At 41.5% G+C, this 144,179-nt stretch overlaps 5 protein-coding genes across 10 annotated transcripts; 3 read left to right on the top strand and 2 right to left on the bottom strand.

The window, feature by feature from the left end:
* Nucleotides 1-23,963: 23,963 nt before the first annotated feature.
* On the bottom strand, nt 23,964-43,338 carry aspn (asporin (LRR class 1)). Of its 2 annotated transcripts, none has more exons than XM_038272022.1 (8): nt 43,084-43,338; nt 33,189-33,467; nt 30,525-30,637; nt 29,122-29,335; nt 26,938-27,048; nt 26,720-26,813; nt 26,388-26,526; nt 23,964-24,952 (listed from the first exon to the last, which is right to left on the bottom strand). In XM_038272022.1, exons 2-8 carry the CDS (start codon nt 33,415-33,417, stop codon nt 24,752-24,754), a joined length of 1,101 nt encoding a protein of 366 aa, XP_038127950.1. In that variant the 5' UTR covers nt 33,418-33,467; nt 43,084-43,338; the 3' UTR covers nt 23,964-24,751. The 2 variants fall into 2 exon arrangements, with proteins under 2 accessions (XP_038127950.1, XP_038127951.1); XM_038272023.1 differs by lacking the exon at nt 43,084-43,338 and adding an exon at nt 42,227-42,374.
* Nucleotides 43,339-58,009: 14,671 nt separating this feature from the next.
* Nucleotides 58,010-86,374, bottom strand: ecm2 (extracellular matrix protein 2, female organ and adipocyte specific). Of its 4 annotated transcripts, none has more exons than XM_038272016.1 (12): nt 86,107-86,374; nt 76,478-76,612; nt 76,172-76,333; nt 68,982-69,170; nt 64,992-65,762; nt 63,484-63,599; nt 62,438-62,573; nt 62,135-62,292; nt 61,229-61,368; nt 61,017-61,129; nt 60,023-60,236; nt 58,010-58,544 (listed from the first exon to the last, which is right to left on the bottom strand). In XM_038272016.1, exons 2-12 carry the CDS (start codon nt 76,608-76,610, stop codon nt 58,376-58,378), a joined length of 2,301 nt encoding a protein of 766 aa, XP_038127944.1. In that variant the 5' UTR covers nt 76,611-76,612; nt 86,107-86,374; the 3' UTR covers nt 58,010-58,375. The 4 variants fall into 4 exon arrangements, with proteins under 4 accessions (XP_038127944.1, XP_038127946.1, XP_038127945.1 ...); XM_038272018.1 differs by having other exon boundaries at nt 64,992-65,723; nt 86,107-86,373; XM_038272017.1 differs by lacking the exon at nt 86,107-86,374 and adding an exon at nt 76,724-76,872.
* A 312-nt stretch (nt 86,375-86,686) lies between these two features.
* LOC119774496 (centromere protein P-like) lies at nt 86,687-90,643 on the top strand. Its single transcript, XM_038272025.1, has 4 exons — nt 86,687-86,746; nt 87,086-87,165; nt 87,250-87,341; nt 90,351-90,643. The coding sequence occupies exons 1-4, from the start codon at nt 86,702-86,704 to the stop codon at nt 90,494-90,496; spliced, it is 363 nt and encodes a 120-aa protein (XP_038127953.1). The 5' UTR covers nt 86,687-86,701; the 3' UTR covers nt 90,497-90,643.
* A 1,399-nt stretch (nt 90,644-92,042) lies between these two features.
* LOC119774499 (nuclear factor 7, brain-like) lies at nt 92,043-114,167 on the top strand. Of its 2 annotated transcripts, XM_038272028.1 has the most exons (3): nt 92,043-92,148; nt 112,552-112,613; nt 112,710-114,167. In XM_038272028.1, the coding sequence occupies exon 3, from the start codon at nt 112,727-112,729 to the stop codon at nt 114,119-114,121; it is 1,395 nt and encodes a 464-aa protein (XP_038127956.1). In that variant the 5' UTR covers nt 92,043-92,148; nt 112,552-112,613; nt 112,710-112,726; the 3' UTR covers nt 114,122-114,167. The 2 variants fall into 2 exon arrangements, with proteins under 2 accessions (XP_038127956.1, XP_038127955.1); XM_038272027.1 differs by lacking the exon at nt 92,043-92,148 and having other exon boundaries at nt 112,458-112,613; nt 112,710-114,162.
* A 14,574-nt stretch (nt 114,168-128,741) lies between these two features.
* LOC119774500 (nuclear factor 7, brain-like) lies at nt 128,742-130,753 on the top strand. Its single transcript, XM_038272029.1, has 3 exons — nt 128,742-128,932; nt 129,029-130,573; nt 130,612-130,753. Exon 2 carries the CDS (start codon nt 129,046-129,048, stop codon nt 130,420-130,422), a length of 1,377 nt encoding a protein of 458 aa, XP_038127957.1. The 5' UTR covers nt 128,742-128,932; nt 129,029-129,045; the 3' UTR covers nt 130,423-130,573; nt 130,612-130,753.
* Nucleotides 130,754-144,179: the final 13,426 nt, after the last annotated feature.

The following is a 144,179-nucleotide window of genomic DNA, read 5'->3' as shown; positions in this document are numbered from 1 at the left end:
ATCATATTTTAATAGCAGGAGTTAAAATAAAATGCTGACAAAGTTTTCTTTATGAAGGGGTGTTATTTGTGATTTCATGTAGACCTTGTAGAGAGATAGTTAACTGATACCTGCTAAGTTCAGGCAGTTTCTCAAAGGTTCAAAAGGAAAAGTACAATAGTATATCATCAGCATACAGATGATGCAGCACGTTTTTCAGCATCTTAAAATATCCCATAAAAGATTTAAATATATTCAAAAGAGAATTGCACCCAAAGCTGAACCTGAAGTACTCTGAGAGACAGTGGTGCTCTATCACAGTAAACCTGATGTATGGAAACAGTAAAAGATGACATGCCAAAAAAGTGTCTCAGTGGGTTGATGAGAACAGTGTGATCCCTGGTATCAAAAGCAGATGTTAAATCTAATAAAACCAGCACGGTACAGCTTCCAATGTTCCATGAAATATTTCATAAAGTGGTCTCTGGTAAGGGGGCAGCAGAAGGAGAAGTTTATCATTTTTACATCATTGAGTCTAATTCAATCAAATGCATCCACGAAATAAAATACAGGTTACGCAGTAATGCTGAAATGTCTTGATTTGACAACGTTACAGACGACTGTGTGCCATGAGAGGAGAAACATGATGGGATGGTGTAGGAGGGATGCAGGTCTAACCACGATTTTATGATGTCAACATCAACAAAAAGGGATTCTGCAACAATAGGAATAGTAGTTAAAATTCACATGACAAAGATCAGGCGTTGTTGGATCCTTGTAACTCCATTATAGAGCTGAGAAATGGCTGCTTCTCAGTTTTAAAGGAAACGTCCGGTCAGCAAGGAATAATCAGTGGATCATTATCTATAACTAAAACTAATACGTTCGCAGTGATTTAAGGATTTTAGAGTCAATCAGAAAAAAAATAAAAACAATAATTTTCGTTACGATCACTAAGTCCGGGAGCGGCCAGTTTTGCCCAAATATAGTAACCCCTCCCTCCTGCCATCATCCGGCAGTGACGTCACGGTGCAGTAAGCCTAGCGCCATTCTCCCCTCTTTACAAGCAAAATCAATACTACTAGTCACATCTAGCCTCGTGAGACCATCCTGATCTTGTGAGCTTTCAAGGTTTCACTCGCTAATCAGTCTGGAGACTCTCCGATAAAGAAAATTTGGAGCCGTTCACCAAACGAACGTCCAATCAGCGTTGGCTTTGAGGGCGGGTTGAGGTGTGACGCAGAAGCGCGACAGTTCAGTCTAAAGATCATGAAGGCTTCAGCCGATGAAACTAGCGTTAGCGTGGCTATCGAGCAAGTTTTATCGGAATTACAGAGTATTTCTTCACCAACATAGGCCAATCAGCTAACCAGTATTTTCGCCCCCTCCCAAAATTACTTCAACGGAAGGTTTCCAGATGATATGCGGAGCAAATCCATCTGGCGGAGTCAGGATAAGTCACATCTGCAATCAACAACAATTATTGAAGATTTCCAGAGGACTTCACCATTGAAATTCACCAGAGCTATAGTGAAACTGACAATGCCCACGTGCATGGTAGTTGGATGTTGGAATAACATCCAACATCCAAAAAATCCTGTTCCTCCACGGACGGGTTCGTCATTGGATTGCCAACTTGAAGAACCTTACTTCTGGCATGAGAAAAAACATATAATTCGTCCGTTACTCTCTGCTTCGAATAGAGCACTGGTCATCCCCATCATGGATAATGGCGCGTTGTGACAAACACCAGATACAGCACTGGGACTTGATCAACTGCCTATACGGCACCGTGACGTCACAAAATGGTAGGTTGTGCCCTTTGACAAACATGGATGCCTCCACTAAAGCAAATAAAATTGCTCTTAATTAAAAGACTTATCATTTATTGAAAACTATGTAATAATTTCATATTTAAAGTACTTTCAGAAGTTTGTATTCTGAATGTGACCAGAGTTTTCCTTTAAAAAAAGAATAACACAAAGAAGCAAACTGCGAATATCAGTAGAGCTTTGAGCATTGGTGCTGTTTTAAGAAAGCAATGTCTTTCAATAGCATTTGCAGACCTTGCAATCGGCCGACAATTAGTGCTACTTAGTGTCTATCACCTTTAAAAAAAAACTGGTCAACTTAAGAAAAAGCTTATGAACCTCGAACTTGGTGCTTTTCCACTGTCAGTCTCCTCATGTCAAATATTTCCTTTTTTGTCCAGGTATTGTTTGTGTACTTGCCGGTACTCTGGTGCATTTCTGTCCAAAATATTATTGAAATATAATAAACAAAGTCATCCAAATTCAGCTTGTTGAAATTTGAAGAGGAAGTTTTCAAATGAGAGGAGAAAGCTTCAGCCTTTGGATCAGTCTTTGGGTGAGCAAGATTAAGATTTAAACACAGTTTAAAGATGCATACAGCTGCGATCACTTATAGCCATACCCTCCACAGAAGCATATTTCATTATAAGGAGAATTCAAATTATAGTTCAAATTATAAATCATTTCATAATTTCCGAAGTTCAGATCAAACTGACGGGCTTTAAGGTTTGTGGAGCGAATGTTTGTCTTTGATGCTGAGCTTTCTCTGATCCCAACATGCTGGTTCTGACTGTAAAATGTTATCCCAGCTCATTTCTTCTGACAGCTGTGGTCAGGGAAACTGAGCTGGTTTTACCGAGGCAGGTGGAAGAGAGCGGTAAGTAATGACACTCTGACAGCTCCTCGGACTGAAGACCATACATCACTGAAGTTTCTTCTCACACAGACCACACCTCACTGCAGAACAGACACCCTGGACCACCTGGCCAGGAATCAGACAGCCGGCCTGGCCCAAAACAGACATGATGTATTAACATGGCAATGGAAGGTGTGTGTTTTTGTTGTGACAGAGCCATCTCCTTTGCTCTGTGTTTCTGCCAGCAGCTGCAAACCCAACACTGATGGTTTTTATTTCAGCTCAGAGACATGTTATTCAGCGATCGGGATTTAAATGTTAACACAACGCAGCTACTGCAATTTCCACAGCTTCTAAGGAAACCAAAGAAGAGTTCCCACTCTGCATCCTGCAGAGGCTGCTAGCAATAGCTTTATAACTGCGTTTCCAGTTTGCGGTTTTCTAATTCACATTTTGAAGTATAGCATCTAGAAAACCCTAATGGAATTAATTAATTTCCTAATTAGAAAATCTGCAACAAAATGTTTTTTATGCTCGCTTGAGGTGATTTTAAGCCTTTGTGAAAAATAATTAATAAGCAAAAACGGGAGATTGAAATACTGTATTCTAATCAGCTCTGACGCAGTGATTCTAACCTTGCATCCCAAAAAAGTTAAAAAACAATCCACTGGACTTGGTTTCCATGTTTAAAGACGTTTCGCTTCCCATCCAGGGAAGCTACGCTTTTGAAACCATGCCGAGCTCAGTCCGAGCATAGTAACCGAGATAACTGTTGAGTGTAAATGGCACGCAAAACTGAACTCCGTAATCATGAAACTTTAGGCAAGGCAAGGCAAGGCAGCTTTATTTGTATAGCACATTTCAGCAACAGGGCAATTCAAAGTGCTTTACATAAAATCAGTTAAAAAAATAAATAAAACACAGAAGAAACAGTTAAAAATAAAAACAGAATAAAACACAAGAATAAGAATTACAGTGCAGTATAAGAGATTAAACAGTAAAGAAATGAGCGTCATTTAGAGAAAGGCAACATCAAAAAGAAAGGTCTTCAGCATTGATTTAAAAGAACTGAGAGTAGCAGCAGACCTGCAGGTTTCTGGGAGTTTATTCCAGATGTGAGGACCATAGTAACTGAAAGCTGCTTCCCCCTGTTTAGTTCTGACCCTAGGAACAGAAAGTAGACATGTCCCAGATGATCTTAGAGGTCTGGGGGGGGGGGGGGGGGGGGGTCATAGTGTACTAGCAGGTCAGAAATGTATTCTTTAGTGATTTATAAACTAGCAAAAGTACTTTGAAATCAATTCTTTGAGATGCAGGAAGCCAGTGTAAGGACTTCAGAACTGGAGTGATGTGATCCAGTCTATTGGTCTTAGTGAGGACTCGAGCAGCAGCGTTCTGAATAAGCTGCAGCTGTATGATTGATTTTTTTAGGGAGACCTGTAAAGTCCCCGTTACAGTAGTCAAGTCTACTGAAGATGAAAGCATGGACAAGTTTTTCCAAGTCCTGTTGACACATAAGTCCTTTAACCCTTGATATATTCTTAAGGTGATAATAGGCTGATTTGTAATTGTCTTAATGTGGCTGTTAAAATTCAGGTCAGAGTCCACGACTACACCAAGATTTCTGGCTTCGTCTGTTGTTTTTAACATTGTTGTTTGAACATTCATAAAAATCCGATTACCAGTGATGATTCTGCTTAGCAGTGTGATGAACTTCAACGTCTGTGTCTGTAAGCCCTGATTAGACCATCGTTTGTCGTATCCACTTCTCAAAAGCAGACCCCATAGATTGTCACTAGGAGGCGAGGAAGCGTGCTAGCGTGGTGTGTAAATGGTCGTAAGGAACCGCGCACGGCACGGATCGGTTTTCAGATTGTGTATGGCTTTAGATCTTGGCAATTTGTACTAAAAGTCATTTCTTGATTCTGCAACTCTTGCAGTAATCAGGCCTGTGTTTGGTCTCTTAGATGAAAGGGGGGAATATATTGTACTATGATTAATGCCAATAGCAATCAAATGATGCCAGTACAGGATTTACTGCAGGTGTAACGCCTTAGCATCTCCGTTCTTTACTAAAGTAGTTCTGTAAGTAAATCCCTCCAATGGCATGAAAAGTTCTGACTCATTTCAGTTTCTTCGTGTTTTTATTTTAAACAACCAGACGTTGCTATAATCCTTCAAAGTGACCCTCGTCTCCAGGTCTTCTTAAGGTATTTCAAAGTTTTGGGGGGAATTTACTGATTTCCACTTATGATGACTCAGTAGTGGGACATTTAACACACAACTTATAGAAGAGACCAATTTCAGGTAAGCTCTCCTGATTTAACTTGGATGCATCTACCAGCTCCCTGTCAGGTTTTTACTGGATTTGTTTCGTGCTTCGTAGATTCAGCTTGCAGATACTACTCTTCAGTTGGAGAAGTTTTTTTAATTTACCTTATTTTTTTCCCCCAAAAGAGCTCAGATTCTTCATCTTTCTGCTGAACACTATGTAGAGATGTTCCAGAATACAGCATAAATCTAGTCCAGAAAACAGTCCAGCAACTGATCAGTTCCCATCTGGTTGTGTTACGTGATGAAGAAAGAAAAACCTCTGAAGTTTCCAAACAATTGTCTTGATCCAACATTCAACGTGGGAGTTTTTTTTTTAAGTTTGCCATAGAATCTGTTAAATGCGGTTTTTAAATGTTCACTCATCAAATGCACCACAAGGAACATGCAAAAATGTTTACAACAGATTCTTTTGTTTTCCCTTTCTGCTGTTTTACAGTTTTAAATTAAATTAGTTCTTTGAGTTGACTCTCTGTGAGTGCTTTTTGTTATTCCCGGTATATTTAGGAATTTGAAGTCCCTGGGCTAGTCGAGGTATTTTGTCCGCCAGTTTACCGCAGAAGTGAGTTCTTTTCCTTCTGCTGAGTCTTGGTTCAAATCCTGGCAATCAGCCTTGGAATTTCGGTCCCAGAGGAAAAGCTTGATGGTTTAAACAGAACAACTGCAGCTTCCAGAAGGAGACCACCACTTTAGTTTTACAAACAACAGGTTGGGTTTTCATTTATTCGCCATTTTTGTCTTTTTCTGGGATTTCTCACTATAAATAGGAGAATTGTTCTGTTTTAATGGTTTTTCCACTGCATCTGTTTTTACGTGGGTCTAAAAGCAAGAAGTAATGAACTTGACTTCTTTGTAGGTCATTACTTTGACAGATTGTGTGCTTGATTTGCACCATATTGCCATGAAGCCTCGATTTCATGTAGAGATGCTGTTTTAGACCTCAGGTTCCCTGCTGTCACGGCCAGATGCAAAGCAGATGTTTGGGATGTATGAGGAGGAAGGCTGGAATTTAAAGTTTGCTGTTGGACATACAACTTTATCATGGTTCACATGCTACTCTGTGTGAGAAGAAGGTTGCTGAAAAGATGAAACCGCCAATAAAAGTGCTTGGACTGATTCCTTCAGTAAAATGATAGCGAGCCAAAGTGTGGACCTAATTTTAGCTGTATTTTCTGGGTCTATGTATTTAGCCTTTTGTTCTGATTCCATCAGATTTGACCAAACTCAGCTCTGTCTCTTTGGTTTGGTTTAACCAGGAAACTTAGTTTGTGTTGTGGATTTATCAGGATCTGCTGCATCTGTTTTAATGTTACCTGTAAATAGCTTTTCATACTTTTCAGAGGCTGGAAGCTCTTATCTCAGCATGAGGTTTAGCGTCAGTCCTCTCCGAAACACACTTTGGCACCCCACATGTGAGGGTGATCAAACCGTGAGAATTCCTCTCCATGTTATTGCTGCTATTTACAGTTGAACACTTAAACCTGGATGTTTAAGATATACTAACAATAGGATTCATGAGAAAAAAAATTTAATATTGTTTTGTGTCCCCATGTAAAGGATGCAATAAGTATGATTCCTGTATTGATTAGGGGTCGAGCTTTATGCTACTCTTGGATCCACCTTTCCAGGACTCGGTGTCAGTGACTCCCCAAGGGGCTACATAGAGTTTAGGTTGTTAAAAGGTTCCCAATCTGTCTTTTAGAGTTGATGACTCCTTAATATTCATTTTGGGGAGCCTTGTGTACAGAGGTAATAACATTTAAGACTTTATTTGTACTTAAACAAGAGTAAAGCTCTACTTCCCCCTGTATTCCCTTTTATTGACACTTACAATACCACACTATACCAAAAATACATCACCATATCTACCATACACTATACATAACCTATTGTATGTTATAGCATCATACCATATATGCAAATCCGTAGATACCCTACCTACCACACCTTCTGTACCTATATATAAACTAACTGATTGCATCAAGTCATTATCCTCTTGTATAAGCATGTGTCCTGTGTCATTGAAGAAATCAGAAATCCCTCACACCTAGCATGCTTGCATTCACATTGGAAACTTCCCTTTAGCAGAAGACCTACAGCAGAACCACACCGACAGGGGGTACAAGAAGACAAAAGCAGACAGTAAAGAAATATAGAAACACTGATCCATAAATGTTTTCTATGCTAGAAAAGTCAAATGGTACACTAGTTGCAGAGATGTCTCTGTCTTTGAAAGAAACAGGTAGATGAGCTCTGATCTGTGTTTTTATCTAAAAAAAAAAATGAAATATAGCACATACAGTTAGTCACAGTAAAAGCTCAGCCAACAGCCATGTCTCGAGAAAAACAGGACTAAACAATGAAAAAAGGCCTAACTCTTTAATCTCTAATAGAGGTCGTTGACAGCAGAAGCCCAGCTGAAGATGGCCCATGATAGTGTCACAGCTAAATAGATCTCCAGGCCTGGTAAAGTTACTAAGAAAAGAAGAAAAAGCAGAGAGAAACTAGAAGTTGAGCTAAAAAACTATGCATAAAGTGGTCCCCATACATGTATCCTCCGGTAGCCTAAGTCTATAGCAGCATAATTATAGGCTCAGGATAACCTAATCCACTAGACCAGGGGTGAGAAAAAAGTTTTGAATCGTGGGCCACAATTGGTTGCAAAAAAATTTGAGAGAGGGGCTGAGTTCAGAGCAGGTGGATGAAGGGTTTTTTGTAAACTACTAAAATTGACGCTTAAAGCCGTAATGTAAATGTGTTTGCCTTTCATTTGTAGTAAAGCTTTAATATGCAAGGTTTATTTTACAAGTAATTCCAGTTGTTTTCTTTTTTAATTTTTTTTTGTCCCAAACCATTTTTTTAGAGAATATGTAGCAGAATTATCCTTTTAGATTCCTTAGTAATTTCAACTATTATTGCGAGAGAGGCTGTCTGGTGATTAGGGCAAAGTGCTTGGAATCCTGAGGTTCTGAGTTCGAGCCCCACACTGCTCCCTGGGCGCCCCACAATGGAAGCTCACTGCTCCCCAGGGGGATTGGTTGGATGTAAAGGTCAATTTCTCCAATTTGAGATCAATAAAGTTCAATTATTATTATTATTATTATTTTTTCACATTTTAATGGGGCTCTATTTGTAAGGCTAATTTGGGAAATTGAACAAAATATTTATTTCAAATTTGTCTGGAATATCCCTACAGAATTTAGTTGAGTATTTAGACAATCAAAGAGGAAATTAGTCACATCGACATTTGGTGCACAAGCACACTCAGGTTAGCTTTTCTCTACCATACTAAAAAAATAAAATAAAAATTGAACTTTATTGATCTCACATTGGAGAAATTCACCTCTTCATTTAACCCATCCCCTTGGGGGGAAGTGAGCTGCCATCGTGGGGCACCCGGGAACCAATCGGGGGTTAAGGGACCAGCTCAGAGACCCAGAGTGGCAGTCTGTGGGAGTGGGGCTCAAACTCAGGACCTCAGGATTTCAAGCCCTGCCCTAAACACTGGTCTGCAACTCCCCCCAATAAAAAAAAACTGTTCCTGGTGAGTGTTTAGATGTGCTATTGGATTGTCAATCGGCACAAACCATCATTCTCTGTTGGATTACAATTGCTCTGATGTGACTGAATCCAGTTAGAATATCCTGACAAGCACGTTTACATGGCACATTTTTTCGATTGCTTTTATCCATGCAAACGTAGCCACTGTTCAGGATTTCAGACGGATGTCGGCCTCTCTTGGTGCCTCATCGCTGGAGTTTGAAGTCTCTACTTTCACCACCCAACCCCAGACAAAATACACTGTGTTAAATGCAGAGTTAAATTTAAAACCACCCCTTCAAAGCAAGCAGTACTGTGGTTTAGTTTATGAAATGCTGCCAACATACCCTACTGACTAGTGAATTGTTAGTTTTTATTTAACTGTTGTAGATTCATTGTTCTGCCAGAGTTGAACAGCTTCAGCTGCATTAGAGGGTTTTACTTTCATAGGTCTAGACTACATAAGAAAGCCTTTTTTACTCTTTTACTCTTTTTTTGACTCTTTTTATTGTTATAGTAGCGACTCTTCTGGTACAGCAGGATGAGGATCTTAAAACCCCTCCATTTTTAAGTAGAATGGATCAGTACCAAAGACATTTAAGAACTAGTTGTAAAGAAGACATATCTGCTCTGACTTGTCTTTTTTTCTCTCCATTGTTCCAGTCTTGGTCCTGTTTGTTAGCAGCCTTTGTGTCTCAGAGATTTTCTTTGAATACTGGACAACAGACCTGCTCCAATTATCTGTCAACTGGGACATGATGGTTTGGACCAAACCAGGAGAAACATGTGGAGAGTATTACAGACTGACTGGGCTCCAGTTTGACTTGATATTGGATTGATGTTCCCAGTCCTCTGATGACTACTGGACCTGTTATCCCGGCATTCCGGACATTTTCTTTTTCCCAGACAGCAGCTTAAGACCAAGTGCTCATGATCCTTTCCTTCAATTAAATTAATTCCCACCAACCTTTAGTTTATCTCTGGATTTTTTTTAATGTTTCAGGATTTAAAATGGTTCAGTATAGTTTTGTCTCCCTCTTAAGATAATCTTAAAGTTTAGATCTGTAAGAAACAGACCTGGACTTTTATTTAAAAGGTGCTTTAGAACTATGAAGCTAGATTGGTCTCAATTATAAGAACAAATGCACATATGTGATTCATACATGCACAGGACAAGATTGATCAAAATATTTCTGGTCCATAAACAATTAATTAATTAAATTACAGAGCACCAGTGGTCATCCGACATGGAGTAGTTTCTTGTGATTGGATTATACAAGGGAGCTTTGTGATTAGTGGCAAACCATCCTGTTTAAAAAATGCATTTGTTTATCCAGGTACGTCAGGAGAGTCTCAAAATTCATTGTAAGACCACTGGGACTTTGTAATTTAATTTATTATTATTTATGGACCAGAAATACTTTGGTGAATCTTGTGCTGTGCATGTTTCGATCTTGTATGCTTTCGTGAATTGTGTTGTATGTGTGTGGATCTTGTCCTGTGCATGTATGCATTACATATTTTTGTTTGTGAAAATTAAAGTTATTTCAAATTAAACTAAATACTTCACAATAATACCGTTACAGGTCCTTGGTTTATGGTTTTTTTCTTTTGCCTTTCCTTGTTGAGCTGAAGGTTTAGACTGGTTTGGTTTTTGCCTTGTAGACTCTTGGCTTTCTTTATGAGCTCCATGAGGTTTGTCATAAAAATTATTCTCTAAAATTCTAGAAAAGTTCCTAGAGGTCATTAGAGGGGATTGTCTATTCAGCCAGTCCGACAATCCCCTTTAAGACCGACCTTTCAGACACTTAGATGGCTATAGGGTATTGCAGTCCAACAAAAGAGGCCAAACAACCCACATTCCAAATGGGTGGACTCCTTCATCTGTTACAATTTGCATGTTTTCAAAACAAAAACAAGGAACTGTTGGGCTACTGTATTAAGCCTCGAACTCAACACTATTCCTGACATTTGAATTGAAAAAGCTTCATTAATGGGAAGCGAAACGTCTTCAAACTTGGAAACCAAGTCCAGTGGATTGTTTTTCATTTATTTCGGAATCTCCTCATTAAAGTTTGTTTCTGCCAGGGGATCACCTTTCATTGGAACAGGAAAACTAGACCTTGAGGAGCTTCTTAGCTAGGTGACTGGACCTTTTCAGTGATCCTCTCATTGAGGAGAGGCAAAGCGTCTCTTCCAACCTCCTCAGCCTTACACCTTCACAAGAAAGCTTATTCCAGCTGCTTTTCTCCACTATCTTGATCGTCATGATCCCTGGTGGGTGTCCTTCTCCATTCTGCTGGTTCTTTATCTTTACTAACAGGTGGTTTTTCAGTAGAGTCCAACCTGCAACAGACCCAAGGGGAAGATTTAGACTCTGTCTCTAGCTTTAGAGGGACCAGATCCTCTGAAACAGTGATTGGGCCTTATAATCCTTTAATTTTCTCCATCACACCTAGATAACACAATTCATAATAATTGAGCTTTATTGATCTCACAATGGAGAAATTCACTTCTACATTTTAACCCATCCCCTTGGAGAGCAGTGGTCTGTCACTGTGCGGCTCCTGGGGAGCAATCAGGGGCTAAGGCTCTTGCTCAGGGATGCAGAGTGCAGGCTATGGGATCGAACCGGGTACTTGTGACCTTCTTAGAGTACAAGCACACTGCTCTAACCACTAGAGCACAATCACACATCCAGACATTCTCTGTCAAAGGCTCCCAGTCCGGGCCCTTTGTCTCTGAAGACTCTGGGCAGTTAAGATAATACAGTAAATCCTGCATATTGATCTCAGCTCAACTGATGTAACTCTTATCTACGGAAGCCCATTGATTTTGATATTATGTAAAAACCCATGCTGATAAAAGTTTCCTGAGAATTCTGAGTTTTTGTTTACTATTAGGTTACAGATGTACATGTGGAAAATCCTCACACTGTTGTTAAATGGAAAGCTTTGTCGTTTTATAAAAATAATTACCGAGATGGACTGAAATAAATCTTTGGACTGTCGAATGGCGATCTGAACTAAAACCTTGGCCGGGCCGACTCTCCAGAACCTGCAGTTATTTGGAACATTTGTTTATGCAGCCTATATAATTATAATCCGATCAATCACAGCAGTGTCAGGTGGTACAGTAGCCTGCTCTGTTTGTTATGCCCTCCTCCTGCAGCTCCAGCTCAGCTGGGATGTTGTTTCATGTGGTTAAAATCAACTCTTTGGAGGCTGGAGGATTCTGGGAAGCTCCCATGTTAATGTAATTATGTCTGTTTAAAAGGACATTGCGGTCTCTAGTGTTTCCTTTAGTGCTAATTGTGATGAGGAGAACACAGCAGTCCTCTCAGCAGTCGGCTCCATCTGGATAAAATCTCTTTTTATTGGACGCCTCTTCAAAAGCTCTGGCTTCAATAACAGCGAGTCTGAGATTCTGGCTCTGACCCACTGTCTCCATATTCAGTCTGTTTCTCTCATTTCAGCTATATTCACTGGCCTTGAAAGTTATACACTGCAAACTGATTTAAGACCGAGATATTTAAATCAGGAGTGAAATTAGCTAAATACTGGTTAATCTGAAAAGGATCTAAAATCTTTAACCTCGTCCATTTGAAGTTTAGGACATTATTTTCTGGGTTTCTTTGGTCGAAAGAAAGGCTTTGTGTATTTTTGCATGACTGTGTGAGAACAAATTAAACTGTTAAGCAGGTTACGGTCCATGCACAACTTGAACTTTAAATAAAAGCTACATTTATTAGAAGTGATGGCTGGCGTGGGAGATAATGCATCTATGGAGCTCCACGTTTTGATTCTCCCATGTGCCTCCTGTTCACAGCAGATCCAGCAAGGAAAAAGAGAAGTACAAGTTAGAGTCAGCTCTCACAGTTATTTTAATAAAAACTAAATAACTCATTTCTGTACAAAGGTTTTAACCCTGGAAAACAAAAACAAAACAAAAAGACATGATGTGGAAGAATGCTTGATTCTTTTCTAATGAAGAAAAAAAAAAGTCAAATAGGCTGATTTTTCTAAATTATTGTAATGTCTCCCTGTGAAGTCCTATTTTTTTAAAGAAATGATGCATTAAAAAGGTGTAAGAAATGAAAAAAATTGAGTACACACATTGATAGAAATGTATAATTAAGTAAAAAGTAAGAAGTAGAGGTGTGTTGTGGCCATTTATGCTAAAGTTTTGTAATCTGTTATTTCTACCAATTTAGTTCTTTGCTTTTGGTATATAAAATATATTTACAGGTAAGTTAATTTAGAACCATAATGTTATTTATTTTTATTTATTTTTTACATTTGGAATTGTTTGGAGTAAGTTCTTAATTGTTAGACCCTCCCATTAATTTCAGTGCTTAAGAGCACACCAGGTGTTTAGTTTGGACGGGAGGTTTTAAAAAATGATTTTGTTTGGGAGCTTAAAACATTAAATTTCGTTTCTACCAAGTTCCAAGACATTTGAAGTAATTCTTTTTTTTAGATTTTTTATTTTTGCTTGTTAAGTCAAGCTGTAAGTGCGTACAAAAACAAAATCACCTGTTACCACCCACGGCCTTCGTTGGATTTTTTTGGTATTTAATTTTTGTTGGAACAGAAGGCTGCGACAAGGTGAAACAATTAATTATCCTGATAATCAGTTTTTCAAAATAATCATCAATCAATTTAGTAATCAATTAATTAACTGGAGTACAGAGACTAAAAAACAATTAGAAATTAGTAATTATATCAAAATTGCTTAAATAATGTATAAACATTTTGCATTAAAGATTAAAAAACGTTTTCGTCTTTCAATGTGCTCTATCCAGAACTCCTCAAAAGGTAAAGTTTTAGTTTCACCTGTTTTGATTTTGTGAATAATTTCTTTACTGAATCTTTAGCTATCTGATTATTAATCAGTTCATCAAAAAAGAAATTGATTTGCAAAATAATTATTAGTTGCAGCCCTAGTACGATGTATTACCTATATTGTTTTTTTTATACAAAAATTATGAACTTAAAAGAACTTTTCCTGGTTTTTAAGCATCCACTAACGATGCAGTTTTGATGTACCAATCCTATTTCTAGGTAACAGAAATACATGTCATGCATTTAGTATTAGCAGTGCAATTTGTTTTCTTTAACTGCATTTCATGGAAAAAAAACCCAGCATGCTTAAAGGTACACTATGCAACCGGTGTTGATTTCCCAGCGAGGCTCCCCCCAGAGGGCGAAAGTAAAAGTGCACTGTCGTAAATATGCACAGCTGTTCTCCTGGTTTTTCCATCAAGCCAGGCAGCGGTTGTTTTGAGCTTAGACAGGCGAACGCAACGAAGCATCTGACGCGCGTGACGCGCCGCAAACGCGCTGCTGCTCGAGATGGAAAGATTTAATTTTTGCTGCTCGACGCGCCGCGTCAACCAATCAGAGAAGCTGATCTGGAAGCTGGCAGGGAGACAGACACAGCGCTGATGATCAGAGCGCTATGATCACTCCTCTGAAACAGTTTATTAACGCCTAAATTAACTTAAAATGCAGAAATCTGCCGGCAGAATATGTTTTCGCTTTTATTATCCTGCTGCCTGCAGTTTGGATTATTTAGATGAAAAACACCTACCAGCTGCCGCGGTGAACCGCGAGGAGGCGACCCGGCCAGAGGCTGCTGATGAAGGGATTCCTACTGTCGGCGCACCGCTGGTATGTGGGGGTCTGAGCGGCTCCGACAGAAAAAATATTGTAGGGCAGGATTGTAATCTGAATGAACTGACTGCACTGATTACCTTTTCAGGTGTATTTTCTCACTTAAAAACATATTAAAACTACTTTATTCCCACTGATCACAGCAAATATAGCTGCACAGCAGAGAAAGGATAGAGTAGCTCCGCCCAACGCGCGTCAGACACACTTTTGCACCGCGCAGCCAGAGCAGCAAAGCTGCTTCAGCCACGCATCAGAACTAACTTGTACAAGCAGTAAAAATGAAGCAGCAGACACGATTTTGCTGCTTTTGCTGCGTCCGGTTTGAAAGCAGCACTGCACAAAGATCGCCACTGTGCTAGCAACGAGCATGCTTTTAACTGGGGGCGTGTAGCAGTTCTCGCCGTAAAGCAAGACCGACTCTCGCGAGACTTCTGAGCCTGTGGGTGCGGGTTGGTGCTCCTGCAATTGCAAGTGCGGTATTTCCCCCACAGACCACCAGGGCGGCCGAGAATACCTTTGTTCAACCTGAAATGACTCATTTAATCATCCAAAACGTTATGGAACACATTAATTAACTGAAAAATTTTGCATAGTGTGCCTTTAACTTATCTTTGAGCATTAATGTTTACCAAAGTTTGATCATGATTATTACAAGATAAAGCTCACGTTTGGTTAGTTTTTAGAAAAAAAATTATATAAAAGTATATTCAAACTTTTTTGGAATTCATTTAAGTGAAACTTTTTCAGGGTTAGCATTAGGGGTGGGTATTGCCAAAGAAGTCACGATTCGATTCCAATCACATGCCACGATGTGATTGTATCACAATGCATCACGATACTTGAATTATTGCGATGCATTGCAATATTTTCACTGAACACTGTTAGAAAAAAATACAGCCATTACCAGTGGCTGACTGGCTGAGTGTGATCTGGGTAGTGTCTTCTAGGGCTGGGCGATAATTCAATAACGATATATATCGATCGATAGACGTGTGGCGCAATAGAAAAAAAGAGAGTCGATAAAAGTTCGATAAAAAAGAAACGCAGTTTTCCTTCCTTCTCATTGTAGCCTACCATGTAGGTTTATGCTAGTCACTGCTTCCTTCCAACCAATCACACTCGCGGACCCAGGCACGCCGTCACCAAGCGCCGCCCTCTCAAACCACAACACAGAGCACATGAAGATGTCGCAGCAAGGAGAGGCGGAGGAAATTGTTTCAAAGAAGGGTTTTTGTATTTCGGCAGTTTGGCAGTATTTCGGTCATGGCAAGTCGAACAAAAAACAAACCACAATCATCTGTAAAATGTGTCGGGAACCAGTGAAAACCAAGTCTGATAACACAACCAACTTTTTTTTTTTTTTATCATCTCAGCCGCTCACACCCGCAGGAGTACGAGCTGGGGCTAGCTTGCAATTGAAAGTTGTTTGTTTAAGCACATTTTGCGGCGCTGGCGGCTCTTGATTTTCTGGATGGCGCCTCTGCATGTGTGTTTTTAGGTTCGTTGTGTTCCCACAGTATTTAATTCTGGTGTAGCAGTGTTTGCAAATTGCGTGCGTCAAATCAACTTCATTTTAACCTTTGTTTTTAAAACCAAAATGCTTCCAAACATCGGATTTAAAATGTGATGGAGCCGGACGACGTTTCTCAAACTCCTCCATGTTTTGTTTTTGAATGACACAGTATCCCGCGGGCCGGAAATGCTTGTGACCCAGGGCAGCGTGCGTCAACACATCCACAGCGACATCTACTGGACTGGAAGTTGTATTACACTTGTTTTTGGCTGATGTTCGCCAACCATTCTTGCAATTATATTTATAAATTTTTTAAAATTAATAATCGATACTTGGCTTCAAGAATCGATGCAGTAGATCACGAAAATTAGAATCGTCATGACGATTATTTTGCAAACCCCTAGTAAGCATTCCTCACCCAGCGAACTGAAGCACTTTTCATTGGTTTGGTGTTCACTTGTTAGGGCCTGCCGTCCCAGAATGCAATGTGTGGCAGCCATGTTTTTTAAACTCTCGATGTGTTTATCTCTTTCTGTCAAGATGTGGTACCCTGGAGGGGTCATCTGTTCATCATTGAGATAAACGGATCCAACAAATATGGAAACACTCATCCATTAGGGAAATTTTAGATCAACCAGTCTTGTTTTTATGACTGTGAGAAGAAGTAGGAGTACCTAAAGAATAATCCATGATTACACTACGCCCAGATTACAGTTTCTGCTCATCTTTGCCTTTTCTATTCACATCTCCATTAATCGTTCTGTTTAATAATCCTTGAATGAAGCCGACTTTATCGAGGTCCACAAAAACTCTGTTTCCTTTCCTTCATCAAAAAGTTCAGCCCCAGACGTGAAAAGAGTTCATCTTTGTTTGCATAACTTTGGTGCAAAAAGAATTTGATGAAAGCAGAAAAAACTGTGGAAAAAAAGTGACAAATTTGGGAAAAAATCTGGCAACCTAAAAATGATAAATGTGGAAATTTTTCTTGGTTCAAGGAGACGGATTGAGGCGTATTTTACAGTATTATCTTCTGTATTTATACCCCCGTCCCTCCCGCAGCCTTGTTTCAGTTTCAGCACATTCTCACAAACTTCTCTCCCACACGGCCATCATAAGCCCGCTTTTTCCACTCCAGCTAGACAGCAGTTGGCTTGTCCTCATTGTTGCTCATTTTTCATGTCAATCTTTTTCCCTGTAGAAAACATCAGCCAGAGCTGGGATTGTCTCACATGAACAAACAGGCCTCTCAATCCTCGCCCGTAAACATTTAAATTTCTCTGGCCTCATTAAGCCTTGGCTCAGTTCTTGGTGAGGTGGTGGTCTATTTTCTTTTGGACAGTAACTGTGTGCTGACTGAGCTTTCAAAGCCTTAAATGTCCAATTTTCTCCAACTTTCGAGAGTTCCTTGCTATGATTTGGCATCATTTCTGTGAAAGCATCTGCAGCAGTCTGCACAGACTCTGCGCTCATTAGGTGTTTAGATTTGTTGGCTGTAGGAACCTTAAAGAGTAGATGTACAGATGGCTGTTTTTTTCTGTTTGACTCGGAGGAGAAAAACTGCTCAGAGTCCAAAAAGAAGAATTTGTTTAAATCTATTTCATTCTTGGAGACCTTTGAGTATTCTACTTCTACTATTGCCACTTTTTGACCGTTATTTTGGCTGACAGTTCGACTGAAGGCCCTCAAAGCATTTGTGTTTTGTTTGCATGCCCTTTGAACCAATATCTTTTAGTTTTATCACCAAAAAAGCACGTTAGAACCAAATCCAGCTCTTGCTTCTGAGCATTACGCTTAACAGATTCTTGAGACAGTACCATTTGTACCTTATAAACCAAACCTGACAGATATACAACAAGTCAAATAATGCTGGTTTTTAATGTCTGACTCTGCTGTGAAAGACAGTGTTCCCAGGGGTCCTTAAAAAGTCTTTGAATTCTTCAAAATAAAACTAAGGCCTTAATTGGTATTAAAATGTCTTAAATCATCTCTACAAAGCAAAAGCAATAGATTCTGGTTGTTTACCTGTGCAATGGAGGCTGCGCTTTATGAAAAGGACACGTAAAGATGTTTCCCAGTCACTTTACGGACTAAATCAAGACTCGATCCATCAGCAAGGTAGGCAGGCCCTGCTTACGTGATGGTTGTTAGTGTTTGCATTACTTTCTGCCATTTAGGACATTTTTTGTGTTCATGTGTGGAAGGGTAGACCAATGAAGTAGGGCCGGGACTTTACAGTGTTAACTTTGACTCATTAATTATTAATTTTTTATGCATGATAAACTCTCGAGCAGGAAACTCTTTAGTTCCTGTTTCTTGTAGACCTGTAAATATGATGCACAAGCAGCATCACAAGCATTTGTCCATGGGGGTATTCAAGCTTAGAAACAACCTCAGTACAACTTTAGAGGTACAAATTCTCCAGCCAGCGCACATCAGACCAGGTGATGAGTTTCAGAGCCAACATGTTAGGTCAACCTCTGGAAAACTAAACCACTCCCTAGTTGACTTAAGGAGAAAACACAGCCTCAGTGGTATATGTGTTTAAAATGCACTAAATGTTGCATGTTGATTAGCAAATGTTTAGCTCTGAAAGGCCATACTTGATGCACAGCTCTGTTGTCATAGATCTGTTTTTAGAATGGGAACTTAAGCTTCTGTTTAGAGCAAATGCTAGACTATAAAATGCTTCATATTTCTTATTTATTTATTGATTGATTTCTAAACAAAGCTAAATGATTATAACATTCAACCAATCGAGCGTCTAAAAACACTAATAATGGATAAAAGCAAATGTTTGTGTTGCTGTGCTCACCTGAATTAATATTCAATAATAAAGTAGCATAAATGGTTTTTAATCTAAAATGTGTTTTTTTTTTGTTTTTTGATATGGGTTTTCAATTAAAATGAATTAAAATTGATTAGTCACAGACCCTTCAATTAACTTACTTAAAAACTTTAATCCAGTCACATAACTATTTACTACAGGCTAGTATTCGGTGGAAGTATGAGTGGAGGGGAACAGCTGCTAATAGTGGCTAGAACGGGGGAGCAGCTGAGAGAGGGGTGCAGGGGAATGAACTTCCAAAAAAGTAAAACCAGGAAGCGTTTTGAATTAAAAATGTCAGAAATAGCGTTGAGTTCAAGGCTTTATAGTGGACTAAAAACCAAGCCTTGCTTTGGCTCATGCTGCTTTCACACCGGACGCAGCAGGAGCAGCAAAATTGCATCTGCTGCTTCCTTTTTGCTGCTTGTACCAGTTTAGTTCTGACGTGCGGCTGAAGCAGCTTTGCTGCTCTGGCTTTGCGGTGAAAAAGTGTGTCTGACACGCATTGGGCGGAGCTTCATTATCCTTTATTTGCCTTGCAGCTATATTTGCTGTGATCAGTGGGAATAAAGTAGTATTGTTATGTTTTTAAGTGGGAAAATCCACCTGAAAACATAATCAGTGCAGTCAGTTCATCCAGATTACCATCCTGCCTTCCAATATTATTTCTGTCAGAGCAGCTCAGACCCCCACATACCAGCGGTGCGCTGTCAGTAGGAATCCCATTCAGCAGCCTCTGGCCCGGTCGCCGCCTCGCGGTGCAGCAGGGTGGCTGGGAGGCGGTTTTCATGTACATAATCCACACTGTAGGCACCAGGATAATAAAACCGAATACGCTTTATCGGCAGATTTCAGCATTTTAAGTTAATTTAGGCGTTAATAAACTGTTTCAGAGGAGTGATCACAGCGCTCTGTGTCATCAGCGATGTGTTTGTCTCTCTGCCAGCTCCCAGATCACCATCTCTGATGGGTTGATGCGGCGCGTCGAGCAGCAAAAGTTCAATTTTTCCATCTCGTGAAACAACGTTTGCGGCGCATCCTGCTGTTCAAAATGCGCTGCCGGACCTTTTGTTGCGCCTTGACGCTCGTCAACCATTGACTTTGCATGTAAACTCGCTGCTTCTGCTGCGCCTGCTGCGGCCGGTGTGAACGCAGTGTTAGGTTTATTCAACGATGATTATAAAGTTAATGTGTGTGCATATGAAACATTGAAGCAATAAGATGCTACATTCTGTCCTGTGATTCAATCAGGAGGGTCATTCTAGACTTGCCTTCAGCCAGAAGGCATTTACAGGGTCTTCTATCCTAAAACCGACCAATTTTGCTCATGTTCTGTTAATAAAAGACTCTGCTGTTCTGTTGGGGGGCAGAAAGGTGCTGGAATGTGAGCAGCAGCCTTTCTCATCCTGCAGGAAGCTCTGAATGAAAATCCCTTTGTGTGTCAGATTCATTTTTGTCCTATATGAAACATGAACTCACAATATTTGAACCCAACACGCAGCATTAGAAAACATGCAAATTAGCTAATCTGTGATGGAGAAAGGTCAGGGAGGCTTGGCTATGAACCAGTAATGATGAATGATTGGTGGACATGTGTTTTAATAGGTTAACTCAAAAATCGCCGATCCAACTCTGAAAAAGCCCAAACTAACTCCACACGCCCAAAGCTATGTTTACCCTCAAAATGAAAACCGCCCAATCTGGCAACACCGTCGATGGAGGGGAGGCATGGTGCAGCACTAAGGAAGGGAGGGGCAGTGGAGCAGAAATGGCAAACAGCGGATGTTTTTTTACCTGTTTGTAGCAAAAAAATAGACTATTTTATACCGGCCACAATTTGGCCAACCTTGATTAATGAGACCGACAGTAAATTTGGGCCGATATATTTACCCGAACGATTTATCGATCGGGATCCAATAAGGCCTTTTCCGCAACATATGAGCATTTTTTTGATTTAATTTAATTTATCTTTATGGTTTATTTCTTAACATCCTTTTAACCATGCATTATTATTTATATTATTATTTATATATTGTTATTATAAATTTGTCGTTATACGACAATCCCCTATTCTTGTTCTATTTTCTTTATATTCATCTATTTGTGAATCTGCATTACATCTGAATTTAATGCACTATAAAGGTAAATTTTATTCTGTTCTGTTTTAAAATGTCACTGATTAAAATTTATCATTAAACGTGAAATACAAAGGGGTTAGTGACCCCTACTGGCAAAGTGTCAGATTGTAACAAACTGAAAATGGTGCATCTAAACAAAAACAGTGTTGATCTTTAGATAATGAGGTTAGAGCGCTGGAGCCAGGGCATTCAGGAGGTCTGCAGCTGGTAGACCTGCCATGATGGAGGACAGAGAAAGATGGAAGTGGTGTTAAACGTAAGAGAAGACATGAAGAGAAGTGAGCTGAGTGTGAGGAGAGGTAGAAAGCCTGAGGCTAAGACTGGTCGATGTGTGTGAGAGTGAGAGTGTGGCTGTGAGACGTGGCAGAACGAAGCCTGGCCAGCCGGCAGATCTTTTCCATATGTTTCCTGGAGACAGAAAGAGTGGGGCTGCTCCCCTCGACCCCCCTGCCCCAGCACAAGGAGTCTGCATTTAAACAGACAAAAACACAGTGAAGCAGCTCATTTCAGGCAGGTGCTGGCTCTCTGGGAGCCGGCCACTGTTTGCACTCCCAGTTCATCTTGATTTCATCCTGGTGTCATCACATTCAACATTCCTAAGACTGTTTCACTCTGGATAGTTTGTGTTAACAGAAGGAATAAAACGGATGGACGTTATCAGTGACCTTTGTCACAGATTAAATCCTCTATACATTTCCTGAGCAGCTCTAACTGATCAGAAAATGTGTTGATTTTCTCGTAGTTTCACTAGAGATAAATGCACAGCTGAATGAGTCAAACTTTCAGAATAACTAAACACTGAAACTCTCTAACAATCATGTGAACCGCTGTTTGTCCCCAACCTAACAAGGAAAGAACCAAAGCAGTGCTTCTCAGCTCTTTTCTACAGCTTTCCTCTGCCGTCCCCTAGTGACCATGTACTGCAACGTAAGATCTGTTTAAACTCCTGTCCCTGTTAGATAATACTTTCGTTTAAAGTAGGATTGTCAAAAATGCTCTCAAGCTCTACCTGGATACAATACTAATTTGGCATGGTATGTGTCATTTGCACATTTTTGCTATTGCAAATTTTAGATTTGGATTATTTAGACAATTTTTTTGGTCATGACAAATTTTGTCAAATTGTTTTATATTAGGGTTATTATATTTATATCATTCATTTACATACTTATTTAACTGTTCTTCTGTTATTCTAATAGGAAATAATGTTGCATGTTGAAGTTTAAAAAGCTGAGTATCCAAGTAAGTAGCAAATATTTCCCTTGTATTGATTAGGCACATAAACATCTAATCAACGGTTTATCAGGTTAAAATGTGTTCCAGTTCAATTAAATGATGAAGTCAGCTTAAGAGGAATGATTTTCAGTGTAGTAATGTTGCCTACTAGAGGGCGCCAGTGATCGTGGCTTCGGTCTGGGATTATTTACTCTATTTAATGGTTGATTAAATAGATATATATCTATATCTATAATACAGTTCTGCCTAGGAATATTGTAATTGTGACTAGGTAGAATGCTTTAGTGCTATCTATAATATAAATGTGACTAGTCAGCCTGCCTATTTTATGCTAAAACAGAACCTCATTATGGTTTGAAAGTATCTAAAACTGCCTTTTGGATAGGCATTATTAATATTCTAATTCGAATAGTCTTGAAATTAGAAGTTGATATCTGTAATGGCATTTCTACTAGCAAAAATGTATTTTTGATGCCATGAATTGGATTTCTGGATATCTGTAATTCCAAAAATGTAAAAAAAGAAACACTGGATATCTGTAATGTTCATTTTTGATGTCTGAAACTGTCATTATGACTAGCAATAGCTATATTATAGAGATCTGAGATAGAGTTCATTGGCATCAAAAGTTATTTTTTGACATCCAAACTGTTTATTTTAGATAGGATGAATGTTATTTTAGCTATCTGAAATGTTAATTATGACTATAGATAAATAAATTTGAGACATCTGGATTGCATATTCATTCAAGCTAATAAATGTCACAATGGCCTGCCATAGCCTTACTGCCTGAATGATCCACTATACTCCATATTGAGATGAAGTTAAACGGTGCACCTGGTGGAGCTGCTCTAAATGAGTAGAGTGGCTGTGATTAACCGGCGTGAACGCATTATAGGAATGTAATTTTCACCAAGAATATATCTATTTTAGTGATCTACAAATGAAAGAACAGAGAGGGCTTTTAATAAATGTTAAAACAACCTGCCGTAGAGACTCCATACAACATTTTCGCATTAATCAAGAAGAAATCTCCTACCATCTCCCTCTGCTTTGCAGCTGTCGCTCTGTCTTTTAAAAAAATATTCTCCATTTTTTTTTATTTCTGCATTAAAATCTCTTCTTCCAGTGGAGTGAAATAGGCACTTCTTGTTGCCCATCGTCACGAGTTATTATGCGCTCAACTCTGAAGTAAACATATCAATTGATTGATTAAACTAACTCAGAGTTTCCAACCTTAGGTTAGATCTATTCAGAGTTGAGGATTTGAGTCTGAGTTTCTTAAACCTGTTTTGTTAAACGGCCCAAAGCCTCTGTTTATGGGTCGAGCGCTCAACCCCTGCATCACCGCCATGCCCTGCAAAGAGGAAGCCAAAAATAGCATCTTTTGGCTTCTTTCTAAGCAGGCGGTCACATAAAACTATTTATGTGACTTTTGCTGTATTTTAAAAATATCCTGCAGTTGGCTTTTAACGTATTGTCTATAGCTTTATCCCTTAAATCAGGGGTCTTCAACGTTTTCCAGGCCAAGGACCCCCAAACTGATGGTGAGATGGAGCGGGGACCCCCTAATTATATATATTGTATGAAACTGTGTTCTATCAAACTGGTCCTATAGTCACTCTATTAAAGATGGAGTTATGTAATGAAAGTAATTTCTCCCTGGGATTATTAAAGTATTTCTGATTCCTGGTTGATGGGACAGGTGTTGTGAATGAAATGGTGACCAGCTTGAAAGAGCTCCTATGTGTCACTGAATGTGTGCATTGATGACTGAAAGACATCTTCTCCCTCCATTTATCTGTTTACTACAGTGTGTTGAATTCATGTTAATGTGGATTTAAAGACATTTCAATTAGTGGAAAAAATTGCAGGGAAGAATATTAAAAAAAGTCTAATCGACTAAAACTTTCGTGACGCCTTTGCAGTACCTCTGTAGAACCCCTAGGGGTCGCGGACCCCCCTGTTGAAGACCTCCACTCTTAATGGTTATGTTAAATTAAAAAGTCCTGCTCTTCTAAATTAGCCTTCAATGAGCAAAAATAGGTCAACAACATGAATGTTTGAGGTGTTTGAGGTTTATTAAAGACATCCTCAATAAATATAGCACCATTTCAGAGGAGACATGTTTAGAGAGAAGATGCTCCGACGTTGGCGGCGCTGAAACGACCCGGATGATCCAAACTTTGAGTTCTGTAGGATCAGTTCGTCCTCAGCCCTGCAGAGGACCCCAGCTTCTGACCCAACCTGACCTCAGCCTCTAAATACAGACAACACAAGCATGCAGAGAGATTACATACATCCGCTCAGACGCCTCCTAAGCCACAAACTGCTGTAAAACTTTACCCACTTTTAACTCCAGAGTTTTTCAGGAGAGGTAAGCATTCTAAACAATTACTTTGTTACAGTTTTAGTCTTTTCTGGAAAGTATAATGTCTAATGTTTTAATAAAGCAACAAAAACAAGTTGGACTATCGGCTCCATCTCAGCCAAGCTAGAATGAAAAGAACAAAAAGCATCTTTATTTAAAGCAAAGAAAAAACAGAGTGGTTTTATAATAAAAAGAGAAATATGGTTAGAACCCCCCCCCCCCCCCCCAAGCATTGATTTTTATTATATTTATTATTTCCCATTGTTACAGTAAGAACCTTCTACTGTTATTCATGACTGAAGAGTCAACATTCATAACAGAATAAACGGGCGTCGGCAGCATCTCCCTCCGTTTCTAACATACTGCAGAATAATGAGAAATTAGTGTAATTTGATGGTTTTCTGCCTCCACGCGCTGATTTCATCACCTTCCCTTTTATAGGACGCTGGGTCTGTTCTGAGCCACCGCCTTGTTGCTCTACTTCCTCCTGAAGTTCCCGAACTGGATGCCCCGTCGGCTGGCCACGCAGCGGAAGGCGGCCGGCTGTATGCTCCAGTATTTCACCGGGTTAGCGTACAGGCTGATGGCGTTGTACAGGTTCTTCTTCTCGTAGGAAGATTTTGGACAGAAGTCGTTGAATCCCACATTGCCGATTTTGTTGGCATGAAGGAAAATCACCTGTGCAGATGATGAGACAGAGTTTAATTACCGTTCTTTTTCCTTAATTGGCTTTTATTCAGTCTATATTAAGGTTAAACCTTTTATCTGGGCTTCATATCATAGTTCTGTGTCTTGTGGAATTTGAAAGCTTTAAAGTCCTTAGTTTTATGTATATTTCGGTTCTGATGTTCACCTTTTCACTGGCTGAAATATTTGAGTCTTTATATCTGATGATGGAAGGTAAAGTGGGGATTGTTTGCCAAGCCAAACATCCAATTCAAGTCCCATTAAGCCACAACTGAGGCACTGGGCTCAAGTTTCTGTACGCAGGCAAAAGAAGGTTCAATTTTCAAAATTGTTGATTGTTCTGGATGATTTATTTTCCTATTTCAGCCAATAATTAGAGAGTTCAAACTTTCCTTTCTGCTACCTTTATAGGCCCCAAACCCAAAATGCCTGCTGGTCCCTTCCCAGGCCCCTACACTTACAGGAAGTGGACTGATCTACATTGCTTCCGGTCTTAACGCAGAAAAAAATAAAAAAAATAAATGGAAAATAATAAAACAAAGGTAAATAGAATCAACAATTATTAACCTGCAAATAAACTATGTAAATAATAAAAAAAAAACATATATAGATTTAGCAATAAATGAACACAATTCAATTTAATAAAGAAATAAATAAATGAAAAATAATAAAACAAAGGTAAATAGAATCAATAATTATTAACCTGCAAATAAACCCTAAAAAAAACATATAATTAACACAATTCAAATGGATAAAGAAATAAAGAATAAATTGCTCCATCAGATGGAATATGGTTTTATGCAGAAACCCCGGTGTTACAGCAGGAGGGGTTTCCTTATTCCAGGAAAGTTCCACCAGGGGGCGCCACTTGATTTTCATAAAACCATTTGCAAGTCACAGAAGTTTAAGAAAGTTTAAATTAGAACCACATTGTTAAAACCAAAGATATGTCTTTATTTAATCAAAACTGTCAGGCATAGTCTGAGTCATTTCATAGATAAAAAGAAACCAACTAAATTTTCTATGATATAAAGATATAATATATAATGATTTAAAGTGATATTTTCGTCCTTTTAATATAAAAATTGGTTACCTAAGAAGGAGAATAATAATTGTTTTGTTTTTTTGTTTTTTATTAAGGTTCTGGATCTGGTAAACGTTTTTGTTACAGAAACTGCTTAGAGCATGCATCCCCAAACTCGGTCCTCAAGGCCCCTGTCCTGCAGGTTTTAGAAGTTTCTCTGCTTCAGCACAGCTGGTTATAATGATTGCAGTAGACCAAAAGCCTGTTAATCAGCTTTCAATTAAAATCAGCTGTGCTGGAGCAAGGAAACCTCTAAAACCTGCAGGACAGGGGGCCCCGACGACCGATTTTGGGGATGCCTGGCTTAGAGTTAAGATCGCCAGTATTATTGCTGCCTCTCACCTGTAGGTAGCGCAGTGAGCCCAGGCCCGGTGGGACCTTTTTTAAACGGTTATGGTCCAGATGGATCTCCCGGACATTTGGGATGCTGACCAGGCTGCCGTTTTCCACAGACCGGATCTGGTTGAAGGCCAGTCCTAACCTGCAGGGACAGTTGGACCAGTGTTAATGCCTGCAGGTGATACTAAGAGCTAAAACAAGCCTTTATTCTTATAGTTGAGATAAATTGTGATGTTTGAACCATGACTTGTCAAATAATTTTTAACCTGGACCATTTTCTATCTTCTGTTAACATTAAAGAGTCTATTGTTAAATAAAACGTGGATGATGGCCACCTCTGCAGGTTTTTATATCTCTTGAAGTCCTCCACCTCCACCTTGGAGATCTTGTTGTAGTCCAGACTAAGCTCTGTGATTGAAGATGGGAAGTCTAGAGGAAGAACACAGAACATGATCACCAACCTTTCAGCTTGAAGTTTCAGATGATTTAATAATTAAGAAGCATTTGGAGAAAGTTATGAGGGTCATTCTAGCTTCAGTACATCCTGTCTGACCTTTAGGGACACTTGTTAGTTTGGCCTCTGCTATCCCGATGTAGAGAGTGGACAGACCGTCGAAGGCTCCCGGCTGGATCCCACTGTTGGCCAGGGGGTTGGCTCCCAGCTCTGTTGGGAGAAGCACCGAACATCTGGTTTTGTTACGGCTCATTTATCATTATGATGCAAAACATGGAAGGTTGATTACAAGAGATTTATGGAGATGGAAATCTCATTAGTTGCTAAGAGATATCCGCACAAATTTGTTGAAAAGAGCCATAAATATAATAAATCAAACGTAAGGAATCGGTCATCATTTGAGGAAATTATCAAAGGTCCAATCCATCCGCTGATGGAAGGTTAACATTTGAAGAGAAGAAAAACATAATAAACATAATAAAAAAGACAAAGCTTCAGTTGGAGTTTGGTTATTTTTACCTTAAAATTATGTCATTATTAGCAGAGGCTCGTTCATTCAAATCAAACCGAGAAACATTGGCTGAAGTCAGTACCTGACAGATTTATCTGACTGTTACTAGGATCTGTTGAGCTTTCTGTTTTCCTTTAGGAGAAGCCCTGAATTTTGGAAGAAGCATCAGCAGGATGCAGCAGATCCTCCTAACAACTGAACCTTTCACCGCTGCATCTGTCTGAAATATGCACCGAACTTTTAAACACATTGTGTCTCGGATTAAGTCACCAGTTACACACTGCTGCTGATATCGTCCTGTTGTTTGGTTCCATCCAGCAGATATTTCTGCTGTTGCCTTACTTTTATTTGCTGGGCTTATAATGTTTATTGACTGTAGGCAGTGTTGTTTTCATCAACGATGACGAAATTATCTCGTTGATGCTCCTTTTTTTCATGACGGTAACGAGAACTGAAGAGATAAAGATGGATCTTTGATGATGAAAAGATGACGACTCATGGGTGTGAGTTTTCGTCAACGAGACTGGATAAAAATGTTAGCAGGTGCTCTGTCAGGAGCTTAAAATGCATCATTGTGCTTTAATCTGTTAGACAAGCTAAGCAGTATCAGTGGTGTACATTCTGCATGACCACGGATGGATCATGGCTGCAGCGGCGGAGGAGAAAGTAATTCAAAATGGTCCGGTACTTCGTGCTCAACTCTGAAAATACTCTCCTCTTTCAGCTGTACTTGTGCAGAAATTCACAGGAAGTCTGCGCTCCTTGCTCCACACCGATGGTTCGCTCTCAGCAGTATGGCTCTTCCTGCCCTCGCTACTTTATAAACTATATGTGGCTGATCATCCTCTGCTGAGTGTAAAAAAATAATTTTTTCTTCAAGCTCACAAGAGGTGATACTAAACCTTTAATTTCTACCAAAATCCCTAAATTATATCCAAAGAAAATATTTCATCTTGTTCTTTTTATTTTTGGATAAAGAGCCAGATGCACTTAGGGTTAATGAAGATTTTATGGATCAGTGTATAATGCGTAATTCATAGTAGATGAAGTATTTGCTTTTGGATGGTTACCTTATGTGTCTAAAACCATTCCTTTATTGTACTTTTTTTTTGTTAGCTTATCTATCTGCTATATTAACCAATATGATGTGTTGAACTAGATCTGCTAGATCACTACTTTTGTGAGACACGTTTTTTATAATGTAGGTCATTAATTCATCAAAAAGTTTGAGTTTTAGAAATCAGTTTTCTGCCTAACAGCAATGATGAACTGCAAGACAGCATTGTGTCTCCAGCATTTGTAGTATCTAGGCTAGAACTGTCAGTATGGTAAAGAATCTGGTTGTTATTCGAAATTGTAAAGGTTAACTTTTTTATGAAGTCAAACATAAATCTGATTAAATCTAGACTTAAACTAATAATAGTTTTCGTCCTGAAGATTAAAACTAAGACTAAAAATAAGATGGCTGTCAAAAGCAAAACTGTCTGGAGGCTCTAAGTCCTCATTCATAAGTTCAAAGAATCATTTCTTTAGACTTTAAATCCTGCTTTTAAATCAGTAAATAGTTCCTGACTGAAGCTCTGATCTGGTTGTGTCCCTTCAGATTTAACAGCTTATGGTGTTTCCCTGTTCTCTGCCTCTGGAAGGTACTGTAGATCTCTACAACACCAGAATAAGTCTTAGTTTTTCCTGTTGTAATCACTCTGAGAGCCGCAGCCACGTTTGGATTGAATCAAAAGCAGATCGCTGAGGTGTTGGGATGCAGCTCTTACCCAAAACATGCAGCTTCCTCAGGCCTTTAAATGCCTCCTTCTGGATCCTGTTGATGTTGTTCTCATGGAAACGCAGCTCGATGACGTTGGGAGGCAGATTGGCTGGAATCTCAGTCAGCCGGTTGTAAGACAGATAAAGCAGCCTGAGATGATCCATGTTTCTAAAGGCCTTAGGATGAATCTTGGAGATCTTGTTGTTGATCAGAAATAGACCCTGTCGGTGGAAGAAAATCGTACTCGGTTGTTAAAAATTTTATATTTTTCCAAAACATATGCATCTTTAGTTGTATTAGACATAAATATAAACAACTATAGACTACCATTCAAAAGTTTGGGGTCACATTGAAATGTCACTGTACTTTTTGAAGATAACTTTAAACTAGTCTTAACTTTAAAGAAATACACTATATACATTGCTAATGTGGTAAATGACTATTCTAGCTGCAAATGTCTGGTTTTTGGTGCAATATCTACATAGGTGTATAGAGGCCCATTTCCAGCAACTATCACTGCAATGTTCTAATGTTATCATGTGTTTGCTCATTGGCTCAGAAGGCTAATTGATGATTAGAAAACCCTTGTGAAATCATGTTCACACATCTGAAAATAGTTTAGGTCGTTACAGAAGTCGTTACAAACAGGCTCTAACCAGAGTAGAAAAAGTGGGAGGCCGCGTTGCACAACTGAGCAAGAAGATAAGTGCATTAGAGTCTCTAGTTTGAGAAACTGACACCTCACAGGTCCCCAACTGGCATCTTCATTAAATAGTACCCACAGTAACTTGTTTGTGCTGTCCTCTGAAGGGAGTAGTACACACCGTTGTAGGAAATCTTCAATTTCTTAGCAACTTCTCTCATGGAATAGCCTTCATTTCTAAGAACAAGAATAGATTTTCGAGTTTCAGATGAAAGTTCTCTTTTTCTGGCCATTTGGAGCGTTTAATTGACCCCACAAATGTGATGCTCCAGAAACTCAATCTGCTCAAAGGAAGGTCAGTTTTGTAGCTTCTGTAACGATCTAAACTGTTTTCAGATGTGTGAACATGATTGCACAAGGGTTTTCTAATCATCAATTAGCCTTCTGAGCCATTGAGCAAACACATTGTACCATTAGAACACTGGAGTGATAGTTGCTGGAAATGGGCCTCTATACACCTATGTAGATATTGCACCAAAAACCAGACATTTGCAGCTAGAATAGACATTTACGACATTAGCAATGTATAGAGTGTATTTCTTCAAAGTTAAGACTAGTTTAAAGTTATCTTCATTGAAAAGTACAGTGCTTTTCCTTCAAAAAATGAGGACATTTCAATGTGACCCGAAACCTTTGAACGGTAGTGTATACCAGGACAAAAAGCCTGCCCTGTGGTGATTTAAAATAACACTGAAGGTCAGTCTTACATAAAGCCTGTTGAGGCCTTTAAAGTCGTCCTCCTTGATTTCAGTGATGTCGTTGTTCTGCAGGTCAATCATCACCGTGTCTTCAGGAATCTTCTTAGGGACAGAAATTAAATCTGTTGACACAAATAAGACCTCTGGGTTAAAGAGAAGAATCTGAGAGGAGGAAGGTGCCTCGGTGAGGGGAGTAATTAAGACTGTCAGTGATGATTTAAACACACAGCGGGGCTTATTGTTGGTTAAAGGGTGAATTTTAACAGAGTTCAGTTTGTGCAACCTAATGAACCAGAGTCGAGGTTGAAATGATCCAGATTTGTCTCTGGATGCATCTGTACCAGAAAGGCCTGATATTAATGACTGGAGCTTTGCACACTGAGCAATGGTCTGCTGTGGAACTTTAAATGACACCAGAACTGGCAGTTCTCGCTGCAGCCTGGTTTTTAAAGGTTTCTTCATCAGCTACAGAGACGATTGACACAGAAGAACGGTATTTTTTTAATTTAATTTCTCAGCCTGAAAAACAAACTCAATAAGCTGACATTCCTGCCCTTTATTGCATTTGTTTTGCTAACATGTTTTTATCCTGAGTCACAGTTATTACATGTTTTTTCAGTTCAAAGAATTAGCATGTAATAACTTCTCGGGTTCTGACTAGTACATTTCATTTTTGTTAATCCTCCATGTTTTTTCTGCTGTAAGAAAACCTTTGTTCCCCTACTTGCTGCTGCTACAAATGAGCGTTCCTGCTTTGAGACGATGAAGGATTTTTCTCACAAATTGGAGCTGAATGTAACCATTACTGATGTTGCAAGAAAATGATCTTAGGTCCAATTCCTGCTGCCTGAGGCCTTCAACCAGCCTAGCCTTCAAAAGCATGTTGGCAAACTTTGCTAATGAAGATTCTGAGTCATCCAGGTAAAAGTCATTCCAAAAAAGTTAAAAAAAAAAAAAAAAACAATCCAATGGACTTTGTTTCGAAGTTTGAGGACATTTTGTTTCCCATCCAGGAAGCTCTTTCATTTCAAAATGTCAGAAATTGCGTTGAGTTCGAGGCTTTATAGGGCGGATCAAAGAAAAAAATGGTTGAATTTGCATGTTTTCTAAGCCAAACAAGGCTTTGTTTTTGGTCCAATGGATGGGAAGGGAAATGTCTTTAAACTTGGAAACAAAGTTCAGTGGATTTTTGACTTTTTTGGAGTGGTTGGCAAAATTCCCTCTGGGGACACAGAAGATCTATAAAAGTTGACGGTGCATTCAGGGAAAACAGATGATCTCGAGCCTTAATCATTCAAAATAACTCCAAGGTGATGGAAACATTCATCCTACCCAAAAATATCACCCAGAACCATTTTATGTGATGTTATTTATGATATTTTATGGAAAAATCAGCTGGAAAAATAAGCTACACCTGATTATCCTCAATTATAGCAACAAATCAAACCTAATATCCAGTCAGTTCTTTACCACTATTTGAACTTCTAAAACTTTGTCTAACTAAATTGGGAAAGAAAATCTCAAGCTCTGAATATGGTAAAGTAAAATAGAAATTGCGTAACTAAAAACAAAAAACAGACATACATCTAAACTGGGATTTTTACATCAGGACCCCCCCTCAGATGCTTCAAACATTAATCTTGTAGGATTTCTGAATTCTGTTCAGTTGGGTTACATACAGTAATAGCCATTCAAAGTGTCCCCACTTTCCTTAATGGGCCCTTGGCTGGTCCTTTTTTTAAGCATCAATGTTTTTACTAAAATACTCTTTTTGTCATTATTTATGGACATGAAGATCTAAACAGAAGCGTCATCTCTTGGTTAGACCCTGAAATGGTGGCGTTAAAGAAAAAAAAATATGCAAGAAGGGGTCACTCTAGAGGCAGGAAGTCATTCGGCTGGCGTTTGACTGGGAAGGGCCATTTTGAACGGCTGCAACTGTAAATTCATAAAGCTAGATAAAGATCAGTTAAGCACCCAAAATAGATGGACCAGTTTGGATGGATAGCAGGACACAGGAACACGCTGCTGTCCCACTGGTCTGATTTGTACCAGTAAGGCTTCCCATGGCCACATACCAGAAGTTGATTTTGAGGTGACACACCAAAGCTACTGTGCTGCCCTCTGGTGGCCGGACTATTCCTGCTTCTATACAGTGGTGTGTTTTAAGTCTCATCTTAAAACCTACTATTACTCTTTGGCTTTTAACACCTCATAATTGTGTGGTGCTTTTTGTCCTTTTTATTTACTTAATTTAAATTTTTACTGAGTTTTGTGTGTGTGTTGGGTTTTTGTTTGTTTTTACATCTACAGCACAGAGGAAACAATTGTTAAATGTGCTATATAAATAAAGTGGACTGGTTTGGTTACAGCCAATGACTGAATCAGACGGTTTTCTCTCTTGAGTCATTATTGGAGGGTCAGATGCAGATTTATTGATCAGAACTGAATTATGAGGAACAATTCTTTCAGCTCATCAGTCTGTCTGGGTTCTGGGCCTCAGGTATGGTAATTAAAATACAGAAGACACAGACGTATGATGCCTGTGTGAGAAATAGCTGAAATGATGATAAATCTAAAAGTCAAAAAGTTTTAGCTCAAACTGAGATGCTGTCAGTTTCTGCCGGGTTAAAGAAACTGAACAGAAATACAAACTTTAAAGTGTACTCTAACCCTGATCGGAGCACTGCACCACCTCCGATGAACAGCGGCAGTGAGCCGGGCAGTCCTCATCATCATAATCATCATCGTCGTCATCATCATTGTCATCGTCGTCGTCATCATCATCCCAATCTGCCACCATGATGTTGTTGTTTTTCATGAGGTCCATGACGTCCACAGGCTTGTAGGGTTTAGTGTGGCCAAGCGTCAGAAGGCAAAGCAGGAGGAGGAGGATCTTCATGGTTCAATCTGAGCGTTGGTTGGTTCAACAGCGGCCGCCAACAGGGGGAGCTGTAGGGGAGAGATGGCACATTAGGTTGGGTCACACTCTCCGGTTCTTTGTGTTGATAGAAGAAAGAATTATAATCCAAAAGAAAGTAATTTGTCATGAATATTTTATATTTAGGATTGTTGTAAGTACCTGATAGTTATCAACATTTCTGTTTATATAAATGTACTTGTCTTCCGCTTTATGTGGGACCGGGTCACAGGGCAACAGTCTCAGCAGAGACTCTCAGACTTCTCTCTCTCCAGACTCTTCCTCCAGGTCTGCTGGGGGAAGCTCAAGGCACCCCAAGGCAAGCTGAGACACAGTCCTTCCAGCGTGTCCTGGGTCAACTACCTCCCGGTGGGACGTGTCTGGATCACCCCCAAAGGGGGGGTGCCAGGGGGCATCTGAAAGAGATTTCCAAGCCACCTTAGCTGACTGCTCTCTATGCGGAGGAGAAGCGGATCTACTCCGAGCTTCTCCTGAAGGACCGGGCTCCTCAACCTAACCTATAAGGCAGAGCCCAGCCACCTTACGGAGAAAGCTCATTTTAGAGGCTTGTATTCCAGATGTATCTGTCATGATCCAGATGTCATGACCATGGGTTGAGGGTAGGAATGAAGGCCGACTGGTAAATCGAGGGCTTTGCCTTTTCACTCAGCCGTCTCTTCTCCCTGACAGACCGGCACAGCGTCTGCATTATAGCGTTTGCCGCATCGATCCATCTATCAATCTCACGCTTAATTCTCTCCTCACTCGTGAAAAGGACCTCAAGATACTTAAATCATCCAACCTGAAGGCAACAAGCCACCTTTTTCTGGTTGAACCATGGCCTCAGACTTGGAGGAACTGGTTCTCGCCGCTTCACACTATTCTTCAAACCACCCCAGTGCATGCTGCAGGTCTCTGCAGGTGGAAGCCAGCACAACCACGTCATCTGCAAACAGCAGGGACGGGATCCGCTGGTCACCAGACCCCCTCCCTCCCTTATGACTGGTGAACATGACTGGTGACCGAGGGCAGTGCTGAAGGAGTCCAACATGCACTGAGAACAAGTCTCAATTAATGCTGGCAATGCGGACCAAACTTCTGCAAACTTGTGCAAAGACAGGATAGGACCTAGTAAAAGGCCCCTGACTCCATACTGCTGAAGCGTCCCCCACAGGGGACCACAAGGGACACGGTCGAATGCCTTCTCCATGTTTACAAAATGTGGACCCACTGGCAAACTCCCAAAAATCCTCAAAAACCATGCAGAGAGAGTAGAGCTACTGTTGCACTGAGCCGAGGTTCGACAGTCAGCTGGTCTCTCCTCTCCAGCCCCGTGGCATAGGCCTTCCTGGGGAGACTAAAATGCGTGATCCCTCCCTTATATAAATGTGTTAATTTAGTAAACATTAATAGATGATAAAAAAATGTATTTGACCCAAAACACTGTTAGCACCCAACAACCCCCCCACCGCAACCCCCACTTTGTTGATAAAGTTGGCGGATTCAATTCAGCTCAGTCTATTTCTATAGCACCAATTCACGTCACATCTCAAGTTACTTTACGGTTCACCAGATCATCCAGTCAGATTGATTCAAAGTTTTTTAACTAAGGAAAACCAGTTGATTGCATCAACTCATTGACTGGAAAGCAATCCCTCACACTAAGCACAGATAAAATAATCATGACATCTTAAATAGTTACCAGAGTAATTAAGTACTGACATGGATGTTTTAGCTTTTAACATACTGTAGAATTCAAATTATAGTAATTTCTACCTTTGATTGTATGTTTCATAAATCAGGAAAACATTTAAATGATTTTAAATAATGTACCTCAGACATTCCCAGTTTTTTTTTGGACTTTTTACAGCACTATTGGCTCTTTTTTTTTTTTTTTAAAGAAAAGCAACTATGAGAGGGGGGGAGAGGCATGCGGCAAAGGATCACAGGTCGGAATCAAACCCGGGTCGGCCGCGTCGAGGACTAAGGCCCCCGTACTTGGGTGCTGCGCGCTACACCCTGCACCACCAAAGCACATTTCAAAACTAATCTTATCCTCATCTTTAAAACTGCATTTCGTAATATCGGCCCACTCCCCTTATGGATCTGATCGATGTTAAAAGTCAATATTCTGTGAATCCTTTGTCTTTATGTCTCTGACAGAGCTTTACCTTTATTTAAAAACTTTACCTAATAATCTTTGTTTTGGTTTGCAGTTTTTGGGTCCCAATTATCAAAAACCGCGATCAGGTTGAACCAAGAAGTTCCTCCTTGGTTCTTTATCCGGGTCTGGTTTCGCTCTCAGAGTTCCTCAGACTTTGACAGACTCGGACAAATTGAAATTTCGATGCACACAGCTTACCGACAGTGACTGAGCAGCGGCTTAGCAGAGAAATGAACTTTTCCATTTATAAAGTGCAGCAGTGATCAAAATGGAAACAGTATAGGAGAAACATGCTGCAAAAGGCATTGATGTAGAAGTTTCAGAGCAGTGCAAAATTAAATAGATAGATATGGTGCAAAATGCAGTAAAAACACTGAGTTCAGTTCTATTTATAGGGATTTGAAGATTCGCCATATAGTGCAAGTATGATATTTACAGTGTGATGCAGATTCACAATTTGCGACTTGATTAGAGTTAAGACTACAGATTACAACCTGTGCTTTTTCAGGTTATCCATTAAAGCATAATCAGTTCCCAGAACAAGAGAGAAATATTTCTTCCTTTCTAATCCTTTATAACCGGGCCAAATCAGAAGCCAGCTTCAGTATCATAAACTTTTATAGTCTGCAGAGCTGATAAGGAAACCCAACTGGGTAAATGTCTGTTACTCAACTGTCCAGGATCTCATAAAAGCTGTTAAAATGGTTTACATTTTGAAAAAGTAAATATGTAAAAACCTTTTGAGTCCGAGAGACCTCAGAGAGAACAGAGATAAACACAGTGGTTGGCTGAATAAGCCATGCTTTATAAACAGAGGAGGTAAAGGCTGAATGAAACGGTTTCAGAGGATTGATTGGCTGAATGCTGCTGTTACAGTTCCAGCTCTACATCACTAAACAGCAGCAGCAACAACCTAAGTTCTCACTGGTGCTTTGACTGGTGATCTGGTTTATGCTCAACTGAAGCACACTGCAAAAAACAATCTAGAAATTAGCAAAAATGTCCAAAATTAAGTGTATTTACCATTAATATGAGTTGGTAAATAAGATGATTTGCCAATGGAATGATTATTTTTACTCTTAAAATAAGATAATTAGATAATATGCACTTGAAATAAGACAAGGAAATTGTTTATTCTTAATTGTAAATATAAATTGTCTCGTTCCTTTGGCAAAGTGACTCTGACTCAATTACCTCCTCGATTCAAGAACAAAATGCACTATTGTAAGAAAAAAATGACACTTTTTTTACAGTGCATACGGCTGATATTGGCTTAATTAACAAGCCAGTGGATATAACAGCTGTTCTTCCAGCTCAGGGAAGGGTGAACATGTCCTGACCGGGTCTCCTAGAGGCACCTGATGTGTTTATGGTTCAGTTGGATTCTACAGCGATGGTTCCTTAACCTTGCATCAAAGCCGACAATTTGTTTTTTGTTTATTCAAGAACAGACCAGAATCCATATTTTCCCGCTTTGGCTTCAACCATTAGAGAACCAGAAAGTGTTCAGCCTATCACGTTGCTGTATTCTGGTTTTAGGCGGGACTTACAGTTGTGAAGAAAGCAAGAGCTGCCGAGCCCGCAGCCGAACCCAAATAAACATGTCAGCGCAGGAGGATGCAGTAGGAGCTGCTGTTTGTCCAAATCCGTGATTTCATGTTTGAAAGAGGAACAGAAAGAAGCACTTTGTGCATTTCTGGAAAGCAAACATGTTTGTTTGTACCTCCTGACCTGGTTGGGAGACACTAGGTGTCTGTTTGCACAATCAGCTTGGGAAGTTCTGCTGAGCTTCCCTTCTTACCATTGTGAGCAGGATGGCTCCCAACCTGCCAGCTTTTAAAGACCCAAAGAAAAGAAAGGAATGGGATAGAATATGTCTTTATTTATATCCAGGTGCTCAGCAGCATCTATACACCAAAAACAAGTAATCATAAAGATAAAAGAGAGACTGTGCAATAAGCTAAAAGAAAATTTGAGAAATAAGAGGCATAAAAGGAGAAAAATCAGATGCATTATCATCGAAATATGCATAATTAAGATAATCTGAATTTATTAAAATGAGAAAATAAACACCAGATCATCAAATGACCTAAACCTAAGCCTATCTTTGGATTCCGGACAGTTGGCCTTCAGAAGATGCTTTCCTTTTAGAAAATAATGACTTTTAAGAAATAACCTGGTTGTTTTGAAAAATAATTTAATGTTTTTTAATTTTAAGACTCCCACTTAACTTGATCCTTTCTCTACAATGAGGCGATTCCGGATCATGAATTGGACCCTGTCTCTGTGGAAAAAAAGAGCCAACTTCCTGGAACAGCTGGAGTCTGAAGGAAGTCTGACTGAGAGCTACAGTAACCTTTGATTCACAGACTAAACATGAGTTTTCCTCCCCGACTCCACAAAAACACAAACCTTTCTCTGGTGTCTGCTGGAGTGAACAAAGGTCCCACAACCTGCTTTATTCCACAGGAATGAAGTAGTGCCTGCAAACACCTCCAATCCAACCCCCTGATGCTTTAGTCTCTGTACCTTACAAGCACTTTAGATTCATAAAAGTAACTTTTTCAGAAACCTTCACAATTTAGGATTTAAGGCTTTTTCTTAGCTGTTATGAACAAAAACATCTGCTAATAAAATCCTTTAAATGTGAATCGTAAAGTTTTATTAGTTAGATCAGTGTTTAATCGTGTATTTGAAAAATACTAATGTATACAGAGTTTTTCCCTTGTTCATTTTTAAATTACATAAGTGAAACCCTGAGGCATTGTGGCTCCAGCGTGGGGTGTTTGGGTCATAAACTGTATCGGTTAGATCGGTCCATCAGGGCCCATTCAGTCCAATTCAGTCAATAATCTTTGCTCAACATGAGCTCCTGACTAAAATTCAAAAAAAAAAAAAATATATATATATATATATATATATTTTTTTTTTTTTAACAAACTTTATTTACAAATAAAGAATATACAATTGCAGACAGTACTATGCTCGAGGTACTGGGGTAACAGAACTACAGGATTCCATCAAACAAAAACAAAAAAATAGAGTTTCCTAGCTTTAGAGTTAATGCATATTTTTAAGGAGTTCAAAAAACAACTTACATAAGCTCTAAAAACAGTGAGGTTCGGTTTGGATTTAGCAAATTTACAAACATGTATATGGAACTTGGCTAATAAAATAAGAAAATTTATAAAATATTCTTTCCCGGACGTACTGCCCTTGGAAATACCAAACAGAACATGTTTAAGTATATTGCATTTCCCATTAACAAAATTATTGAAGTCACACCAAAAAACTTTGCTAAAAGAGCATTCCCAAAAAAGGTGGGTTAAAATTTCTTGTTCGATGTGACAGAAGGAACAAAGTGGATCAATATTTGGAATATATTTGTTCAGTACTGAATTAACAGGATAACACCTGTGTAAAATTTTAAGGGACACTTCCTGTATTTTATTAGAAACAAAAAAATTTCTTGGCAATAACCATATTTGTTCCCAATTGATATGGGTATGACTCACATCATCATGAAACACATCATCTTGTTTGTGTTCCACTCAGGCAGAACCAGGTGTTCCTTTGATCTGGGTCCTGCTCCAGAGGGACCAGGTCAAGGAGGGAAACCCAAACATTGCCTAAAATCTCCTAAAAGCTCAAATGTTCAGTGAAACTCTGTATTAAAGGTATAGTGGAAGATTTTATTTTTCCGGGATGGATCATCTAAATAAGTGGTCCTCCTAATTGTCAATCATTCAGGTGATACATTCAAAATTTCCCAACTTTCCTTTATTGGTCCTTGGCTGGTCCCTTACAATTCCTTTTTAAACATTAATATTTATACTAAATTGTTTTTTCTGTCATGATTTGTGAAGATTAAGATCTAAATAGAAGTCTAATCTCCTGGTTAGACACTGTAATTCAGAGACTGGGTGGAGTCAGAGTAAGAAAATATGCATCCCCATGAGAAGAGTCGCAGCCATTCGGCTGGCGTTTGACAGAGAAGGGCCATTTTGAATGGCTGCTACTGCATGTTTACATGCCGTCCTACATGCTCCTTGCCAGTTAGCTACCTTTGTCTGCACATGCGCACTTTCAGGCGTATATCTGTGGTGGTTTCAGTTGAGGTTTCAGTTTTTTTTTAGGAGATTCTTTCACGCGATGGCGTACACTGAAAGCTCAGGTTGGGCTTCCCACTGATGTTGCAAAGTTTCTACTCGACAGGTACAGTTAATTTCACATCACTGCTACTAAAACAAGGAGAATTGAGCTTGTGGACGCTCTCACACATGTTTAATAGGCGCTCCTTCTTGGGATCAGGTGCAGGGTTGTGCATGTGCATTTTTTTTTTTAAGTGGAGTGGGCTGGTTCCCCTTAAATTCATTAAAATCCTCCACTATACCTTTCAAGCTTGAAATATTAATGTTCAGTGAAGCTCTGTCTGAAGCTGTTTCCCAAAGAATGATACAATCTTTCCAATTATTTAGTCTATTTTATTAATCATTATTTAAAATTGAGCATTTCATTTTTTACAACTAATGTCAAATACAGATTAAATTTTTTTCATAATATGAAGTTTATCCAAATTTTAGAACTTTGATCAGTGAGATAAACTGAATATTTACACTGCTTAGTAAATACTAGGGGTGGAACGGTTAACAAAATCCACGGTTCGGTTCGGTTCACGGTTTCGTGGTCACGGTTTTCGTTTCGGTTCGGTATATGTTGATTGTTAGGAAAATCTACTATGTCTTGTATAGTACAACACGTGTAACACGTGTTGCACAATGCTCTTTTTTTTTATTAAGTCAACAAACATTTACATGAAAAAATACTCTCAGAGAGGATAGCAAAGGTGAACATGAACAGATAAAGATCAATTACAATAAAAGAAAAACAAAGAAGTAAAACAACTAACGGGATTTATCTCAGCAAACATTTAAAACAAACATAGACAGAGCCATAGAAATAATAAAAACAAAAAGGTGAATGCACTTAAAATAGCAGATGTTTGGAGAAATCAAGTCTCAATTTTTTGTCATATTTGTCATTTTTTATCTTCTTAAGAGAAGAAAAATAGATTTCATAAACTTTCATAAACCAATGAAAGCAAAGTTTAGCATTTCTCCATTTAGCACAGTGGATATGATATTTACCCAACTGCAGGAGGACATTAATAGTATAAGAAACAGGCTGGGGGAGATGGTCCATATAAAAAATGACATCATTTAGTGCAAAAGGGGTGTTGCACAATGCTTGCACACTGTTGCACTTTTAATCACAACTTTCTTTCCGCCGTCATCGTAGGTCACTCTAAATGCAAAGTGGTCCCATACAGCAGACCTATAAAGTGCTGCTGGCGCGTCTTCCAACTCCTGTTCTTTCCCACTCGCCATACCCACACAATTCTCCACAACAACTGATTTTTTTCTGCTACACCCGGCTACGCTGCTTCGCTTCTTCTTCTTTTTGTTTACTACTGGTGGTTGGCTTTGGTCGCAGTACCGCCACCTTCTGCTCTGGAGTGTAAACGCTTCGCCTCTGGAAAAAAAAGGAGGAGCACACGAACTGAACGCAACACACGCGAACTGAACCGAGACAGTCGAACCGAACGGTTCGGACGGTTTTCATAAACCGTTCCATCCCTAGTAACTACTGACTTCTCGTGCAGTAACTGAGTTACTGAGTGAATGTAACAGGAAAGTATAACCAGGTAATATTTTAAGACATGTTCCTTACATTGCAGTGCAGCATTTGCTAGCTGCTCCTATGTAATCTGTTTGATTTCATGTCGGTTTGAGTTTAATTCTGTTTTTGAGATCAGCCTGCTATTCAGACTGGTTTGGAAGCTGCTCGTCTCTGGTTTCCCTCTGTGGTTGCAGGATTTTCCAACAAACCGCATACAGAGGCTCAGGGTGGCCCCCACACCTCCTTCGCCACAAGAGTTAGCTTTGGCTCCACTGGGATGTGTGCTTGGCCCTCTGCTCTTCAGCTTTACACACACAAGCAAACCAGCGCCATCCATGAAATTGACACATTTAACTCCTGTGGTGGGATTTATCTCCAGTAGGGATGAATCCACATGCAGGGATGAAGTGAAGCTGTAGGGATGAAATCATTTGCTTCCGAACACAGCAAAGACCAAGATGCTAAATATAACCAACCAACCAGTAAACCTTAGGGAAACTATAGACGAGGGAATTGGACTTGTCCTTTAGTGGTTTTAGCTGATTGTTTTCTACTTTTTTTAAGAAAAATAAAACCAATTCTGTTTTAGCAAATAAGGTAGTTCTTTGGTAAAATGATAAAATCCAGCTAAAGTAGGAAGGAAGGTGAATTTTTTCTAAGAGGTCAAAGTTCAAAGGTTGTTTCCATGTAAAACTAACATCAACCTTCAATAAGGTTAGTGATAAACTATCCATGTTCCAGATATAAGCAGGCAGGTTCTTCTCAGACCAGCAGATCTGAGCTCAGATGTTTTTCCCAGGTTGTTTAAGGACTAAACCAAAAGGTGAATAAAGGCCATGCAGAGGTTCTGAAGGATCATTTTCTCTTCAGTTTCATCCGTAAAGGCTTTAGGAACGATATATGGAAACGAGCTGCTTCAGCCAATGTAAATATTAGTGGAGCTCTCACCTTTTCAGCGTCACCATGAAGTGATTTATTCGCCTTCCTCTGTCAGACGCTCAAATCCAGCAGACAGAGGCTCCCCGGCCTCTGCCAGCCCTGATGGATTCAGAGCCCCCACAAAAACGTTCGGCCCGGCCCACAAATATGTGTGGTGGTCGGGGGTTCTGCTTCGACAGCAAATCCAGCCCAAACGAGACCCCTCTCCTCCCCCACCCCCCCCTCCCTCCCCCCCAGGGCTCAGTTATCACACAGGATGGTTTTTCTTCATGAAGCTTTTACAACTTGGCACAAAGAAATAAACTCAGGCTGCTTGTTTTCTTTGCACTGCATTCAAAACACAAGTTTAATTTTCCTCCAGTCAGACCAGCTGAGGTTAATGATGTCTTTATTATTTTAGTGGACGTCCAGAACAGAAGCTAGATACTTTCCTCAATCCTCTTTTAGCTCTGCTGGAGTCTGTAAATCTGCATCTTCAGTTAAAATGAATCCTAATCTTTTAACTAAACCTGGTGAACAGGATGTTTGCTGCCCCAAAAAATCCAAATCATCCCAGCTGCAGATGGTTGGCATGGTGGAGAATATTTAAAACCCCTTGAATGGCTCAGATAATAAGTCTGATAATTTAATGTTAGTCCTGCTAGCAATTAGTGGAAATTTCCAGACTAATCACTCAGTAACGACTGTTTGCAAAACAAAACAAGAACAAATTGTCCAGACCTGACTGATTTAGAAATAAGAGCGTGATGCCATTATTAAGATGTTCAGAAATGCCTCCTTCCCCTCCAGCACAAAGCTCAGCGCAGAGTCTCATCCTTCTACAAACACAGCAGGTCTTTCTTTGCTGAATGCAGGGTGTGTCGTACCTCAGGTGTGTCCAGGTTTAAACTCCCGGCTGTGAAACAGCAGCAGAGGGCTGAGAGATGGATCCTTGCTCGGTACGTTCCCAGAGAATGAAGAACAGCATCAGCCTCTTTCCTCTGCAGAAGAAAAAAAAAAAAAAAACGTCCCCCAGAAACACCCCCACCAGCGGAAAACCTCAGCTGTTTCAGTAAAGAGCTCCTTCCTCTGTGTCTGAATGTTGGGGACTGGGGTGGGGGGGGTGAAAGAAGGCGTTGTAGGGACTTCAGTCATGCGCTTTTCATCAGCAGCTTTGAGGCGATGCCAGGAGACTCCTGCAGGCTCAGGTTTTATAAAGACTATGGTGGGAGGTTGGTCCCCTCCCTACACAGCTGTCTGACATGTTAGATGTTTCACTTTTACATGAATGGAGCCGATTCCAAGGCCCAATGGCACTCTGCTGATCGAGGATGCTCTGGAGGAGAAGCACGCCATTCTGTCGCCTCCAAAGTCACCAAACTCTCCCGGGAGTTCTTTATTATCCTGAATCACATCTGGACAGTCACTCCTCTGTCTGTCATTGTGTTTTAGCTTTGGTTTCATGTTTTACATCAAACTGCACTGAGTTCACAGATACAAAAACAAATAAATCCACAAAAACATTCAGTAACGTCTGACGTTACATCATGATTCCCTTCAACCAGCAAACAAAAGCATTTATTATCATTAGGAGAGAATATTTGTTTTACATATACAGGGTTCCCACTGGTCCTTAAAAAGTCTTAAAAGGCATTGAATTTTTCAAAATAAAACTAAGGCCTTAATTGGTATTAAAATGTCTTAAATTAGTCTTTTGTAGGTCTTAATTTTTAAAACATCATAAATAGGATGATTTCAATTATGATTTATTTTTGTAATCTAAATAAAACATTAAAATTTACCTTTTTTTTATTTATTTAAAAAAATAACGGCGCGCCATTATTGGTTCCGTCCCGATAGCGTAACCAATAAAAGCGTTGTTGCGGCCGGGACATTTGGGAGATGCGCCATTAACTTTTTGTCTGGAAAATATGAGCAAGTGTAAATGTTACGAAAATTGGCTCCAGCCAAGAGTTTTCTCCATGGCTAAAACCAGGGAACATACATGAGGCTCAGTGGATTTATGCAAGAAGTCATTCAAGCTCAGAACGATGGGAATTAAGGCAGTGGAGTCGCACATGCGAAGCACGAAACACAAAGCGTCCAAATGGAGTAACAGAGAAACAGCCGGTATTTCTCAGTTTAGTTCCACCCTTGTCTCTGCAACGCCTCCACTTATTACGAAATCAAACATGCTAAGAAAATGATACAAAGAAAAAAAGCTGCAAAGAAGACTTAGCACTGGTTATGTTGTGGCTTTAAAACTGATTTGTTTCGTTCCCTGCTAAAACAAAGTTTGTGAATTCAGTTAAATATTTGTTCAAATATATCTGTCATTTTTGTGTTTTTAGCTTTCTTCCTTTATGGGAAGCTTTTCAAAATCTGAAACATTAGTGCAGTGGTTTATGTTAAAATAAACCTTTGGGTTAAGTTGTCGCAAGCAGGTTTTTCTTGTGTTTCTTGTGAATTTGGTCTTAAATTTTTATTTCAAGTGACATTAAAAAGTCTTAAAAAGTCTTGAATTTAACTTGCCTTATGCTGTAGGAACCCTGATATAGATGGACGTCACTTCCCCGTAGACATTACTGTCTAAGGGCATCACTTCCCTACGGTGATCAGAATAACTGAGTTTTTCTTCTGTCCAACATGGTGCTTCTCGCTGATGCTCTCTTGCCTTCAGCTCATCCAACAGGCTGACAGCATCATTGACCCTCCACCGTATGTAGCAATAAGCTTAATCTTAGCACATATTTAAAGTTGGAGCAAAAATGTTTAAATTTGTGATAGTAGGACAGAACGGGTGGCTTCCAATGGATGTCATGGAGACTGGAGACCCACTTTTTAGCTCCTTAGTAGGTCTCAGTGTGATGTTTAGATGATTTTTGGTCCTCCGCTGGTCTTGTTTGTTATTCTAAAATATAAAAAATTTAAATTCAGCTGGCCACCTGTTGGAATCATTGATGCATTAAGACTAGCTAATGTCTTGCTTACTCTTTTAATTTATTGCAATGTTTCTGTTTATTTTTTTTAATGGATGATTAAGGAAGATGTCGGTGATATGAAACATTCATGTGGAAGTTTTCACATTCAACTTAACGCGATTAAATTACAGTGACACATTTTGTAAAAAGAAGATAGGTGGTTTTAGAGGGGCGTGAAGGAAGCCATCTTTCTTAAGAAAGGAAAACCAACTTTAAACAGAGAGGGTTGGACTCAGATTTCAGCTTTCAAAAACCTACAATTCAGCGATTGAGTTGATTCGTTCCCGCTATCATCGCAACCTCAACCCCCTGACAGGGGAACAGAGCACCTCGCCTGTTCAGCCAGGCAAACAACTCTCTTTAACGGCATTTTTTCAGAGACATAGACATCCATCGGGTCAGAGGCTAACAAAGAACCCAAATAACCTCCATTCTTACGGGGTAGACCCGTTCGTCCGGTTCAATTTTCATGTTTTCTAAGCCAAAACAAGGCTTTGTTTTTGGTCCACTCTATAAAGCCTGGAACTCAACGCCAATTCTGACATTTTGAATTGAAAAAGCTGCCTGGATGGGAAGCAAAATGTCTTCAAATTGGAAACAAAGTCCAGTGGATTGTTTTTTTTTTTACTGTTTTAAAATGATTAACTGACAGCAATAAAAAGGTGAATTAGATACATTAATTTTGGCTTTTTCTCACCTTCCCAGATATGATATGAAGACTCTAAACTGCTATCAGAGACTTTGCTTTTGTTCTTTTGAATTTCAAAGTGACTAAAATGTTAAAGAATTTGACCGAGTCTCTCCTACAATATCTGAATACTAATCTAAAAGGGGCGGAGCCCAATGAGGATAGGGACAGTTAATGGGACTAATAGTCATCAGCTAATTTCAGAGATGGGTAGTAATTTAAATTTACTGAGTTACATTTACTTGAGTAACTTTAACAAATAATTTGAGTAGTTTTTCTACATTTTACTTGAATATGAATAAGTATCACTACTGTAACTTGAGTAACATCTATGGGTTATTATACCCATTGTGAATATTTTCACTTATTTAAAACAAGCTTGGTTTTAAAGAAAAAAGCACCAGAGTCTCAAACACCTACTCTATTTCTGTGCTTAATGCTTTTTGGTTTAATGTTATTTCTCCTCTGTCATTTCAAGGTCAACTAAAAACAGTAAAAAACATAGTGTAAATTTAACTTATTTTTTGTTACTGTTTAGTTATTCTATGTTTTATTTTTTATTTTTTTGAAAAGCCAAAATTTGCATATAACATTATATTTAGTGTAACTTTCCGTCACTTTTAAAAATATTAAATAAGTTGTTATGATCCAGATTAATCGGTAGATCAGTTGCTCGGTACTATGCAAAAAAATATCAACATTTCACATTTTTTTTCTGTAAAAAAGGTAAATCAAAAACTCTTCAATGTCATACAGTGCAGAATAAGACTTTTATGCCAGACATAATCCAGCCTGATATAATCTGGCTCAGTCTGCTGGACTTCAACCCTCCTGTCATGTCTGCAGGAACATTACCACAGGTCCTCTTTGTCGTCTGCTCATGGAAAACATTCCTTCCATGTTTTTAATCATTGATGGAAGCAGCCGGCATCATCCCAACCATCAGGCCGTTTCCCAGACGGCTGACAGGCTGCCCCTAGCAGGGAAGTCACTGATTTAAGGTGGTATTAGAAAGATTTGGAAACTCTGAGACAAATGCAGTACAGAGTTAATCCATCAAAGACTCAGACTTTGTTCTCTGTTAAACAGGAAGCTTCTTTGCTTTGCGTTTGAGGCGGAGATGAAAATTACCGCTCTAAAATGGAAAAGCTAACAGGGGCTTGGTCCCTTGGGGTTCCTGTTTCCCCTCAGCACTGGTATTTTGTGCTGAGCTGAGCTGGAACTCCACAGCTCACTGCCGAGCCAGACCATTTAAATACCCGGGCCTCGTCTGGCAGTCTGACAAACAAGAGTGGGATCATATCTGGGTTCTGGTTTCTGAGCATCTTCAGAGGGAAATCATATTTTCCAAACCATTCCTGATCTGGTTAAGACATCATCTCATCAGCGAGGAGCCTGTAATTCAGCATCCTCTCATGTTCTCAGCTAACAGACTTTGATTAGATTTACTTCATTGTTTTCAGGCGCAGTTTCTGAAAACAAAAAAGAAACTAAGAAGATTCTTTCAAACCAAAACCGCTTAACAGAGGACCAATGATCAGTTCAAGGATTCTTGATGGAGGCTAGACATCCCTTCAAGAAGCTCCAAATAAAAGTATTTTTACATCCACATATTAACATAAGAAACTTTATGTTGTAGAAAAAGTGAGTTAAGTTTTGATTGCATTAATTTTCTTTGTATTTATTCAAATTAAAGTTCTAGTTTGGGGTTTCTGGGATTTGCCAAGGAAAATCCATATTCAGACTGAAATAAAACCCACAGTAAACTTGTTTATATCGATGGGTATCGTTCACATTTAAACTGATATGCCACAGATGTCTGGGAATCAGTGTCAGTATTCAATTGGTTCCAATTTAGGTACCATGCAAACAACAGTCCTGTAAGCAACATTATCTGGGTGGGCCCCATATAAAGTACAGCACGTGATTAAGGTTCAGGATACAGCGACAGTTCCATAAACCGGCCAAGAAGAAATTATTTTTCAACTTTCAGTTGTATATGATCACACATCAGACACGGAAACATAGTGACTTCGCACCTTGAATGGAACCATTGGTGACAGCGCACCACCGCACATTACAGATAGGGCTGGGTGATACAAAAAAAAATCGATAAAAAAAATGCATATTGATCGATATCGATAATTATTGAAAAGATTTGAAACCATATTTTATGTGCAGCTCTGCCTGGACTTTTTATAATATTGCTAAATGATTTAATTTTAATAAAAAACACAAACACAGACTTCGAATTAAATCTTTATTTAACCAACTTTTTTAACCATAACAGAATTGTTTTAAAGAAAAATAACTTAAGAGACCTGAGTTATGTTATTAAATACTGACAAAGAATAAACTAAAGTGACCAGAAAAGTGACCAAAATAAATATAACAAATAAATAAATGCCCCCCCGCCGCCGCCGCCCCCGTTTCCTGCTTTAACCTGAGTTATTACTTTGAAGTTTCTGGCCCCTCAGCATTTTTATCTCAATTGTTAGAACTACGTGGGAAACTGCCCAGAACTGAAAATATATATATATTTTCCGAAGATTCCTCGGAGGAGAGCCGCGCCGGGGCCTACACAGCTCGTACTCCTGCGGGTGTGAGCGGCTGAGATGATAAAAAAAAAAAAAGTTGGTTGTGTTATCAGACTTCGTTTTCAGTGGTTCCCTACACATTTTCCAGATGACTGTGGTTTGTTTTTGGTCCGACTTGCCATGACCGAAATACTGCCAGACTGCCGAACTACAAAAACCCTTCTTTGAAACAATTTCCTCCGCCTCTCCTTGCTGCATCTTCATGTTCTCTGTGTTGTGGTTTGAGAGGGCGGCGCTTGGTGACGGCGTGCCTGGGTCCGCGATTGTGATTGGTTGGGAGGAAGCAGTGACTAGCATAAACCTACATGGTAGGCTACAATGAGAAGGAAGGAAAACTGCGTTTCTTTTTTATTGAACTTTTATCGACCCTCTTTTTTTCTATTGCGCCAGCGTCTATCGATCGATATATATTGTTATTGAATTATCGCCCATCCCTAATTACAGACATCACAAGTTTTAAAAGCTAATTTCAGGTGGGTGCTTATCGAACTCTGTTGAAACTGGTGTTCTCTTCAGCACTTCAGTTAAAAATCTTGCACTTAACCAGATGGTGGTACTTTGATACACAAATATTGCAGCAAGAGTAATCTTTGCATTCTGGAAAGTAGAGCCTTCCTTTCAGGATTCTTCTATTAGCCATGCTAGCTTTGTTTATTTTAGCAGCAACTTCTGACATCTTCACGCTTTTGTGCTGTGAATGCTGTGTTCATGTCTGATGAAACCACTCTTCCTCTCTCTGTTGTCAATTATGTGTTTACGGACCAAAAAATGGTATCATTGGATTTTACTTAAATAGGTACTTTGTATTACCAATGGAATACTGTAGGTACCAAAAAAAGTACTCAATTCGGTACTCAACCCTAATTATTGATGTCTGGATTTTTTTATTTCAGATTCTGCACGAACTATATTTACAGCAGGTAAAATAAGTATTGAACATAGCATAATTTTTCTCAGTAAATACATATTTATTGAGTAGCCATTGACATAAGATCTTCACCAGATGTCGGCAACAATCCGTGCAATCCACACGTACAAACAAATCAAACCATAGATGTCCAGAAATTAAATTATGTGTCTTGTTGAATTGTATTTAACATTTTGTACAAAAGCCTTTATTGGCAAGGACAGCTTCAAGACGCCTCCTGTAAGAAGACATTAGTCACATGCATTTCTCAGGTGTGATTTTGGCCCATTCTTCCACACAAACACTCTTCAAATCTTGAAGGATTCCTGGGCCTCTTCCATGAACTCTGATCTCTGGTTCTTTCCATAGATTTTCTATTGGATTCCAGTCAGGTGATTGGCTGGGCCATTCTAGCAGCTTTAATGTTTTTCTCTGAAACCAATGGAGTTTTCTAGGCTGTGTGTTTGGGGTCTTGCTGAAATGTCCACCCCCGTTTCATCTTCATCATCCTGGTAGATAGCAGCAGATTTTTAATCAAGAATGTGTCTGTAGATTTTTCCATTATCCTTCCTTTAATTATTTGAAGTTTGTCAGAACCGTATTCTGAAAAACAGCCCCACACCACGATGTTCCCACCTCCAAACTTCACTGTTGCTATGGTGTTTTTGGGGTGATGTGCAAAGCCATTTGACCTCCAAACATAATGTGTACTATGGCATCCAAAGAGTTCAGTTTTGTTCTCATCTGACCAGACTATATTCTCCCACTATTTCACAAGATTTTCAAAATGTTATGCAGCACTCAAACGAGCTTCAACATGCATTTCCTTCAGCAATGGAGTCTAGCGTGGTGAGCGTGCATTCAGGCCATGGTGGTTGACTGCATTACTTATTGTTTTCTTCGATACATGGAGAATCAATGGAGTGTGAATCGGGATGTGCATCCAGACGGAGATGTCACGTGCTGCTCATGCACTCTTGTTATCAGAGAACCGAGCCGAGCCCACCTCTGGAACTGGTCTGCAGTTAGCGCGGTTCGGTTCAGTTTGCTTTCCATTTACACACGATAAGTTACCTCAGTTGCTGAGCTCGGACCGGTCTCGGCACGGTTTTTCAAGGGTAGTATCAATGGGGTAAAAGCCTCTGATGTTGGGGACTGATTCTCTGTGGGATGATTTATGAGAGCATGAGGTGAACCTGGTTCTGGGCGTTATGACAACCTGCTGGATGATCAAATCTGATTGTCCATCAGAGATATTTTGGAGGAACCAGGTGGAAAGCAGTTCTTGTATATAAAAGGTAAACTCTAAACATCTGAGTCTATGTCTCAGTTAATGCTGATATGCCCCCGCCCCCTCCGCAGACACTCTGGTGCGCCTCTCCGAAATTGTAGGTGACCGCAGGCAGGAGGCCTTTAATTGGTCAAATCTACATCCGCCCTACACTGTGCGTATTTCCTGTTTGGTACCTTACCAGCTTGTTCTGTTTGAATGACCGCCATTGTGGAAAACGACTCGGGAAGTTGGACCAGCCAGAAGAGCAAGAATACTGGGACCCTTGATCCCCGCTATTTTTCGCCATCATGTCCCTCCATTGTCGCACCAACTTGCCCCTTGTGTTTTCCCACTTCCTCACCATCTCGGCTGTATCTAGACCCGCAGCTAGTTTGTGATTGTCCCTATTGCGCTGTGGTGTGAAGTAACAGCACAGGCTATGCTTCAATATTGGGCATAAATCAAAAATGTCCGCTTCATACCTGCGACAAGCTAACTGCGGCACACTGCTGGGGGAAAATAACCAGCTCTTAAGATGTTGGATAATTTTTTTATTGACTGCATGCTGAGTAATATTGGTTATTTCTAACTATAGCTGCAGATTGGTGTTTAGTCTCAGACATCTGAGAAGGTCTGATGGAACCACTAAAGTTCTTGTTATCTGGGATGTAAAACCTCACTGATGGTTCTTCCTGGTTTCCATACAGTCAGAACTGCCGCTCAGAGCCAGATCTGTTCCCCAAACATGGCTGGACTGTAATTACATCCTGATGTAAACATGCTTTGTGTCCCTCTCTAAGCACGCAGCCTTTGTTTGAGTGCCGTTAACCTCACTGCATATGTCCTGACCTGATGATGGCTTGGATGGAGAGGAGAAGAACTGCGCTTCAGGGTCTCTGTCTCTGCAATAATCGCAGCTCTGAGCGGATGATGAAAACCTCTGTTAGCTGAGTGCTGTGCCTCACAGTTATGAATTCTGTTAGTTTAAGGGTCTTCAGAGAGAAGCTGGTTTGTGGGAGAGGAGAAAAACTTGATGGCGTAATTGTTGAAATTACAGTTTTCATATTTCCACGTTCCTGAACGGTGATGGCCTGCGTTCCTGATGGGAGGCGGTCAGGATCTCTCCAAGGAACTCATAGTTTCCAGCCCTCTCAGACATCTGCGACTGGAGCTGGTTGTGTTCTTGTGCTCAGGAGAGTTTCCTCCGTCTGGGCCTTTTAAAAAATGGGAGTCACTGAGGCAACCGGCACCACGGCGCTGCCAAGAAGTTGCCTCAGCGCTGTTGTGGTTTCAGCGGAAACATTTGGAAAGAGGTGTGACCCCGAGGTTCTGCTGGCATCAGATCTTTCCAGCCCATCATGATGTCATCCTCCGCATCTCTACCTTTAGGCCGTAGCTGAACATCTGAGCTTTGTTCCTTTAACACTTTCCTGACCCTGGTAAAGACAATTTAGATTACGTTCTTGTTTATTTGTTATCAGTAGATCCATACATTCTCCTTAAATCCTGTCAGGTGTAACAAGAACCCTGTGCACAAAGAACCAGTAAAACTACTCCTTAGAGGAAAAAAAAGGTGTTTCTGACCCAGACGAACAGGTATCTAGATCCTTCAGAGAATTCCTAGACTGATCTGGTTCTTTACCTGGAGATATCCTGACCAGATAAATCCTGCAGCAGTTCTTCTCTGAACTTACTCAGATGATGAGGATTTAAGCTCTAAATTATTCATAACCATGCAGATTTGGATTCAAATTTGTATCCAACAAACAAGTTTATTTCTCACACAAAATAAAAATAACACTTCTCTAAAGATTATATTATTTTAATAATATTTCTATTACATATACATAGAGTGAGTAAGATGCTGTAGAGGGATATATTCTGCTCTGAGGTTGGGGGCCCTCTGTACCATCACCCTAATCTGCAGCTCACTTCATAGAGTGGAGGCCAAATGGAATAATTTTCCAAATTAAGCCAGTTTTCTTTTAATTTGACGTAATTTTATGTTGTAGACAATGGTGCATTTTGATGATACACGAGGTAAATGTTATGACCAAAGGCTATATCATAAGGTAAAGAAGTCCTGTAATGAAATCATCTGTTTTTATGTCACTAAATATCCTTTTATAAGTCCAAAAATGAATCTAGCTCTGATTTGGTACATTTGGATAAATTGTGCTGAACCTACAGCAATGCCAACTGAAACTGTTGTGAAGAAAATCTCCTTAAGCTGATAAATTTGTATGGATTAAGTCAAGATGCTGATTTTATAGAACTAAGGCCTCTCATGGTGCTTTCCACTTTTTATGTAGAAAAAAGGTAAAGCCAAAAAGGCATTTCTTTTAATCAAAATAAATCAAGCAGAAAAAAGCTGTATCGCATCATAGTGTTTTAACATAGGAGGAGCTTGTTTTGGTGATGAAGTTTTACATAGAGACAAATGAACATAAAGGTGACATAAATATAAGAATATACAATTCCGTAAAAAATTCAAAAAAATATCCACTGGACTTGGTTTCCAAGATTTGAAGACGTTTCACTACCTCTCCAGGAAGCTTTCTCAATTCAAATGAGAAAGCTTCCTGAAAAGAATTAAGCCTATCATGCTAATTTCTAGTTAATTGTCTTTTTTCCATCATGTTAGAATTTTTTTTTTTGTAATGCCCTTCACTTTTCTATCCTTCTGAGTACAGCTGGAAAATTACGCTGCTCTACAGCGCAGGGTGTCCCAATGGGCACTATTTAGGTGATGACTGAAGCATTTTGTTTAGTGTTTATACTTATTAACAAACCGCATAAAATCCATTCTGCATCCATTTCGCCATTAAACTGGATATAAACCTGTACTGGAAAGAAATCAGACATTGTAACAGTTAGGGGTGAGCATTGGCATGTGCATTGCGATACGATACATCTTACAATACTTGGGTCACAATACGATATCACCACAATATAGAAATATCACTATATATTGCGAGATTTTACCCAGCTAGCAAAATGAAATGGATACCAGGGGTTGACGTTAAGGATTTTTACCACTTGCCCAACGGCAAGTGACTTTCACATTTCATTTGCCCAGAAACAATTTTTACTTGCCCAGTATAATGTTTGATGAATATAGTTCCTAATATTCATTTTTGTATATATATATCAATGAAACATGTTTGTTTTTTAAACGTTTTTTGGAATTCAGTATTTTTAAAGTTTCCAGGTTCCTGGTGTGTATATGCATGTGTCAGATAATGAACTCAAGCCTACATTACCGTGTTAACATGCTTTTCAATCATTCCTGCAAATTTTTTTCAAACTAAACTTTGCTTTAAACTGTTGTGTGCTTGGAAAAATATAAATTGTAATGTTAAAAATAAAAAAAAAACCCTGTCAGGTTTGAAACTTAAGATAAACCACAAGACAGAAGTCAATGTCACAAATGAATAACTTTTATTTTGAAGTCACAGTTTGTTTATACAAGATAATACTATTAATATAATGTGACTTTTCTAGAGAATAATTATATATAGTTATTTTATACAGGGTTTCCACAGTCTTACATCATTTCAGAATTCTCTGACTTTTAACTGACTCAGGATTAGTTTCGAATGTCGGTGATTTTAAAGTAATTTTGAGTGACAAATAATTTTTTTTTGCGATCATTGCACTTGCCCGGCGGGCAAATCCAATGAAATTTGTACTCTCCCGACAATAAAAACTACTTGCACCGGGAGATCGGGCGATGGTTAATATTGAGCCCTGGATACATAAAAAAGCAGGTGCTATCCATGTTCATCAGAATCCATGCTGTTTCTAGTTTGAGTTAGTCCACATCTTCCACTGTGACTGACTCAACTACAGATATAGCGCTGCACCGCATAGCGAAAGGGCTTCACAGCATCTACCAGAGTGGTGGTGCAGAGGAAGTCCATTTTCCCTCAATGTTTAGGTAAAAATGTTTGAATTGATACCAGGAACTGAGACATCGATATTATATCAGCAGCCGAAAATCACAATATATGATCAAATCGATTTTTTCCCACACCCCTAGTAAGAGTTGCATAAGTAGTTTAAAATTTTCAATTTCATCTTAACTTTACAAAAGCTTGCATTTAGACACGCCATGACTGTGTAGCTTGTCTTGATTAAATGCAGTTGAGAAATTTCAGGTAAATGCAGCACTTAAATCCTTTGGGGCCTAACTGGTTTGATTCCTCTTTTTGTTAGTTTTATTTTCCAGAAGCAGCCTGGTCCAGATCTAACTGCTTGTATTGATTATTTACTTTAAAAGGTTCCAGTTTACAATATGGCTATCCCAAATAGATGGCTAATGCATAGTTTATAGATAAAATAACAAATACTTGAAGGGTTATTATATTAACCCGTTAAATAATTATACAGAGCAGTTAGGTATACAGTTACTAAATATAATAAATCTACGAAGGAGGAATTGTTGTTTTTTTTTTTACATAGAAATTGTTCCAAATGTATCCAGTTTTTAATTGTTCCTATCTGACCAAACAACAGCTGCTTGATGCTCAGTTCTTCTTGTTGCATGCTCTTTATCCTGCACACCGTCAATGAGGTCATAAAAGTGATTACTGTTGGGTTTCTTCAGGGCTTTGATATTTGAATCTAATGAGTGCAGCAGCTGGTTTCGTTGGCAGCCCAGCTGAGTTTTTTTCCTTAGGAAAAGCTTTAATCTCGTTGCTTCGGCTCATTTGAGAAAAGTTTTCCAGCTGAAACATGCCGTGATGATGACAGTCATATTGTCTAAGGCCTACCTCACATTCCAGATTCTTGTTTCTATCACTCCCCTACCTGTGGATGTATTTTCTCTGCAGTGGCTACTGAAGGTATCCAGGTTTAGTTTCCAGAAGCATGGGTTTGTTTATCACATTCGTAGTCGTCCTGTCAGATGCCTGCTACTGCAGGAGATGTTCCCAGACCTCAGGATTGCAGAGGAAAATGTTATGATTAGGTTGGCCTTCTCAGCCTCTACTGAATGTGTGTGGCATGCAGCTACAGAACCACAGCTTCTCCTGACTCAGTCAGGATCTGTCATCCTGGCTCCATGTTGTCTCCCAGGCCTGAGATGATCATCTCAAAGCAGGAATCTGTAAATGAATGATCTGCTCGGATCTCCTGGATGTCCAGGTAGTGCTGGAGATCAGGGAATCTGCTCTTGCTGGACCTGGTTCTGCTTTAATCACTCAGTTCAAAAGTGTGTACTAAGATCCGCTAGAAGAACAACAGGCCAGTTTAAACTGGTCTAAGATGTTCCATCCACCAGTCAGAGAAGGTACAACCTGGATCTAGAAGGAAACTTTTCTATGAACATCTAGTATCACCTTCACTGGCCTCTAGAAACTCTTTCAGCTACCTTTAAAAACTCGTTTAGTAACCCTTAAAACCGTCTTTAGCAGCCTGTCGAACCTCCTTTAGCAGACTGTAGAACCTCCTTTAGCAGACTGTAGAACCTCCTTTAGCAGACTGTAGAACCTGCTTTAGCAGACTCTAGAACCTCCTTTAGGCAACTATAGAACCTCCTTTAGCAGACTCTAGAACCTCCTTTAGCAGACTGTAGAACCTGCTTTAGCAGACTCTAGAACCTCCTTTAGGCGACTGTAGAAACTCCTTTAGCCGACTGTAGAACCTCCTTTAGCAGACTGTAGAACCTGCTTTAGCCGACTATAGAACCTCCTTTAGCCGACTATAGAACCTCCTTTAGCCGACTGTTGAACCTCCTTTAGCCGACTGTAGAACCTCCTTTAGCAGACTGTAGAACCTCCTTTAGCCGACTGTTGAACCTCCTTTAGCCGACTGTTGAACCTCCTTTAGCCGACTGTAGAACCTCCTTTAGCAGACTGTAGAACCTCCTTTAGCCGACTATAGAACCTCCTTTAGCAGACTCTAGAACCTCCTTTAGCAGACTGTAGAACCTGCTTTAGCAGACTCTAGAACCTCCTTTAGGCGACTGTAGAAACTCCTTTAGCAGCCTGTAGAACCTCCTTTAGCAGACTCTAGAACCTCCTTTAGCAGACTGTAGAACCTCCTTTAGCAGACTCTAGAACCTCCTTTAGCAGACTGTAGAACCTGCTTTAGCAGACTCTAGAACCTCCTTTAGGCAACTATAGAACCTCCTTTAGCAGACTCTAGAACCTCCTTTAGCAGACTGTAGAACCTGCTTTAGCAGACTCTAGAACCTCCTTTAGGCGACTGTAGAAACTCCTTTAGCAGCCTGTAGAACCTCCTTTAGCAGAATCTAGAACCTCCTTTAGCCGACTATAGAACCTCCTTTAGCCGACTGTTGAACCTCCTTTAGCCGACTGTAGAACCTCCTTTAGCAGACTGTAGAACCTCCTTTAGCCGACTGTTGAACCTCCTTTAGCCGACTGTTGAACCTCCTTTAGCCGACTGTAGAACCTCCTTTAGCAGACTGTAGAACCTCCTTTAGCCGACTATAGAACCTCCTTTAGCAAAATCTAGAACCTCCTTTAGCCGACTATGGAACCTACTTTAACAGACTCTAGAACCGTCTTTAGCAGCCTGTAGAACCTCCTTTAGCAGACTGTGGACCCCTTTTTATCTGCCTGTAGAACCTACGAGATTCTTTTGAGTATCATCAAGAGTAAGCTGAGATAAGGCAGACTGTTTCAAGGTCATGACCTTTAACTGTTAACTTTGACCTGTAGAGTCTGCGTTGAAGCTCCTTCCTTTCTGGACATTTCTGATCTCCATGCTCTAACCTTGGGCTGGATCTTCTCGGATCTCAATTCCTGAGAAAAATGGCTAAGATGTTATAATGTTTAAATGATATAATATTTAAATGTTATAATTCTTTTCTGTGTAGGATAATGGACTTTATCTTATTTGGAGATGACCTTATGACCCTTTCCTGGTTTTCGGGAATCAACAGTTGCTTCTCTAAATTCATTGCTGATGTCTTTTCCTCCTGGCATTGGTTAATGCTTATTATTTGCCATGGAGGCAAAGAAAACCCCTGCTTTTAGTGAGCCAATCACTGAAACCTTCTCCCATGACTGTATATTAGTTTTAAATCTCTTTTAAGCCCCCCAGAGGAACTCCCTGTCCCGTCTCTACCTTATTCACTGAGGAGAAACCAACCTGAGCTGACATGTCCTGACAGTTACTGTTACCTCGTCTGCTGAAGCCATTAACTCTCCTGCTGAACACGTTTTGACCTGCACCTTAAACATATTTAGATTCAGTAATTCATAGAGTCTAAGGAACACTTCCCACCCCCCTCACCTTGTTTTCGCTTTTATAGAAGAAACTCCTGGAAGAAAGAGCTCAGAACATGAAGCTGCTGAGGTCGTTAGGAAATAATGTGTTCTGGTCCCACTGCAGAGAAATTCTTTCCATTTCTTTATTACTATTTTACAGTCTCCAGGGAAGGAGTTCTTTCCACTTTACAGAGTTTAACATTTTACCTAAGGAGACAGATGTGTTTGGTTTGTGAAGCCTGGAAGTTCTCAGTCATAGTCTAACAGCCAAAGGTGGTCCATGTGACCCAGCAGAACAACTTACCAGACCCCAAGTGTCATGTAGGGGCAGAGCAGCCCAAAATCTTACAACATGAAGTCCAGACAGATCGGAAAAGATTCTCCAACCATGTTCCTGAACATCACAGATCTGAGGGAACGTTCTTAGTTCATTGATTCAAAACCAGAATCTTTCCAACAAATGTCTGTTAGTCTCTGGTTCTGAGGATCTTCTGCTCACATGGGTTTCTGAGGTTTCAGAACCGCACTGGAAGCAGAACGTAAACATGAGAAGGCTGCTGGTGACACCTTGTTGGGATCGATGTAGTTGTTGTCCATCCTTAATGCCACCAGATTAGTTTCCTCGTGGTTGTCCAGGTCGCAGATGCTTCCCTCAGGAATGCTTCTGGAATGTCCAAAATAAAGCTCAATTAGACCCAACTTACAACTTTTTTTTTACATTTTTTTATTATTATTATTAATTTACGTGAGAGTTTTTAATTCTGAGGATTTTCTTCACATCTGGGATTCCTTTACTATTCCACAATTCCCGCCTCCTGCTGCTCCGTCTGCAGTCTGTTTATTTTGCGATGATTTTTTTCTTCTTCTGATTTTCCAGGAAATGTTTCAAACATTAATATTTTTTTCCCCTATATTTTGTCCTTTAATTTCTTCTTTTTAAAGTTTTTCATCAAAAAATAATAATTTCTGTTTTTTGATTATCTCGAAATTAAATGGCATTCTCTTAGAACACCAACACATAAAGAAGGTTTTGTACGTCTATCATAACTTTGTATATAAAAAAAAAAACCTGCCTTTATTAGCTGCAAAAAGAAAAAGCTTGTTAATTACAACATTTATTGATGAGACATTTCAAGATCTGCTTTTATTTTAAGGTCTTTTGCTTGTATTCTTTTAATTTCTGCGTTTTTTTAAAGAACTTACTGGTTTTTCTAAGTGAAACACCATCAGAGAGCAACCCTTAGTCCCTTCTCCAAATATTAAAGATTCTCTACTCTGTGCAACGTTGCCAATAAATAAAAAAAAAAACCCTCAAGATCATGATACACAGCAAAATGAAATGAACAGAGCTTTGCTGCAGAACCTGATACTTTGCTCTGAATGCATGGCACAGGACGGGGTGAATAGATCAAAGAATATCCAGAGTTTGACAGATTTGCACCATTGATTCTTTATCCAAAGTACCTTTCACTTCGGGTTGAAAGCCGTCTACAGTAGCAGAAGGAGGAAGTTATCACTCCATTTAAAACTGCTGGAAACATCTAAACACACACAGCCGTTTTCTATGCTTCACTTGGGGCTTCAGAACTGCTCTACTAATCTTAATGTCTCACTCGGGACGGTCTAGTAAACTCAGTGCTGTAACGAAAGCTGGACTCAGTGAATTTAATTCCGTCCCTGCATGTTGCAGGAGCTCTAACTCCTCCTCACTGGAACAACACTGTAGCTACTGTGGAGGTTGTTGATGTTGGAGCACTGAGGATAAAGATCTCACAACTGGCATGTGGAAGAGTTTAGTAATTGTATCCACATGAAAAAAAGAAGAGGTTAAATATTTTAGTTTGGAAGAAAAATCTGCCTCCGTGTCGTTTTTTTTTTTTTTTTTTTTTCCCTTTACTCTGAGCTTTCGAATTTTCCTCAGCTTCTCTGGGTGATGAGGTGAGACACTAAGGTGGAAACTGGAATCGGCTTATTTTGTTTCTGGTTGTCAAGGCAACCTTTTAATGTTGTCTAGCTGGAGGTGATGAGTAAGTCAGACTGCTGTGTTGAAGGAAATTTACTGCTGATCTTGGTGGATTACAGAGGGAACGCGTGTGTCGGTACATATGGTGAATAAAACCTCTGTGGAAGTTGGTTCTCTACCTGATCCTGTTGCTGTCTAGCCGAAGAAAATGTAAGTTGGTCATTTCACTGATTCCAAGAGGGATGTGGATCAGCTGGTTGTGGTCCAGGCACATCTCCGTCATGGAGTGATAGGCGCCAAAGAATGACTCTGGCTCGATTCCTTCCCCGTCCAGCTTGTTGAAGGACAGGTAGAGGTATTCCAGACCGGGATCCATGTGGGCAAAGATGTATCCTGTGAAGGAATGAGAGGACATTTTGATCTGTTAAAGGTTGAAGTGTGTAAAAAGGTTTATTTATACTGTACTTTTCAGTAACAGGATACGGGATGTTGCAGAAGCAAACTAATGACAGCTGAAGAACAGTTGATCTACACAATAAAGTTAGTGCTGTCTCAGTTCAAATGTAAAACCTAAGACAAAGAAAATGAGCAATAAAACTGTTAAAAACAACAAAATCTATTTAACAATAAAAACAAAACCAAAGAATAAAATCATGTGCTAATTCTCGTCAATAACTCAGCCCCGTTTAATAATTCAGCCCTGCTGTAGCTTCGCCTGTTTTATCAGACTAATAAACCACATGTTAGGTTTATTCAATGATGATTATAAAATTAATGTGTGCTTATAAAACATTTGTGCGAGGGGATGCTCCACTCCTGTCTCATGATTCAGTCAGGAGACCATCCTGCCTTGTCATTCTGATGGAGCATTCTGTCTTCATGAGCTGATCGATTGTTCTGTCAGAACAATACTCTGTTTGTAACCATGTGTCATGTTCTGTTAATAAAATGCTCTGCGGAGGAGGTCCTGTGGGAGACAGTGTGTTTGAGTCTGGAGTTCAACTGTCTCTCCTTCCTGCAGGAATAAGTCTGTATTTCAGTTCTTCTTTTGCAAAAACATACATTTTATGAACCCCACACCACATCTACTGGATTTCTTGTGATGGTCTTCTACAGCAGCTACCCGTAAGGTTTTTAACAGACCTTTAAAACAATTTTTATCCTTTAACCTACCGGGTATTCTCTCTATGTTGTTTCCCACCAGCACTAAGTGGACCAATGACTTGGGCAAGTAGGATGGAACCAGATACAAGTCATTATGGGACAAATCAATGGACTCCAGGTTCCTGCAGAAAAAGACATATGCTTTAATGTCTAGACTGAACCAAACTGATAGTTTCTTAGACCCTGATAGTTGATAGTTGATGGTTCTGTTTAGGTCTGACCTGTGGTTGAACCAGGCCATGGGGGCGATCCTGGTCTCGTCCAGCTTGTTGTGTCTCAGAGAAATCAGGTTTAGGTTTGTGGTCTGATTTAAAACCGTCTCTGAGATTTCCTCGATCAGGTTGCTCTCCAGATGCAGCTCCTGAAGAGGAAAGAAGAACCGTCCAGCACTTTAACACTGCATTGTTGTAATATCCTGGCAGTGCTTTAATGTTTTGACTTGGTTAAAGTTGAATTTTAGAGCCTATTATCAGATGTTACGGTGGGTTGTTTTGATTCGTGACATGAAGAAGGTTTGTGGTTCTATGTTTGTAGAAGGTGTGTTCTAGATGGACCACTAGCAGCGCCCTGCTAGTACTCAGCCCTCTCTGTGGTTAACCTGAAGCTGTAATTAGTTGGCTAGGTCGGTTTCCCACTTATAAGAGGTTAAACATCACAGTCAAGGAGGAACTTATTTGATTTCACAGAGCATGAAGCAGCATGAATCTCTGAAAACCTGATCACAGTGTATATCTCCTGGTACAAATGTTGTATTTATTTTTAACAATTATTGCTCTAGTAGATAAAAATTGCTTGATTTCTTTTGGTTCTTCCACTTTGGCATATTTTTTTTGTTTTAGATTTTTCTTCTTTTTTCCTCAGCCTTCTGAAACACTAAAGCTGTTTATGTTTTGCTATCTAAAAACAACGGGATCTTCAGGACTTGGCAGGGATTGACTTTCAACTTCTTCTGGGAGTTCCTTGAAGGCCAGGCTTTCCAAAGGATGGACACAAATCTCAAATAAGTAATCAGCCTTCGGGTGCATCAACCAAACCTATTAACTCTTATTCACCAAATTAGACAAACCTTCTTTCCTTCAGTTTCATGTTTTGAACTTCTATAATGGATAATTTTGAAAATGTTATACCAGTAGCGACTTAGGAAGGCCTTGTGGAATAGTGCGGAAATAGTTTCTTCCCAGTCTGAGGTAGAAGAGCTGAGTCAATGGTGCAAAGGCCCGCGGTCTGACGTTCCCTTCACTCAGCAAATTCCCCTCCAGCTCCAGAATCACCAGGTTCTTAAGATCTGAAACAGGAAAAAAATGGTGTTTAGCTAAAATAAAAAAAATCCACAAGAGAGATGGACTAAATAACCTCATGAATACAATTAAACAGTAATAAAGTACAAAGCTTAACAAGCCACCAATCCTGTCTGGATGGTATCTCTTTACCTCGGAAGACGTTTTCATCTATTCCTCTCAATTGGTTGTCATTGATCTTCAGTTCCTGCAGAGTCGGGGGGAGGTCAGGTGGAACCACGTCTAGAAGATTCTCATCCAGGTACAGACGCCTCAGCATCTTTAGGCCCTGCAACAACAGACCGGTCAGACTGGGAACCATTTAAAGGACAATGTTTGGATCTAAAAGCATTTTTTAGTGTTTGTAGTGACAGCCCAACATATGTTTAGGTCCTTACTATGTCATTCAGATATTTAGCTGTAATAACACCAAATCTGAATAAGAGCTGCTAAATTGCACATTCTATTTATTTTTAGTACTTACAGAAAGGGGGTGTGTTTTTCTAAAAAGATCGCTGTCCAAAAGACATGCAAACTTGATTGTCCCTCAAAGGGGAAATTCTGGTGTTACATCAGCAATATGATTATAGAAAAAATGGTCACATGAATGTGGACCTTAGAAAAATGTATATGAATAACATAATAGTGAAGAGTTAAAAAAGAAACACATCAAATACTGTACAGTGTTTTAACAATATAAAACTGTGCACCTGGAGAATAAATAACCAATATCCAGCTATGGACATTTTTTACAGTAATGGGTATATTTGAAAATAGCAGCAACATCAGAGATGTAAGGTAGAAACTGTGCATAATAATGATAATACTAAATAATACTACAGTTGAAGCCAAAGTTATGAACTGATATAAAATAAATTTATCCCCAATATTTTGCTTTTAAGATAAAAAAAAAAAGTTTTCATCTGTCAATATGCTCTAGAACTCCTCAAGTGAAAACATTTTAGTTTCAACTAGTTTCATTTAATAAAAAAGTGTTCTTTATTGAACCTTTGGCTATCTGATTATTAATCAATTGATCTAAATAATAATCACCAAATGGATCGATTTGCAGAATAACGGTTGGAGTCAGCCCTAGTTTATTACACATAAACATGTCTGCTGGACTTCAACCCAATTGGGACCACAGAGAAAGGAATGGAGCCTGTTGGTCTCTGCTACTTCTAACCAACATGTCTTACTGTGAAAGCTTTGGGATTGATCCCAGCAGAGGTCAGCTTGTTTTTCTTCAGGTTGATCCATTCCAGGTTGGGAATGCCGTTGAAGGCTTCTGCTGGGATGCTGCTGATGTTGTTTCCTGCAGATTAGAATAATGTTAGTCCAGATAAAAACCATGAAGACGGTGTTGGTTTGTTCTCTGTAAGAATCTGAGAATAATATATCTAATAGTTTAATGAGGACATTTCCTGCTTCATGAACTCCTGATTACCAGACAGGATTCAGATCTTAGCAGGGTTTTCCATTCAGGTTGTAGCAAGTTTGTAGCACTAATTAACATTTTTGGTCCTGATTCGAAGTAAAACAAGGTTTTTTTTGTGTTTTAGTTTTATGTTGGTTAAAATTATCACCAATATTCAACATTAGTTGAAGTGGGATTCCCTGCTAGAATATTCACCGCTGTCTGGCTGTGTCTGCATCCTCACCTGCATCATCTCCACAACCTTTGTGTGTTTCGTGGTGCTGTTTTTAGGATTGTTCGCCTCTCTGGTTCTTTCTTCACTTGTTTATTCTTTGTCCATTGGTCTTGTTGTCCTCTGTTGTCTTTAAGTTAATTTTTCTCATAGTTTGTCTAGATTGTCTTGGCACTTAAATACACTCACACATACTACAACTTGCAAAACTCCAAGTAAGAGTTTACAACCTCTGAAGTTGTTACACTCCTAACCAGTCGGTGGCGGTACGCCACTAGAGGGTTGTTTGCCTACTACTGTTAGACAAGAAGAAGAGAGAGGTGATGTAAATAGAACCATTGATTGAACATTTTGTTCCATTTTCTTCATCTTGTTTTCTTGTTTAAAGGCAGCAAGCAAAAACGTCTAGGAGCATTAAGGAGTGTAACACCTTTATCTGGGGTTTTAGATTCCTTCTTGTACATCTGTGATTCATACTCAAATAAAATATAGACTCTAAATCATGTCTGAAACTGACAGAGTGACCCACTTAGAGCAGTAATTATACCAAAGTTGTGAAATAATATATGAAAATTTTGCATTAGAGTAAATTTTTTCCCCCTGAACTCTTCAAGCGGGAACATTTTACTTTCACTTGGTTTAATTTCATAAAAAATATACAAAAGGAACATTTGGTTATCCAATATTTAATTGATTAATTGAAAAAATAATCAACAGATTAATCAATTGGAAAAATAATCTTTAGTTGCAGCCCTGTGCTAAAGTTGACCTTTTATTCATAACTTCTAAACTTCTATTCTCACAGATTAAGCATCTGATGTCTCATGAATTAGACGTTTAATACACGGAGAAAATTCATATTCTGAATTTATACAAGTTTATTGACCGACATTTATAAATTCAGATACCTATTCATTAGTTTTTATTGGCAGTTATTCTACGACATAACCTCGACAATTTAAAATGCAAGCAGACTGTCTGAGCAGCAAACAGTATGGCTGAGATATGGGAGCCTTTGCTGAGTCCCCCTCTGTCCCCCGGTCGTCTGTCTGACTCACCTTCCAGGCTGAGAGACTTGAGCTCCGGGATGCTCAGAGGAGGGAAGCGGTTCAGGTTGGCGTTCTCGCAGGTCATGGTTACGTCTGAGATGTCGCAGCCTGCAGGGAGGCCTCCTCTGATCCACGTCTCTCTTTCCTCCTCTTCCTCCTCCTCCACCTGTAGTGTCACATCTTCCTCCCCCTCTATGTCTTCTGGCTCCTCCCTCAGCTCCTCTGTCACAGCCGGAGGTGTTGGGTCTGGTGAGGGGATGAGCTCTTCTTCTGAGGGCATCTGGAACACATCTCCTCTCAGCCACACCTCCACCTCCTCCTTTGCCTCCCTCTGTTGCTCCTCTTCCTGCTGCCTTCTTCTTTCCTCTTCCATCCTTTGTTCCTCCTCTCTCCTTCTCTCTTCCTCTTGTCTCCTTCTTTCCTCTTCCATCCTTCTTTCCTGTTCTCTTCTTCTCTCTTCCTCTTGGCGTCTCTCCTCCTCTTCTACCTGTCTCCTCCACTCCTCCTCTTCTTTCTTCAGCTGCAGCCTCAGGGCCTCCTCTTCCTCCCTCCTCCTCTCCTCAACCATCTTCCTTTGCCTCTCCTCTCGCTCTTTCCTCTCTCTTCTTCTTTTCTTCCTGCCCTCATCCTTCTTCCTCAGACGCTCCTCCTCCTCACGGTGCTCCTCTTCCTCCCGCCAAAGGATGCTCTGGATCTCCTCCTGGGTCAGCGGGATGATGGGCTCACTGGGGTCACTGGGAACTGAGGAGTCACCAGAAAGTTCAAGGCTGAACTCGGAGTCTTAGGGTGCATGGTGCCACGGGGCAGCCAATCAGGGAGCAAGGAAGGAGAGAAAGAGAGAGGAAAGAGAGAGAAGGAGATAAAGAGGAGAGAGGAGGGAGTAAGAAGGAAACTACAGGAGATGGTATGAAGGACAGAGAGGCAGGGAGACAGTTGGACAGATGGACACAGACGGGTTTGTGTTAGTGCTGCAGACAGATTCCAGACCAGCTGGTTGAAGCTACAGAGCAAAGTGCTGCTGTAGACCGGTCCCCTCCTGAAACATCTGCCTCTAAGCTTGGAGATGATCTGGACTGAGATCCTCCAAGCAGCCGCGCTCTGGAGCAGCTCTGCTGACTCTCAGTTTGAGCTCAGAACCAAACGACGGCGGTTCCTAAGCTCAATCGATGAACGTCAAGCTTGGTGAAGCTGTTTAAACTGGACCTTTATGCACTTTGATATTAAAACATTCATTCATTTTCTTAAAGATAATAAATGCAATAACACCAGTTCATGGAATCTGGAAAATTCTGGGAACGTCTGAAATTTTATTACAGGATCCTCCAGGTTTTTAACAGGATGGAAAACAGAGCAATTGTCTTTGGAGAAATGTTTGTTTTGTTCTTCTTTCTCTTCTGGGAAACTATCTAATAATGACTACGCAAGTACAGGATTTTTTCTGTATTTTTCCGACTCTTACCTTAATTTTAAGGTGTCGCAACCTTCTGTTCCAAAAAAATACCAAAATTTCAGGTGGTTCTTGGCTTTGTATTTAGGGTTAAATTTCATGCAGCAGCAAATTATCTGAAATGGCCTTTTTTTTAATATTCTCTAAATGCTGCTGTTTTCTCTCAGCGTCCTGCTCCTTCTGCCACTTTATGCTGTTTGTTGCTTCAGACCCTAACAGGAAGTGGTCAGGCTGTAGATATTACAAAATAAGAGCACAACACACATGACCCGGTCAGCTTCATCAGTGTGCTCTTATTTTGTAGATATTACAAAATAAGAGCACACTGATGAAGCTGACCGGGTCATGTGTGTTGGGATCAGCTTGATAATTACCCAGTAACAAACTGGGATCATGTCACAGGCTGCATGAACTTTGACCCCTGAGTGTGGAAAATCCCATTTGTTTGCAGGGGGTGGGGTTTTGTTATTCTGTGCATTTTTATTTAGCAGGTTAATTCTATTCCACAGGAGTGTTCAGTCATTATAAACCCTGTTATGCTTTTATTTCAGTTCTAATACTTTTATTTATATTTTACTTTATATGGGGCATTTTTTGGTAGAGATTTCTATTGATTTATTTCTTATTCATGTGTTTTTTCTGGACATTTGTATAGATTTTAATGTATAACATTTGTCACGTAATGTTTGATGGCAGTGGTATCTGGACTCTTAGAAGCAGCTAAAGACCCACACTTTTATTCTTAAGCAGGATTTTCTAGTTTTTCTAGTTGAAACTCATAGTTTTTGCTTTCAGAACTTCTGATTATTTTCTTCTCTCCCTCAAAATCTTTGTTTCTGGGAACGGATTCAATGCTTCCTGCAAATAGAATTGCTGTCTGCAAAAATTAAACTACCTCCCAAAGTCTGACTTCCCTCTTCCCTGTTTTCTCTCTCCTAATGGCTATGATCGATATCATTGCCTAGCAACCATTGCAGCCAATAGATGGACAGTTCTCATCTGCAAGGTCAAAGCCTTCTTTGGGTGTTTCATGGTTGCCTATTTTTATGTTACCTCTTCCAAGAAAGAACAGCCTGTCTTCTTGGTTTAAATGCTCTTCTCAGGCTGTGGTCCAGTTGAGTTGATCATTTCACTCAAATCTTAATATCTCTATAAAACCTCTTTTTAGGACACATTTTCCGTCTCCTATTATTACCACTTTGCTTTCATATAAATATGGCTTTATTCTAATAAAGAATTGTATTTATTTCTGTCTTCTGTGTTTTAATACAAAAAATGAAACTTCCGCAAAAAAAAAAAAAAGACAGAGGGTGGCTACGTTTTCTTCTATTGGATGCAAACAATTATCGAAATTAATGTAAATGAAAAAAGCAAACTTTTAAAAATATTATGACTTAAAAGAATATTACTTTAACATTTAGTTTCATTTTGTCAACAAATTCTTAGCAATTAATCTGCAAGACATAAAACATGTATTTTGGAATATATTTTAAATCATAGGTGGTTGTATCATTTTTAGCCATACCTATTGACTAAATGTCCTAAACTGACCATGTAAAATTAGCAATATAGTAATGAAAGATTTTCAATATGAAAGAATTAAATTTAATTTATCATTCTTAAATTTACTTTGGTAAAAGTTTTGAAAATAAGAAACAATATCAAATCAATTGCACAAAATTTAAAAAAGAGGAAAAGTTGTAAAAAGATTAACATACAAATATATCTCTGCCAGAGAACCTGAGTCATTATTTGGCAGAACCACTTTTATGAGAAGCAGCATTTTAAAATCACCTAATCCAGATATTGTTCCACTCCTTCTGTTAGTAAAGTGGAGAAGAAGTTGGCTCTAATCCTGGCTGTTCTCCATCCAGCAGGAGACATTTAAACTAGTTTAGTTGTTTGCATTTATCCCTGGAGAAACTTTGCCTGCTCAGAAATTAAGGATCAGAACCTCAGAATCTAAATTATCCCTTAAAAGATGCAACATTCAGATACTGTTCATCTTTTTACATGTTGAGGGGGAAAAAAATGTGTGACTCCGTGTGACCTTCAGAAAGCCTGAAGAAATGTTGATCTCATCCTTTTTAAGAGAGAGCAGGAAAGCCTGGCTGCTTGGAGGAAAATCTGAATAAAACAGGATGAAGAGACGGATCATTTTTTCCCGGGTTTCATAAAGAGACGTCATCATTTACACCAGTTTCCTCCACCCACTGCCTAAAGCTGTAAACTTTCTGTTTTATGTCTGACCTTATCTGATGCAAACCCCCAACATAGATGTACATACAAACATGTTGAACACGTCCACAACATGTGCGCTAGCTGGTCCAAAATGTGTGGAGCACATTTTTAAAGCCATGGTGTAAACAGGAAGCAGCATGCTGAGGCCTCAGAGACAGAAACTGGAACCAACTCCAGATTTCTGAGATTTACAGTCAGATCCAACAATAAAAAAACATCTGTGATGCTAAAAGTGAAATTAGTTCAAACACTATTCATCTCTGGTTCCTCTGGATGCTGCACCATGGCGCTCTCACATGTTGTGTTTCTACCTGGCTCCATGCAGACGGGGCAGCACCGCCCTGCAGGGGTGACGGGGGACGGGCAGTGCATTCTGGGACAGCTCATCTCATCACACACCACCCGTCCTTCACTGCACAGACACGTCACACACGGCGACGGAGACCAGACGGCCAGGTCGAACATGGTCAGCCCGCGGTACACGCACTGGCCCTGCTTACCTGGAGCAACACAGACATGTTGGGAGTCCATTTAACATCAGGGTTACTGTTATTTACATTTGCCTCATCATAACACCAACATGTAGCAGAGCTGAACCTCCTCCACTGGAAAAAATCGAAATCTAGATAAGTCGTTTTTTTCTTAAAATAAGTGCATTTGTAGAAATTTCCATTCCATTGGCAAACTATCTCATTTACCTACTGAAATTAAGGGTAAATACACTTAATTTAAGAAACTTTTAATTATTTCTAGATCATTTTTTGAGTGTCCCAACAACATGAACTAACTACATTATTTAGAGCTTCAAATGTATTTATTATATATCATTCAGTTTATTGAGAATTAAAACAAGCTGCAGACAAGTTTTATGGTGAGAAGGTTTTATATAAAAGTAAAATGTCCATAATGACATGTATCATATTTAAATAATGAAAGTTGTTTATAGACGTTGGAGATCGACTTGTTTTTTTTTTCAGTGTAGTCCTGTTTCTCTGACTGTGACTAACTGGATGTGCTCTCTTCATCCTCTGACATGGGAGCTGGCTTGGAGCTCGTCTGCCTGGCGCTGGTTGACAGTTGCCTTTTGCATCTCTGCTTCTGTCTCCTTGAACCCCAGTGGGCCTCAGCAGATGGCCGCTCACACTGAGCCTGGTTCTGCTGGAGGTTTCTTCTTGTTCAAAGGGAGTTTTTCCTCTCCACTGTCGCTACAAGCATGCTTAGTGTGAGGGATTGCATTCTAGTCAATGAGTCGATGCAATCAACTGGTTTTCCTCAGATAAAAAACTTTGAATAAATCTGACTGGATGATCTGATTAACTGTAAAGTGCCTTGAGATGACATGTGTTGTGAATTGGTGCTATAGAAATAAACTGAATTGAATTGAAAGTTCAGCTTGATTACTAACCAAGGATTAAAACATTATATTTAATCCTAATTAGAGGGTTTCTGTCATTGGACAACAGCCTGAAACTGTAATAAACACTTTAGCTTTTAGCTCCTGCAGATATTATTGATCTGCATTGTGTTAGACTGCTAATAAAAGTAGAGTTAAACCGCCTCTGCGACCTTGTCCTGGATAAGCAGAAGTACGGGTGAAAGTGAGATGGTAAAACCTGAGGGATCAGTTGAAATACTTGGACAGGCCCAATAAAGCTGAACATCTCCCACAGCTGCAGCTCCATGACTCCATTGGATTAATAAAAGAAACCTGGAACAGTCTGACACTTTTACAGATTAATGTATAAATATAGGCCAACAGCATATGAAATACAAAACTCTGATTGGTAACTAATGCTTTCTTTTAATTTATTTGTTCACCAACATTTGATAGAAATGTGCACGTATAATTACATATGTAATTTCCCTCCAAATGCAAGAAGAACGCTTGCTTTAAATGCTTCCTGCTGTAACAGCATAGAGAGACGCTGTCTGCTGTGCTGCATCATCTGAGCTGCAGATTTTTTATTGTAAGGCCTTTGTGAATTAGGGTGATGCACCAACAATGTCTGTTCTAAAGTAGACTCTATTTGTATGTTTTATTTATGGGTTGGACCATATAAAAAGGGCAGAGAGAGATGGGGGACATACAGTAAAGGCCTGGGCTCCTTCAAGGCCCCCATCTAATCCTGGTCCCGATGCTCCCCTCAGCTGCAGCATTATGTCCAGTTACAGTAATTGTGCGTCTGGTTTGTTGTCTGGCCTGTACTTGTACATAAGAAGCAGACAAAGCAGTGATTTGTGGCGTTGGGTCTCCTCCCCGGGAGATAACCCCACCTTTGAGCTGGAGGTCTTGAACATGACGGGGCTGCGACTGGCAGTGAGTCAGAAGGAAAGACTGTAAAACACAGTGGAGCAGCAGGAAGGGGCTCTCTGGCTCTGTTTGGACTGCGTCCCGTCTGTCATCTATCCTTTCTAATGGCATGCTACCTGTTGGGTCTGCAGGGGCACAGGTAGTTATAGAGGCTCAGGTAGTTTCTCTTAAATACATTTCTGTCCTTTTTAATATGAGCAGGGTGACTGTCCCCCTGTCATCTCTGCTGGAGCACACATACATTAGAGCTTTTCTTTTCTCTTTAAAATATTGCTTCCCTGTCTCACAGGCTCTTTATTGCTGCCTTGATAGCAGAGATTTATAATAAATGACAGTAACCTCTGATTATCCTGTGGGACAATCTTTCCCTGGTGCTCAGTTTAATATCTCTTCTTCAGACAGGATGTTTAACATTTTATTGGTAAGACACTCAAAGTTCTGCTTTCTGGCTTTTACATTTTGTTTGACTCTGTTTATTCACTCAGTGAAAACAAAGTTATTTATTTTTTACTGTTTGTCTGGCAGAGTTTAAATGAAGGCTATTAATGTGTCGAGCCTTTTATGAAGACCTTACTTTCTAAATCTGTTCACCATGTAAAAAAGAAGAGTTTTGTATGAGTTTAACATAGAAAAGGTTGAGGTTGGGATATGCTGGTGGAGCTTCTCAGTCATCCAGGTCAAGGCTTTGTTCTTAGTCCGCTCTATAAAGCCTCGAACTCAACACTATTTCTGACATTTTAAATTGAAAAAGCTTCCTGGATGGAAAGCAAAACGTCTTCAAACTTGGAAACAAAGTCCAGTGGATTGTTTTTTTAATTTTTTTTAGTGTTTTCAGTACCGTTGCGTTAGCATCAGAATGGAGCCCTGCTGAACTTCGCCTGTGATTCTGACCATTTAGATTTTAGCCAGCAGGAATCTTATCTTTTTAAATTAAGGTAAAAAAAAACTATTTACATCTCAGGAAAAATTAATATTTACATTTCTAGAATAAAATAAAATATTTTTATTCTGCTTCTGATGAGGTTATTTGTTGAAATACAAAGAAAATTGGCTTTAACATGATATAGAGATTAGTTCTACAGACACAACATAGTGATGTTTTTAAGATGACTCTGTTTCGTTCTTTGCAAATAATCGAGAACACTTTAGTGTAGAATATCTATCCATCCATTTTCTATCCCACTCCTCTACCTGAGGCTTTAAACGAAAAAAAAGGAATATTTTAAAATTAATATTAAGCTGGTTAACTTTAAACTGTAGCTATTGAAGTATTTATGTCCTTAATATAGAATGTTATACCTTTAGAAAATATCTCTTTATATCAACAGCTCTGTTTTAAATCAACTTTGATCATTAAAATTGTTTCAGAGAAACAGAGAAAGAAGAAGCAGTAAAGGTCTGAGGACCTCTGAGGCCTACGGGGCCCCTGTTCTCCCACCAGCCTATGCAGAACCCCTGTTTCCCCACCAGCCTATGCAGGGCCCCTGTTCCCCCCCAGCCTATGCAGAGCCCCTGTTCCCCCACCAGCCTATGCAGAGCCCCTGTTCCCCCACCAGCCTATGCAGAGCCCCTGTTCCCCCACCAGCCTATGCAGGGCCCCTGTTCCCCCACCAGCCTACGCAGAGCCCTTGTTCCCCCACCAGCCTATGCAGGGCCCCTGTTCCCCCACCAGCCTATGCAGAGCCCTTGTTCCCCTCCCAGCCTATGCAGAGCCCCTGTTCCCCCCCCAGCCTATGCAGAGCCCCTGTTCCCCCACCAGCCTATGCAGGGCCCCTGTTCCCCCACCAGCCTATGCAGAGCCCTTGTTCCCCCACCAGCCTATACAGGGCCCCTGTTCCCCCCCAGCCTATGCAGAGCCCCCACCAGCCTATGCAGGGCCCCTGTTCCCCCCCCAGCCTATGCAGAGCCCCTGTTCCCCCACCAGCCTATGCAGGGCCCCTGTTCCCCCACCAGCCTACGCAGAGCCCTTGTTCCCCCACCAGCCTATGCAGGGCCCCTGTTCCCCCACCAGCCTATGCAGAGCCCTTGTTCCCCCACCAGCCTATGCAGAGCCCCTGTTCCCCCCCCAGCCTATGCAGAGCCCCTGTTCCCCCACCAGCCTATGCAGGGCCCCTGTTCCCCCACCAGCCTATGCAGAGCCCTTGTTCCCCCACCAGCCTATACAGGGCCCCTGTTCCCCCCCAGCCTATGCAGAGCCCCCACCAGCCTATGCAGGGCCCCTGTTCCCCCACCAGCCTATGCAGGGCCCCTGTTCCCCCACCAGCCTATACAGGGCCCCTGGTCCCCCACCAGCCTATGCAGAGCCCCTGTTCCCACTCCTGGGGGACAGCATTTCTAGTCAATTAATCAGATTGATTCCTTTATATTTTTGGTTTTCTAAGCGATAATGGAAGCATAAGAACCTTTAAACTTTTGGCATCAACATTTTTTTTACATTAAGCTCACATTTCTGTAATAGTTTTTGGGTCTGGTTTAATATTTTAATCTTAAATTCATGTTTTCATTAGCTGAAAATTAATATAAATTACTTTAAAATATCAGTTTTAAACGTGTTTCTCTTCAATACGGAGTTACGGAAATGAAAATTTCAGGGATCTTTATTTTGATATATCTGCAGAAGATTATTAAGCCTTTTTGGTAAACTATTGAAATAAAGCAGTAAATTACTAACATTAGCTTCACTTAAAAGTTATGAAGCGGGAATATTTTAATCTTCTGATTTATAACACAATGAAAGTCTTTTGCTGTTGTTTTATTCCCGGTTTGTTTTAGCTGATGAGAACTGAAGGACTTTAGCAGATGTTTCTGGGACATTTTAAAACCTAATTTAAATCATGAGGGGCAAATAAAACGTCCAGATCTGCTTCTGTTCTCCTCTTTAGCTGCTCTAAAGCCGTTTCTCTCCATCGGCCTCAGACATAAAGGCCTTGAGCTCCGAGCTGCAGATTTCTGCCACCTTCCTTCTAATTAAGCAGCACCGGGTTCAATGTGCTGATCTGCAGGATTCCTCCCATTTCTCTGTGGGAAGTTTCTGAGCTCCCAGATGGTTTCTCTCCTTTTTTCTTTTAGGAATGTGATGCTTTGTCACTAAATGACTGAGCTGTAATAATAATAATGGGAAGCTTTGTTGTGACGCCTTTGGGTTCAGCTGTTTACTCAGACTGAACAAGATTCATTCAGCTTTGCAGCTTTTTATTCCCTATGATCATTTTAACCGCTAGAACTAAACTAACACTAATTGTAATCACCTCTTAGTTATGACTTTAGTGGCTTTAAAGCAGTTAAACTGTGCAATTATAATGATTGTGTAACCGCAATGTTTATACAGTTTTTTTTTTTTTTATTGTGTCGTTTTACAAACAGCAGAGTATTTATGTGAAAAATCAACATGAAATTTATCAGTAACTGTAAAGTAGAAAGGGAGGTCAGCCTTAATGGGAATATTGACGGAGATGCAATGAATGGGTTAAGGTCAGAGTTATGTTAGAGTGGCCTAGTCAAAGTTCAGCCCTAAATCTGAACCTAAATGAGAATCTGAAGAAAACCTGAGGTGTTCATAGATGTTAAAAACAGAGAAACCTCAAAGAGCTGCAGCATAAGGAGGTTCTACCAAGTTATTAAATCCAATCCGCTCTGAAACCATGAATCATTTTCCTTAAGCCAGGCTTACACTCAACGATTATTGCCCTTTTCAGGAAGACTTTCCAGTTGTGAGAGATTTTTTGTATCGGGCCAACCTTCGGCCTGATCGTGCTTCATGTAATGTATGGGGGGTAACAAGGGGCGATCAGCCTCTCACGACCAATTCCCGTTCAGTAATCCTGAGGTCGGGGGAAAATCAAACCTGTGAGGAGGTCGTGGGCAAATCGCTCAGTGCGCAAACAAGGATTCTTCTTCTTAAATGAAAACACAGAAGGGTGCGAGTGAAATGCAGTTCTTTCTGTAAAATTAACAGACCGTAGTAGCCACGTTTGCTCAGCCATGTCTTTGTCCAAAAACGTCTTCGCCTTTTCTTTTTAGGGCTTTTTTAGCCTTTTTCTTTTTAGCGCAAAATCGCACAAATTGCCAAGGCAGCACATTTCACTCTAGTGAGCTTCATATTCCTCTTCTACTCTTTTGGCTTCCGGATAGACGAGTCCGAGTAGCGCCATCTCACTGCAGAGCTGAGTCCACCTGGTTTTTAGATGTACAGTGTGAGCAGGTAGATCGCATTTAAGCGTCGGGCCACACAGTGTGAGAACATACATGGTGAGCAGTGAACTTTTAAACCCTGCGGATTCATCGCACAGTGTGAGCTAGGGGTGGAACGGTTCACAAGATTCACGGTTTGGTTCGGTTCACGGTTACGTGGTCACGGTTTTCAGTTCGGTATATGTTGATATGTTGTTAGGAAGATCTATTATGTCTTTTATAGTACGGTATAACACGTGTTGCTTGCACACTGTTGCACTTTTATCCACAACTTTCTTTCCGCCGTCATCGTAGGTCACTCTAGATGCAAAGTGGTCCCATACAGCAGACCTATAAAGTGCTGCTGGCACGTCTTCCAACTCCTGTTCTTTCCCACTCGCCATACCCACACAATTCTCCACAACAACTGATTTTTTCCTGCTACACCCGGCTACGCTGCTTCGCTTCTTCTTCTTCTTGTTTACTACTGGTAGTTGGCTTTGGTCGCAGTACCGCCACCTTCTGCTCTGGAGTGTAAACGCTTCGCCTATGAGAAAAAGGAGCAGCGCATGAACCGAACGCAACACACGCGAACCGAACCGAGACAGTCGAACCGAATGGTTCGGACGGTTTTCATAAATCATTCCATCCCTAGTGTGAGCTGTAGCTGCGTGAGATGATTGAAAAATGGCCCAGTGTATGCCTGGCTTTCCTCATTACAGGAGTTATTTTCTTATCCCTGATATTTCTAGATGCAGTTTAATTTTTTTTAAAGCTTCATTAATTTTTTTGCAGTTGGTTTTGCATTCTTCACCTTCAAAGTGTTCAAAGATTTTAATCACAGAGAAATTAACACTTTAGTGAAAAAAATCTGTGCATAAAATATTTACTGAGGAGAACAGATTTTCAGAACCAGCTGGATGGAAACTGTAAACTAGAGAAGATCAGTACATCTTTCTGATTTGTTGCTCTTTTTTTCTTCTTTTTTACCTAAAGCCATATTTCTGTTTTCTTACCAACCTGGGATGACGCTGTAGCTGGACTGCAGTTGGGGGCCGTTCGTGTAAAAGGTCAGGGTTCCAGCATCTCCTTGGTTTCCTCCTGGTTTTTCTGGGATAGCTGGACCAGGAACCAGTCGGATCTTCAGAGGTTTAGAGCGTCCTTCTTTGGTCCGAGTGACGCCTGCAGGTCAATGCAGGGTTAATTTTATTTAGTTTTATTTAGCTCCTATTTCTACAGATTCTAACAGTACGTTTCTGTGGATTGTTTTAGTTGATCTAACTCATAAACGGTACATCAGGCATGCAATAACAAGACCAGTCTCACCCTGCCCGTCCCTCCTTCTCTTCCCTTTGCGTCTCTCTCCTTCGTGGTTTCGATGTCTCCCCCCAGCCTGAACGTCGGGGAGGATCAGGACCCCCAGGAGCCCCAAAGCGGCCCACACCAGCCACCACCTCATTCCTGCAGAGCGCCACAGATTAAAGCTCAGCTCTACTATACTCGCTACTATTCTATCTACTGCATCAGTACCTGAAAAGCAAACACAATCTGAACCGTCAGAAGTTTTTTTACCTGCAGCAGCTTCTCAGAAAAAGGAGAGCAGTGGCGCTCCTGGCCCTCATATAGCTCTGCTGTGCTCCCTAATGGCCGGTTCCTTGGCAGAGTGTGTGTTTAATGACTGGTCTGAAGCAGCGGACCTATCATTATTAAAGCAGAGAGATCTGAGGCTAACAGACACCTTCACTGAGCTGATTGTCTGATCGCAGCAGGATCAGCAGCTCTTTCTGTCTAAAGCTGTAATAAAGCTGCTGCTGTTAAATCATCCGAGCCTCTGATTCAGGTCCAGCTTCAGACGTTTAGAAAAGCTGCTTGGAAAGAAAGCTTCAAACAGAGTTTTAGGCAGGGCGCCTCTTTGTATGATTTTCTCTCTGATTTATTAACCAGATTCATCAATCCATACATAGTCAGGTGTAGTTTTTGATCCATACCACTAGAGGTCAGTACCTCTCATATCCAGCTGCTCTGAAACCAAGTTAAAGTTGATTGACATACAGTGGCATAGCTGGACTTTTAAAAGAGGGATGGCGAGGTATTATTTGAAGATTGGGGCGATATATAAAGGGTTCAATTGCTCTACAAGCAATAATCTTTTTCCGTAAAATGTATATTGATTAAATTTAAGCTGTTTATCTTCCAAAATGTATACAATAATGTACTCTACAAATCCAGTAGTAAACAAAAACTGGAGGTAAATTTCGACCTGCCAAAAACAAGGCAGGACAAGCAGTGGTGAGCATTTAAATGTTTACCACAGGAAGAAGAATAGAACAACCAAACAGAAAAATATACAGCCCTTTAAAACTGACTAACGTTGACCACTGCCAGGAGATATGACAACACCAAGCTCACAAAAACAATCAGAACAGCAAAATTCGACAATTCTGGTGAGATGAAGCAAAATGTTATTCCATATTTAGGGAATATGCACTCCTTGATTCAACACTGAGTATGGCCAGATGACTTGATCTACCATCTGCCATTGTTGTCCTAAGGTGGGTTTTTATTAATTTAAGTGCAGAGAAGCAGTGTTAACTGGAATCATAACAGGAATTTTAGTCAGCCTAAAAAGTTCTTGGAAAACCTCTTTATAAGTTTCTAACAACACAACAAACTCAAGTAGAAAAGTTGGTCTCTCTCCACTTTTCTCCCTTCTTTAAAGAAGCCGTCTCGTTTAATGAACCTCATGCTTAAGGTCTTCTAAATCTGACTTAAATGTTTTCCTGAAAGCTAGCAGAGGCTCCTCTTTTAGGAATGATGGGCTTGTAGGGTCAGAGACTGCACTCCTTCCATTATCTCACAGTTCTTTTTGGAAAATCACCTCTATTTCTGCTTTAAGACGATCAAGTACCTGAAAGAAAATATTTCTATTGAGCTCTTCATTATTTTCAAACTCACAGAGCCTCTGTCCAGCTAATTACATGTGAGTCCAGAAATTTGGAATTGGTCTTTGGTCGTCTTTTGTTTTGTGCTTCAGTGACAATAACGCAGTGGTGCGCAAGTTCTTCAGTCTCCTTCCATAATTCACCAAGTGTACTATATCACTTCTGTAGCTTTTTAACGTGTCTTTAAGGGAACGAACCAGACCTATTGCTCTCCCCAGATAAAGACTTCTGGATTGGAGCATGTCAGACAGGATTTCCACGTCCCCAAACTCTTCACAAAAAGTAAACAAAAGTTCTATAAACTGTAGCTTAATTTTGGCTAAAAGACCCTTTGCTTTATTTTCCTGTCTCCACTATTCTTCTCTGGTGAAATGTTTTGCCAGATCCTTAAAATAGCTGGAAGCCTGTCTCTCATAGTTCACCATGCCATCCTGCAAGCCCACCTAACATCTGAAAGTCCTTGAAGTTCCCTAGGCTTTTCATATGGGTACATTACTTTTTGAAAATCAATCCACTTTATTTGGACAGCAGGAGCAGACATGAGAGTAGTTATTGAAGTAGTAATACTCCTAGGTAATACTAAGCACAAGCGCTGTGGTGCAATGTCTCCCTTACTTCCTCTTAAAACATTTTGATTAAATTAGTACCAATAAACGTTCATACCAGCAGAGGAAACGCTTTTCATTGATCCTGTGTGTCGCTGTCGCATTTTGTGCATGCAGGAACTGCATGTCAGCTTAACCAATTAAGAGGATGCTTGAGGATGCATTCAATTAGGCTGGGAAATTGTCGGTAAAATTCAAACGGTGTAATTTTTTCTGTGGGGTGGCAACAGGGGTGGCAAGGATTTCTTCTGGGGTGGCCTTTGCCACCCCAAGTATCCCTCTGGCTCCGCCACTGTTGACATAATGTCCAGTTAACCATTGTATCGTCATGAAACTGGGTCAGACACATTTCATCTCTTTGTTGATTAAAATAACACCAACTGTTGGGTTCTACAGCCAAAATCTTGTTTTTCATCAGGTTTTAAATATTTGTTTTAGGCCTCTCAAAAAAAATTGTGAAAAAAATGTTTAAACCAAATGTTTCTTAAATTGGACAATGTTACAGAAATCTTCATGAACCCTTTGCAACCACAGCCAGAGGTTTATAACTACTCCTCCGAACAATCACTGACATGTACAGGCCACGCCCCTTTTAAAAACCCATTTTAAAAGGCCACACCCACTGATGGACCAGATGGAAACTTCAAAAAGTGATCAACTGCTGTCAGATTCCCTGAATGGCTTTAAAATCTAATCTCTGTAATTGTATGTAATCCCATTTAGTTGTTTTTGGTTTTGTTTTTTGTATAATCCCATCTGGTAATTTAAAGGGCAATTAAATTAAATGATATTCTGCTCCATCTCCCTGCTACTGCCCTGAATGTAGCTCTCTATCGAGTATCAGAGTCCCGCTCTCAGAATAATCGCAGTCCGTAGAGAAGCTGCACAAATTACCCGCATGCTGCCATCTTTAGCTCCATCTCTAGATTATAGATCACCTTCATCAGAGATGATGAAGGTTCTAACAGATGCAGGTCTGCTCTGCTGGGTTTAATGGCTCCTGCTTAGAAATGTGGTTTTAAGCATCTGAACCTTCATGTTTCAGACAGATTAATGGAGCCATTGTTCATCACTCATCCTAAGGATGTAATTATATCTCCATACAGGCTGGTTGTTTTCACCTTGTGGTATTTAAGGTTTGTTTGGTTTGCTTAGTTTCCTCTGCTGTGTCCAAGTTCTGGTACCGCGCTGAACTTTTACCCTGGCTGCCTTTTTTCTGCTGTCTGGATTGAGCTGATTTCTGAGCAGAAGTCATGGGTTCTTCTCTTCTTTCCAGATCATTTTGATATGAAGCTTTTCTCTCTTTCCTCAACAGCTTCTACATGAAAACAGAACCTGTTTACTTTGTCATTTTACCTAAACAGGTTAGATTATTGCCATGATGATGGTCTGAGAGGGAGTGGAGTCTCTTTGAGCTGCTTCATTGATCAGTTTCAGATCTAGAAACTAAAGCTGTTCATATGTTTGGTAATATTCTCTGATAAAAAGCAGTCAAACGGTTCCCTGATATGATTAGTAGGAAAGAAAAGTCAGAAAGTTCAACAGTGGTCCAGATCTGGATGGACACAACGATTCTTTAAAGTAAGAATAAAATCTCCTTAATATCCAGTCAGATTTTTCTAAAGGTTTTAATTTCTTATTTCTTTATTCATCTATTTAAACCTGAAGCTTCACACGGCTTCTTTTAACATTAACAGGCTTTCTCTGCATGTGAAGTTTACTGGATCTCTGGGTGCAGACCCAGAACTGACCTGCAGATCCACGGGCTAAAGGTCTGAACACAGACCCACCCCTCTTCCACCCCCCTCAGCTCTGTCCAATAGGAATCCAGGGATAAATGGGAGACAAAGGGAGAAAATCAGTGCAACACAGGGGAGGGAGGGGGGGAGGACGGAAAATATTCAGCAGCCCAGTTCCTGGATGATCAGGCTCAGATGGAGAAGCAGCAAACAGAGTTCTGGTCCAAAGATTTGGTTCTCTTTTCTTCAGATGATCCAGAATAATTTCAACATCTCACAGCTTCCATGTTCAATGAAACAGAAAATCCTTTCTTAGAAACATCTCCTTATTTCTCACCTAAAGGCATCCAGAACCAAATAAAATAAAAACAACAACACAGAACTACAGATAACTAAAGAACGTGGAGCCAGTGGATAGAATGCATTTGCCTCCACAGCGCCACCATCGGGTTGTAACCAGTTTAAATTGAACTCAAAGCGTTGGTTTCTACCTAAAAACATGTTGAGAGTCTATAGAGGAACTAAGAGCTGTTCGGGTCTGTGGGGCAGCTTTAAAATGTGACACGGGATCAAAATACAGACTTTAGCTATCACTTAACTCTGGGAACATCAAGGTTCTGATGCAGCTACAGAGAAAGCAAGGTGGATGAACCAGAACTTAAACAGCAATTAATTCGATAAATCCGTCTTCAATGCAGTCAATTTACTGTAATGTCCAAATCCAAACCGCTGGGAAACACTGAACAGCACAAGGATTGAGACGACCTACTGGTACCCATTGGTCTATATGACTCATGGGTCATATAGACTCATAAAAGACTAATAAAAATCATAAAAGTTTATGATGCATCCACCCATCTTCATCCATCCACCCATTCATCCATCCATACATTCTTCCATCCATCCACCCATCTATCATCCATCCATCCACCCATTTATCCATCCATACACCCATCCATCCAACCATCTATCCATCCATCCATCCATCCATACACCCATCCATCCATCATCCATCCATCCATTGATCCATCATCCATCCATCCATCCGCCCATCTATCAATCATCCATCCATCCATCCAGCCACCCATCTATCCATCCATCCATCGATCAATACACCCATCTATCCATCCACCCATCCATCCATCCACCCATCTTCCATCCGTCCACCCATCTATCATCCATCCACCCATCCATCCAACCATCTATCCATCCATCCATCGATCCATCCATCCATCGATCCATCCACCCATCCATCCATCCATCCAGCCACCCATCTATCCATCCATCCATCGATCAATACACCCATCTATCCATCCATCCATCCGCCCATCCATCCATCCACCCATCTTCCATCCGTCCACCCATCTATCATCCATCCACCCATCCATCCACCCATCTATCCAACTATCCATCGATCCATCCATCCATCGATCCATCCACCCATCCATTGAGCCATCCACCCATCTATCCATCCATCGATCCATCCACCCATCTATCTATCCATCCATCGATCCATCCACCCATCTATCCATCCATCCATTGAGCCATCGATCCATCATCCATCCATCCAACCATCTATCCATCCAACCATCCATCCATTGATCCATCCATCCATTGATCCATCCACCCATCCATCCATCTATCCATCCATCGATCCATCCACCCATCTATCCATCATCCATCCATCCACCCATCTATCCATCCAACCATCCATCCATTGATCCATCCATCCATTGATCCATCCATCCACCCATCCATCCATCTATCCATCCATCGATCCATCCACCCATCCATCCATCCACCCATCTATCCATCCATCCATCCACCCATCTATCCAACTATCCATCCATCCATCCATCCATCGATCCATCCACCCATCCATTGAGCCATCCACCCATCTATCCATCCATCGATCCATCCACCCATCTATCTATCCATCCATCCATCTATCCATCCATCCATTGAGCCATCGATCCATCATGCATCCATCCAACCATCTATCCATCCAACCATCCATCCATTGATCCATCCATCCATTGATCCATCCACCCATCCATCTATCCATCCATCGATCCATCCACCCATCTATCCATCATCCATCCATCCACCCATCTATCCATCCATCCATCCATCCATCCATCCACCCATCTATCCAACCATCCATCGATCCATCCATCCATCGATCCATCCAACCATCCATTGAGCCATCCACCCATCTATCCATCCATCGATCCATCCACCCATCTATCTATCCATCCATCGATCCATCCACCCATCTATCCATCCATCCATTGAGCCATCGATCCATCATCCATCCATCCAACCATCTATCCATCCAACCATCCATCCATTGATCCATCCATCCATTGATCCATCCACCCATCCATCCATCTATCCATCCACCCATCTATCCATCATCCATCCATCCACCCATCTATCCATCCATCCATCCATCCACCCATCTATCCATCCATCCATCCACCCATCTATCCAACTATCCATCGATCCATTGAGCCATCGATCCATCATCCATCCATCTATCTATCCAACCATCCATCCATTGATCCATCCATCCATTGATCCATCGATCCATCCACCCATCCATCTATCCATCCATCGATCCATCCACCCATCTATCTATCCATCCATCGATCCATCCACCCATCTATCCATCCATCCATTGAGCCATCGATCCATCATCCATCCATCTATCTATCCAACCATCCATCCATTGATCCATCCATCCATTGATCCATCCATCCATCCATCCATCCATCTATCCATCATCCATCCACCCATCTATCCATCCATCCATCCATCCACCCATCTATCCATCCAACCATCCATCCATTGATCCATCCATCCATTGATCCATCCACCCATCCATCCATCTATCCATCCATCGATCCATCCACCCATCTATCCATCATCCATCCATCCACCCATCTATCCATCATCCATCCATCCACCCATCTATCCATCCATCCATCCATCCATACACCCATCCATCCACCCATCTATCCATCCATCTATCCATCCATCCACCCATCTATCCATCCATCCATCCACCCATCTATCCATCCATCCATCCACCCATCTATCCATCCATCCATCCATCCACCCATCTATCCATCCATCCATCCATCCACCCATCTATCCATCCATCCATCCATCCATCCACCCATCTATCCATCCATCCACCCATCTATCCATCCATCCACCCATCTATCCATCCATCCATCCACCCATCTATCCATCCATCCATCCACCCATCTATCCATCCATCCATCCACCCATCTATCCATCCATCCATCCATCCACCCATCTATCCATCCATCCATCCACCCATCTATCCATCCATCCATCCATCCACCCATCTATCCATCCATCCATCCATCCACCCATCTATCCATCCATCCATCCATCCACCCATCTATCCATCCATCCACCCATCTATCCATCCATCCATCCATCCATCCACCCACCTTCCATCCATCCAACCATCTATTCATCCAGCCCATCTTCCATCCATCCACCCATCTTCAATTCAACCAAACATCTATCCATCCATCCATCCATCCACCCATCTATCCATCCACCCATCCACCCGTCTATCCATCCATCCACCCATCCACCCATCTATCCATCCATCCATCCATCCATCTACCCATCTTCCATCCATCCAAACATCTATTCATCCATCCATCCATCCACCCGTCTAGTCATCCACCAATCTATCCATCCATCCATCCGTCCATCCATCTATCCATCCGTCCATCCATCTATCCATCCATCCATCCATCCATCCATCCATCCATCCATCCATGCATCCATCTATCCATCCATCCATCCATCCATCCAACTGTCTATTCATCCACTAATCTATCCATCCATCCGTCCATCGATCTATCCATCCATCCGTCCATCCATCTATCCATCCATCCATCCACCCATCCATCCATCCATGCATCCATCTATCCATCCATCCATCCAACCATCTATTCATCCACTAATCTATCCATCCATCCTTCCATCCATCTATCCATCCATCCGTCCAGCTATTGATCCACCCATCCATCCATCCATCCATCCAGCCGTCTATTCATCCACCAATCCATCCATCCATCCATCCATCCATCCATCCATCCATCCATCCATCCATCCATCCATTCTTTATTCATTTTTTATTTGGCGCCTCGTGGACAATTATTTCTGCTCTAATTTATTCTTCACTGATTGTAGATTCTGTAAGCCAAAGTTTTTAGATATTCTTTAAAGTTGTAAAATATATACATTTTTTTGTCTGGTGATCTGAAGGTCCACATTCCAACTTGATCAACTGACGTTGTTCCAAGATCTCAGCTGAAACTATAGGGGAGTGAGTATGTGATGTGGCTGCTCCGACGCTCTTAACTGTTTTCCTTTAAATAGTAGAACAGCCCAGTGACTCTGTATTCTACGTCTTTGTTAAAAATCCACATGTGCTCTATAAATCATTTTAATGATGACTTTGACTTGACTGTACCACTCCATCCTGCACGATCAGCTTTGTTGTTCCTGTACACTAATCTCTGAACGTCACCAGTTGGATTTTAAGTACGAGTCATGATCTCAGTGTATGAGCAGCTAATACAGAAGATTCTCACAGTATTTGGTAGTATTAGTATTAAGTATCTATAAACACCATCAAATAAACTGTGTCTATAAACCCAGTTAGCACAACTAACTGAACGCAGCTCCTCTTGGTGGGCTGACCTTCATGTTCTCTCAGTGATCAAATGCCATCAAAGAGCAGGAGTGTGCTGGAATTAGGATGCAACTGAATATGATGCTCAGAGTTTGTGTTTTGGTCTGAAATGAGGTTAAATAAATCATAAGTTTTTCTTCTTCTGTGGTCCTGCAAATGTTTAATGTTAGAGATCGACTGATAGAAGTTTTTTAATGCTGATACCTTTACTCATTACTTTGACAACAGTCTCATCCAGGGCTCTGCAACCTGCAGTTCTGACTCTTTAGATCTTTACAATGGCTCTAATAGTGGTTTAAATGATGAAGGACTAACCATTTGATTTGGATAAAGTAAAATAATAAATACCAGTCTCAGAGGTTTCAAGTTTTTAAGAATTATATTAACTGAAAGTTTACAACAGAAGAAGATAATAAGAACCGGAAATATGTTTTTCCGTCTATTAGCTTGGAAAGTATGAAACTCTGATGGATGATCAGACAGCTTGGAGAAGAATAACATTAAACTTCCTGCAGGGGAAAAGTTGGAGCTCAGAAACGTTCAGTAGGGATGAACAAACAGATTCCTGCTTAGATCAGAACGTTGTTCAGAAAGTGGCAGCTGGATCCAGTCTGAAGCATCTTGGTTTCTGTTCCCAGCTTGTTTCCTCTGAGCCATGCAGATATTTAACAGCTTTAATTTGAGGCTCCTGTAGAGCTTTAGACCAGCAGCAGTGGAGTCATGGTGTTGGAATGTAAACAGATGGAGGAAAAGCTGCTAATTATAAGCTGCTGTCACCAAATCTTTACAACTGCAGCTCTGTGAATAAATCTTCTGTAATTCCCAAACATGTCGGGATGTTTTGAGTGACTCAGAAAACCGAAACCCAGACGGACGGACAGGGGGAGGAGCTGAGGACAGACAGACACAGAGTCTACCTTACCGTTTGCTGTTAGAGCTGAAACCTTTGGTCCTCCTGGAGCTCTCAGAGAGATGTGTGTCGCTGCGCGATGACACTGAGTTTGTGTTTCTGTTTTAGAACCGATGTGTAGAGCAGAGTGGTGAGGAAGAGGAGGAGGAAGGGGGAGACAGGTCCAACATGTGTCTTCCTGCCTTGGAGAAAACGCTGCCAACCTGCTGCAGGGAATCTGAGCCGATTTAAGAGCAGAAAATAAACTGAAGGGGAGGTCACAATCAGGTCAGAGGTTCTGCAGGTCCAAACGGATCACTGAACAAAAATAATCAGAAATATAATGATGATGGAGGATTTAATGAAACTCACAATAAATCATGATCTTCACTGAGACTTTAAAGTCCTCATGTGATCAGAACCAACCTTATGCTGTTTGCTGAAACCTGGAGGTCCAATAGATCTAAGAACCTCCTGAATAAATGATGACAATCTGATCAGATGGAGGACTGACACTTATGGCTCCATAGCTGCAGTGTGTGGCGCCCCCTTCAGGCCTGAAAACACTGAGTGACTCAGTCACAGGTCGACCCACAGCTGCTGGAAATGGTCCTGAAGATCTGGCAACATGGTGGAGACCTGGACTGGGTGGAACAAGTCTCCATCAGTCTGGGTCAGTCTAGGATGGAACCACAGACATGAGATCCGTGGTTCCAGATGTTCTCAACATCTGGGTTCATTTCTGCTAAAATCAGTTCCAGTTTGTTTAACTAGGTCAGAACTGGTTTGTCTTATTTCCTTCCTCTGAGGATGATCCAGTGTCTCTGACTGTAAAGGAGATCAGAACCAGTAATTCTACAGATTTAAATGATCAAATATGAACCATCAGTCGGTTGATCTTTTCTGTTTCTGCTCTCAGCATCAATTATCTGGATCCAAATGAAGCTTCTTCCTGTTTCCTGATGATTTATCCTGAAACATTCAGTGATCCGATCTGTTTTTCCTTCTGCAGGAGAAGTTTCCCTCCATCGTGTTTCTTCCTGAAGGCTGCGGCTCAGAGGTCATGGTCCTGAATCATCCTGAGCTTCCAGGGTAAAATCCTCTCAGCCTTAAAGAAAACTGCCTCCAGAACCTGAACAGATCAGGCTCTGAACTTGTCTCTGTTTCTGGTTGCAGCTGCAGTTTCTTCATTTATTGGTCCCTGGAGGTCTCCACAGGGGGCGCTGTTATTCCAAACATCCACCTGCTGCCAAAGATCCCAGAGAGAGGTGAGATGTCCCTCTGAGGGATAAACTGTGCCTGAGGTCCTGCCACTGATCTCTATTTATTCATTGGATTGCTGATTGCCCGTTGGTAGTACGGGGTGTAGTGAAGCCACCGGCCGCCATATTGGTACTCCTTAGTTAGACCAGTGTCGGGTTCATAAATAGGTTTTTTCTTAAGAAGAACTGAAATACAGATTTATCGATACAATTCCTGTAGGAAGGAGAGACAGTTGAACCCCAGGCTCAAACATACTGTCTCCCACTGGACCTCCTCCGCAGAGTGTTTATTAACAGAACATGACGCATGGTTACAAACAGAGTGTTGTTCTGACAGAACAATTGATCAGTTCATGAAGACAGAATGCTCCATCAGAATGACAAGGCAGGATGGTCTCCTGACTGAATCATGAGACAGGAGTGGAGCATCCCCTTGCAAAAATGTTTCATAAGCACACATTAATTTTATAATCATCTTTGAATAATCCTAACAACCAGTCTCAAAGTAAACAATATGTGTGCTACAGCATCGAACAAATGATTTTCTCATTTTCAGGGGCTTAAGGCTTTAAAAAAGAAGTTTCATAGCCTAAATAGATTATAGTAATTTTATGATAAAAAAATAGGCCCATCACATTGCATAGTCATTATGAATTCAATAAAGTCTATAAATCATGTAATATAACATATTACACAAATCCATCACAACAACATTGGTGTGTTAATGGAGCATAATAATACAGATGTGCCAAAAGTGCTAAATTGATGATATACATTTAATAAACATTTATTGATTACATTGTTATGTTAATTACATGTTACATATATCCCTCTCCAGGCAGATGTTGCAGATTTGCAACAGCTAAATGCCACTTAGCTAATTACTCCACACCCATAGTTTAAGAGCTTTTGTTACTCAGAAGTACAACAAAAGGACTTAGTTGTGCATTTGCAACAAACAGTTTCTCTCCAGCCAGCAGATAGCACTGCTGACTATCTTTATACATGACTAAGTCCTTGGTGTCACTGAAATAGATTTTCTAAGCACGAATTCCAAGTAAGTCTCACTACCAATTTCCATTCTTTTGAAATCAATACTACATAAGATGAATCATGAATGTGTATAGATATGACACATGCCAATTAGTAGATTTTATCTCCTCTGGGGTTTTCACCAAAGGCATCTCGATTTCAATGTTGTGGATTAGCAATGTGTGCCCAAACAGGAACCAATGGATGCTACATGCTTTATCTACTAGTTTGCCTATATTCCGAGCAACAGTTTAACAGAAACGGCCTTCTCAAGAGGTTTTAAGATGTCGGTGGAGAAAAAGTTTGAGAAAAAGTTGTCTCTAATTTTGTGAGAATTTTGTTTTGGGAAATGTTTTTTTGTGACATTCAAATTAAGTTAACGTTCATATCAGATTCAGTCTTCAGTGTTAATTTACCACTACGGGCCACTGTTGTAAATCTGCAACATCCCAGAATTCATTGCATGTGAAGGTCTCTCTCTCAAAAAAAAGTCTGAATTGTATATTACTTCCCCAATATGATCATTTTCTCTAAATATCAGATTTTTTCTGCAACTACAACTAAATTTGAGCCTGTGAGGGATAATTTCAAGATTTCACATAAAGACTGAATTGCATGTCTGTTAATACTATGGTATTTTCCTATTTACAAATTATGCAAGAATGACGGCATGTACTTTTATGCTGTGTCTGTGCATTAGCCTTTAAAAATGTTGCTTTTTCAAATGAGAAATACAACAAACACTACAAAAACAACAGCGTGGTCCACTTAATTCAGAATTAGTACATTGACATTTCACAGTGAATTACTTTCTATTTTCTAACGTTAGACCCAATGTCGATGGCTAACTCAGTCGATATCTTCGAGTCAATCAAAGATAGCCAGAATAATGTTAATCTACATACCATACTATAAGATACATCAGTGTATTTATAGATTTTCTTGGTTAGTTCATCCACTGACTGTGAAATTACCGGAGAATTGTCTACCAACAGCAAATCACTTGTTTTTGAAGCCAAATGCTACACAGGTAGGCATTTTACTGTGCATCTCAATGGGAATGGGGAGTACCAATATGGCAGCCGGTGGCTTCACTTTTTTCAGGCTATCAGGAATCCAATGAATAAATAGAGATCATTGGGCCCTGTTGTCATACAGCCTCTAATAATCCTGGATTATTAGATCTAATCTGATTGGCTCAGAGCACAGAGGTCAGCAGCTAAACCAGCTGTTCTCAGATTAGACAGTTTGATTGTTTCTGTTCAGTCAGTTTTGAACTGAAGGCTTAAAATCAGGATTATAGAAGTTTGTTGTTTTAATGAAAAATAATTGTGTTTTTAAAAGCAGCAGATAAATTAGGCAGATGTCATGAATAATTTCCCTAATTTTACTGATTCTTTATGGAGATGTTTGGTTCCAGTATCTGAAACTGCTGTTTCAGAGGAAACAAGTTTTTGTGACAACTTAAAAAAGACTAAATTTAGGCTTTCTATCTAAATACATTAAACTGTAAATGTTCATTAAATTTTTTTCTCTTAGACATTGGAGTGCTGCATTTGAATGTTATACCATGTTAAATTGGTGAGTAGTTGTGGTGTAAGTTTTTAACCTGTCAAGTTTGTTTTTTATTTTTTGCATTACAATTTATATTTTTACAAGCAGTGAGTTCATTATCTGACGCATGCATACAGTATACGCACCAGGAACCTGTAAACTTACTCAATTACAAAAAAACATTTAAAAAACAAACATGTTTCATCTATATACAAAAATGAATATTAGGAACTATATTTATCAAACATTATACTGGGCAAGTAAAAATGTTTCTGGGCAAAGGAAATGTGAAAGCCACTTGCCAGAAGGGCATTGTCAAAGTCTGAATGTTTAAAAACTCTTTTTTTCCACTAAATGTGTAGAACTGTGTGACATAGACACATGACAGAAACAGTTTCTAGAGGTTGGTGGTTTTTTGTTTGTGTGCAGCGTTGCAGCTGTTCCCCACCTGGCCTGCAGGAGGCGCTGCTGCTGAGGCCTTTCAGAGCCTGCTGAGGATTCTGGGACCTGAAGCGGCCATTGAATCGATCATCAGAGCCGTGAGCCTTTCTGAAGACGCTGAATTGAGTGGGTAGAAGATCCAGAAGGTCTGATCTGGACTCTGGACCCATCATTGGAGGCTCAATCAGAACTTTATTTTTCCTCTCTTGGATGAGACAAAACTATAAAATAAAAGATTTCAGTGGAAATCAGCAGACAGCTGCTGGGCCCTTATATCCTCACAGAGTTTCTGTTGTTTTTATTTCCACACTCCAAGGTTTCAGGAGTCTGCAGGAATCACAGCGCTGAACCAAGAGCCTCAGCAGCATGAAGCCACAGGATCATGGGTCCTGCAGCTTCAGGCTGCTTTGACTTCATGCTTGGTGTTTTGCTCTCTGACCTGAACCTGTCAGCAGTGGGACATTATATAGACAGGCGTCTATATTCCTAATCACATCCAGTCAGATAAATGCACCACAGCTGGACTCCATCTAAACTGTAGAAACATGGAAGGATGATCAGTGGAGACAGTCTGAACCTCAGCTGAGTTTAGAGCTTTATGTTAAAAGCTGTGAATATTTATGGAAATATGATTTATTAGTTTTTAATGAGTAATACATTTATTAAAATTATAAAAATAAACCTTTTCTACTTTTTCATAATGAGCCATTTTGTTTAGAATCTAGAGAAGGGATCAATTTAAAGCGTTTGGAAAAAGGCTGAAAAAGATTGAAAAGTGGAAAAAATGCAGAGCTTTGAAAACTTTTTAGAAGAAATCTCTGATTCAGGGCTTTCTAAGGCTGCTGTCCTGCAGCTTTTAGATGCATTGCTTCTCCTGAACACCTGAATTCAATTCAATTCAGTTTATTTCTATAGCGCCAATTCACAACACATGTCATCTCAAGGCACCAACCAGATCATCCAGGCAAATTGATTTAAAGTTTTCTATCTAAGGTAAACCAGTTGATTGCATTGACTCATTGACCCAAATGGAGGACTGGAGCTGGCTGTCCCTGATTTACATGTAGACGAAGGAGAAAAACCTGGATCTGCTGCCAAACAAAGCACAGTCATGATGGAATAGTCCTTTGTCGTCATAACGATGAGGTTCTGATGGAACTGCAGAGAAAAGGACAGAACTGGAGAACTAAGATCTGAGCTAAGAAACTTCTCAGTGTCTCAATACTGATTATTTCCATTTGGCTCCATTCATAACAACATCTCAGCTTCACTGACTGAGAAGTGATTAACAAGTGATGCTGTTCTGACCCGGTATGAGATTAAAACATTTCATTCTGTAATATTTAGTAACAAGCGATAAAAAGAAGTCAATGAAACAAAAAGCATCACATTAGAACCACATTTAGCTCCAAAGACTGAGTTGTTGTTGCAGCAGGTCTGGAGGAAGAGGAGAACTTTGTGGAGGTCAGCTGATTATTCCTGAACGAACATCTGCAAGAGAAATTTCAGTAAGAGCTGAACGACTGCAGCACTGAGGACAGATTATTGGAGTCTTTGTTACAGGTTATGTTCTGATCTGAGCAGAGAGAAATAAAACCTGTTTATCTGGGAGTTTTCTAGCAGCTAAAGGTAAAATTCAGGACTTTGGAATGAAACACACCTTAGTTGGAGCTAAACTGGAGCAGGAAGCAGTTTGTGATTGTTGGTTCCTGCAGAGAGACTCCCAGACGATCAGATTCACCTTCAGACCAAACTAGCAGCTTCCTCTGAGTGAGTCCAGCTGCAGGTGAGAAAAGTGGAAACCTCCAACACTGCTGCTTAGTTATCCATTTGTTGTCCTCTGCTGCCCTCTTGTGTCCTCCCTTCCTGTTTCTCTGTCCTGCCAAGCACCTGTTGCCAATTTCCTCGTCAGCTCTCTCTCTGTCTCTGTCCCCTTTAAAAGCCCTCCCTGTTCAGTTCCTGTTTGCTGGATCCTCGTCAAACATCCCGTCTTGCTTCCTGTCTGTTACCTGCCTGCCCTGTCTCGTCTCTCCCTGGCTTCTAGTTTTGATTTACCCCTGATGTCTCCTTGGTTCAGGTTCGTTTGCTGTTTTTCTGCTGGACTCTGATTCCTCCCCCTGGTTCTGTGAACCAGAATAAACAGGCTTTATTCACCTCTGCCTACTGGTCTCTGCGTTTGGGTCCTCCTTACAAACACCGATTCATGACAGAAGGATCCAGCCACAACATGGACCCAGCAGAGAACCAGGCATGTGAACTCCTCAGCCCTCCCCATATTCGGGAATATGACCTTTGGAGCTTTTTTTATGGGGAGAGAGAAGATTTTTTTTTTTTTTGTTCCTGCCACCGCCATCAGCTTCAAGAGCCCCTCGGCGGAGGCTCCAAGCCTCCAAGGCCCCTCAGCGGGCGCTTCAAGCCTCCAAGGCCCCTCAGCGGGCGCTTCAAGCCTCCAAGGCCCCTCAGCGGGCGCTCCAGGCCTCCAAGGCCCCTCAGCGGGCGCTTCAAGCCTCCAAGGCCCCTCAGCGGGCGCTCCAGGCCTCCAAGGCACCTCAGCGGGCGCCCCAAGCCTTCAAGGCCCCCTCCATGGTGGTTCCTGTGCCAAGTGGGTGGCCACTTCGGAGGCTGTTCCTGAGCCGCAGTGGGCGGCCCCGTCCGAGCCTGTTCCAGAGCCGCAGTCGACGGCTCCCTCTGAGCCTGTTCCAGAGCCGCAGTGGGCGGCCCCTTCCGAGCCTGTTCCTGAGCCGCAGTGGGCGGCCCCGTCCGAGCCTGTTCCAGAGCCGCAGTCGACGGCTCCCTCTGAGCCTGTTCCAGAGCCGCAGTGGGCGGCCCCTTCCGAGCCTGTTCCTGAGCCGCAGTGGGCGGCCCCGTCCGAGCCTGTTCCAGAGCCGCAGTGGGCCTCTGCTGCCCTCTTGTGTCCTCCCTTCCTGTTTCTCTGTCCTGCCAAGCACCTGTTGCCAATTTCCTCGTCAGCTCTCTCTCTGTCTCTGTCCCCTTTAAAAGCCCTCCCTGTTCAGTTCCTGTTTGCTGGATCCTCGTCAAACATCCCGTCTTGCTTCCTGTCTGTTACCTGCCTGCCCTGTCTCGTCTCTCCCTGGCTTCTAGTTTTGATTTACCCCTGATGTCTCCTTGGTTCAGGTTCGTTTGCTGTTTTTCTGTTGGACTCTGATTCCTCCCCCTGGTTCTGTGAACCAGAATAAACAGGCTTTATTCACCTCTGCCTGCGTTTGGGTCCTCCTTACAAACACCGATTCATGACAGGTATGATACATGCACAAAGTAGATACGATGAAAACCTAAATAAATAGATCTAATTTTGTGTTTGTCCCTCTTTAAATGTTATGTGTCTTTAAAGTTATGTTTGTGGGTTTTTTAAGTTGTTTGTGCATCCAAAAGCTAATGAAACATAGTTTAGAGGGAGAGAGCTTGAATTTGCAGTAGCGGGGAGTATGTCTATGGATCAATGGCTGCAGCGTTAATCCAGCAGACAGCCTTCCTAATGCGACTGCATGGTCTCCAAAACTATTAGGTTTTAATAAAAAAAATAAAAATAAATAACCCTCCAGAAAATTATTTTAGTCATGTAAGCTACGTACAGACAGTTTCACAAGCTGCCACCCCAGTTCATCCAGATTAAAGCGATAGTTCGGTATTTTTGACATGAATCTGTATGGCATCCCCATCACCAGTGTCATGCAATCACACTGACTTACCCCTGGCAGCGTCCTGTGAGCAGAGTTATCGTCCAGTTTTGGTCAAGCCAAAAGTAGTCCGGCAGGTTTTTAGGAACAGCGAAATAAAACGTTTCTCTTCCCAAAACATTATGTGTTCAAAAGAGCGATATTTTCGCATCCCAAAAACATTGTAGTGGAAAAAGTCACACGTCGTTATCAATTAGTCCTATTTTCTCTCTGTTCGTATCAGTGCGCGCCGTCATTCAGACAGCGAGCTCAACAACAGCCATGTCTCCCTCCGCGGCGGAGGGAGACATGGCTGTTGGCTAGATCTAACCACCCAGGGGAAAAGATGAAACATAGGAGGGGTTATAAAATACGTGTACGTGGATGTGTCAGTTTTCAGAAAGAAATTAGTTGTTTTTACAATTGTAAATGAGTTTAAAAAAAAAAAAACTTTTGCAGTGCTGCCTTAAAATCATCATATTCTGTGTAAACTGCAGAGATTATTGCGCTAACAAAAACGTGAAATTTCAAAAGGCATCAAGGATGCAGGGGCGATTCTAGAACTTCAAAGGGGGCTTTCAGCCCAGACCAGTAAAAGCAGACTAGGAAGGAAGAGTCCACAGGGGCAGTTCTTCATCTGAGTGTTAATAGGTTTTTGAGCAAATGGTCAAATGGTCAAACATCTTAGGAGTGGATGTCAAAGGATTAGGAAAGAGATTGCAAGGTTGCATGTTTTTGTAGTAATATCACCAACTCACCACTAATCTGGTAGGATGGGAATTGATGGGAAAATTAAGCAATTTTTCCCAAACAGGGGGGCATGAAGGCTGAATGTGTGGAACATGTAAATAGCGTTTCAATAAAACTCTGTTAGTTGAAGAGTAGACCACTATGAATTTGTGCTTAACCCCAGATGAAAAGTTTGAAAAACAGTTTCTGAATTAAGAAATTACAATCATGGCTACGCAAAATATGTAAACACATGGGAGTTTGTTCTGTTCCAACTATGGAAACAGCCTTATAAAATTCTGTTTAATGCAGAAGCTTGGGTCCCAGATTTAGCATGAGATAAAATAACTCAGCATTCTTTGCTATCACAATCTGATGAAAATGATTTAAAAGATATTTAAATGCTTTGTGGTCTACAGGAAAAATTGATGTAGGACTGTTGACAACTGTAGATCCAGTTAAAATAGTTCCTAAGTTGCAATGAAGGCCGTGGATAAAGCAATATCTGCTAAACCGGGATGCAAACAAAAGTATAAAACCAGGTGCAGAAAGAAGTCTGTTATTTAGGCCATGTTATTTCAAAAGAAGGTAAAAAGCTACATTAACAGTGGAAAATTGTGATAGCTAGAAAGTGTAAGCCAATAACTAAAGAACAAATGTCTTTAGAATTGTGAAATTACTATAGAGCTTAGATTCCGCATTATGCAGAAATAGCTCAGCTTCTTTTAAGCCTAATTTATGACACACTAATACCCTGTCAGACACAATTCACTGGGCTCAAAGCTGGGCTCAATTCACAAACTTAAAGCAGAGCTTATCTCACTGGTATCCAAACAGTTGCCTGTTTGACCTCTGTGTTGTTACAGACTCATGGTGATAAAGTTAAACCTATAGTGTCTTACTCTAAGGGTTAAAAGGACCTATGGAAACATTAGTTGCCCCATATTCTTATTTTTTTTTATCTTTATTATATTGTGTAGTTGGATGTATTTATATATATATATATATATATATATATATATATATATATATATATATATATATATATATATATATGTTGTTCCTTGTGAATTGTATTTACAACATGTGAGGACATATATGTTATATATGTCCTCACATGTTGTAAATACAATTCACAAGGAAATCAGAAAACTAAGTGAGGACAGGCGCCAAGAGGTACAGTTCCATTTGAAGTAATTAGCATGGACTATATTGAGCTGACCCTAGGTGGACAGTACAAGTACTGCCTAGTCCTAGTGAACAATTTTTCTAAATAGGTAGAAATTGTTTCCACAAAACATGCCAATGCACTGACAGTTCCAAAAGCATGTAAACATATCATACCTGAGCATGGTATCCTAAAAATCTTACAAAGTGATAGTGGAACACATTTTGTGAATTAAGTGGTATCACTAATGTCCAATCATTTCAATATAAACTTTGAAACATCACTGTTCCTACTGTACCATCCACAGAGTGCAAGATTAGTGGAGAGAATTAATGGAGAAATTAAAAATAGATTGAGAAAATTCATGGCAGAAACAGGAAAACGATTACCAGAGTGTTTGCAATGTCATGATGGGTTCTCAAATGGAGACCCAGTTATGCAGAACACCACAAGACGGACACGAGGATAAAAGTTTAACAGTTTATTATAGCACAAACACAGAATGTACTGGAATCTGGTTCGGGCCTGGGTCCTGGTTTCACTGGAGTCTGCGTGAGAGACAGAGCTGTTATGAACTGCTGGCAGGGTTTGTTTTTCAAGTGAGCTCAGATAGTACCTCGAAGGTTCTTGAGTTATTCTCCTTGGGGGAGTCTCTGTTGGTTCTGGAGAAGAGTTTATCAGCAGAGTCCGTAGCTCCTTCAGCGTCTCACGTCTAGCTCGGGCAGACCTTGGTTTGGTTCTTCCAGCTCTAGTCCTGAGCTGCTTGGGGGTTCTCAGAAAGTCTTCAGGGTTTGGCTCAGAGGGTCGGCTCGGCAGGTTAGCTCTCCTAGAGCTTTCACAGAGGAGACTCGGGTTTCCTGGGAACACAGAGAGAGAAGTTAGAATCCAGTCTGGATTCAAAGTCATGGAGATTCACAAGGAGCAAGGCTTTAGCGCTGACCAACTGGAACAGCACTGCGGCGTTGAGGCAAGGTCTGAAGGCAGCTTATGTAGTGGATCCTCTGATGGTCTTGATGAGCTGCACCTGTGCAGGAGGCTCCCTCAGAGGATCCACGGCGGACTCTCCCAACAGTACCCCCCCCTCAACGACCGCCCATTGGCGGTCCGGAGGAAGTGGACGGACAGGAACGCTCGTACTCCTCTATGAGTGCAGGGTCGAGGATGTACGAGCCTGGGACCCACTGACGATCTTCAGGTCCGTAGCCCTCCCAGTCGACGAGGTACTGGCATCCGCGACCTCGTCGACGGGAGTCCACGATGCAGCGCACCGTGAAGGCCGGATGGCCATCGACCTCCAGGGCGGGTGGTGGGGAGTCGGACGGAGGACACAGGGGGCTCGAGGAAACAGGTTTGATCTGGGAAACATGGAAAGTGGGATGGATACGGAGGGACTGGGGAAGTTGCAGACGGACAGAGGAGGGGTTGATGATGCGAGAAACTTTGAAAGGCCCAATGAATCTCGGGGAGAGTTTTCGAGACATCCCCTTGAGGGGGATGTCTCGAGTGGAGAGCCAAACTTCTTGGCCCACAGAATACTCAGGGGCGGGGCGTCTCTTAGCGTCAGCGAAACGCTTGACTGACTCGGTTGACTGGTTGAGTGTGGCGATTGTCTCCCTCCAAATCCTCTGGCAGCGACAGATGTGATGGTTAACGGACAGCACCGATATTTCTCTCTCATCTGCAGGGAAAAGAGGTGGTTGGTATCCGAGACTGACCTGGAACGGGGACTGTCCAGTGGATGCAGAACGGAGAGAGTTGTGGGCATATTCTATCCATGGGAGGTATTGACTCCAATCCACGGGGTTGTTGGAAGTGAGACAGCGGAGGGTGGATTCCAGTTGCTGGTTCATGCGTTCTGTCTGGCCGTTTGATTGAGGATGGTAACCTGAAGTGAGAGATGGTTTGCAGCCGAGAGCAGAACAGAAAGCCTTCCATACCTGCGAGATGAATTGTGGACCTCTGTCCGAAAGAATCTCCTGGGGAATGCCATGAAGCCGGAAAACATGTTTTATTAACAGCTGGGCTGTCTGGAACGCCGTGGGAAGTTTCCTGAGGGGAACCAGATGGCAGGACTTCGAGAAACGATCAACAATGGTTAGAATAGTGGACATACCTTGGGAGACAGGGAGGCCGGTGACAAAATCTATAGCTATATGAGACCATGGACGCGAGGGAACAGGAAGTGGTTGAAGCAGGCCAGAAGGAGGTTGGTGTGAGGCTTTGTTGCGGGCACAGGTGGGGCAAGCCAACACATACTCCTTAACGTCTCTGTGGAGTTTGGGCCACCAGAAGCGCCTGGAGATGAGAGCTATAGTCCTACTAACTCCTGGATGAGCGGTGAATTTGGCGGCGTGCATCCACTGGATGAGACGGGACCTGACTGAAGATGGGACATATGTACGGTTAGGCGGACCGGTACCTGGGTCTGGTTCTGTGGCTAGGGCAGAGTTGATGAGGTCAGATATCTCCCAGTTGACCACTCCTATGGTACACGAAGCTGGGAGGATGGGTTCAGGTGTCTCAGGATGATCGACGGAGTAGAGACGAGAGAGAGAATCGGGCTTCACGTTCTTGGATCCGGGTCTGTAGGAAATGATAAGGTTGAAACGTGAGAAGATTGACCACCTGGATTGGCGAGGATTTGCCTGTTTAGTTGACTGGATGTGAGCCAGATTCTTGTGGTCTGTCCACACGAGAACTGGATGCTCAGCTCCCTCCAGCCAATGCCTCCATTCTTCCAACGCCAACTTAATAGCCAGGAGCTCACGGTCGCCCACGTCATAGTTCTGTTCAGCTGATGAAAGCCTACGAGAGAAGAAAGCACAGGGGTGTATCTTTTGATCAGAGTCGAGCCTTTGGGAGAGAACCGCTCCAACTCCGGAATCAGAAGCATCCACCTCTAGGATGAACTGTTTAGCTGGATCAGGTTGAATTAGAACAGGGGCTCTGGAAAACAAGGACTTTAGTTTTTCAAATGCTGCTTGAGCCTCAGGGGTCCACTGAAAGGTTCGTTTGATGGAAGTTAGAGAGGTTAATGGAAGGGCGGTTTGACTGTAGTTTCTTATGAATCGTCGATAGAAGTTAGCGAATCCTAGAAACCTCTGTAGCTGTTTTCGGTTTTCAGGGACTGGCCAGTCTAAAACAGCTTTGATCTTATCCTCAGATGGTTTTACCTGACCGCCCTCGAGCACAAACCCCAAAAAGGTGACTGACGGTTGATGGAATTCGCACTTCTCGGCTTTCACGAACAGCTTATTCTCCAGTAGTCTCTGTAAGACAAGGCAAACATGTCTCTTGTGTTCATTGAGGTCCTTGGAATAAATGAGAATGTCATCAATGTACACAAAAACAAACACGTTGAGGAAATCTCTGAGAACATCGTTTACTAGGGCCTGGAAACAGGCAGGAGCGTTGGTTAAACCAAAAGGCATTACCAGATATTCGAATTGGCCCAAAGGAGTCTTAAAGGCAGTTTTCCATTCATCGCCCTCTCGTATCCTCAGAAGATGATAGGCGTTTCTTAAGTCCAACTTAGTAAACACTGTAGCACCCTGTACAGGTTCAAAAGCAGAAGCAAGAAGAGGCAATGGATATTTATTTTTAATTGTGATCTGGTTCAAACCCCGATAATCAATGCATGGCCTCAGGGAACCATCCTTCTTGCCCACGAAGAAGAAACCTGCACCCAACGGAGAGGATGAAGGACGAATAATTCCAGCAGCTAATGATTCAATGATGTATTTCTCCATAGTTTCTCTTTCAGGCTTGGAAATGTTATACAGTCTGCTGCTTGGAAGAGGTGCACCGGGTAAAAGTTCAATGGCGCAATCGTATGGTCTGTGTGGAGGTAGGGACGTAGCACTGACCTTACTGAAAACAGGGGCTAAGTCGTGGTACTCAGAGGGAACTGAAGAAAGGTCAGGAGAGTCCATCTCCCCCCCACCACTAGGAGGCCCCACCATAGGGGCAGCAGAACGAAGGCATGTTTCGTGGCACGTAGTGGACCATGATTCCAGGAGACGTTTAGTCCAGTTAATGTGAGGGTTATGCTTCTCCAACCACTCAAACCCGAGGACCAGCGGGGAACTTGCGGAGGGAAAAACAAAGAAGGTTATTGTCTCTCGGTGGTTACCTGATAGAAGTAGCTCGAGGGGCTGGGTTTGGTGGGTAACACGGTGGAGTCTTTTTCCGTCGATGGCTGACACACAGAGAGGCTGAGAGAGGGGAACGGTCTTTATGTGAAGTTGCCGGACGAGGTTAGAGTCTATTAAATTACACTCACAGCCTGAGTCGATGAAGGCGGAAAAAGAGAGACTCTGGTTATCACAGAAGAGGGTGGCTGGAAGCAACAAACGAGGAGATTTTGTTGTGTTAATTTGGCCCGCCAGACTCCTCAGATCCACTGGCGGGCCCCGGCTTTTGATCTTGCCGGGCAGGAGGCGATAAAATGTCCACTCTCGCCGCAGTAGATACATAGTTTACTTAGGAATCGCCTCTGTCTCTCCTCAGGAGTAAGCCTAGTGTGTCCCACCTGCATGGGTTCGGAGTCCCCTTCTCCCGAATGAGAGGTCTGAACCGGCAATGAAAGAGACTGGGGCTTAGACCTCTGAGTGGGCATCTGCTCTGTAGAGGGAGAACATACAGTCACGTTAAGAGAGGCAGGAGAGAAATTACTCTGCTTCTTAGAACTGTTTCTGGCTCGAATCCTATTATCAAGTCTAATGGAGAGGCGGATTAAATCTTCGAGGGAAGCAGGTTCGTCGAGGGTTGCTAGTTCATCTTTAATCTGTTCATTTAATGCCATGAAGGCGCTTTGGTTCCAACCGGAAGCTGCCGCCTTAACCCGGAAGTTAATCGAAAAGTCTGCCACCGATAAATTTCCCTGTTTGAGGCTGAAAAGAGCTCTGGAATCCATAGCTTGGTCAGTTTCCTGATTGAATACCTGGTTAAATTCTGAGATGAAGTCTGAAAAATAACAGTTTAAGCTGTCGTCGGATGCAAATCTGGCCTGAGCCCATTCCAAGGCTCTTCCTGTTAACTGAGAAAGAATAAATGTTATCTTCTTGTGGTCCGTGGGAAAACAACCAGGGGAGTTCATAAAAATCAAACGACATTGAAATAAAAATCCCCTGCAATCTTTCATCTTGCCAGAGAACTTTTCTGGTAGACTGGGGCGGAACTCTGATGACGTCACTGCTGGTGACCTCGGAGGGGCAACAGGACCCGGAAATGGTTGTGGAGAAGGGGTAGCGTTAGCATTGTTCAATCTACTAGAGAAATTACGGACAAGATGATCCTGGAAATCAATTTGAGAATTTAACTCACTCAGAGTTTGAACCTGTCTGTGGATTTGGGCATCCCGCTCCTCTAGTAGTTGACAGAGATGTTCTGCTGGGCCTTGAGTTTGGCCGCAGTGTTCTGTCATGATGGGTTCTCAAATGGAGACCCAGTTATGCAGAACACCACAAGACGGACACGAGGATAAAAGTTTAACAGTTTATTATAGCACAAACACAGAATGTACTGGAATCTGGTTCGGGCCTGGGTCCTGGTTTCACTGGAGTCTGCGTGAGCTGTTATGAACTGCTGGCAGGGTTTGTTTTTCAAGTGAGCTCAGATAGTACCTCGAAGGTTCTTGAGTTATTCTCCTTGGGGGAGTCTCTGTTGGTTCTGGAGAAGAGTTTATCAGCAGAGTCCGTAGCTCCTTCAGCGTCTCACGTCTAGCTCGGGCAGACCTTGGTTTGGTTCTTCCAGCTCTAGTCCTGAGCTGCTTGGGGGTTCTCAGAAAGTCTTCAGGGTTTGGCTCAGAGGGTCGGCTCGGCAGGTTAGCTCTCCTAGAGCTTTCACAGAGGAGACTCGGGTTTCCTGGGAACACAGAGAGAGAAGTTAGAATCCAGTCTGGATTCAAAGTCATGGAGATTCACAAGGAGCAAGGCTTTAGCGCTGACCAACTGGAACAACACTGCGGCGTTGAGGCAAGGTCTGAAGGCAGCTTATGTAGTGAATCCTCTGATGGTCTTGATGAGCTGCACCTGTGCAGGAGGCTCCCTCAGAGGATCCACGGCGGACTCTGCTGGAGAAAGATGGGATTTTCTCCAGCTCCCAACATGCAATAGGTAAAATTACTCATGAGATGAGGATATTTCCAACATCTGATGGTTTGACCCCTTTTGAAATAGTGAATGGGAGGCCTTTTGTTCTACCTTTATGGGAAGGACAGCCATGGGCAGAAAAAGAACATTGACCCATTAACTAAGTGAATTCTGAAGCTGTTCAGATACAGAACTGTTCAAAGAACATGTAATCTGCCCGGAGCTCCTTTTGTTTCCCCACAGGAAGGCCTGAAGCCTGGAGACCGAGTGCTGATTAAAATCACCAAAATGAAGAATTGTTGGGAGCTGGAGAAGTTCCACCTTTTCTCCAGCAGAGTCCACCGTGGATCCTTCTGAGTGAGCCTCCTGCACAGCTGCAGCCCATCAAGATCATCAGAGGATCCACTATTTAAGCTGTCTTCAGACCTTGCCTCAACGCCGCAGTGTTGATCCAGTTGGTCAGCGCCTAAGCCTAGACTCTCAGTGTAACTTTGTGACTTTGAATCCAGCCTGGATTCTAACCGTTGTCTCTGTCTTCCAGGAAACCAGTGTCTCCTTCGTGTAGCTCTGGAAGAGCTAACCTGCCGAGCCGACCCTCAGAGCCAAACCCGAAGAACCATAGAGAACTTCCATGCAGCTCAGGACTAAGAGCTGGAAAGCCCAAAGCCAAGGTCTGTTCCCTAATAGATGTGAGACGCTGAAGCAGCAAGCGGACTCTGCTGATCAACTCCTCTCCAGATCCAACAGTGACTCTCCCAAAGCTAACCTCAAGAACCCTCAAGGTACAATCAGTTATCATCAAGAAATCAAGTCCCAACTTGCAACGCTAACTGAACTGTCTCTCACGCAGACTCCGGTGAACCAGTGTCCAAGCCCGAGCCAGAACCAGTACATTCTGTGTGCTTGTAACAAAATAAACTTGTTGAACTTTTATTCCTGTGTCCGTCAGTGGTGTTCTGCATACTTGGGTCGCTCTTTGAGAACCCATCATGACAGAACACTGCGGCCAAACTCAAGGCCCAGCAGATCACCTCACCCGTCGATTGGAGGAGCAGGATGCCCAAATTCAAGGACAAACCAAAACGCTCCGTGAGTTATACCGCCTGGTTGATACTCATAACCATCTTCTACAGAGCTATGCTAACTATTTGAACAGCGCTAATGCTGCACCAGCACCACAACCATTTCCGGGTCCAGTTCCACCTCCGAGGTCACCAGCAGTGACGTCATCCGAGTTCCGCCCAAGTCTTCCAGAAAGATTTTCTGGTAACATGAAAGATTGCAAAGGATTTTTATTTCAGTGTCGTTTGATTTTTCAGAACTCTCCAGGCAGCTTTTCCACGGATTACAAAAAGATAACCTTCATCCTTTCTCAGCTAACAGGAAGAGCCTTGGAGTAGGCTCAGGCAAGATTTGCCACCGACGATAGCCTTAACTGCTATTACTCTGATTTCCGCTCTGAATTTACTCAGGTATTCAACCAAGAGACTGATCAAACCATTGACTCTCGAGCTCTTTTCAATCTAAAGCAGGGAAATTCTTCTGTGGCTGACTTCTCCATCAACTTCCGGGTTAAAGCGGCAGCTTCCGGATGGAACCAAAGCGCTCTGAAGGGAGCCTATTTCATGGCTTTAAATGAGCACATTAAAGATGAGCCTGCAACCCTCAACGAACCAGCTACCCTCGAAGATTTAATTCGTCTTACCATTAGATTGGACAATAGAATCCGTGCCAGAAACAGTTCTAAAAAGCAGGGGACACTTTCTTCTGCCTCACATAACGTGACTGTTTGTTCTTCCTCTACAGAGCAGCTGCCCATACAGAGACCTAAGTCCCAGTCTCTACCGCTGCCCATTCAGGCCTCTCATTCGGGCGAAAGAGATGTCGAACCCATGCAGGTGGGACACACGAGGCTCACCCCAGAGGAGAGACAAAGACGTTTTCTAAGCAAATTATGCATTTACTGTGGTGAGAGTGGACACTTCATCGCTTCCTGCCCGGCTAAATCAAAAGCCTGGGCCCGCCAGAGGATCTGAGGAGTCTGGCGGGCCAAATTAACACTAAGAAATCTCCTCGATTGTTGCTTCCTGCCACGTTGTTTTGTTCTAACCAAAGCCTCTCCTTTTCTGCATTCATCGATTCAGGCTGTGATTGGAACCTAATCGATTCAAACCTCGTCCAACAACTCCAAATTGAAACCATTCCTCTGACTCAACCTCTTTGTGTTTCTGCTATTGACGGAAAGAAACTTCACCAAGTTACCAATCAAACTCAGCCCCTCGAGCTACTTCTGTCAGGTAACCACCGAGAGACAATAACATTTTTTGTGTTTCCTTCTGCATGCTCCCCTCTGGTGCTTGGCTTCGAGTGGTTGGAGAAGCATAATCCTCACATTAATTGGACAGAACGTCACCTGGAATCATGGTCCATTTCTTGCCATGAAACATGCCTCCGTTCGGCTGCCCCCTTGGTGGGGTCTCCTAGAGGTGGGGGGGAGATGGACTCTCCTGACCTTTCTTCTGTTCCTTCCGAGTACCATGACCTAGCTCCCGTCTTCAGTAAGGTCAGTGCGACGTCCCTACCTCCACACAGACCATATGACTGCGCCATTGAACTTTTACCTGGTGCACCACTACCTAGCAGCAGGTTGTATAACATTTCCAAGCCTGAAAGAGAAACCATGGAAAAATACATAAATGAATCATTAGCTGCAGGAATAATCCGCCCATCTTCCTCTCCTTTGGGCGCCGGGTTCTTCTTCGTTGGAAAGAAAGATGGCTCCCTGAGACCTTGTATTGATTACCGAGGTTTGAACCAAATCACAATAAAGAACAAATACCCACTTCCTTTACTCGCCTCTGCATTCGAACCTGTACAGGGAGCTACAGTTTTCTCTAAACTGGATTTAAGGAACGCATATCATCTTCTTAGGATCCGAGAAGGAGATGAATGGAAAACAGCCTTCAAGACTCCATTGGGCCAATTTGAGTACTTGGTAATGCCTTTTGGTCTAACTAACGCTCCAGCCTGCTTCCAGGCCCTCGTGAATGATGTTCTCAGAGACTTTTTAAATGTGTTTGTCTTCGTTTATATTGACGACATCCTCATTTACTCCAGGAACCTCGCTGAACATAAGAAACATGTCCGCCTTGTTTTACAGAGACTGCTGGAGAACAAGCTGTTCGTAAAGGCCGAGAAGTGCGAATTTCACCAGTCTTCAGTCACCTTTTTGGGGTTTGTGCTCGAGGGCGGCCAGGTAAAACCATCTGAGGACAAGATAAAGGCAGTTTTAGATTGGCCAGTTCCAGAGAACCGCAAACAGCTTCAGAGATTTCTAGGCTTTGCAAACTTTTATCGTCGGTTCATCAGGAACTATAGCCAGACCGCCCTTCCATTAACTTCTCTGACCTCTGTCAAACGCACTTTTCAGTGGACTCCTGAGGCGCAAGCTGCGTTTGATAAATTGAAATCTTTATTTTCCAGAGCACCAGTGCTAATGCAGCCTGACCCAGCTAAACAGTTTATTCTCAAAGTGGACGTTTCAGATTCTGGAGTTGGAGCTGTCCTATCCCAGAGACTTGACACGGATCAAAAGATCCACCCTTGTGCATTCTTCTCCCGTAGACTTTCTTCCGCTGAGCAGAATTACGATGTGGGAGACTGAGAGCTGTTGGCCATCAAACTAGCGTTGGAGGAATGGAGACATTGGCTGGAAGGAGCTGAGCATCCGGTTCTAGTATGGACTGACCACAAGAACCTGGCTTACATCCAGTCAACCAAGCAAGCCAATCCTCGTCAATCCAGGTGGTCCATTTTCTTCTCACGGTTTAATCTCATCATCTCCTACAGACCCGGATCCAAGAATGTCAAACCCGATTCTCTCTTTCGTCTTTACTCCGTCGATCATCCCGAGACGCCTGAACCCGTCCTTCCGGCTTCCTGCACTGTGGGAGTGGTTAACTGGGAAATCACTGACCTTATCAACTCCGCCCTGGCTACTGAACCCGACCCAGGTAACGGTCCCACTAACCGAACCTATGTACCATCTTCCGTCAGGTCCCGTCTCATCCAATGGATGCATGCTGCCAAGTTTTCTGCTCATCCAGGAGTCAGTAGAACAATAGCTTTGATCTCAAGACGCTTCTGGTGGCCCACCCTCCATAGAGATGTCAAGGAGTATGTGTTGGCTTGCTCCACATGTGCCCGTAATAAAGCCTCACACCAACCTCCTTCTGGCCTGCTTCAGCCGCTTCCGGTTCCCTCGTGCCCTTGGTCCCATATCGCCATTGACTTTGTCACCGGCCTCCCCGTTTCTCGAGGTATGTCCACCATTTTCACCATTGTAGACCGTTTTTCGAAGGCCTGCCATCTCATTCCCCTTAGGAAACTCCCCACGGCCTTCCAGACAGCCCAGCTCCTCGTCAAACACGTCTTCCGTTTACACGGCATTCCCCAAGAGATCCTCTCGGACCGGGGTCCTCAGTTCATTTCCCAGGTTTGGAAGGCATTCTGTTCTGCTCTCGGCTGTAAACCCTCTCTGACCTCTGGTTACCATCCTCAATCAAACGGACAAACAGAGAGGATGAACCAGCAGCTGGAATCAACCCTTCGTTGCCTCACCTCTAACAATCCCGTGGACCGGAGCCAATTTCTCACTTGGATCGAATACGCACACAACTCCCTCAAATCTGCTTCCACTGGTCAATCTCCCTTCCAGGTTAGTCTCGGTTATCAAACTCCCCTTTTCCCCGCAGACGAGAGAGAGATTTTGGTCCAGTCAGTAAACCAACACATCCGTCGCTGTCAGAAGATCTGGAGAGAAACCATGGTCATCCAGCCTTCACCGTTCAACGCATCGTGGACTCCCGTCGACGAGGTCGCGGATGGCAGTACCTCGTCGACTGGGAGGGCTACGGACCGGAGGATCGCCAGTGGGTTCCGGGCTCGTACATCCTCGATCCTGCCCTTATCGAGGAGTACGAGCGTTCCTGCCCTTCGACCTCTTCCGGACCGCCAAGGGGCGGTCGTTGAGGGGGGGGTACTGTTGGGAGCTGGAGAAGTTCCACCTTTTCTCCAGCAGAGTCCGCCGTGGATCCTTCTGAGTGAGCCTCCTGCACAGCTGCAGCCCATCAAGATCATCAGAGGATCCACTATTTAAGCTGTCTTCAGACCTTGCCTCAACGCCGCAGTGTTGATCCAGTTGGTCAGCGCCTAAGCCTAGACTCTCAGTGTAACTTTGTGACTTTGAATCCAGCGTGGATTCTAACCGTTGTCTCTGTCTTCCAGGAAACCAGTGTCTCCTTCGTGTAGCTCTGGAAGAGCTAACCTGCCGAGCCGACCCTCAGAGCCAAACCCGAAGAACCATAGAGAACTTCCATGCAGCTCAGGACTAAGAGCTGGAAAGCCCAAAGCCAAGGTCTGTTCCCTAATAGATGTGAGACGCTGAAGCAGCAAGCGGACTCTGCTGATCAACTCCTCTCCAGATCCAACAGTGACTCTCCCAAAGCTAACCTCAAGAACCCTCAAGGTACAATCAGTTATCATCAAGAAATCAAGTCCCAACTTGCAACGCTAACTGAACTGTCTCTCACGCAGACTCCGGTGAACCAGTGTCCAAGCCCGAGCCAGAACCAGTACATTCTGTGTGCTTGTAACAAAATAAACTTGTTGAACTTTTATTCCTGTGTCCGTCAGTGGTGTTCTGCATACTTGGGTCGCTTTTTGAGAACCCATCATGACAAGAATAGCCAGCTCCGAGGTGGGAAGGACCCTACATTGTGCAACTAGCAGCCCCCACCACTGTGAGGAGATCCAGGAAAGAGAGACTTGAATCCCCCAGAGTCATTGTAAGCTGATTAAAGATTTTCCTCAGCAAGAAGCCCAGTTACTTCACAGGGACCCCACAACTAATGTAGGGATCTGTGGTGAAGTCCAGCTTCAAAGGGGTTTGGTTTTTTAGGACCAATCGTCTCAACGCTGGTGAAGAAACCAACCTAACACAGTCTTTTAGAGTCTGGTTAGTGGGTGTTTCCTTGGAGGGAAAAACCAAAGTGGTTTTGCTGCCTGGTGATGACCGTTGGACTGGTGTTCCTATAAACTCAAACTGACTGTCTGAAACAAAGGAGGAACAGAATGGTCTTTGATGGATCCACAGCAAGTCATCCTACAGTGCCAAAATGTGGTGGCAGCATTCCAAGCGCGTAGCTGAAGGTTTGAACAAAACAGACTTATGTTTGTACTCATATTCCTACTTCTATGCATACAATATGAATTGAAAGATGCTGATGTTTAATATGCCCAACAGGGAGGAATGTTAGGTTTATTCAATGATGATTATAAAGTTAATGTGTGTGCATATGAAAGATTGAAGAAATAAGATCCTACATTCTGTCATGTGATACAATCAGGAGGGTCATTCTAGACTTGCCTTCAGCCAGAAGGCATTTACAGGGTCATTTCACTTTATGACCTGCCTCCGGCCAGTTGACCATAAAACAGGGTCACTCTGTTTTATGACCTGCATCCTGCCAGATAATCATTACAGGGTCTTCTGCCCTAAGACCCACCCATTTGTTTGTGTTCTGTTAATAAAAGACTCTGCTGTTCTGTTGGGGGCCAGACAGGTGCTGAACTGTGAGCAGCTAGCTTTCTCATCCTGCAGGAAAAGCTCTGTTGAAAATCCCTTTGTGTGTCAGATTCATTTTTGTCCTATATGAAATATGAACTCAAAATATTTTGAATCTAACAACAGATCTGGATAATATTCCTCTCTCTCCTTCTAACTGTTCTGGCTGAGCAAAACATAAACAGGATCCACAAATAAAATGATTTTTTTCTTCCTGCAGAGGATGAGGAGAGCCCACCCCGCCAAAGCACACCTTTGTGGGAGGTGTCCTGTGGAGATAGCTGGGCTGAAAGGGGATTTCAGAGCAGAGAAGAGGTTGTAATATTTCACTTGCAAAATTAGGCTTCAATCCATCTTGAAAACATATCTACATCACCAAGCAACATTTCTTTCCTTCACATGGAGTTAGTTCAATAAAATCTATCATAAGATGTTGAAATGGAGCATCAACTGTTTTTGTGGGCTTCCTGGCCCATCATTTTCTGTCCTCTAGAAATGATGTGACCTGCACAGATTAAACAATCTTCACAAACCTTGCTGCTTTTTGAGAAAAAATTAACAGTGAACCAATTTCCTAGTCTTCCCTTTTTGATACTTGGTCCCCGATGAGTCAAAACACAAAAGGGATGGAAAAATTGTTTGGGTAACAATTCAAGCCCCACCAGACGTTATTTGAAAAAAAAAAAAGAGTAATCTAAGTGTTCCATTTGTCCAATTCAGATGATAATGGTCCTCCTCTTAGCAAAAGTGGGGGCATGCAGCAGCAAAATAACAAGAGTGTTTTTTGGGTGTTTCCCTGATGAGAAAACAGGCCTGTTTTATAATAGATAATCCTGAGAGATCTCTAATGCAGCACATCATTAAAGAAAGGTACCTATAGATAAGAGAAACATAGGACATTTTGCTATGGTAGGATACCGTTTATCAGAGAAAGCTAATTGAAACCTAACCAAACTGTTATTGAGAGTTGTAGTTTTTGGACATCCATTATTAGATGGAAAGGGAATATTCATTCAAACATGAGACTAGCAGCTCCCTGGGGTAAAACATAAAAGATTATCAAGACAATGACAAAACTAATGTACGTCTTTAAAATTTACTTTGTGGGTTTGTGTTACTTGCAGTCTGTCGAACGGGGACGCTCAAACGACTCCCTCACTAGTCGGTAGAGTAACCTTGCTTTTGTGCCTGATATCCCCCTTGCTGAGAATGGCTTCTGCCCGATGGTTGTAGCCTCCTCCTATCAACATGATCCATTCTATACACTTTTATCAAGTGTCACATGCTTTAGATCAGTCAAGGAGTGATCTTCGGATCCCTGAACAACTGACACTTAATAGAAAGTTTGTCAGTGGCTACTGTAGCTCTGACGCCTTCAGCAATTTATGTCTTACTGATTGGGAATAAGACTCACCTACAATCTAGTATTTCCTCCTATTCTTTTTGTTAATAATGTTCGATCTTAGCTACGATTAATCTAGAACGGGTTTTATCAGGCTTCTTACCTCCGAGCCAGTGGATGCAAGGGAAGTTGATGTTTTTACCTGACACGCCGGGATTTTAGCTTCTTCTGGAGGAACTCCCGGATTGCCACCTCCTACTGCTGCTCCGCGATTCCTGCGAAGACGAGATTGTCTCTCATACGTTGTGACAGAATGTCCAGAATGGATTCTTTTATCTTCTGATTTTCGCCGTCGAGCTTCGTGATTTCCTCCTTCAGCGCTTCGTTACGGAGGTAACGGAGGCAAGCTGCGCTTAGCTGTATTTCAGCGACTCTCAGAGCTTGAAACTCCTTATGCAGGACTTTTACCAAGGCGGGGCGGACGTCAAGGCTGGTTAGCTTTTTATCGATGGATTCCAGGACGTCGCTGTAGCTCCTGTCTGGAGACAAAGTAGAAGTAGAAACAGCACTGGTTGAACAAGGTCGACATTGTTTGGTAGAAGGTGTCGCTGAGGATGCCGGACTCCTGGGCTTCGCCATTATGATGTTGTCAAAACACTCGTCCAGGTAGCTCTCCAGGCTCATCAAGGTCTAGTTTTCCTGTTTTTTTCCTCGAAAACTACAAGACAATTGTTAAAGTTTAAACCTGAATTTGTTTAATTTACAATTATTGGCTTGTACTTACCTCAGTGGATTTGTTTTCATCTAAATGTATGTCGCCATTTTACTCACACACAGCTCTCGCAAGATCTCACCTGCTCATTCCGTCCTGAGTTACTTAGGACTAGAACCTTTTTAACTTTTAGTCGACTAAGAACAACTAAAACTATCACATATCATAATGACTAAACTGCAACTTAAACTATTAATAGTTTTAATCCTGAAGATTAAGACTAGATCGTAGATGGTTGTCAAAAATAACACTAATAATAAGCCATTTTGTTTAGAATCTGGAGAAGAGAAAATTTTAAAGCGTTTGGAAAAAAGGCTGAAAAAGATTGAAATGTGGAAAAAATGCAGAGCTTTAAAAACTTTTTAGATGGACTCTGATTCAGGGCTTTCTAAAGCTGCTGTCCCGCAGCTTTTAGATGCATCGCTTCTCCAGAACACCTAAATCAGATGAATGGTTCAGTACCGGGCCTGTGCAGAGCTGGATGACTGGATGCTGCAGTCTACAAGCTGCAGGGCAGCAGCTCTGGAGGACTGGACCTGGTTATCCCTGATTTACATGAAGACCAAGGAGAACCTGGATCTGCTGCCAAACAAAATAGTCAATGTTCCAGCTTTGGATCATAGAGGCTCAGTTCTTAGAATAATTCATCAAGGAGACAAACAGACTTCCTGGAGATGTTGGATGATCTTCACTACATTCTCCAAGCTTCCTCTGAGGTCAGAACATTAACATCTAAAGTGCTGTCCTACACTACATCATCATCATCCTCTTCTTCATCACTGAAAACAAGCACAGCCATGATAGACCAGTTCTTTGTCATCATGGCGATGAGGTACTGATGGACCTGCAGAGAAAAGGTCAGAACTGGAGAATTAAGATCTGAGCAAAGAAACTTCTCAGCGTCTCAATACTGACTATTTCCATTTGGCTCCATTCATAACAACATCTCAGCTTCACTGACTGAGAAGTGATTGACAAAACATTTCATTCTGTTATATTTAGCAACAACTGATAATTCCAGAACGAACATCTTGGAGAACAGAATGAACGAGATCCCAGATACAAGCGGCTGAAATATGTTTTCTTCATAGTGTGTATGGGCTCTCCCTTAGAGATAGGGTGAGGAGCTCAGTCATCCGGGGAGGACTCAGAGTAGAGCCGCTGCTCCTCCACATCAAGAGCAGCCAGTTGAGGTGACTCAGGCATCTGGTTAGGTTGCCTCTTTGACGTCTCCCTGGTGAGGTGTTCCAGGCACGTCCCACCGGGAGACGCCCAGGACACGCTGGAGGGACTATGTTTCTCAGCTGGCCTGGTAGCGCCTTGGTATTTCCCCTGGAGGAGCTGGCCCAAGTGGCTGGGGAGAGGGATGTCTGGGCCTCCCTATTGAAGCTGCTACCCCCGGCGACTCGACCCTTGATAAGCGGAAGAAGATGGATGGATTGAAAGATGGAAAATTTGGGAGAGAAATTTCAGTCAGAGCTGAATGACTGCAGCACTGAGGACAGATTATTGGAGTCTTTATTACAGGTTATTACAAGTTAAAAATAAAACCTGTTCATCAGTGAGTTTTATAGCAGCTAAAGGCTAAATTCAAGACTTTGGAATGAAACACGTCAGTTGTGGGTACAGCAGCAGGTTGAAGCAAGTTTTAGCGCTGCCTCTTTATCCTGCCACACCTTAACTCAAGCAGTTTGTGATTGTTGGTTCCTGCAGAGAGACTCCCAGACGATCAGATTCACCTTCAGACCAAACTAGCAGCTTCCTCTGAGTGAGTCCAGCTGCAGGAGAGAAAAGTGGAAACCTCCAACACTGCTGCTTCAAGCTGCTCACACTCCACACACTGAAGGTGAGTTGGACCAAGAACACCACTCAGAGTCACTTTGAGGGAAGTTAGTAGAGGAGGGAGGGGAGCCATGACTGACTGGACCTTCTGTGTTTTCAGCTTCACTCAGAGACTAAATGGCTTCCAGGTTAGAGGAGGATCTCTGCTGTCCGGTCTGTCAGGACGTCTTTAAGGATCCAGTTGTTCTGTCATGTAGCCACAGCTTCTGTAAGGAGTGTCTGAAGAACTGGTGGAAAAAGAAATCAGTAAAAGAGTGTCCAGTTTGTGAAAGGAGATCTTCAAAGGATGAACCACCATTAAATCTGGTTCTAAAGAACCTGTGTGAGACCTTCTTACAGCAGAGAGAGCAGAGAGCTTCAGAGGATCTCTGCAGTCTGCACTCTGAGAAACTAAAACTCTTCTGTCTGGACCATCAGCAGCCAGTGTGTCTCGTATGCAGAGATTCAAAAATCCACAGAAGCCACAGCTTTGCTCCCATAGATGAAGCTGCAGAGGATCACAGAAAGAATCTTCGTTCATGTCTTGAAACCATGAAGAAGAAGCTGAAGCTCAGGAAGACAGTTAAAGAGGAGTTTTATAAGACAGCAGAACACATGAAGGTCCAGGCCCGATACACAGAGAGGCTGATTAAGGAGCAGTTTAAGAAGCTTCATCAGTTTCTAGCAGAGGAAAAGGAGACCAGACTGGCTGCACTGAGGGAGGAAGAGGAGCAGAAGAGAGGGATGATGAAGGAGAAGATGGAGGCTCTGAGCAGAGAGATAGCAGCTCTTTCAGACACAGTCAGAGCCACAGAGGAGGAGCTGAGAGCTGAAGACGTCTCATTCCTGCACAACTACAAGGCTGCAGTGGAAAGAGTCCAGCGCTGCCCCCTGCTGGAGGATCCACAGCTGCCCTCAGGAGCTCTGATAGACCAGGCCAAACATCTGGGCAACCTGGCCTTCAACATCTGGAGGAACATGAAGAACATGGTGTCCTACACTCCTCTCATCCTGGACCCAAACACTGCTGGTTCAGAACTCATCCTGTCTGAAGATCAGATCAGTGGGACTGTAGGAGAGCAACATAAGCTTCCTGATAATCCAGAGAGGTTTGGGTTTTGGTCCTGTTCTCTCCTTAGTTCTGAGGGCTTTAACTCATGGAACCACAGCTGGGATGTTGATATTGGAGACAGTGGAGGTTGGAGACTAGGTGTGTTAGAAGAGTCTGCCAAGAGGAAGGGAATTATAGCTTCTGGATTATTGATTATGTGGTTGTTTCAAGGGAAATACTATGCACAATCTCCACCAGCTCCTCCGGAAGTTCTGTCAGTAGAGAAGAAGCTCCAGAGGATCCGAGTGAATCTGGATTGGGAAAAAGGAAAGCTGTCCTTTTCTGATCTGGACACTAACACACACATACACACATTCACACACACCTTCACTGACAAGATGTTTCCATTATTTTCCACTGGTGATGATAAAGTAAAAATCTTACCCATGAAGATCTCAGTGAGCAAACAGCAGCTCTGCTGATGGAAACAAACTGAGATCCAAACATAAAGACTGACGAAACATAAAAAAGTTAAATATGTTTAACAATTAAAAGTTAAAAGTTATATATTAAAAATGTTTTCTAATGAAAGGTATAATCAGGTTTTTGGATTTTGATATTTGAATCTCCATTTAGAAATAAGATTTGATAATGCATTTTTATATTGGAGTTTTTAATAATGAAATAGAATTTACATATTGTCTTTAATAATTCAATTTAAAATGTCCCATTACAAAATGATTATAAAACTGGATTTATAACAGTCTGGTTTAAATGTTTAATTTTAAATGTTTTCTATATATTTCTCAGTGACTCTTCTACCCTCTATACCTTGAGATGACGTTGATGATGATGTTGTAAACTGATTTCAATCTGGAGTTGGATGAAACCATTTCGTTTCTCCTGTGTTTCGGGATTCATGTGATCCGTGGTGGTTTGGTCTGCAGAAGAAACTAGAACATTGATCTGGAGAATCCAAACCTTGATGATGGACTGTTTGACTCTTAGAAAGTGTGTTTTTAACTATTCTTTACAGTCTGGGAGGAAGCTTACTCATTTTTTAATATTCTAACCTGTTATGCATTTTGTCTTCATGGTCTGTATCTAAACAATTTTTTTACATACTAGACTATGGATTATATGAAAATCAGGATCCACTTCAATGAACATAGCCTGCATCCATGTCAGCAGTAAAAACTACTTTTACTATTCAAAGACACGTCCCTGAAGAAGTGTGAGGAGTGCGATACACTAAGAAGTTTAGAGGGAAGGTATGGATCACCAGAAGTCTGATTTAGCTCTCTTTAGATGACCTCTGTGATTTCCTTACATCTCAGGGTCAGGATGACTGGTACTGATGCTGACATGTACATCTGCATTATCCTGCATGGTAAGCCTATGGGAGGATTCTGATCCCTGATTGGTCTGATGAGCATATTGGAATTAAAATCCAAAAGGTTCTGTAAACACTTAAATCTAATACTAAAAGTATAGTAGATACTTCTATGTAAATATATTAATCACTAGGAACAGTGCTACAGATGGCCTATTTTGCATTTATTTCAAATAAAATACTAATTTCACAAGAACCATGGTAGAACTGTGTATGTGTCATTTTACTATGTCCATTTGAGACAATTATTCATTGAATACGTCAATGATTCTGTCATAGCAACAATACGCCTGCCATTTTTAGGAACCTGTCAGTGAGCTCTGGTTTTCATGCAGAATGTGCTGCAGCTGCATCCCACATACTTTACATTAATAAATACTATTATATTTGGGTTTTCTGGATGTAAAGTGAACATTTAAGAAGCACAGTGCAAAAGTTGCCCAGAGATCCTCTGATCAGAACTGAACTGATTTAACCATCATCAAGTAGAACTTTTTATTTCCTCTTCCTTAAATAGGAACTTATAGATGTCTCACTGGTAAATAATGACTTTCATCTAGGAGAAATTTCTGCCCCCTGGTGATTTTATACTATTAATGTAATATCCTGATCTAAAACCTGCTTCCTTCTTCAGACTCAAACTGAACTGTTTGGGTTCTGTACACATCCAGTTGTTAATAGTTTTTAATAAATATTTTTTTTCATCATCTTAGATAAAATGTGGATGTTTATAAAATGTACAACAGCTAGGAAACCCCATCAGAGATGTGATATCAGGCCTTTACAAAAAATCTCCTCCACTTCAGTTAGGGCATGGCAGAGCAGAACAGAATGGCCCAGTGGTGGTTGGCCCATAGGGGGCGCTCAGGCACTGCCCTCCCTATATGTGGAGGGGAAAAGTAATAAATAATACATATAGATTTTAATAGTATTAGCAATGTCAGTTTTACTTAATAGTGTGTGGCTACAGGTAATATGAATTATTAAAACATCACTTCTAACAATTGACTCTCATTCAACAGTGCATTTCCACCGACAGAACGTCACATTTTTGTTCTTCGGCGCTCATTCACAGTGCCCCTGAAGTGTAGCGAAATAACCAATTATTTAATGTTGCTTAGGAAAATTAATTTTCATTTGAATAAATCAGCATTGCCAAAATTAATGGCTTTGAGGCTCCTGGAATTTTGCCCCCCTCCTACAGTGATAAAGGTGATGTAGCTAGTAGTCAGTCAGGCAGTGAGGTAGAGATTACGGCAATGACAACAGTTAAACTTGAAAAGCAGCTTTCACACAATTCAGTGAGATCTTTACTGAGTTACCCTTTCACCAGAAGGACGACAGCGGAATAAATCCATGTAAAGGAGCTGGGACCTGACAAGCCCGAAATAAATTTAATGCAGCGAACCGAGGAAAAAGCTAAATTCTACAACCAGACTTTTAGCAGGAGTTGTTCCAGCATACGTCGTGGCTGACAGCCTGTGGGACAGCTAATGCACTTTTTTGTTTTCCCTGCATTCTTTTGAAAAGTGACCGGAATGATTTGACGTGGACACAGTCTGGACAGACATACAGACTTAAAACACCTCTCTGATAGGAAGGACCGATTTAAAGCACTTTTTAGAAAAGGCAAAGAAGAATGAACAATCTGGGATTCACATGGAATGTAATATAGTGTACTTTTCTAGATGTTTGTTAATTTGCAACCAAAACTAAACTCTTAATTAAACGAATTCTCAGAAAATAAATAATTTTTATATATTTAAAAAAGTATAAAGTTGACTAACAGATTCTCCATTACTAAACAGGCACATTATTTTTTTTAGGTCTATGACACCATATAGGTGTCATATGGTGTCATAGACATCATATAGATTCCCGGCCCAGGGTCTTTCTGCGTGGAGTTTGCATGTTCTCCCTGAGCATGCGTGGGTTCTCTCCGGGTACTCCGGCTTCCTCCCCCCACTCAGGACAAGCGTGTCAGATAATGGATGGGTGGATGGACACAATATAGGACCATGCAAAACACTGATTAACCTTCACAAAGCCTCAGAAGGGCAACATTTATGCACAAACAGTAAACCTGTACATGAAATTATGTTTTGTTTTTATTAAGTGTTTTTGTAATTTTTTTTTGTTGGCATTCATATAAGTATGCAGTACTTGTGTGATAACTTAGTAAACGTTTGATTAGTTTTTGGTATACGTCTATTTTGAATTTATAGCTTACAACTAAAATAATTTGTTTATCTTTAAGAGCTACAGGAATCATATTGTCCCAGTACAAGGTTGAATATTAAACAATCTAAGTAACAGAGAGGTTACAATTTCCCAATGTGAGATAAGATATTTCCTCAGAAGTTCAAATTGTACCTCGGTAGATTCAGAGCTAAAAAAACAAAACAATAAAAAAAAAATATTTTGTAAATCTGAGAACCAGAACCTCACCGAACCCGGTAAACAATCCCTTAAAAAGCACTGGAGATATTTAAAAGCAAATCTCCTCACCTATGTGAGGCCACAGATGTGTGGCTGGTCTATCAGTGGCTCTGGAACTGGAAAATTAAGATCTGAGCAAAGACATTTCTCAGCGTCTCAATACTGATTATTTCTATTTGGCTCCATTCATAATCTCTGATTAGAAGTGATTAACAAGTGATGCTGTTCTGACACAATATGAGATTAAAACATTTTATTCTGTTATATTTGGCAACAAATGATAAAAACAAGCCAATGAAACAAAAAGCATCACATTAGAACCACATTTAGCTCCAAAGACTGAGTTGTTGTTGCAGCAGGTCTGGAGGAAGAGGAGAACTTTGTGGAGGCCAGCTGATTATTCCTGAACGAACATCTGGGAGAGAAATTTCAGTCAGAGCTGAACGACTGCAGCACTGTGGACAGATTATTGGAGTCTTTATTACAGGTTATGATCTGATCTGAGCAGAAATAAATAAAACCTGTTATCCATCGATCTATCTATCTTCTTCCTCTTGTGTGGGGCTCGGGTCGTGGGGGTAGCAGCTACTGTAGGGAGGTCCCAGATGTCCCTCTCCCCAGCCACTCGGGCCAGCTCCTCCAGGGGAATCCCAGGCCAGCCAAGAAACATAGTCCTTCCAGCATGTCCTGGGTCTCCCCCTGGGCCTCCTCCTGCTGGGACATGCCTGTAACACCTCAACAAGGAGACTTCCAGGAGGCATCATAACCAGATGCCCGATCCACCTTGTTGCGATTCTTTGTTGCTCATGTGACGGACGTATGCCACTCTGAAGACACACCCCTCCGGCGGAGGTTTTAAAAAACACTAGTTACCCATATTAGCATCCTATTTTGCCGGTGGCTTAGCGTTTCCAGCTGAAGGCTACGCTACCATAACAACCAAATACTTCCGGAGAAGTCTGCGCTCACTGGTCCAAGCCAGACTGCCTTTTTTCAGCGATTGAAATGGAGCTGAATGCAATGTTTTTGTTCTTCCTGCATGTCAAACCGAGTGAACGCAGTGTATCCTGAATCCTGCTGCAACAGACAGAAAGAAGCTAATCCAGCTCTGCTAACCGCAGAAAAACGGGGACCCCAGTCGCTGTTTGCCGAAGAAGCAGTTAGAAGCCGCCGAACCATGACAGTCTGAGATGGAGGGACAGAGCAGCACCGCAGAAGTGCTGCGACAGGCTGCAGCTACATGCTGACCACTGTTGCTAAATGGGAGACATCCCATGCTACGGTGAGTAATAAAGTTAACCCCCTTGCAAATCGCCTCTTATTGTGGCATCGGATTGATCCAAATTTCTTTGAGTTGTTGTCGGACAAACGGACTGGACCGAAGACGGGCCTACAGAAGACCGGACCGAACCGAAGGCCTTCTCTCCACTGAACCAAAACAGTAACTTCACTCTTTTCCCCTTCCTTCACATCTGATGTTTAATAATTGCTCTGCTTGGTTGAACTATAGGTAGAATAGATAGAGGTGTTGGTGTTTTATTAGAAATAAGCTTTCTGATTCATCTGCTGATGGTTTTAAAGGTTTAACTGAATGCTAACGCTCACGATAGACCGAACAAGTCATGTGGTGCTGAAGCTAACTGCTACATCGTCAGCTAACCCCATCTTTTTTTTCTGTCGGACCCGACCAGAACCAGAACCACAAAGCTAACGACTCTTTCAGCCTCATCATAGATTGATGCATTCCTGAGTCATTATTCACTTTTCACCACAAACTGAATAAACTGTTTTGACTGCAGTTAACATCTCTGTGTCAGGGTTTATTTACATTTGATCTGCTGCTATTACAAAGGACACTTTTAAATGCATTAAGCCTTCAAACTTCACACACCAGAACTTTGAACGGACTCTTAAACCCATTTTTCCCTTTTATTTCTTTCATTGTGCTTATTTTCAGTAGTGTTTAGTTTTGCTCAGTTATTAGATATAATACTGTGTGATTGTTGCTAATAAAGGTACCATTGTATTTTAACCTGGGGTCTTTTGTGTTCATTTTTGTGTTAATATTACTACTATTATTATTGTCACCATCATCACCATGCATGTGCATAGACCACTAAATGAATCAAATGACTTGCAATAGTATATCACAATGTAGGGTGACCAGATTTGACGTTTCTGAAAAATGAGGACACTTTGGTGTCCGGACATGCTGGTCTGGGTCCCCCCGGCGGACGGGGGGACCCAGACCAGCAGGCGAGGGGAAGCACGGGGCCGCCGGTGTCCAGGCTACCATCACCGCAAGGGAGTAACTTTGTGATGAAAGTTAGTTGGGACACTCGGGTGGTTGCTCATGGACCTAGAGTTACACTTTCATTAGGCTAATTTTCCAAAAGTGAGCTCAAACATATATTTATTGAATGCTTTCAAGACCACAACAAACTGATATTTATATTTATAGATGTTAGACAGATACCTTTTAGTGCACTATAGATATAGGGCCCAAAAACATCAGTGCATGAAAAAAATAATTAATAAGAGCCAATTCCAATGCCAAACTAGATATATCATGTATCCTGTTGGATTAATTGTACAAGTTATTCTACTTTAATCATATTATACTTATACATTCATATTTACACATTTGCATATTCCTGTATACTTGTATTACACAAAGTGTTGAAATGTTTTACTTGCTGTGTTTCTAATGCTTGTTATTTAGTGTGTGCAGGAAGCGAGGTCAAGGAGAACGGAGAGAAAGGAGTGAAAGCTCTCCTTATCTTATGATACTGTATGATGTTATGCAGAACTTCTGGTTCCGACTGGTTTCACCCCCTCCTCCCTTTTAGCAGTCGGAACCAACATTGTAGCCAGGGCGTTCCTTAATAAAATGCTTGGAGGGCAGAGCTGTTTCAGAGTGGTTTGGAGAATTGTAACTGAACAGTCTCTGATCACTCTCCTTGCAAGTAAATCATACTAAATTCCCTGTGTCTTTCTTTGTACAGGTTACTGAATAAGGTGTTTGGTGTTTAAACCTAACATTAATTGGTCCTTCGAGCCGGATTGCAAGATACCCGACGACCCCCAGCAGGTGAGTGAGATCCAGATAAGCTTGCGGCCGCAGCAAACAGACCCTTTACGGGACTGGTCTCTCCCTTACAAGCTGGGGTCCGACGGTTGAAGCATTTCGAGGATGCAGAGAATTGTGAGTAGTTTTTCTTTTAATAAGGAGTGAGTGAATTATTAGAAGAAAAATATATAAAAATATTAAAAAAAATTTATACAAATATAATAATATATAAAAAAAAAAAAAGAGAGATAGAAGTGAAGGACAGCGAAGTCCTCTCCGCGTGGGGTAACGGAATCCCCTTGTTGCACTAAAACCCTGACAATTCTAGACTCTATCAGGTAAAATTGAAATTTTAAAACAGTTAAAGTCCGTGGGAGGGCAGGCTCCCCTAGTTTGTAAGGGCAGGCTCCCCTAGTTGTAAACTAGTTAAATTCTGCATAGGATGGCGGCGTCCTCTGTGTTTAAAATAAAGTAAAAGTTAACTGCGCAGTGTGTGTGTGTGAAAGGAAATATAGATATCACTAGATATCTGTATTTCATACCAAAAAGACAAGGGTTAAATGGTGAGCTTTTGTGGATGTTTGTAGACAAGAAAACTCCACCTGTAAAGGTTGAAGTGAGTTTTACCACAAAAAGTAGTTGATCACCATCTTGTCTGAAGCCCCAGTGTTTAGAACACGACAGGTGTTAAAAACCCACTGGGCCCAAATTTAGTTCAAAATGGGAAAAGGGCAAAGTAAAGAAAAACAGAAGTTATTAGAGAAACTCCAGTGTAAAGATTGGAAAGCAGTTGAAAATGATGACCCATCTGCGGTAGAGCCATTGTGTTACTGGATAAAAAACTACGGTTTTAATGGCAAATTGAGCACCACAAACATTAAAGAATTGCAACAAAAAATAAAAACAAAAAGCAAAAATAAAGACACTTTGATGGCAAAAGAAGGTTACATGCAAACCATGGTCTAGATGAAATTAGCAGGACAGAGAGAAGAGGGAAAGCGTAGAGTTAAGAGAGAGGAGAGACAAAGAAAAGCAGTAGAAGGAATTCCCTCTCCAAAGAAGGATGTGGAAGAATGTATAATTCAAGAATGGGTCAATCGTCACCACATAGAGATGAGCGGTGCAACACTCCAAAAGTATATAAATCACGCCCTGCATGCAGAGAAAGTCATAAAAAGTAAAAAGAATCACAATAAAGAATCCACTGTGTTTTATCAGGAGGAAGAGGACACTGTGTTTTATCAGCAGTCCAGAGGTAGAGGCCGAGGCAGAGGCCGAGGCCGTGTAAGGGGAAGAGGCTTTGGATCACACTCAACTGATAATTCCAGAGCGTGTTGGTCATGTGGGAAAGAAGGCCACATGGCTAGAGATTGTCGAAGCAACCTACAAAATACAGGAAGCTCAGCAAGACTAGATGAGCAACCATTTTCTATTAGAGAGATAGAGGGTGAAAACATGGATGTCTTAAACCTAGAAGATTTGTTTTTTTAAAAGAAAAATATAGACCAGAAATAGTTCTGATGGTCCAGGGCACTCCTGTTAAATTTTGTGTGATACAGGAGCCTGCAGAACAACAATAAAAGAACCCATACCCTTGCACATACCCATCGTAAAGATGATTTACCTGTAGGTCCATATTCAGCATTATTACAGTAAGCACAAGCAGCTACACAAGTAGCTTTACAGCAAGATCCAAATGAACTTGGTGCTGCTGCTGCATCTGCTTCAGCCCCAGTCTTGCCAGCTCCTAAAGTTGAGAATCCACCGGCTTATTCTCCTAGGCCCAGCACCTCCACAAGGGTTACCCGTTCTGGGGGACCTGTGGGGGCTTGGTCAAAAGATATGGAGGGGGGCTTAATCTCCCCACAGCCAGCCCCTGAACCCAAACCTGAAACTGAGGTGTTTCCTTTAATTGAGCTGACCCTTTGGCGGGTCAGGGGCCAGCTGAAAATCAATTTTTTCCTGTCATGATGGTCTATAGGCAGGGGCGGATTTGGGAAATTTGGGGCCCTGGGCATGGACGGGCAGGGGGGCCCCTGACAAGAAAACCTATAAAACAGTCCCATTCTACAGATAGAGAAATGTTAATAGAATAGACATTCATTTTTTGTTCTAGGTTTTGTCCCTCTCTTCTTGTCCCTTTTTTCCTCTCTATTTTATCAGCCTTCTGATGGCATTTTAGCCAAAGCTTTTTTATCAAAAACATAATTAATATGCACAAACAAGGGAAAGTTGTATTAACTATACATGTGAATAGCACCCCAACAGTTTTCCTGTGTGACAGTGGTGCATGCAGAACAACTGTTAAACAACAAATTCCAGGTGCTGGCCAAGGACCTGAGACTGTCATAGTCCGATCAGCTCAAGGTCATTTAAAGGCTGTGCAGGAGATCCAGCTTGTGTGGTTGAGAGAACCTGAAGGACTCTCCTGCCGGCTGTCTGTACTGACTTTACCTGAATGTCCAGTTACCTCTTAGGCAGGGATGCTCTAGCCATGCTTTGCTTAGACAGAGGCTGGGCATCCCATCCCTGACTGTACAGCAGTCCATGGACCCGAATGACCTACACATTACCATGTGGTACAAAGACTCTCCAGGTCCTGATAAAGACTATGAAAAACTTACTTGGATAAAAAAAAAAATAAAAAAAAAATAATAAAAAAAAAAAAAAAGGGGGGGGGGCGCTGCAATGAAGGATGGCACCCAAGAGCGTAGGTTTGATTTGAACCTTGGTAGGGACACTATTGGTCTGGTGTCATTGGTACTATGCATTATGCTTGCCCTTTTTTATACTTGACATGAGCATCAGTACTGATGAGAGGAATTCATTGTTTAAAGAGAAAAGGAGCATTTTGCTACATTAATAAAAAAATTTTAAACACTACACTTACTAGATGCTGTTTATCAATGTTGAAGTATCACCGGCTCTGATGAATGTGGAATTAGGACTGTTTTCCACTTTGTAAATGATTTTATTTGAACAACTGAGACAGACGGTAAATACAGTACTTTCTTCTGAATATATAGACTTGTGCAGAGTTAAACCCCACTCTTATATTTTTACCTACTATGCTCTCTCTGTATCAAGCAAAATAATACATTCATTAAAATAATAACTTCACTATAAAAGTTGAACATCTGGGCTGTAGGTACTCTGTGTTGCCCATCTCATGTATTTTATCTGTGGCTGAAAACATGAATCATATTAATTGATTATTTGCATATTCGTAAACAAATTTAGTGATTCATCATTAAATGGAGTATAGAGACTCTAAAACATAATATACATGTAAAATCTGGCTTTCCCCGACAGAGTAACCCACTTGGATCAGTAATCAGACCAAAACTGTAAAATAAATTTATAAACATTTTGCAAATACGATTATAAAATGTTTTTGTCTGTCAATACTTTCCGTCCGGAGCTCTTCAGGAGGAGATGTTTTGGTTTCACCTGGTTTAATGTCATTAGTAATCTTCTTCACAGAACTTTTGGCTAACCAATTAATCGAAAGAATTAACGATAGACTGATCGATTTACAAAATAATTGTTAGTTGCTGTCCTAATTTCATCGTAACATTGCATTAAACATAACATTTCTTATTAAATACATGTGAAGTGGGGATGACATTCAACGAAACAAACATGTTAATTAGCCAAACGATCTTAAAATCCATGATGGCACCTATATGTGACCAGAAAATAAACCAATCCTTCCAAATAAAAATTTCTTTGAATGAGCTGCTATATTGAGTCATGATTTTACTCATGTCTCAACCGGGAGGATTGTAGGATTGATTGAGCATTGAGCATCATTATACAGCATATGGATTTATATTCTATGCAAAAAACTTTTGTAAAACATGTCTATTATGTGCTAAATTTAAGACCTAAAAAAGGTGCTTTCCCTAAACCTATTTATCCTTTCAATTCTGTTTGGTTATAATAGATTTGTTTTCTAAATGGATTGCAAGAAAGTGATAGTTAGATCATATGAGTAATAAGCAAAATCACTTTCTTAATTATTCTCTGGAACCTTACCGTACTGCTTAGCACTCTAGTAATTCTACTGTGGTACTTGTTATAGAATACACATTAGGTCTCCTTCACCGACCTTCAGAGGAAGTCCATCGTACAAAGGTGGTTGTATTTTTAGTATACAACCATCTCAAACTGGTGAAGGTTCAACAACTCTGCCGAGAGGTCATAGGAAGTAGACCATTGTGTAAAAGATTATCCATAGAACACTTTTTGAAGTTTGAACCTAGATGATGTTGCGATTATTCATATTAGTTTTGTTTTTAGCTCTCACTCAGGGCAAGGATTCTTGTTGACCCCATGATCCAGTTATTTGTAAAAGGGACGTCTATCTCTGCTATAACTCTACTAGAGTAATCAGTTTGGTGACTATTCCTTTTCAAACATTCTCGCAAAGATTTAAACATGACCCGGGAAATTGGCGCGGTTATGATTTCTACCTATTTCCTCGCGTAGTTCAAAGAACTCATAATGGTTGGGGAGACGTATTTAGAACCACTGGACAGTGGAAAAAGGGATCATATGGATGGACACCTTTAGCTAAGAAATGGATGAGTAGAATATCAGGGTTCACTGTTAACCATGCCTCCAAAGTTTTCACTATGACAATAAACTCCACAGCAGAACCCCTTGAGAAGGAAGGCTGTTCTTCCTCATTTCTATGTGCACGGTCTAGTGGAACCGATCCATGTTGGCCTTTGTATTTGTGCCCCGTAAATATTACACAAGAAGGAGATGAGATACAAGGGATTCTTACTTCTGCCCAAGGTGAACAGATAAAAATTCAAAATATTAATGGTCCGCTTAAAACAGATGAATTGTTTCAAGTCACCACTGGAATCTCTGGGCAAACAAACAACTGGCTTTTAATGGCAGAACAAGCAGCTAAAACAGTGTCTAATGATTGTCTTGTGTGTATGGGAGCCAGACCGCTGTTACGTGTGGTTCCTGCTACCATAACTCCCCAATGTCTTCTAAACATAATGAATTATACGGTCCCAGCTGATAATTGCACCTATTGGGATAAGATCTATCCCCTGACCACAACTGAGAAAAAGAAACCAATCTTTTTGAAAAAAGTAGCTGTGGCAAATTTCACCTTGATTTTACCTGTTTCTGTTACATCACTCACAACAGATGAATTGTTAACGACTGCAAACAGCATTTTACCTCACACAGGGCATACTAGAAGGAGGAGGGCATCTGAAAATGCATGGAGTGGAGATGACCCTACTTATATTGATAGCATTGGTGTACCCAGAGGTGTTCCTGATGAGTATAAACTAGCCAATCAAGTTTCTGCAGGATTTGAATCTTTCTTATGCTGGTGGTGTACCCTAAATAAAAATGTAGACAGAATCAACTACATCCATTATAACGTCCAGAGGCTGGGAAATAAAACAGAACAAGGCTTCTCCGCCGTCCATGAACAATTGTCAGCTACCTCTCTGATGGCTTTCCAGAACCGTATTGCTGTTGACATGTTGTTAGCTGAAAAAGGTGGTGTGTGCTCTATTTTTGGAGATCAGTGTTGCACCTTTATTCCCAACAACACCGCTGCTGATGGCAGCCTCACAAAGGCCCTTGAAGGCCTTCGCTCTCTTAACAGCAAAATGAAAGACCATTCTGGAGTTGACACAAAAATGTGGGATGGATTTGGAGACATTTTTGGTAAATACAAACAATTGGTGCTTTCTATTTTAATGTCTATAGCTGTATTTGCCGCCATCTTGACCTTATGTGGATGTTGTTGTATTCCATGTATTAGAGCGCTGCTAAATAGGCTAATTACCACAGCAATACAACCCATGAAAGCAGAAATGTATGCCCTCATGCCCACTGAAAAATACCCATCTGATGATGAAGACAGCGAAGAGGATGAAATCTCTTTGCATTTTCCTGACTTTTATCCTAATTCCAATGACATTAACAGTAACCCACCAGTTTAAAGTACCTCTGAGTGTACCCTTTACAGCTAAAACATGATTTCATAGTTGAAAATCTGAAAAGAAGTAACTACTGAATGATAAAATAAATAGCTTAAAGTGAATAAACAGGAGGGAAATGTTGGATTAATTATACAAGTTATTCTACTTTAATCATATTATACTTATACATTCATATTTACACATTTGCATATTCCTGTATACTTGTATTACACAAAGTGTTGAAATGTTTTACTTGCTGTGTTTCTAATGCTTGTTATTTAGTGTGTGCAGGAAGCGAGGTCAAGGAGAACGGAGAGAAAGGAGTGAAAGCTCTCCTTATCTTATGATACTGTATGATGTTATGCAGAACTTCTGGTTCCGACTGGTTTCACCCCCTCCTCCCTTTTAGCAGTCGGAACCAACATTGTAGCCAGGGCGTTCCTTAATAAAATGCTTGGAGGGCAGAGCTGTTTCAGAGTGGTTTGGAGAATTGTAACTGAACAGTCTCTGATCACTCTCCTTGCAAGTAAATCATACTAAAATCTCTGTGTCTTTCTTTGTACAGGTTACTGAATAAGGTGTTTGGTGTTTAAACCTAACATATCCCTAGTAGCACAATTTCAATTCCATCCAGAAAAAATGGATATGCTGCATTTTAAATATAGCATAGCATTTTTGTTATTTTTTTTGCAAACTTTCTGGTAAACTTGCAGATGTATTTTATTATATGTTGCATATCCCAGTAAATATGTTTCACCTTTAAATCTGCAGCTCTCCCTACTTCTCTCTGTTTAAAAAGATTTATGAACCTATTTACTAATATAATGATGCCAGAAAGAAACATTTCAGGATATGTTGAAGCTCTGCAGTCTGATTCTGTCTGATCAATAAGAAAACATGTTAATTTTAACCTGTCTCTGGGAGTCATGATCCTCTGAGAAGCCAATATTTTTTTAACTAGTAAAGAAGAACAAACTATGTTTTCTCAAGCTTCTGGCATTATACTACTAAATTTTTTAAACTTAAAATCTGTTGCCATTTTTAGCTGCAAAGGCTCTGTATGTCTAACGGACAGATTTTTCGGTGGCAGCTCTAATTATTTTAACCAACCTGTCTCATAACTTCTACTTAAACATCGAAGTAGCTGCTGGTTAATATTCACTGAGTGCTGCTGTGTGTCTCTCCTCCAACTACGCAGCTGTCTCAGATGTCTCAGGGTGACATATCTGATGATGTCACACTGAGATGCGGGACACGGGAGCAGCGGGAGAGACTCAAAACGCTCTGAACACAGATAGCTGCACCCATCGTTTGTTACCACTGCTGGCACCTTGCCCCCTTCCACAGGGGTTCCAGCCCCGATGCTGATGGCTCTCAGTTCGAGTGCCTGGTGTGTTTTGACTATGTGCTGCACTGTAGTCGACCAAAACCCCGGACGATTTTGGAATGTTTTTAGGTATGAAAAGAAGGACATGTCTGGGAAAAAGAGGACATCTGGTCACAATATGATTGTGTACTTTTTTTTTGTTTTAAACAAATGAGAATGCATGCTGATCTTTACAGCAATCAAAGTTTCACATTTCTCTGAATAAAAAAAATGATAATGATAGCAAAAAAAAAAAACGGGAAAATACAGAGGACATGGCCTCCATGTTCTCAATGCTGGTTATGGGGCTGATCTTCTGGTTAACTGAATGGCACAACAACTTCAACTGTCCTCTCGTTGTGGAGGAGCGGCGGCTCTACTCTGAGTCCTCCCGGATGACTGAGCTCCTCCCCCTATCTCTAAGGGAGAGCCAAGACAAATTATGGAGAAAACTTATTTCAGCTGTTTTTATCCGTGATCTCATTCTTTTGGTCATGACCCAAAGCTCATGATGATAGATGAGGGTAGGAACGTAGATCGACCGGTAAATCGAGAGCTTTGCTTTTTGTCTCAGCTCTCTCTTCACCATAATAGACCAGTACAGTGCACGCCTCACAGCAGACACCGCACCATTCCGCCTATTAATCTCCTGCTGGATCTTCCCCTCACTTGTGAACAAGACCCTGAGATACTTAAACTCCTCCACTAGGGGCAGTACATCCTCCAAAACCCAGAGAAGGCACTCTACCCTTTGCCGGCTCATGACCATGGTCTCGGATTTGGAGACACTGATCCTCATTGGTGCCAACACCTGTTAATCAGTGAGTTTTATAGCAGCTAAAGGTTGAATTCAGGACTTTGGAATGAAACACACCTTAATTGGAGTTAAACTAAAGCAGGAAGCAGTTTGTGATTGTTGGTTCCTGCAGAGAGACTCCCAGACGATCAGATTCACCTTCAGACCAAACTAGCAGCTTCCTCTGAGTGAGTCCAGCTGCAGGAGAGAAAAGTGGAAACCTCCAACACTGCTGCTTCAAGCTGCTCACACTCCACACACTGAAGGTGAGTTGGACCAAGAACACCACTCAGAGTCACTTTGAGGGAAGTTAGTAGAGGAGGGAGGGGAGCCATGACTGACTGGACCTTCTTTGTTTTCAGCTTCACTCAGAGACTAAATGGCTTCCAGGTTAGAGGAGAATCTCTGCTGTCCGGTCTGTCAGGACATCTTTGAGGATCCAGTTGTTCTGTCATGTAGCCACAGCTTCTGTAAGAATTGTCTGAAGAACTGCTGGAGAAATAAACCAGTAAAACAGTGTCCAGTTTGTAAAACAATATGTCTCACCCCAAATCCACCCTGTAATCTGGTTCTGAAGAACCTGTGTGAGACCTTCTTACAGCAGAGAGAGCAGAGAGCTTCAGAGGATCTCTGCAGTCTGCACTCTCAGAAACTCAAGCTCTTCTGTCTGGACCATCAGCATCCAGTGTGTGTCGTCTGCAGAGATTCAAAAATGCACAGAAGCCACCGCTTTGCTCCCATAGATGAAGCTGCAGAGGATCACAGAATTAATCTTCGTTCATCTCTAGAAACCTTGAAGAAGAAGCTGGAGCTCAGGAAGAAAGTTCAAGAGGAGTTTGATCAGACAGCAAAACACATGAAGGTCCAGGCCCGACACACAGAGAGGCTGATTAAGGAGCAGTTTAAGAAGCTTCATCAGTTTCTAGCAGATGAAGAGGAGGCCAGGCTGGCTGCACTGAGGGAGGAAGAGGAGCAGAAGAGAGGGATGATGAAGGAGAAGATGGAGGCTCTGAGCAGAGAGATAGCAGCTCTTTCAGACACAGTCAGAGCCACAGAGGAGGAGCTGAGAGCTGAAGACGTCTCATTTCTGCACAACTACAAGGCTGCAGTGGAAAGAGTCCAGCGCTGCCCCCTGCTGGAGGATCCACAGCTGCCCTCAGGAGCTCTGATAGACCAGGCCAAACATCTGGGCAACCTGGCCTTCAACATCTGGAGCAACATGAAGAACATGGTGTCCTACACTCCTCTCATCCTGGACCCAAACACTGCTGGTTCAGAACTCATCCTGTCTGATGATCTGACCAGTGGGACTAAAGGAGAGAAACAGAAGCTTCCTGATAATCCAGAGAGGTTTGCCCAATGTTCTCTCCTGAGTTCTGAGGGCTTTAGCTCAGGGAACCATATATGTGCAGTTGATGTTGGAGACAGTGAATACTGGGAACTTGGTGTGTTAGAAGAGTCTGTCCAGAGAAAGGGAGCCATCGAGTCTGGATTGTTGGTTATAGGGTTCAATGAAGGTTACTCAGCATTCTCTCCATCTGATTCCACTCTTCTCTCAGTTCAAACAAAGCTCCAAAGGATCAGAGTGAATCTGGACCGGGACAGAGGAAAGCTGTCCTTCTCTGATCTGGACACTAACACACACATACACACCTTCACACACACCTTCACTGACAAGGTATTTCCTTACTTCAGCACTGTGGGTAAAATAAAAATCTTACCCATGAAGATCTCAGTGAGCAAACAGCAGCTCTGATGTTCTCAGCATGAAGAACACAAAGTCCAAATGAAACCTTATTGATCTGATTGAAACTCAGTGTTTGAAACAGGAAACTGGAGATGATCTGATCTGATCTGACTGATCATCTGGTTGTTTTCAGGTCAGTTTCAGATCTGCTTCATAATCTGTTGCTACAAACTAAGACATGAAGTGGATGATGTGGAGTTCAGTTTGGTTCTGACAGCAGATCCAGGTGTGCTGATCATGAACAGGGAACAGGTGAGGTTAGTGGAGACATGAGGACCCTGGAGAGCTCTGCTGATGGAAACAAAGTGAGATCCAAACATCCAGACTGATGAACGCTGCAGAAGGAACTCTGAAAGGTTTTCATGTTCAGTTCAGGAACAACTCATCAGGTCTGGACTTGAGTTTGGCTTTATTAAGTGTTTAGTCCTGTTTCTTTCCTAGACATAGCCATGAGCTCAGCTTTTACTCTAACTAACTGCATGTGGTCTTCCTTGTTGACATGACTACAAGATCAGGGATCATCTGCTTAACTTTATTTTTCCTAGACAAAGCAGCCTATGGAGCTATTCTACTGTAACCCTTTCTAACATAGAAAGTTTTTATAGATCAATGCTTCTATGTTTCTTTCTGTATGTCTGCTTCTGTCTCCTTGAACCCCAGTCGGCATCAGCAGAAGGCCACTCACACTAAGCCTGGTTCTGCTGCAGGTTTCTTCCTGTTAAAAGAGAGCTTTTCCTCTTCACTGTCTCAGCATGCATGTTTGGTGTGAGGGATTGCTGCAGAGTCAACAAAACAAGGCAGCAAATAGTTGCTGTCACAACATGCTCATCCAGGAGGAGTCAATCCTGCAAGGTTGATAACAATCAGCCTTGTTTCCTTATATAGAAAACTTTTAATGATATGTATGTATTATTTGATTGGATTGTCTTTCTAAAATGTCTTGATATAGAGGAGAATCAATAAAAAGGAAAAAAAACATTTCAAAGGAAACATTTAAATTAAGCATTTAGAAATCCAAATATCAAAGCATTTTGTAATTGTAACTTGTATTTATTATTTCGTTATTAAATACAAAAATTTGATATCTTGTTTCAAATCCTGTTTCTTAATGGAGATTTGAAATCCATCATTCATCAATGTGAATATAAATATCTTCTTCATTAAACATTTTAAAAGGTAATGACCTTTTCCAATCTCATAATGTTTTGACTTTATCTTCTCCATTAATCATTTCGATGAACCTGGGCAAACTGGAGACCAAGTTGAACCAATCTTAGTTGCTCCTCAGATGTAACTAGCTTTCTCATTGGTTAGACAGCCAACAACTGCACTGAGAAGCTCTCTCGATTTTCTGATACATGCAACCTTACCTATAATCATTGGGCAGAGGCTGGCCATCCCCTACAAAACGAAAATAAATGAGGAATTTCCTACACCACTCCGGTCAGAGTTGATCAGTTTTCCGACCGATGTAGAAATCGTTAATAGAAAGATACTCTTTAGTGCAATATGGCAAACAAAATCCACCACAAATATTTCCTGGCCTCTCGAAGCAAGTAGGCGAAGGATTTATCCTCTGATCTGTTTGTTTTAGAAGCTTTCAATACAGATAGTGTGATCTTTAGGACCATGATGGCGATACATCTGGGGATTGAATTTCCAACCTCTTCCGGAGTTTGCGTTGCTGGCTTGATATTTTGACTGTGAAAAAACATCTGTGTTTTGGGGAAATGTCTTTAAAACTATCCCACTTTTAGACCCACCCTCCACCCTATATATTTAGCGTGAGGAGGCATACCATCACATATCTCCTCAAGAAAGGACAAACCTACACCGGATAGGATGGAATCGTACTGGGATATATACTCTCCTAATTTCCCCACAGTAACTTCATATCTTCCACCTTCTCCAACTTTATATTTAAAAAAATCAATAATCTCTCTACTATTTCAGACAACTTTGGTCACACAGAGTCAATTCTGTGCTATTTACTTGCATGTTTATCTTCTGTATCATTTCGAAGTGATTAAAAAAAAGTTGTGTGATTAGATGTGATTAGAAAAAGTTTAGTTTTTACATTTGTACTTTAGAGATGTGATTTAAAAAAAATAAAACATTATTATTTTTTTTTTTACATTTCTTGTTTGTAAAAGTGATTTGAAAGAGAAAAAAGAAGTTACATCATGAAAAATTTTTCTTGTTTTTGTGTTTTTGTGCTTTATTCTTTTACTAATTTGCCAAACGTATATAAAAGAGAAAATATAAAAAATCGCCTAATCATTTTTGAGTGCCGACTAATGGTGAAGCTATAAGAAAAGTGTACTATAACCATTCAAATCCTTGAATTTTTAGGGTTGACAGGTTAAGGAGGGCTTTGCAGAATGAAATGGGGAAAAATATCAAGATGGCTGAGGTTGAAGATTTCTTGTCGGATCATTTGAATACTTTTTTCCCACGACAATTTGGCGTTGTCAATGCAGGATTCTCTTTGACTGATTTTTTCTGAGGACAGCGATTGTCAGAAGTGTCAGGTACCACCTGGAGGAAGCAGTCTTCCAGCCTCAATACCCCGTTTAGAAGGTTAAGGGAGTGAGGACTTCTGGCATCGAGGTCCCTGGAGGTCAGCAGGAGGATCAAAACAAACCATTTTTTGAGACGGTGAGATTAATCTTTTGTCGGCACAGTTTAAATTAAATTTCAAAAACTAAATTACATAACAACAGATTGTTAACAGCTTTAAAGATTACTAGAAATCAAATACTGGAAAATTAGCTCAAACAAAGTCCTCTTCTTCTCCATAAAAATAATCAAATAAATAAATGTAATCTAACAAAAACAAAATAAAAATCTAACTAAATTAACGAATAATCATTTAAAAAACATTACAATTAGTATAATACTAAAGAATATACATACAAAATAAAAGATAACTTCTCTTTTTGGGGAGCAGAAAGGCAATTCAGGGTTTTGTTCCACCTGTGAACCAAAAGACCTCGCATAGGAACGTGAGGCTCTCTCTAAGGGTGAGAGGAAGGTTGTAGGTGCCACCAGAAGGCATTTAATTTTACTGAGACGTCGGTAATCTAGAGTGGGATCCCCCCCAGTTATCCAGGTCGGCACCAGAGGATTGGTGTGTATCGGGCAGAGTTAAATTACCTGTAGATAATGGGAAAGGTTTTGCAGTTCTACAGTATGGTAGTAGAACAAAAGACAAGGTTCTGGGGAATTGTCAACTGCCCAAGGAGAAATTTTTGATCAATTGCAAAGAAAATAAGGTTCTTAAATGTTGCAATAAAAAGAAAAAAAAAGTTAAAGATAAGATAAACCAATATCATGAGAAGTTAGAGGCTAAAAAGAAGGTAAGGTAAGAAATTTACAGATTTTGAAAAAAAAAATAAATAAAAAAAGGGAAAAATAAAAAATAAAAAGTTTGAAATGATGGATGGATGAGAGGAGAGTTCAAAGAAACTCAGCTTCAAAAAGAAAAGGGTTAAAATAAGAAGTCAAAAAGGCAGTGTTTTAACCTTATATTAAACATATTTACACTGTATTATATATTAAACTTACACTATACTAAGTAATAATAATGAATTTTAATTTCAATGGCTAAAAATAAAAAACTATTAAATGATTACAGACAAAAGGTAAGTAGGGCATAAAATAAGGTCAAATTAAAAGTTGTAAAAGAGTAAAAAAACTTGTGAAATGGAGGATTAACCTAAAATTAAATAGAAAAACCAAAATTAAATAGAGAAAAGTAACGTTGATGATAAAAGCAAATATGAGAAAATTAGATGAGAAAAGTATGTGACGAGAGGGGAAAGGTGACCTAAAGTGACTGAAGGATGAAGTGGGGTGACTGATGTGGCGACATTCCTTTCCTGAAAAAGGCTTCTTCTTTTATATGGTAAAGATGAACAACTTTATTTTTTTTTTATTTATTTTTTTTATTATTCATTTGAAACTCTTCCTTAAACTAACCATTGTTTTTTTAACAAAAAAAAAAAAAAACTCCTATCAGACCGCCGGAGAAAGGCAGCCTGCTACAGGCATCAATCTCCCCCCACCCCCCAACGCACACACACCATCACAGCAACCGGATGGAAATGATGAGTTAAAATCTGGGGAAAACAACACAAAAGGATTTTCATCTGCTCTGAAACCCTGACCCTAAAAACTCACCTGAGCTGCAACTTGCCCCACAATGTGTGTGTGTGCAAAAACCATGAGGACAGAGACACTGGGGATTTTTTTTTTGTGGGGAAACAAGGAGGAGGTGCACCAACATAAAGCTTTCCTTCTCTACGGTGCTAAATTATTTTTTAATTAATGAATTAAAATAAAGTAAAATAAAATAAAGTAAAATAAAACTAGAACTAAACGAATTTATTGAAAAACAAAATAAATTTTTAATTCAAAGACTTCGAATTGACAACTTTGAACATAGCAATAAGTCAGGAAGCTTCTTAGCTAACCAGCTAAAAATAAACAAAGAAAAAACGACTATATTTGCAGTTACAGATTCAATCGGTAATATATTACAGATACATATAAATCTTTATACACATCACAGTTAAATCCATCAGATAATGATATCAAGCGATTTCTGGATAAAATAACTCTTCCTAAATTATCAGAGAGTCAAAGAGCGACCTTGGACTCACCGCTGTCTACAGCTGAAGTTCAGGAAGCATTAAAAAACATGCCAAATAATAAAGCGCCAGGTCCAGACGGGTTCCCTACTGAGTTCTATAAAGAGTTCTGGGACATTTTGGCCCCAACGTTCCACAGAAAGCTGCAGGAAACTCTAGATAATGGCAAATTTCCAGTTACTATGAATTCTGCCACCATTAGTCTCCTGCTTAAGCCAGGCAAATATCCTATGTTTCCCACCAGCTATCGTCCCATATCCTTAATTAATGTGGATATTAAAATAATCTGTAAAGCTTTAGCAAAACAGTTAGATAAAGTCACTCCTCTCATAATCCACCCAGATCAAACTGGTTTCATTAAAGGGAGGCAGTCAGCTGCTAACACACGCAGACTGCTGAATTTAATAGATTATTCCTACAGCAAAAATCTTAACGCCTATATATTGTCCTTAGATGCAGAAAAAGCATTCGATAGAGTAAACTGGAAATTTTTATTTGCTACTCTACATAAATTTGGCTTTGGCAATTCCTTTATAAATTGGTTAAAACTTTTATACAGCTTCCCAACAGCCTGTGTCAGGACAAACAATCAAACATCTTCCAGCTTTTGTCTCCAGAGGGGCACCAGACAGGGATGCCCACTCTCCCCCTCACTTTTTGCTATTTTTATTGAGCCTCTGGCTGCTACAATCAGACAAACAAATATGATTAAAGGTATAAAAGGCATGAAAATGGAGCATAAAATTAGTCTTTACGCAGATGATGTATTACTTTATCTCCAGCACTCAAACACTTGCCTCTCTCAAGTGATTAGTTTACTAGAATCTTTCTCAAAAGTCTCAGAATACTCTATAAATTGGTCTAAATCTGTAATACTACCAATTAATTGCTCTCTACAGAATCCCTCAGGTCTACAATTGCAATCAGGAAATATCAAATATTTGGGAATTACTGTGTCATCTAAACTAGCTGAGTTACCAAAACTCAACCACATCCCTCTTTTAATGAAAATAGAAGAGGACCTAGAAAGAGGGAAATCGCTTCCGATCTCCCTTATGTGTCGAGTAGCCTCAATTAAAATGATGGTCTTACCCAGAATTAACTACCTATTTTCAATGATCCCAAATAAACCATCACCCGAATGGTTTAAATCTCTAGATTCTTCCATCTCTAAATTTCTTTGGAAGGACAAACCCCCTCGTATCAGCTTAAAAACACTACAGAAAACTAAAGACAGAGGAGGACTAGATTTACCTAACTTCCAACACTACTACTTAGCAAATAGATTACAATACATCTCTAAATGGATAAAACATAATCCCTTAGATGAGCCCTGGATAGACACAGAACAGGATATATGCAGTAATATAATAATCTCAGATTTGCCGTTTATTAGCTCTAAGATCAAACGGCACCCATGTTTCAAAAATATTAACATCAGCTCTTCCCTGACAGCATGGTGGGAATTTCTAAAAATAACAAAGTCATCACTTATCCCGTGCAGTCGTACACCCATCTGGAATAACCCTGACATTTTACAAAAAAATAATGTGATAAACTTTCCGTACTGGAAGAATAAAGGTATTACATATCTGGATCATTTGTTTGAAGGTACGGAGTTTATCACATTCGCTAGATTAAACTTGCAATATGGCATTAACAAAAATAAATTCTTAGAATATGAGCAAATCAAAGCTATAATTAGAAATAAATTTAAGCATATTGATGGAGGTTTAATAATTCCAACTAAAATATCAGAGTTTCTAGAGTTAACCCCCCCCAAACTACTGTCTAAGTTATACAGGACACTGACTAAACTGGATGATACAATATCTCTTCCTATTACTAAATGGGAGGAGGATTTATCAGTCAGCTTTGAACAAAACATCTGGGCTCAGATATGTCTAAGAACTTTTAACAAGACCAGAAACCCCAATTTACAATTAATACAATACAAAATCCTCCACAGAGTGCACTATACAGGTCAAAGATTATTCAAGATGGGTTTGCGCAATCTAACATCTGTCCACAGTGCACAGGCAATCAACTTGATAATTATTTTCACGCGTTATGGTTATGCACGCCGGTTCAGAGATTCTGGGTACAGGTATGTAAGGATCTATCACTGTGCCTGGTTTGTAAAATCCCAATTTCCCCTTCAGTTTGCTTGCTGGGTGACTTTGAGGGAAGCTCTATGGCAAAAAAAATCGGTTTGCTTGGCATTCACTGCATTATGTATCGCAAAGAAAACTATCCTCATGAATTGGAAAAGTAAGGATAAACTCAACATCAATCAGTACAGAGATCTGTTGTTGGATCATATTAATCTTGAGACAGCATCTGCATCCCCATCAGACCGATCTCTCTGGGCTCTCTTGATCGGCTCCATCACTTAGTGTAGTGGGGGGCTATGGGGTGCGTCTTGTGGGGCGCGGGGGCTAGTTCGGGGGTCCTGGGGGCTCGGGGGGTGCTCGGAGCTGGGTGCCTGGCGGGTCTGGCCCGGGGGACTGTTGCCCCCGTCGGGGCGGGGTCTGGGGCGCCGCGGGGGGGTCCTGCGGCGGCCGCGTGCGGTGCTCTTGGGGGGTTCCGTGGTGGCGGACGTGGGCTACTGGCCTGGTGGCTGTGCTGCTGCTGGGTGGGGCTGGGCGCTGGGCATCGGTTATTTTGTGGTGCTGGCCGGGGTGCTTCTGCTCTGCGGGGCGTCGGGGCGTGCCTCGTCTTCCGGTGCCGGGTTTCTTTGGTTGGCCGTGGTGCTTGCCGTGGTTGCGTCATCCGGGGGGGGGCGTGGGTGGTCGCGCCTGTGGCCGGGGTTCGTATGTGTCTGTTGTGGGCTGGTTGCGGGCGTCGGGGGTCCCCTTGGAGTTCCCCCGGTTCGGGGTGTGGCTTCGCTCTGTTGGGGCGGGTGCCGGTGGCGCAGGGGTGCGGTGCATCGTGCGCGGGTTGGGAGTGGAGGGTTGCTCAGTGTTTGGCGGTGGGGGGGGGGGACGGGCCGTGGCCGGCGTGGCCGTCCTCCTCTCGGCGGCCTGTGGGCGGTGCGGGGCCGGAGCGGGGTGGGTCGTGCGGCTTTCGCGCCGGGCGCGGCGGGAGTGGTGGGGTCGCGTCTGCTGCTTTCTTTTTGCTGCTTGTGCCGGCTTCTGGCGGCTGGGGCGGCCTTGCTGCTCTGGCTCTCTGGCGTGCGCCGGGTGGGGCTGCTCTGTCCTTTGCTTTGCCTTGCGGCTGTGTTTGCTGTGGTCGGTGGGGGCGGTGTGGTTTCGTTGTGTTTTTGGGTGGGGGAGTCCGCCTGGGGGCTTGGTTGGTGCCGTCGGTTCGTCCATGTCGGCCTTCCGGTGTTGTTTCTGTTGGGGCTGCTCGGGCCCCCCGCATGCCGGCGGTGCGCTGCCGGGGGGGTTCCTGTTCGGCGGGCTTGCTTGTCTCCTGGGAGGGCAGGCATGTTGACTTTTCTGGGGAGGAGCATCTGGGTGGAGGGGTCCTCGTGGTGTGGCGGTAGGTGTTGGGCACTGGCTTGTTTGCGGCCGTTCTTCTCCAGTGAGGGGGAGATTATTATAATTGTTTTTTTTTTTTTGTTTTTTTTTGCGGGAGGGGGGGTGTGGGCGGGGGGATCGGGGCTTGGAGTGGGGCTCGGGATTTGCGCTTTGCTGTGTTGTGTGGCTTTCTTCTTCTTCGGATTGGTGCTGTGGGACCGGTGTCGGGGGCAGTCGTTCGGGGGCCGGGGTCGGGGTGGGGGCGCTGGCGCCGGCGCCGGGGGTTTTTGGGCACTGCCCGGCCCTACTGCGGGGTGGGTCTGGGGTGGGTCCTGGGGTCTGGGATTCCTGGGGCGCATTGCCCTTGGGCGGGGGCCCCGGTGGGGGTTCGGGGGTTCGGGTTCTGTGGGGAGTGCTGCTTGGGTTCTGGGCCAGTGTACGCCCGGCTGCCTGCCCCTGCTGCCACGGCCTCTGGTGTGCCGGGGTGCCTCGGGGCCTGCTGGGCTGGGGGGGGGGGCATGGACATTAACACCTATGGTAAGTGCTTACCCCCTCACGGGTTTGCACTCTGTAGGTGGGGGAAGGGGAGGGAGGGGAGTAGGTATGATCTCGGCCTGGATGTCTTCTGTCGCTTGTGTGGTGAGTAGCTTGATGGTTATTGTAGGGGAGGGATTACATCTCCGGAGGGGGGGTGGGGGGTGGTGATAGTGGGAAGAAGATCTTGGAAGGGCTTCGGGTCTGGCTCCCTGTCTTGGTCCTGGTCCGTGCTGCCCCCTGGTGGGGCTTCGTCCGGGGTGGGGGCTCTGCGTGTTGCGCGTGGGCTGGCCGGCTGGGGTTGTACCCCCCCTTATTCATTTATTTATTTTTTTTTTTTTCTTTTCTCCCTTTTATATATATATATATTTTTTTTATTTAATTAATTAATTAATTTATTTATTTTTTTTTTTATTATTATTATTATTATTTTTTTATTTTATTTATTTTTTTGGATGGACAGGACGGGGGGAGGGTGGTGGTGTCGGCTCCGTGCCCGGCTGGCTGGTGGGTCCTGCTGCCCACCCATGCCGGTTCTGTGGTATCGGTTCGGGGGGGGGTGGGGGGGTGGGGGGGGGGGGGCTGCACGGCATGGTGGGGTGCGGGTCTTGGGTCCTGTTCTGGGCTCCGGTTTTTCCGCTCGTACTTATCCTCTTGCCTATTTATTTTAATTTTAATTATTAATTTATTAATTAATTAATTTATTTACCTATTTATTTATTTATTTATGTTTTTCTTTTTTTTTTTTCTTTTTTTTTTCTCTCTGCCTCGGTGGGGGGGAGCGGTTGCGGGCGGGTCGGTGTCTGGTGTCCGCTGTCGCATAGTGGGGGCTCCTTCTTTTTTTTTGTTTTTTTTTGGGGGGTTTGGCATGTCAGTTTTCTCGGGGGGGCGGGCGGGCCTGCTGGGTGGGGGTCCTGCTGGCGGCGCGCCGCTGGTGTGTGGGGGTCCGGGCGGCTCCGGCGGGGGTGGTGTTGGGGGGCCGGTCTGGGCGGGCTGGCTGCGCTGGCTGCGCTGGCTGGGTATTCGGGTGGGTTTTCCCTCTTGGAGGCATGGCGGGGCTGCTCTTTTCCCGCTGATCGCGACGGGTGGGGCTGCGGGGCGGGTGGGGGCTTGGAGTGGCTATGGCCGGCGCGTGTTGGGGGGCCGGGGCGGCGGAGCTGCTCTGGCCGCGTGTCAGGGCCTGGTGCGGGCGGCGGAGGGGGGCGGCGACGTGGCTTTGCTGCTTTGGCTTCGTCCGGTGGGGGGGCGGCGTGGTTTGCTCCGCTCTGGCTTTGTGCTGCCCCTCGGGCTGCTGGGGGGGGGGTGGTTGCGCCGGCTGCGGTCTGCTCTTCTTGCGGTTTTGCGCCGGGCGGCTTTTCTGCTCTCGAGCTGATTCTGTGCGCGGTGTGTTTCGTTGCGCGCTGTTGGCATCGGTCTTGGTGGGGTGGGGCTGCGCTTTTGGCCGGGGGGGCGTTTTGGGGGGGTCCCACGGCGCTCGCGGCCGGTTCGCGGCGGATGCGCGTGGGCCCCGGCCGGGGGTGGGTCCGCCTGAGTGTTTTTCCTGGGTGGTGTGGTCGCGGTGGTCGTTGCGGCCGGTCGCCGGGGCTTGGTGCCGGGGGCGGGGCGTGTATCGGTGCTATGTGGGGCTGGGGCGTTTCGGTCGGCGCCGTGGGGGGGCTGGTGTTCGGTGCCCGGCCCTACTTCGGGGTGGCCGGCTGCCGGCGGGGCCCGCGGACTCGTCCCCGCGGCTCCCCGGGGCGCCGACATGGCGGTGGCTGGGGGGCTTCTTCGTGGCTGTCTCTCCTCCTACCTTGGTGGGGGTCTGATTTCCGGGGCTGGCCCCGCCTTGGTGCCTTCGCTTCTGGGGTCCCTTTGGGCGCCTGGGGCTTTGGGTCTCCCGGCGCTGGACTCAGTGCTCTGGGGGGTGTGCCTCTCCGGCTCTCCACAACCACTATTGAGCATTTTTTCTATGGTTAAAACTTTACATGCACAAGTTCACCCTCACAAACAACTACAGGTGCTAGGCTTCAGGTACTTAGAGATTCACTTCCAAACAGAAACCCCACATTCATATCTTCAGGTAACACAGAGTACATGTCAGACTTAATAATATTACTTTAGCGATAGTTTCAAGGTGTTTGCTTTATTGTATATCTCGTACCATGTCTTTTGGTTGTGCTGTTCTTTTTTTTCCCTCTCATTGCAGGTGATGAAGCAGACTGAAAATGTTTTGTCATTGTCTCCTTCCTATCTCCTCTTTCTTTCATCTTTTGTCCTTTTCTTTTTCCTTTTTCTTCTTCTGTTTTTCTGCTCTACTTACATTGCAGTGTCCATATGAACTGTAAAACTCCCTGCATAATTATAATAAAGCTATTTATATACATGAAACAAGTGGAGTAGTATGGCAATTGCCATACCGCTACACTTGTGAAAGTAAAATCTGTTGGGCTCCTTTTGGCATCAAGACAATTATTCTTATTGCCACCTTGCCAGACAGGACACTGTAAAAAAAAAAAAAAAATAATAATAATAATAATAATAATAATAATTAATGAATTATTTGTTTTTGTTTGAAAAGTGGCTAACCTTTTTGCACTGAGGTGGGGGAGCTCCAGGACTGAAACCGCCTGTTGGCAGCAGTCAGTAAAGGGTAAAGTGATCAACCATATATTTTTTTTATTTTATTTTCCATTTCTATAGACTTCCAACTATGCAAGAAAAGCTTCATAACTTTCTCTTATTAGATTCCTTTCTGCATCTTGCAATGAAGAAAATGCTTGCTGACAGACTGACTTTCTTGACATGACTTTATCTGTGGGAAAATGTCTAATGAGGGTGATAATGTACGGCCTGGTTGGCTTTCACTGAAAGATTTTATTGTTTTAGAGTCAGTATAATAATGTCTGATCAAATTAGAACCAACCTTAAGTATCTAAACCAAAATTATCTTTTAAAAGAGAAAAAACTCAGCAGCAACTACCTTTACCTATGTCGGCTTCAGGACTGGAAAACAAAACATTTATTATCAGGCCTGTGGTTGTTTAAAAACAGGACGGGTCTCGTTTTGTTCATTTCCTGCTGTCACCATGTTCCATAATGTTATGGACGGACCTGGAGATGAAAACTTAGGCAAATCCAGAGAGAGAAAAGGGTCCAAACATGGTCTGACACAGTAGTTGTGAAATGCGCACAGGTTTTAGTCACAAACCAAATTCTCTATTTCCACAGCAGCCACTCTTCATGATTTTGTGATATGTTGCTTTGTACCTGTGCCATGAATATCTGAGGTTCTGACTAAGACAGAGAAAAGGTGATTGTTGCTCTGGACTTATGAAAATGTAAACAAAATAGCACTTTATAGAGGAAGAAGAATGAATAATATAATCCAATAGGATAAAATCTAAAGCTATGTGTCAGTTTAATCTGAATTAGATTTCACTAAATGAAAACTAAGAGAAATTGATTTTCCTTCTCTCCCAAAAAAATATTAATACACATGTATGTCACTTAAAACATATGAACAATGAAATCAGCAATTTTCATCCCTTAAGTGTTTAAATAAACAAACCTTACAGTTTTACCAAATATATATGGGATATAGTTTGAAAAATGCAACTAAAATATATAAAAGCTATGAGTTTATTAACTAAAATTATAGATTTGCAAAAAATAATTAATTCCTGAAAGATTGAATCAAAGTGACATATTTTCCTGAGAGAGTGAAATAATATTAATAACAATTTATGGCACATTTAAAACAATTATGTTTAAAAGAGAATAAAACCCTAAAACCTACTTAAAGGATTTAAATCTAGGATGATCAAAACAAAAAGCATCCTAACTTTCAGAATTAGACTGAAATAGCACCTGACACAAAGTTATCCCAGGTTGGCTTACAGCAGAACAGTAACTGGTTTGCTGTTTATTGACTAGAGTTAAAGTACCTGCGTATAAATAGACTGAGAAGCGTCCATTTTACCGTTGACCCAGTTACAGCAGGTTTCGGTAAAGATGGGCGGGCTAAGGGTTTATGTTATGGCCATTTGTTTGTGTTTTGTTTGTCTTATATGTTTGTCTTATATGTTGTCTGTAGTGTCTGTGGATCCACTCTACCTATTGTAAGTTGTCCATTTGTGAAATTATAATTAGTTATTTTTGTCTTGGTAAAATAGAAATGAGTGAATAATTAGGGTTAAAACTGTAATTAAGGACAATTTTTAGTTTCTGTGACTCATTCTTCCCCCTAACCTGTTTTCAAAGCAAAGCAGGAGTTAAATGTGTTAAACTTAATGCACAGCTGTTTAAATTGGGAATACAGGGGACTGATATAAGGTTCAAATATCACAACAAATAAGTTTAATAAGACAGATTTAAAGACAAAAATTTAATCAAATGAACAGATTTTGCTTGTTTAACAATAATGGGCATTTCTTCAAATAATCAAGGACCTGTGTCATTATTTAAATGCTAAAGTTTAATTTGTTAGCCTTAATTCTTTAATATTTAGATTAAACTTTAAGAGTAAGAAATCTATATCTGTAGAACAAAATAATTTGGATTAAAAAAAATAACTTAGGCTGATTTAATTTGCTTTTAAATTATTTACAATTCTTTAAAGCTACAGTGTGTAACTTTTAGCGACATCTAGCGGTCAGACTGCAGACTGCAGCAACATGATCATCCCCCCCCCCACCGCTTTCTCCCCCCCAACAGTACGGCGAGCTTACGGACAAAATGTCTTCCACGACATCCGCATCACCTACCTTCTCAAGTGATGAGGTTTGTTTACATAGATAATTTTACAGATAGTATTTCATTAGTCTGTGTGGGGTATAGATGTCATGTAGACTTAAGATAATAAATATACCCGTTTATTTTTCTACATCGTTGTGACATTTTGGCGATCTCGCAATCGCTAGTTTGTTGGCTCTGCGCTGCCGTAGCGCAAAGATGTCTGCCTCCATGGCGCGAGACCCGCTCCTATGAAATTTATAAATAAGGAATTCAAAGGGCCCAACGCAAATATTAAGGTTAAGAGGCTGAGCTCGTAGATGATGAAAATAACATAGTTATGTATAATATATTACATTTCTGACTGTATATCCCTGTAATATTACACACTGTAGCTTTAAGAAGTAGA

This window comes from Cyprinodon tularosa, unplaced genomic scaffold (genome assembly GCF_016077235.1).
Source record: "Cyprinodon tularosa strain WSP-4 unplaced genomic scaffold, ASM1607723v1 ctg814, whole genome shotgun sequence".
NCBI classification, from domain to species: Eukaryota; Metazoa; Chordata; class Actinopteri; order Cyprinodontiformes; family Cyprinodontidae; genus Cyprinodon; species Cyprinodon tularosa.
Note: the sequence above shows the minus strand (reverse complement) of the source record. Positions and strands in the feature narration are given on the sequence as shown.

What these genes read in the sequence shown, in the direction of transcription:
- ecm2 (XM_038272016.1), bottom strand. Translation starts at nt 76,610, where the DNA reads ATGAGGTGGTGGCTGGTGTGGGCCGCTTTGGGGCTCCTGGGGGTCCTG. An exon ending in CAGCTACAGCGTCATCCCAG is followed by an intron (nt 69,171 to 76,171) that starts GTTGGTAAGAAA and finishes GTGTTGCTCCAG; the next exon opens with GTAAGCAGGGCCAGTGCGTG. An exon ending in CAACATAGAGAGAATACCCG is followed by an intron (nt 60,237 to 61,016) that starts GTAGGTTAAAGG and finishes ATTCCTTCACAG; the next exon opens with GATACATCTTTGCCCACATG.
- LOC119774496 (XM_038272025.1), top strand. Translation starts at nt 86,702, where the DNA reads ATGGTGGAGACCTGGACTGGGTGGAACAAGTCTCCATCAGTCTGG. An exon ending in AATCATCCTGAGCTTCCAGG is followed by an intron (nt 87,166 to 87,249) that starts GTAAAATCCTCT and finishes TTCTGGTTGCAG; the next exon opens with CTGCAGTTTCTTCATTTATT. An exon ending in GCCAAAGATCCCAGAGAGAG is followed by an intron (nt 87,342 to 90,350) that starts GTGAGATGTCCC and finishes GTTTGTGTGCAG; the next exon opens with CGTTGCAGCTGTTCCCCACC.
- LOC119774500 (XM_038272029.1), top strand. Translation starts at nt 129,046, where the DNA reads ATGGCTTCCAGGTTAGAGGAGAATCTCTGCTGTCCGGTCTGTCAGGAC.
- aspn (XM_038272022.1), bottom strand. Translation starts at nt 33,417, where the DNA reads ATGAAGATCCTCCTCCTCCTGCTTTGCCTTCTGACGCTTGGCCACACT. An exon ending in GGTGCAGTGCTCCGATCAGG is followed by an intron (nt 30,638 to 33,188) that starts GTTAGAGTACAC and finishes TTGTGTCAACAG; the next exon opens with ATTTAATTTCTGTCCCTAAG. An exon ending in GAGGAAGCTGCATGTTTTGG is followed by an intron (nt 27,049 to 29,121) that starts GTAAGAGCTGCA and finishes TTCTCCCAACAG; the next exon opens with AGCTGGGAGCCAACCCCCTG.
- LOC119774499 (XM_038272028.1), top strand. Translation starts at nt 112,727, where the DNA reads ATGGCTTCCAGGTTAGAGGAGGATCTCTGCTGTCCGGTCTGTCAGGAC.